General features: G+C 51.4%; 1 protein-coding gene across 2 annotated transcripts; it reads right to left on the reverse strand.

The window, feature by feature from the left end:
• Positions 1-61,648: 61,648 nt before the first annotated feature.
• Positions 61,649-114,925, reverse strand: POLR1C (RNA polymerase I and III subunit C). 2 transcript variants are annotated; one of them, XM_075584241.1, is made up of 9 exons: positions 114,770-114,925; positions 99,217-99,288; positions 86,765-86,872; positions 83,450-83,525; positions 80,990-81,109; positions 79,592-79,747; positions 68,968-69,117; positions 68,566-68,682; positions 61,649-63,427 (listed from the first exon to the last, which is right to left on the reverse strand). In XM_075584241.1, exons 1-9 carry the CDS (start codon positions 114,869-114,871, stop codon positions 63,309-63,311), a joined length of 1,020 nt encoding a protein of 339 aa, XP_075440356.1. In that variant the 5' UTR covers positions 114,872-114,925; the 3' UTR covers positions 61,649-63,308. The 2 variants fall into 2 exon arrangements, with proteins under 2 accessions (XP_075440356.1, XP_075440355.1); XM_075584240.1 differs by having other exon boundaries at positions 83,450-83,582.
• Positions 114,926-142,527: the final 27,602 nt, after the last annotated feature.

The following is a 142,527-nucleotide window of genomic DNA, read 5'->3' on the forward strand; positions in this document are numbered from 1 at the left end:
GGCTGGCACTGCGGCCTGGTCCTTACCCGGCACTATTAGGGGGGTGCTGGCACTGCGGCCTCGCCCTTACCCGGCACTATTAGGGGGGTGCTGGCACTGCGCCCCGTCCTTACCCGGCACTATTAGGGGGGGGCTGGCACTGCGCCTCGCCCTTACCCGGCACTATTAGGGGGGTGCTGGCACTGCACCTCGTCCTTACCCGGCACTATTAGGGGGTGCTGGCACTGCGCCTCGTCCTTACCCGGCACTATTAGGGGGTGCTGGCACTGCGCCTCGTCCTTACCCGGCACTATTAGGGGGGGCTGGCACTGCGCCTCGTCCTTACCCGGCACTATTAGGGGGGGGGGGCTGGCACTGCGCCTCGTCCTTACCCGGCACTATTAGGGGGGTCCTGGCACTGCACCCCGTCCTTACCCGGCACTATTAGGGGGGGCTGGCACTGCGCCTCGTCCTTACCCGGCACTATTAGGGGGGTCCTGGCACTGCGGCTCGTCCTTACCCGGCACTATTAGGGGGGTGCTGGCACTGCGCCCCGTCCTTACCCGGCACTATTAGGGGGGTGCTGGCACTGCGGCCTGGTCCTTACCCGGCACTATTAGGGGGGTGCTGGCACTGCGCCCCGTCCTTACCCGGCACTATTAGGGGGGGCTGGCACTGCGGCCTGGTCCTTACCCGGCACTATTAGGGGGGGCTGGCACTGCGGCCTGGTCCTTACCCGGCACTATTAGGGGGGTGCTGGCACTGCGGCCTGGTCCTTACCCGGCACTATTAGGGGGGTGCTGGCACTGCGCCTCGTCCTTACCCGGCACTATTAGGGGGGTGCTGGCACTGCGCCCCGTCCTTACCCGGCACTATTAGGGGGGGGCTGGCACTGCGGCCTGGTCCTTACCCGGCACTATTAGGGGGGGGCTGGCACTGCGGCCTGGTCCTTACCCGGCACTATTAGGGGGGTGCTGGCACTGCGCCTCGTCCTTACCCGGCACTATTAGGGGGGTGCTGGCACTGCGCCCCGTCCTTACCCGGCACTATTAGGGGGGGGCTGGCACTGCGCCTCGTCCTTACCCGGCACTATTAGGGGGGTGCTGGCACTGCGCCCCGTCCTTACCCGGCACTATTAGGGGGGGGGGCTGGCACTGCGCCTCGTCCTTACCCGGCACTATTAGGGGGGGCTGGCACTGCGCCTCGTCCTTACCCGGCACTATTAGGGGGGGGCTGGCACTGCGCCTCGTCCTTACCCGGCACTATTAGGGGGGTGCTGGCACTGCGCCCCGTCCTTACCCGGCACTATTAGGGGGGGGGGGCTGGCACTGCGCCTCGTCCTTACCCGGCACTATTAGGGGGGGGGCTGGCACTGCGGCCTGGTCCTTACCCGGCACTATTAGGGGGGGGCTGGCACTACGGCCTGGTCCTTACCCGGCACTATTAGGGGGGTGCTGGCACTGCGGCCTGGTCCTTACCCGGCACTATTAGGGGGTGCTGGAACTGCGGCCTCGTCCTTACCCGGCACTATTAGGGGGGGGCTGGCACTGCGCCCCGTCCTTACCCGGCACTATTAGGGGGGGGCTGGCACTACGGCCTGGTCCTTACCCGGCACTATTAGGGGGGTGCTGGCACTGCGGCCTGGTCCTTACCCGGCACTATTAGGGGGGTGCTGGCACCGCGGCCTCGTCCTTACCCGGCACTATTAGGGGGGGGCTGACACTGCGGCCTCGCCCTTACCCAGCACTATTAGGTGGGGGGCTGGCACTGCGGCCTGTTCCTTACCCGGCACTATTAGGGGGGTGCTGGCACTGCGGCCTGTTCCTTACCCGGCACTATTAGGGGGGTGCTGGCACTGCGCCCCGTCCTTACCCGGCACTATTAGGGGGGGGCTGGCACTGCGCCTCGCCCTTACCCGGCACTATTAGGGGGGTCCTGGCACTGCGGCTCGTCCTTACCCGGCACTATTAGGGGGGTGCTGGCACTGCGGCCTCGTCCTTACCCGGCACTATTAGGGGGGGGCTGGCACTGCGGCCTGGTCCTTACCCGGCACTATTAGGGGGGTGCTGGCACTGCGGCCTCGCCCTTACCCGGCACTATTAGGGGGGTGCTGGCACTGCGGCCTGTTCCTTACCCGGCACTATTAGGGGGGGGCTGGCACTGCGGCCTGGTCCTTACCCGGCACTATTAGGGGGGTGCTGGCACTGCGGCCTCGTCCTTACCCGGCACTATTAGGGGGGGGCTGGCACTGCGGCCTGGTCCTTACCCGGCACTATTAGGGGGGTGCTGGCACTGCGGCCTCGTCCTTACCCGGCACTATTAGGGGGGTGCTGGCACTGCGCCCTGTCCTTACCCGGCACTATTAGGGGGGTCCTGGCACTGCGGCCTGGTCCTTACCCAGCACAATTAGGGGGGGGGCTGGCACTGCGGCCTGGTCCTTACCCGGCACTATTAGGGGGGGGCTGGCACTGCGCCCCGTCCTTACCCGGCACTATTAGGGGGGGGCTGGCACTGCGCCCCGTCCTTACCCGGCACTATTAGGGGGGTGCTGACACTGCGGCCTCGCCCTTACCCGGCACTATTAGGGGGGTGCTGGCACTGTGGCCTGGTCCTTACCCGGCACTATTAGGGGGGTGCTGGCACTGCGGCCTGGTCCTTACCCGGCACTATTAGGGGGGTGCTGGCACTGCGGCCTGGTCCTTACCCGGCACTATTAGGGGGGTCCTGGCACTGCGCCCCGTCCTTACCCGGCACTATTAGGGGGGGCTGGCACTGCGGCCTGGTCCTTACCCGGCACTATTAGGGGGGGGCTGGCACTGCGCCTCGTCCTTACCCGGCACTATTAGGGGGGGGCTGGCACTGCGCCTCGCCCTTACCCGGCACTATTAGGGGGGTGCTGGCACTGCGGCCTCGTTCTTACCCGGCACTATTAGGGGGGTGCTGGCACTGCGGCCTGGTCCTTACCCGGCACTATTAGGGGGGTGCTGGCACTGCGGCCTGGTCCTTACCCGGCACTATTAGGGGGGTGCTGACACTGTGGCCTGGTCCTTACCCGGCACTATTAGGGGGGTGCTGACACTGTGGCCTGGTCCTTACCCGGCACTATTAGGGGGGGCTGGCACTGCGCCTCGTCCTTACCCGGCACTATTAGGGGGGTCCTGGCACTGCGCCTCGTCCTTACCCGGCACTATTAGGGGGGTGCTGACACTGTGGCCTGGTCCTTACCCGGCACTATTAGGGGGGGGCTGGCACTGCGGCCTGGTCCTTACCCGGCACTATTAGGGGGTGCTGGCACTGCGGCCTCGTCCTTACCCGGCACTATTAGGGGGGGCTGGCACTGCGCCCCGTCCTTCCCCGGCACTATTAGGGGGGTCCTGGCACTGCGGCCTCGTCCTTACCCGGCACTATTAGGGGCGTCTTGGCACTGCGGCCTGGTCCTTACCCGGCACTATTAGGGGGGTGCTGGCACTGCGGCCTGGTCCTTACCCGGCACTATTAGGGGGGTGCTGGCACTGCGGCCCCGTCCTTACCCGGCACTATTAGGGGGGGCTGGCACTGCGGCCTGGTCCTTACCCGGCACTATTAGGGGGGTGCTGGCACTGCGGCCCCGTCCTTACCCGGCACTATTAGGGGGGTGCTGGCACTGCGGCCTGGTCCTTACCCGGCACTATTAGGGGGGTCCTGGCACTGCGCCCCGTCCTTACCCGGCACTATTAGGGGGGTGCTGGCACTGCGGCCTGGTCCTTACCCGGCACTATTAGGGGGGGGGGGGCTGGCACTGCGGCCTGGTCCTTACCCGGCACTATTAGGGGGGTGCTGGCACTGCGCCCCGTCCTTACCCGGCACTATTAGGGGTGTGCTGGCACTGCGGCCTGGTCCTTACCCGGCACTATTTGGGGGGGCTGGCACTGCGGCCTGGTCCTTACCCGGCACTATTTGGGGGGGTGCTGGCACTGCGGCCTGGTCCTTACCCGGCACTATTAGGGGGGTGCTGGCACTGCGGCCTCGTCCTTACCCGGCACTATTAGGGGGGTGCTGGCACTGCGGCCTGGTCCTTACCCGGCACTATTAGGGGGGGGCTGGCACTGCGGCCTCGCCCTTACCCGGCACTATTAGGGGGGTGCTGGCACTGCGGCCTCGTCCTTACCCGGCACTATTAGGGGGGTGCTGACACTGCGGCCTCGCCCTTACCCGGCACGATTAGGGGGGTGCTGGCACCGCGGCCTGGTCCTTACCCGGCACTATTAGGGGGGTGCTGGCACTGCGCCTCGTCCTTACCCGGCACTATTAGGGGGGGGCTGGCACTGCGGCCTCGTCCTTACCCGGCACTATTAGGGGGGTGCTGGCACTGTGCCTCGTCCTTACCCGGCACTATTAGGGGGGGGCTGGCACTGCGCCTCGTCCTTACCCGGCACTATTAGGGAGGGGCTGGCACTGCGCCCCATCCTTACCCGGCACTATTAGGGGGGGGCTGGCACTGCGCCCCGTCCTTACCCGGCACTATTAGGGGGGGGCTGGCACTGCGCCTCGTCCTTACCCGGCACTATTAGGGGGGGCTGGCACTGCGCCTCGTCCTTACCCGGCACTATTAGGGGGGTCCTGGCACTGCGCCTCGTCCTTACCCGGCACTATTAGGGGGGGGCTGACACTGTGGCCTGGTCCTTACCCGGCACTATTAGGGGGGTCCTGGCACTGCGGCCTGGTCCTTACCTGGCACTATTAGGGGGGTGCTGGCACTGCGGCCTCGTCCTTACCCGGCACTATTAGGGGGGTGCTGACACTGCGGCCTCGCCCTTACCCGGCACTATTAGGGGGGGCTGGCACTGCGCCCCGTCCTTACCCGGCACTATTAGGGGGGGGCTGGCACTGCACCTCGTCCTTACCCGGCACTATTAGGGGGGGCTGGCACTGCGCCTCGTCCTTACCCGGCACTATTAGGGGGGTCCTGGCACTGCGCCTCGTCCTTACCCGGCACTATTAGGGGGGGGCTGACACTGTGGCCTGGTCCTTACCCGGCACTATTAGGGGGGTCCTGGCACTGCGGCCTGGTCCTTACCTGGCACTATTAGGGGGGTGCTGGCACTGCGGCCTCGTCCTTACCCGGCACTATTAGGGGGGTGCTGACACTGCCGCCTCGCCCTTACCCGGCACTATTAGGGGGGGGCTGGCACTGCGGCCTCGCCCTTACCCGACACTATTAGGGGGGGGGGGCTGGCACTGTGGCCTGGTCCTTACCCGGCACTATTAGGGGGGTCCTGGCACTGCGGCCTCGCCCTTACCCGGCACTATTAGAGGGGTGCTGGCACTGCGCCCCGTCCTTACCCGGCACTATTAGGGGGGTGCTGGCACTGCGCCCCGTCCTTACCCGGCACTATTAGGGGGGGGCTGGCACTGCGGCCTGGCCCTTACCCGGCACTATTAGGGGGGTGCTGACACTGCGGCCTCGCCCTTACCCGGCACGATTAGGGAGGTGCTGGCACCGCGGCCTGGTCCTTACCCGGCACTATTAGGGGGGTGCTGGCACTGAGGCCTGGTCCTTACCCGGCACTTTTAGGGGGGTGCTGGCACTGCAGCCTGGTCCTTACCCGGCACTATTAGGGGGGTGCTGGCACTGCGGCCTCGTCCTTACCCGGCACGATTAGGGGGTGCTGGCACTGCGGCCTCGTCCTTACCAGGCACTATTAGGGGGTGCTGGCACTGCGCCTCGCCCTTACCCGGCACTATTAGGGGGGTGCTGGAACTGCGGCCTGGTCCTTACCCGGCACTATTAGGGGGGTGCTGGCACTGCGGCCTCGTCCTTACCCGGCACTATTAGGGGGGTGCTGGCACTGCGGCCTCGTCCTTACCCGGCACTATTAGGGGGGTGCTGACACTGTGGCCTTGCCCTTACCCGGCACTATTAGGGGGTTGCTGGCACTGTGCCTCACCCTTACCCGGCACTATTAGGGGGGTGCTGGCACTGCGGCCTGGTCCTTACCTGGCACTATCAGGGGTGTGCTGGCACCGCGGCCCCATCCTTACCCGGCACTATTAGGGGGGTGCTGGCACTGTGGCCTGGTCCTTACCCGGCACTATTAGGGGGGTGCTGGCACCGCGGCCTCGTCCTTGCCCGGCACTATTAGGGGGGTGCTGGCACTGTGCCTCGTCCTTACCCGGCACTATTAGGGAGGGGCTGGCACTGTGCCTCGTCCTTACCCGGCACTATTAGGGGGGTGCTGGCACTGTGGCCCCGTCCTTACCCGGCACTATTAGGGGAGTGCTGGAACTGCAGCCCCGTCCTTACCCGGCACTATTAGGGGGGTGCTGGCACTGCGGCCTGACCCTTACCCGGCACTATTAGGGGGGGTGGAGAAAATGGGGGTACCCAGCGCATTAATAAAGGCACTGTGCTCGGCTGGTTACCCCTATTTCGTATTGGGGATGAAGGGGTTAATTTTTAATGTACGGTATCACGGTAGCTTATGACAAGATATAATGAACACCAAATATCTGGGTTCAACTGAACGGGGCTTAGATATAATACAATATAATTTATTCCTTAAATAAGGTGAACACATCAATATAGTACAATTAACAGACAAGAAGGTAACACTTACTTAGGGTTGGGGGATGGAGAAGTATCCAATAGCAACTCTCCAACAGTCCAGTGACTTTCAAGATGGTCTCAGAAGCTCAACTAAAAACTGTAGGGTTGACACAGTTTATATACCTGTGCAACCCTATTCTTAACATTGAACACAGCCTATTGGTGAACAATTATCTAACGTGGAGACTAACAGACTACCTCATGCCCTCAGGCAACAATTAGACTGCCAGAGTTTGTTGATTGACTAATACTTAATCCCTAGACATTGGGTAACAATCAAGGCAGTTACTTTTTGATCACCGTGCTTAGGCTACTCAGCCGTTTGCCCTTCAGGACTTATTAGCCTAGCAGATGGCGTCTGCATTTTCAGAACAGATAAATAAAATACATATACACTTTAATATCTACACATATTAATAAGTGCCATTCTGGTGGACTCAGTGGGTCGACCTTTGCCAGTTTTTAATGCCTACAGTGACTCCACATATTGGCCAAATATGAACTCTCTGCGACCTCCAGAACGGGAGATACAGAAATGCACTTTAAAACATGAAAATACATGCTTATAATGAAACAGGGGAACATACATTTTCAAGGTATAACAAGGTGCAAACCTCATCCCTGGACCGCAGTCCAGTTAACCCCTTGTCTCTCTGGTGAGGTCAGGGGATGGCCATATGGGGTGCAACCCCTTTAATACCGGGCCACCCCCCTTCTCCCTCTACACCTTCCCTTCTTAATGGGTGACCTGTGGCCCACTGGCCCTAACCCTTAACAAACTCAGTCTCAGAGGGATAGTCCTGACGTGAAAGTCCATCAGCATTGCTGTTTTCACTACCCTTTTTGTGCTGAATAGTAAACTCAAACTCTTGCAAGCCCAAGCTCCACCTTAGCAACTTGGCATTCTCCCCTGATGCCCTCTGCAGCCAACTCAGGGGGTTGTGGTCTGTGAGGACCGTGAAAGCCCTTCCATACACATAGGGCTGGAGTTTTTTGAGTGCCCACACAATGGCCAAGCACTCTTTCTCAATGGTGGCATAGGCCACCTCTCTGGGAAATAGTTTTCGGCTGAGGTACACCACAGGGTGCTCTCTACCGTCGTCCCCCACTTGGCTCAACACAGCCCCAATGCCATAGTCCGAGGCATCAGTCAGTATGAGGAAATGTTTGGTATAGTCTGGGGCAGCCAGTATGGGGGCCCCAGCAAGCGCAGTTTTCAGTGCCTGGAAAGCAGTTTCACAGGCAGGAGTCCAGGTGATAAGCACAGGCAGTTGCTTCTTAGTCAAATCAGTCAGGGGTTTGGCCACGGCGCTGTACTGTGGGACAAACTTCCTATAGTACCCTGCGGTACCCAAAAATGCCATGACCTGTTTCTTGGTTTTTGGAACAGGCCACTGAACTATGGCTTCTACCTTGGCTGGCTCTGGTTTGAGGTGCCCTCCACCCACCCTGTGCCCTAAGTACAGGACCTCTGCCATCCCTACCATACACTTAGTGGGTTTCAAGGTAAGCCCAGCCTCCCTGATCCTATCCAGCACCGCAGCTACATGTCCTAAGTGGGAGTCCCAGGAATTACTAAAGACAGCAATGTCATCCAAGTAAGCCCTGGCATAGCTCTGCATCCCTTCCAGTAACCTATTGACCAGGCGTTGGAAGGTAGCCGGGGCATTCTTCATCCCAAATGGCATCACCAAAAACTCATAGAAGCCACTTGGAGTGATGAATGCTGACTTCTCCCTAGCCTCCAGGGTCAGAGGGATTTGCCAATAGCCTTTGCTCAAATCCATGGTGGTCAGATACTTTGCCCCCGCGAGTTCATCTAGTAACACATCCATGCGGGGCATGGGATAGGCATCTGAAACCGTCCCAGCGTTGAGCAAGCGGTAGTCCACACAAAACCGGGTGGTCTTGTCCTACTTAGGGACTAGAACTTATGGGCTTGCCCAAGGACTCTGGGACGGAGTAATAACCCCTAAGGTCAGCATCTCCTCTATCTCCCTCTCTATACTGGTCTTGACCTCTGCTGACACTCTATAAGCGTGCTTATGCAGAGGTCGCAGGTCCCCTGTGAGCACTGGGTGTTTTGTGAGATGTGTGGTCCCTGGCATGTCAGTGAAGAGGGCCCCATACTTAGCTAGCATGTCCCTGGCTTCTCCCTTCTGCCTAGCACTCATCTGTGCCCCTATCTCTACCTGCTCTACAGTGTGTCCCTGCCTAGCCTCCCCTAGGAGATCAGGCAGAGCATTGCTCGCCAGATCCTCCAGCAGTGGGCTACAAATGGCCATTACTGCTCCCATACTCGGTGCCCTGTATTCTTTCAACATGTTGATGTGATATGTCTTGTGCCTCTCAGGCTCTAACTGTACAACATAGTTGTACTCATTCACCTTTTGGATGACCGGGTACGGTCCCGACCAGGCAGCCATCAACTTGTTCTCCCGAGTGGGTTTGAGAACAAGCACCTGCTGTCCTGGGATGAATTCCCTGCTACGGGCATGCTGGTCATACCATTGCTTTTGCTTGGTCTGAGCTGCCCTGAGGTGGTCCTGGGCCACCCCCATGAGCATCTCTAACCGGTCTCGGAGATCTACTACATACTGGATCACTGAAGCATCAGTAGCAGTAGCCTCCCCTTCCCATCCCTCACGGAATAGGTCCAGAGGTCCACGTACCCTGCGGCCATATAGTAGCTCGAAGGGGGAGAAGCCTGTAGATTCCTGCGGTACCTCTCGGTATGCAAACAGCAAGTGCTGCAGGTGAATCTCCCAGTCTTTCCCCTCCGCCTCTATAAAGGTCCGAAGCATCTGCTTCAGGGTCCCGTTAAACCTCTCACATAATCCGTTTGTTTGGGGATGGTATGGGGTAGTGCGCCGGTGCTGTACACCGCATGCATCCCAGAGACAATGTAACAGTTCACTCATGAACTGCGACCCCTGATCAGTTAGGATCTCACTAGGGAAACCTACCCTAGCAAAAATGTTCAGCAAAGCTGCTGCCACTGTCTTGGCATCTATGGTGCCCAGCGCTACCGCCTCAGGGTACCGGGTGGCAAAATCCACCACCGTGAGGATGTAGCGCTTCCCTGACCTGCTAGGAATCATAAGGGTCCTACAAGATCCATCGCTACTTTCTGGAAGGGTTCCCCTATTATTGGTAGGGGTCTCAGGGGTGCCTTCACACGGTCGCCCGCCTTACCTACTCGCTGGCAGGCATCACAAGAGCGGCAGAAATTGCCCACATCTCGAGATGCCCCCGGCCAGTAGTAACGCTGTAATAACCGGGCTCGCGTTCTGTTGACCCCCTGATGTCCCGCTAACGGAATAGAGTGAGCTACCTGTAACAATTGCTGTCGGTACCCCTGGGGCATTACTAGCTGTCGCTTACAGGTCAATCCCTCCTCTATTCCCGGGTTCCCTTCTCTATACAGGAGTCCCTTATGCCATAGGCAGTGCTCAGTGCCTTCCCCTGCCTGAGATTCGGATGCCCGAAGTCTCACGCCGGCCAGGGTAGGGTCTGTCTTCACTGCCTCCCTAAACTGGGCTCCTAATTCTGGCCTCCCCCCAGTCATGTCATTGTCCGGAGAATGGGGAAGGGTGAGGGGAAACAGTAAGTCAGTCTGTGGTTGCAACTGATCCTGGCTTACCTCCCCGGGCTCCTCTGCGCCCTCTGCTAACGTTGGTCCCAAAGGCTGGGGGACTGGCGCCACCGCCATTGCCGCTGTCTGGCTCCGGGTAACCGCTGCCACTGCAGCGGGCTTGGGCACTCGGTCATAGGTGCAGGTCATCGGTCCCAGATCGTTGCCAAGAAGAACATCGGTATCCAAACCGGGTAAAACCCCCACCTCCCGCACACCCTGGCCCTCCCCCCAATCCAAAAGGATTCTGGCCACTTGCAGGAAACGTGGCTCTCCGTCGGCCACAGTGATCTGTATCCCAGGGCCTGGGATCAATTCCTCTGGCCGGACCATATCAGGTCGGACCAGGGTCACTGCAGCTCCTGAATCCAGCAAGCCGACTGCTTGCCGGTCACCGACTGTGACCAGGGTGAGATGTCTGCTGCAGGTCCGCGCTGAGATGTCCTCCGCTCCTGGCTGTAGGCACCGATGAAACCGGGACAGGCGTTGCATGGGACGTCTCGCTGGGAGTTGGTTCCCTGACCGGTCCGGAGTCTGTGGTGGAAGCCACCCGCATGCGGGCTACCGGCTTCGCAGCTGGGGTGCGTTGCCCCAGATGGGGTCCACCGGAACGCAGGGGTTCCGGGCAATCTGGTCTGATGTGACCAGGGCGGTTGCAGTTGTAGCACCGGCGCTCGTGCCGGAGCTCCCCCACCTTCGGTGGACTGCTGCCTGCAGGCGGCCTCTGAGTCCATTGGGGGGTATTGGCAGACTTTCTGGCCGGTGCCACCGCCGCCTTGGCTACTGTTTTGGCGGTCATCAGGGCTCGGCTGGCCACATAGTTATCTGCAAGCCTCGCCGCCTCCTGGTAAGTCTTGGGCTTCTTGTCGTACACCCAAGCCCTCACCGCCGGCGGGCACTACTCCATGAGCTGCTCCTGAAAGATGAGGTCCAGCAGGCGTTGGTAAGTCCGTGCCTCATAGCCCTCCACCCAGCGTATCCCTTACAAAGCCATGCGGGTCACGTAGGTAACATAGGACTCCTTGGGCTGCCTCTCTTCCTGCCGGAATTTACCCCGGTAGGCTTCAGGGGTAAAACCGTACTGAAACAATAACAGTTCTTTCAGGTGTTCGTAGTCATCAGCATACTCATCTGGAAGTGCCATCATTGTCTGCTTAGCCAAGCCGGACAGTAAGGGGTCCAAACGTGCAACCCTATGCTGGGGAAGAACTTTGTACCGCCGGCACTGCGTTTCAAAGTTCTTTAAGAAACTGTCAATCTGGTCAGTGCCTTCCACGAACTTGGTGAGACTGTGCTGGTCCAGCTTGAGTTCATCTGTGTTGGGTTGGACAGGGGGGCAATAAGCGGGTCTGTTCACTGCCATAGTGATAAACTGTAGCCGCTCCTCCGGTGTCCCTCTGTCTCCCCACGCAGTAATCAGTGCCAACATTTCAGGGGTGAACGGACTGGTAGCCACAGCAACCAGTACCCCTCCTGTTGCACTGCTCCCGGGAGGTGCACTCGTTCCCTCCCTGAGATTCCGCCGCCCCAGCACTGGGTTCCTTCCCTGATCTCCGGGTGGCTGTATAAAGGCAAGCTGAGCTGTATACTGAGCCTCTGCAAGCCGGGCTTCATAGTCACCGATTGCGTCAACCATGTCTGCGACCTCCTGGTTCTCATAGGGCAGTCTATATTCACGGCACTTGTCCTTCAGCTGAGCTCGGGTCCTCATGTTGGATGAGCCTTCAGCCTCGCTCATGGTTCAGTCGCAGCAGTGAGGTGGTGTTACAACTTGTGTTAACTGTTGCACTACTATGTGTTCAATATCTTTAGTCCCAGGAACTTGCAATTACCATCAAGTTCCTACTATGTTACAGTATCCCGCAGTATACTGTAACACAGGTTCAGTTCAATCCCACCGCTGCCACCAGTTAATTATAGAGCTTGTCACGGTAGCTTATGACAAGATATAATGAACACCAAATATCTGGGTTGAACTGAACGAGGCTTAGATATAATAAAATATAATTTATTCCTTAAATAAGGTGAACACATCAATATAGTACAATTAACAGACAAGAGGGTAACACTTAGGGTTGGGGGATGGAGAAGTATCCAATAGCAATTCTCCAACAGTCCAGTGACTTTCAAGATGGTATCAGAAGCATAACTCCATCAGAACTCCAGCAATCCAGTGACTTTCAAGATGGTATCAGAAGCTCAACTAAAAACTGTAGGGTTGACACAGTTTATATACCTGTGCAACCCTATTCTTAACATTGAACACAGCCTATTGGTGAACAATTATCTAACGTGGAGACTAACAGACTACCTCATGCCCTCAGGCAACAATTAGACTGCCAGAGTTTGTTGATTGACTAATACTTAATCCCTAGACATTGGGTAACAATCAAGGCAGTTACTTTTTGATCACCGTGCTTAGGCTACTCAGCCGTTTGCCCTTCAGGACTTATTAGCCTAGCAGATGGCGTCTGCATTTTCAGAATAGATCCAAAATAAAATACATATACACTTTAATATCTACACATATTAATAAGTTCCGTTCTGGTGGGCTCAGTGGGTCGACCTTTGCCAGTTTTTAATGCCTACAGTGACTCCACATAGTGGCCAAATATGAACTCTCTGCGACCTCCAGAACGGGAGATACAGAAATGCACTTTAAAACATTAAAATACATGCTTATAATGAAACATGGGAACAGGGGAACATATATTTTCAAGGTATAACAAGGTGCAAACCTCATCCCTGGACCGCAGTCCAGTTAACCCCTTGTCTCTCTGGTGAGGTCAGGGGATGGCCATATGGGGTGCAACCCCTTTAATACCGGGCCACCCCCCTTCTCCCTCTACACATGGTACATGTCTTATTTGTCCCTCTGTCCCTTGTTGTCCCCATTTGGCTGGATTGTATGAGCTTGCAGTATAGTACATCCCAAGCACACACATATGGAAAATATAATTGTGAAATAAGGGGACCAGGTATGATCCATAAAGTGTAGTTTGGCTGCAGGTTTTAAGGGACAAGCAGGATGAGTTTTTTTCTCTCCTGTTGTCATTAAAATGCACACAAGAACCAAATGTTTTGACACCTATGAGCTGGGTCACTTGCCTATGCAAGCTTCAAAGGTAGCATGCTGGGCCCACGCCTGTAAGTCTCTCTGGAAGTGTCATATCAAAAGACCCAGAGTCCAGTGGGTGTGAATTGGCCAGATGGGTGCTAAAAAGGAAATCCTGTTGATCATTTGTGCTGGCTCACATCCTGAGTCCCCCCTTCCAGCCTGAGAGGGGCCAGGTACAGAGGGGAGTGCACCTATGCTAAGTAGCCAAGGTAGCATTGTTGCACATGCTCTGAGTGAACAGGAAACCCCTAGTGCCCACTCTCCAAACTGTGGGCAAGTAGGTGATTGGGGAATGATTATTTTCCCACGAGGGGGATTGGGTGGGTATGCTGGCGGTAGGCTTCCAAACCCTATATACATGCCACCCAGGCTATCCCAGTTGTCTTTCGTTTTTCATTCAACCATGTGAGTGGATTCCCAACACGCTTCTAATTGCGGAGAAGAGCAGCAGCACATTCCTGGAACACAAAGAGTCTTATTACATCGGAACCAAGGACAAAACTCTGCGTTAGGACACTGTGATTGCTGGGGGTTATCTGATTAACCCCAACGGACCAGAAAAGACTTTGCACATTCACAGAGGGATTGGGCTGGCAATTTATGCCCTTGCAAAAGGACTACATTTTAAAAGACAATCTTCTGGTGCTTTGCACCTTTCTGGACATTATCCCCTGTTCCTATACCCATAAGTGTAATTATGTATTCTGCAGTTGTCGTGTGTTTGCCTATCAAGGGAATAAATGTCCGTTTATTTTGCTCAACTTGTTCTGCTCAATTGGGATCCACAAAATATAAATTTGTTAATAAGTGCGTCCATCGTGACAAGCATTTTAAACTGGTGGCAGCGTGTGGGATACTGATTGAGCCTATATTGCCGTTCCCTGCGGGTCTCTAATTTAGTGAGAACCTTGTAGATTGCAAGCTCCTCAGACAAGTGGCAACCTACATACACTTCCAAAGAAGCACGAGATAATTCACTGGTCTCTGGACCCATAACCCGGTGGCACCATGAGTCTGCGCTCAGGGAGGTTCCGTTCCTTGAACAGAGAGCAGGTCGTGGAGAGATGTGCGGGATATGGCTTAACGACAGACGGTCGTTCCAAGAGTCAGCTGGAGGAGGATTTGGAAGAATATGAGGGCAGAGCGGCCCAATTAGCTGCACTTGCAGCGGATGGTATTCAGCCCGGAGTGCAGGAGGTCCCTCCAACTCTGGAGCTGCAAGGACAGGGGGAGGGTGATGCCGACCACCCGGTCATGGGTGGCTTGGTGCCAGGGGGTGCGGAGGGGTTCGCGGCTGCGGCCGACTGACTGCCGGCCACTGGACTCGGCGCACTGCTTGCCACCTGGGGAGAGGGGATCAGCTATGAGCAGCGGTTAAAGCTCCTCACGGTAGCACTTGGAAAAGGTTCCCAATCCCACCTTGTAAACGGGGAACAAGAGCTTTCCCGGCCAGATCACCAGTTTTAGCAAGTTCGTTGATGGCACAGATGACCTGGACTCATTCCTAAATGATTTTGAGAATCAGTGCGGCCGGTTCCAAATACCAGAGAGGGACTGGGTGGTCAAACTGCGACCACTATTATCCGGAAAAGCCCAAAGAACTGTGCAGGAGCTTCCCGGCGTGGATGCAGATGACTATGGGCATGTGAAGTGCAAGCTGCTGGTCCAGTATTCCCTGACACCTGAGGGGTATAGGAGCAAGTTCCGGACGGGGTTGTAAAACCTGGGGAATCATTTGCAGACTATGCCAACAGAATGATCAGGCATGGAACCCAGTGGGTCACAGGGTATGGGGCTACCAAATACCATACCTTACTGGACCTGGTGTTCCAGGAGCAGCTGATGCAGCAGTTTCCCCCCACTGTGCGGGCTTGGATCTTTGACCGCAAGCCTAAGACCTGTGAGGACGCTGCCCGGATGGCCGACGAGTATGTGGCCAGCAGGATTGCTTTGGATGAGCCAGCAGTTCCCCAAGGAGGGGCCCGAGCAGCCCAGGGAACTAAAGCTACCCCTCAATGGACACTGAAAGCTGCAGCAGCAAGCAAAGCGCCAAAGGCTGCAGAATTCAAACATGAGAGGCGGTGTTTTACCTGCAACAAGGTCGGGCACCTTAGACCCGATTGTCCGGACCGGGACCGGTCCACAAGACCCCATCAGGGGCACCACTCCCAAGTAGCAAAACCAGTTGCCCGTGTGCGACTGGCACCATCGGAGGGGACCAACACAGCCGTGACGCCAGCCGACAGGGATGACCACGGAGGCACCAACCCTTGCCAACTCAGGACCTGCAGTGGAGAGCGGAGGGCATCAGGTTGCACCAATCGGGTTGCAACGCAACGATGCCAGGCAGAAGCATCTGCGGAGGGTGACCATCGGAGACCGGCAAGCAGGCGGGGGTTGCTGGACTCCTGTGCCAGCATGACTCTGGTGCGTCCTGATATGGTGCGGCCAGAGGATTTGCTCCCGGGCACCGGTATGCAAGTGACTGTGACAGGGAGGAAAGGGTTAATACCTGATTTGCCATGCATTACTGTTGTTGTCCTGTCCCCACCATTTTTATTCCCCATGTGCAGGCCATTCCCTGTCTGCGAGGGTAAAAGACAAGATGCATTGCTTGCCATACCCTCTAACCAACACATGATAGCAGATCTTAAATGTAAGGCAGGAGGTATTTTTTTGTAAGTCCAAGCAGGAAATACTTGGACATCCAGCTGTGAAATGGGTGAATGAGCTTCGGTATTTTTATGACCAAGCCTCAAAGGGCTGTAATTATTTTTATGATGGAGCCTCAAAAGGCTCCCACAGATTTAGAGTCCCCCTGTCTAAAAGAGTGTCAATTATGAAGAGACCCAGAGACCCATAATGTATACAATACTGGCATAGTGATGCATAGCAGATGTCAGGCTAGTGACACATCTAAGTCAGAGACCAGACACAGTGGCCCCAAGAAAAGGTGTGTAGCCCAGGTATGCTAAGTGGCATGGGCGTCAACCTGACCCATGCGCCCTGCCCACCGGACAGCCCTTTTGACCGGTCTTATGAACTGTGGGTCACTTGGCTATTCGTGGTTTTTTTTGTTCCCACGAGGGGATTGGATCCACATGTTAAAGATAGCTTTGGCCAGTCTATAACTGTGGCCTCCCCAAGTATTTCCCAGTGTGATTCCTGAATTTTAATCCATGATGTAAAGATGCAAGTAATGATGTAAAGATGCTTTGTTCCAGCACAGCAGCAACCATCCAGGAGTGAAGGGGTTAATAACCACATAACCACAGGACTTTTAAAACCAAGGCTGCATTTCTTGCGCTTGCAAGCAGAGGACAATTTCTTTTGTTTCAAAGGACAATTTCTTTCATTCTCTGATTCCCGTAAGTGTTGTTTTCAAGTGTATTCTGCAGATGTCGTGCGTTTGTCTATTAAGGAAATAAATCACAATTTATTTTGCAACTTGTTCTGTTCAATCAAGTACCCAGAAATATAAATGTGTTGATAAAAGTTGGTGTCATCGTGACAAGCTTTTAAAAACTGGTGGCAGCTGGTGGGATACTGATTGAACCTATATTGCAGTTTCCTGCGGGCTCTGTAATATAGTGAGGACCTTGTAGCTTGCGAGCTCCTCAGACAAGTAGCAACTGACACACACTTCTAAAGAGCACGAGAGACTTCACTGTTCCTTTCATCCATACTCCGAAGGCACCATGAGCGATCGCTCAGGAAGGTTCAGGTCATGGACCAGAGAGAAAGTCGTGGAGAGATGTGCGGGGTATGGCTTACCGACAGATGGGCGGTCGAAGGCACAACTGGAGGAGGATTTGGAGCATCATGAGGACCGCAGGGTCCTACCAGAGGGGCAAGTCCCTGTAGCTGCTGTGTTGGCTGACGCTATTCAGCCCGGAGTGGAGGAGGTCCCTCCAGCTCCGGAGCTGCAAGGACACGAGGAGAGTGCTAGTGACCCCCTGGTCGTCGGTGGCTTGGCGCCAGGGGATGCGGATGAGGTAGCAGCTGCGGCTGCCGAGCGTGTCGTCCCTGGGCTCACTGCACTTCTGGCTACATGGGGAACGTTGGTTAAGACTGCGGAGCGGGTTCAGCTCCTGACAGCAGTGCTCGGAAGAACCCACAACTCCTACCTTGCAAACGGGGAACAAGGTCTTTCCCGGGCGGATCATCACAGCTTCAGCAAGTTCGTAGATGGCACAGATGACCTCGATGCGTTCCTGAATGACTTCGAGACGCAGTGTTCCCGGTTCCGAATTCCAAGAAGGGACTGGGTGGTCAGGCTGCGACCACTGTTATCTGGCAAAGCCAAACGGACTGTGATGGGTATTCCACACGTGGATGCCGATGACTACCGTCATGTGAAAAGCAAGCTGCTAACCCAGTATGCCCTGACCCCAGAATCTTACAGGGGCAAGTTCCGGACGGGGGTAGTACTCTCCGGAGAGTCATACAGCCCCTATGCCAGTAGGATGGCTTTGCACGGGACTCAGTGGGTGGAGGGGAAGGGGGTTACAACATTCCATACCCTGCTGGACTTATTCTTTTGAGAGCAGCTGCTGCAGCAGCTTCCCACAGATGTGAGGGGATGGGTCAATGACCATAAACCTCAGACCTATGAGGATGCAGCAGGAATGGCAGATGAGTATGAGGCCAGCCGAGTTGCAATGGAGGACCCTGTAGCACCCAAAGGAGCGGGCCGTGCGGCCCAGGGCGCTAAGACTACCCCTCCGTGGACACACCAGCCTGCGGCAGCAAACAGCACACCCAAGGCTGCAGAGTTCAAGCATGAGAGGCGGTGTTATTCATGCAATAATGTTGGACATCTCAGGCCAGATTGTCCGGACCGGGACCGGTCCAAGGGACCCCATCAGGGGCAACGCTCACCAGCTGCGAGGCCGGTCGCCCGTGTGCGACTGGCACACACAGAGGAGCCAAGTACAGCCGTGGAACCAGCCCACAGAGGGATGCCCAGCGGAGAGACTGCACTTGCCACCTCAGGACCAGCAGCTGAGAGTGGGGGACATCAGGTTGCTCCAGTCAGGATGCAGCCCAACGATGTCCGGCAGAAACATCTGCGGAAGGTGACCATCGGAGACCGGCAGGCGGATGGCTTGCTAGACGCCGGTGCCACCGTTACTCTAGTTCGCCCTGATATGGTGCGGCCAGAGGATTTGCAAGTGACCATGCCATACGGAGGACCACGGTCACTCCAGGTTGCCCGGGTCTTTTTGGACTGGGGTGCCGGACGTGGCATGAGGGAGGTGGGGGTTTTGCCTGGGTTAGATGCTGAGGTCTTGCTGGGTAATGACCTAGGACACGTTACCTGTGTTTTTACCACTGAGCTGGCCCCTGTTGCAGCGATCACCAGGAGCCAGTCAGCAAGGATCGCAGCAGAACCAGCCCCTGTCCCCCTGCATTTGGGACCTACAGTTCCAGTAGTCTCTGCAGAGACCAGACAGGTAAGCCAGACTCAGTCGCTTTCTGACACTGACTTACTGTTCCCTGTACCTGTTCCCTGTCCTCCTGACTCAGATGTGACTGGGGGTGGCCAGAGTTAGGTGCCCAGTTTAGGGATGCGGTGCGATCTGATCCCAGCTTGGAGGGCATGAGACTGCGGGCATCCGAGTCTAAGCCAAACAAGGGGTCTGATTACTTCTTGTGGCACCGCGGGCTCCTATACAGAGAGCAAGGGACCATCGGGTTAGATGAGGTATGGACGGGGAAGAGACAGCTAGTGGTACCCCAGGAATGTAGGCAGCAGTTGTTGCGGGTAGCCCACTCCATTCCACTAGCGGGGCATCAGGGGGTCGCTAGGACGCGAGCCCGGCTGTTGCAGCGTTACTACTGGCCGGGGGAATCCAGTGAGGCGGCAGAGTTCTGCCGATCCTGTGATGCCTGCCAGCGAGTAGGTAAGGCGGGTGACCGTGTGAAGGCACCCCTGAACCCGTTACCGGTAATAGGGGAACCCTTTCAGTGGGTAGCTATGGACCTCGTGGGACCCCTCATGGTTCCCAGCTGGTCAGGAAAGCGCTACATTCTCACGGTGGTGGATTTTGCCACCCGGTACCCTGAGGCGGTAACGCTTGCCAGTATTGATGCTAGGGCAGTAGCTAAAGCTCTGTTAGCCATTTTTTCTAGGATAGGTTTCCCTAGTGAGATCCTAACCGATCAGGGGTCGCAGTTCATGAGTGAATTGCTCCAGTGTCTCTGGGAGGAGTGCGGGGTGAAGCACCAGCGCACGACCCCTTACCACCCTGTCACGGTAGCTTATGACAAGATATAAGGAACACCAAATATCTGGGTTGAACTGAACGAGGCTTAGATATAATAAAATATATTTATTCCTTAAATAAGGTGAACACAGCAATATAGTACAATTAAAAGACAAGAAAATAACACTTACTCAGGGTTGGGGGATGGAGAAGTATCCAATAGCAATTCTCCAACAGTCCAGTGACATTCAAGATGGAATCAGAAGCAGAATTCCAGCAGAACTCCAGCAATCCAGTGACATTCAAGATGGTATCAGAAGCTCAACTAACAACTGTAGGGTTAACACAGTTTATATACCTGTGCAACCCTATTCTTAACATTGAACACAGCCTATTGGTGAACAATTATCTAACGTGGAGACTAACAGACTAACACATGCCCTCAGGTAACAATTAGACTGCCAGAGTTTGTTGATTGACTAATACTTAATCCCTAAACATTGGGTAACAATCAAGGCAGTTACTTTTTGATCACCGTGCTTAAGCTACTCAGCCGTTTGCCCTTCAGGACTTATTAGCCTAGCAGATGGCGTCTGCATTTTCAGAACAGATAAATAAAATACATATACACTTTAATATCTACACATATTAATAAGTGCCATTCTGGTGGACTCAGTGGGTCGACCTTTGCCAGTTTTTAATGCCTACAGTGACTCCACATATTGGCCAAATATGAACTCTCTGCAACCTCCCGAACTGGAGATACAGAAATGCACTTTAAAACATTAAAATACATGCTTATAATGAAAACATGGGAACAGGGGAACATACATTTTGAAGGTATAGCAAGGTGCAAACCTCATCCCTGGACCGCAGTCCAGTTAACCCCTTGTCTCTCTGGTGAGGTCAGGGGATGGCCATATGGGGTGCAACCCCTTTAATACCGGGCCACCCCCTTTCTCCCTCTACACCTCCCCTTCTTAATGGGTGACCTGTGGCCCATTGGCCCTAACGGGGAGTGGGGCACTGCTGGCACCCTTAATGAACTCAGTCTCAGAGGGATAGTCCTGATGTGAAAGTCCATCAGCATTGCTGTTTTCACTACCCTTTTTGTGCTGAATAGTAAACTCAAACTCTTGCAAGGCCAAGCTCCACCTTAGCAACTTGGCATTCTCCCCTGATGCCCTCTGCAGCCAACTCAGGGGGTTGTGGTCTGTGAGGACCGTGAAAGCCCTTCCATACACATAGGGCTGGAGTTTTTTGAGTGCCCACACAATGGCCAAGCACTCTTTCTCAATGGTGGCATAGGCCACCTCTCTGGGAAATAGTTTTCGGCTGAGGTACACCACAGGGTGCTCTCTACCGTCGTCCCCCACTTGGCTCAACACAGCCCCAATGCCATAGTCCGAGGCATCAGTCAGTATGAGGAAATGTTTGGTATAGTCTGGGGCAGCCAGTATGGGGGCCCCAGAAAGCGCAGTTTTCAGTGCCTGGAAAGCAGTTTCACAGGCAGGAGTCCAGGTGATAAGCACAGGCAGTTGCTTCTTAGTCAAATCAGTCAGGGGTTTGGCCACGGCGCTGTACTGTGGGACAAACTTCCTATAGTATCCTGCGGTGCCCAAAAATGCCATGACCTGTTTCTTGGTCTTTGGAACAGGCCACTGAACTATGGCTTCTACCTTGGCTGGCTCTGGTTTGAGGTGCCCTCCACCCACCCTGTGCCCTAAGTACAGGACCTCTGCCATCCCTACCATACACTTAGTGGGTTTCAAGGTAAGCCCAGCCTCCCTGATCCTATCTAGCACCGCAGCTACATGTCCTAAATGGGAGTCCCAGGAATTACTAAAGACCGCAATGTCATCTAAGTAAGCCCTGGCATAGCTCTGCCTCCCTTCCAGTAACCTATTGACCAGGCGTTGGAAGGTAGCCGGGGCATTCTTCATCACAAATGGCATCACCAAAAACTCATAGAGGCCTCTTGGAGTGATGAATGCTGACTTCTCCCTAGCCTCCAGGGTCAGGGGGATTTGCCAATAGCCTTTGCTCAAATCCATAGTGGTCAGATACTTTGCCCCCACGAGTTCTTCTAGTAACTCATCCATGCGGGGCATGGGGTAGGCATCTGACACCGTCCCAGCGTTGAGCAAGCGGTAGTCCACACAAAACCGGGTGGTCTTGTCCTTCTTAGGGACTAGAACTACCGGGCTGGCCCAAGGACTCTGGGACGTAGTAATTACCCCTAGGGTCAGCATCTCCTCTATCTCCCTCTCCATACTCGTCTTGACCTCTGCTGACACTCTATAAGCGTGCTTATGCAGAGGCCGCAGGTCCCCTGTGAGTACTGGGTGTTCTGTGAGATGTGTGGTCCCTGGCATGTCAGTGAAGAGGGCCCCATACTTAGCTAGCATGTCCCTGGCTTCTCCTTTCTGCCTAGCACTCAACTGTGCCCCTATCTCCACCTGCTCCACAATGTTTCCCTGCCTTCTAGAAATCATAAGGGGTCCTACAAGATCCATCGCTACTTTCTGGAAGGGTTCCCCTATTATCGGTAGGGGTTTCAGGGGTGCCTTCACACGGTCGCCCGCCTTACCCACTCGCTGGCAGGCATCACAAGAGCAGCAGAAAGTGCCCACATCTCGAGATGCCCCCGGTCAGTAGTAACACTGTAATAACTGGGCTCGCGTTCTGTTGACCCCCTGATGTCCCGCTAACGGAATAGAGTGAGCTACCCGTAACAGTTGCTGTCGGTACCCCTGGGGCACTACTAGCTGTCGCTTACCGGTCAATCCCTGCTCTATCCCTGGGTTCCCTTCTTCTCTATACAGGAGTCCCTTATACCATAGGCTGTGCTCAGTGCCTTCCCCTGCCTGAGATTCGGACGCAGGAAGTCTCACGCCGGCCAGGGTAGGGTCTGTTTGTACTGCCTCCCTAAACTGGGCTCCTAATTCTGGCCACCCCCCAGTCATGTCATTGTCCGGAGAATGGGGAAGGGTGAGGGGAAACAGTAAGTCAGTCTGTGGCTGCAACTGATCCTGGCTTACCTCCCCGGGCTCCTCTGCGCCCTTTGCTAACATTGGTCCCAAAGGCTGGGGGACTGGCGCCACCGCCATTGCCGCTGTCTTGCTCCGGGTAACCACCGCCACTGCAGCGGGCTTGGGCACTCGGTCGTAGGTGCAGGTCATCGGTCCCAGATCGTTGCCAAGAAGAACATCGGCATCCAAACCGGGTAAAACCCCCACCTCCCACACACCCTGGCCCTCCCCCCAATCCAAAAAGATTCTGGCCACTTGCAGGAAACGTGGCTCTCGTCGGCCACAGTGATCTGTAACCCAGGGCCTGGGATCAATTCCTCTGGCCGGACCATATCAGGTCGGACCAGGGTCACTGCAGCTCCTGAATCCAGCAAGCCGACTGCTTGCCTGACACCGACGGTGACCGGGGTGAGATGTCTGCTTCGTCCGTCTGCTGCAGGTTCGCGCTGAGATGTCCTCCGCTCCTGGCTGTAGGCACCGATGAAACCGGGACAGGTGCTGCATGGGACGTCTCGCTGGGAGTTGGTTCCATGACCGATCTGGAGTCTGTGGTGGAAGCCACCCGCACGAGGGCTACCGGCTTCGCAGCTGGGGTGCGTTGCCCCCGATGGGGTCCGCCGGAATGCAGGGGTTCCGGGCAATCTGGTCTGATGTGACCAGGGTGGATGCAGTTGTAGCACCGGCGCTCGTGCCGGAGCTCTCCCGCCTTCGGTGGACTGCTGCCCGCAGGCGGCCTCTGAGTCCATTGGGGGTATTGGCAGACTTTTGGGCCGGTGCCGCCGCCACCGCCGCCTTGGCTACTGTTTTGGCGGTCATCAGGGCTCGGCTGGCCACATAGTCATCTGCAAGCCTCGCCGCCTCCTGGTAAGTCTTGGGCTTCTTGTCGTACACCCAAGCCCTCACCGCCGGCGGGCACTGCTCCATGAGCTGCTCCTGGAAGATGAGGTCCAGCAGGCGTTGGTAAGTCCGTGCCTCATAGCCCTCCACCCAGCGGATCCCGTACAAAGCCATGCGGGTCACGTAGGTAACATAGGACTCCTGGGGCTGCCTCTCTTCCTGCCGGAATTTACCCCGTAAGGCTTCAGGGGTAAAACCGTACTGAAACAATAACAGTTCTTTCAGGTGTTCGTAGTCATCAGCATACTCATCTGGAAGCGCCATCATTGTCTGCTTAGCCAAGCCGGACAGTAAGTTGTCCAAACGTGCAACCCTATGCTGGGGAAGCACTTTGTACCACCGGTACTGCGTTTCAAAGTTCTTTAACAAACTGTCGATCTGGTCAGTGCCTTCCACGAACTTGGTGAGACTGTGCTGATCCAGTTTGAGTTCATCTGTGCTGGGTTGGACAGGGGGGCAATAAGCGGGTCTGTTCACTGCCATAGTGATAAACTGCAGCCGCTCCTCCGGTGTCCCTCTGTCTCCCCACGCAGTAATCAGTGCCAACATTTCAGGGGTGAACGGACTGGTAGCCGCAGCAACCAGTACCCCTCCTGTTGCACTGCTCCCGGGAGGTGCACTCGTTCCCTCCCCGAGATTCCGCCGCCCCGGCACTAGGTTCCTTCCCTGATCTCCGGGTGGCTGTAAAAGGGCAAGCTGAGCCGTATCCTGAGGCTCTGCAAGCCGGGCTTCATAGTCACCGATTGCGTCAACCATTTCTGCGACCTCCTGGTTCTCATAGGGCAGTCCATATTCACGGCACTTGTCCTTCAGCTGAGCTCGGGTCCTCCTGTTGGATGAGCCTTCAGCCTCGCTCATGGTTCAGTCGCAGCAGTGAGGTGGTGTTACAATTTGTGTTAACTGTTGCACTACTGTGTGTTAAATATCTTTAGTCCCAGGAACTTGCAATTACCATCAAGTTACCACTATGTTACAGTATCCCGCAGTATACTGTAACACAGGTCCAGTTCAATCCCGCCGCTTGCCACCAGTTAATTATAGAGCTTGTCACGGTAGCTTATGACAAGATGTAATGGACACCAAATATCTGGGTTGAACTGAACGAGACTTAGATATAATAAAATATAATTTATTCCTTAAATAAGGTGAACACAGCAATATAGTACAATTAACAGACAAGAAGATAACACTTCCTTAGGGTTGGGGGATGGAGAAGTATCCAATAGCAATTCTCCAACAGTCCAGTGACATTCAAGATGGTATCAGAACCATAACTCCAGCACAACTCCAGCAATCCAGTGACTTTCAAGATGGTATCAGAAGCTCAACTAACAACTGTAGGGTTGACACAGTTTATATACCTGTGCAACCCTATTCTTAACATTGAACACAGCCTATTGGTGAACAATTATCTAACGTGGAGACTAACAGACTAACACATGCCCTCAGGTAACAATTAGACTGCCAGAGTTTGTTGATTGACTAATACTTAATCCCTAAACATTGGGTAACAATCAAGGCAGTTACTTTTTGATCACCGTGCTTAAGCTACTCAGCCGTTTGCCCTTCAGGACTTATTAGCCTAGCAGATGGCGTCTGCATTTTCAGAACAGATAAATAAAATACATATACACTTTAATATCTACACATATTAATAAGTTCCATTCTGGTGGACTCAGTGGGTCGAGCTTTGCCAGTTTTTAATGCCTACAGTGACTCCACATATTGGCCAAATATGAACTCTCTGCGACCTCCAGAACTGGAGATACAGAAATGCACTTTAAAACATTAAAATACATGCTTATAATGAAACATGGGAACAGGGGAACATACATTTTCAAGGTATAACAAGGTGCAAACCTCATCCCTGGACTGCAGTCCAGTTAACCCCTCGTCTCTCTGGTGAGGTCAGGGGATGGCCATATGGGGTGCAACCCCTTTAATACCGGGCCACCCCCTTTCTCCCTCTACACCCCCCCAAACCAACGGACTATGTGAGAGGTTTAACGGTACCCTGAAGCAGATGCTGCGAATATTTAGAGACAGAGGGGAAAGACTGGGAGATTCACCTGCAGCATTTGCTGTTTGCATACCGAGAGGTACCGCAAGAATCCACAGGCTTCTCCCCCTTTGAGCTACTATATGGTCGCAGGGTACGGGGACCTCTGGACCTATTCCGTGAGGGATGGGAAGGGGAGACTACCACTACTGATGCTTCTGTGCTTCAGTATGTGATAGATCTCAGAGACCGGTTAGAGATGCTCATGGGGTTGGCACAGGATAACCTTAGGGCTGCTCAGACCAAGCAGAAGACTTGGTATGATCAGAATGCCCGTAGCAGAGAGTTCATCCCAGGACAGCAGGTACTTGTTCTCAAGCCCATTCGGGAGAACAAATTAATGGCTGCCTGGTCGGGACCGTGTCCGGTACTGCGAAAGATGAACGAGTGCAACTATGTTGTACAGGTAGATGCTGAGACAGGGAGAAATAAGACTTATCACATCAACATGAAGAAAGAATATGTTATATCTACGACGCTAGGCCCCAAGTAACGCTGAATGAAAGGATAGAAGCAGCCAGATGGAAGTTGATGTCCACTGGGGCTCTCCTCGTGCAGGCGGTCAGATCATGAAAAAGAATAAAACACACAAACATAGTGTAATACAGTATATAACATTAAACTAGGAAACATATAACACCACTAACAAACACTTACAACTAACACATGCTGAGACAAACAGACGACTGAATTATAAAAAAAGGCATTTAATACAACAACTGATAGTTCAGTGCAACTAAAAACACACAATGAAAAAAGTCCCTATGGTATCCTGTAGCTGCAATGCCCGCGTACCGCAGCCCAGCTGGTAACAGGCGGTGGGTAATCGGAGAGTATCCCCTCTCATACGACTCCAGTACAGCTCCTGTCTATCTCTTAGGCGTCTGGAACCCAGAGAAACGGTGGGTGTAGCGGCTGTCCACGCTTCACAGGGGCAGCGCAAGCGGTCTGAGCCGTTTCCTTGTTTAATGTTATATACTGTATTACACTATGTTTGTGTTTTATTCTTTTTCATGATCTGACCGCCTGCACGAGGAGAGCCCCAGTGGACATCTACTTCCATCTGGCTGCTTCTATCCTTTCATTCAGCGTTACTTGGGGCCTAGCGCCGTAGATATAACATATTCTTTCTCCTTTCTATCTGACCTTGGGTGTCAGAGTTATATCCCAGGCCGCTGGCCGTCACCAGGTTATTTTATTAGCGCTAACTTTTTTTTGTTGTTTATCACATCAACATGCTGAAGGAGTACATAGCACCGAGTGCGGCGTCGGTGCTGGCCATTTGCAGCCCACCGATGGGGGATCCGGCGAGCAATGCTCTGCCAGATCTCCTAGGGGAGGCTAGGCAGGGAGGTACCATAGAGCAGGTGGAGATAGGGGCTCAGCTGAGTGTCAGGCAGAGAGCAGAAGCCAGGGCTATGCTAGAGAAGTATAGGGCTCTGTTCTCAGACAAGCCAGGGAAGACACACATTGCAGAACACCCAGTGCTGACAGGAGATCTGAGACCTCTGCATAAGCACGCTTATAGAGTGTCCGCAGAGGTGAAGGGCAGTATAGAGAGGGAGGTAGAAGAGATGCTGGCCCTAGGGGTAATTGTACCGTCCCAGAGCCCTTGGGCTTGTCCGGTAGTCCTGGTGCCTAAGAAGGACGGAACCACCCGGTTCTGTGTGGACTACTGGCAGCTCAATGCGGGCACGGTGTCAGATGCCTACCCCATGCCCCGCATGGATGAGTTGTTAGATGAACTCGCGGGGGCAAGGTATCTGACGACTATGGATCTCAGTAAAGGGTACTGGCAGATCCCTTTGACCCAGGAGGCTAGGGAGAAGTCTGCATTTATTTCCCCAAGTGGCCTCTATGAATTTCTAGTGATGTCATTCGGGATGAAAAATGCACCGGCTACCTTTCAACGCCTGGTCAATCGCTTGCTCGAGGGTATGCAAGGGTTTGCAAGGGCATACCTGGACGACATTGCTGTCTTTAGTAATTCGTGGGACTCACACTTAGTGCATGTAGCTGCGGTGCTAGCCAGAATTAGGGAAGCGGGACTCACGTTGAAACCCACCAAGTGCTTAGTAGGGATGGCAGAGGTATTGTACCCAGGGCACAGAGTGGGTGAAGGGCATCTTAAGCCAGAACCAGCTAAGGTGGAAGCTATAGTGCAGTGGCCCGTTCCCAAAACCAAGAAGCCAGTCATGGCTTTCCTAGGCACCGCAGGCTACTACAGGAAGTTTGTCCCTCAGTATAGCGCCATTGCCAAACCCCTGACTGACTTGACCCAGAAGCGACTGTCTGTGCTGGTAGTCTGGTCTCCTGCCTGTGAGGTCTCGTTTCAGGCATTAAAGACTGCACTAGCCAGCGCTCCCATACTTGCTGCGCCAGACTATGCAAAAAAGTTCCTGGTGCAGACTGATGCCTCCGACTTTGGCATTGGCGCTGTGCTCAGCCAGGTGGGGGACGGGGGCAGTGAGCACCCCGTGGTTTACCTGAGCCACAAGCTGCTGCCCAGAGAAGTGGCCTATGCCATTATTGAGAAGGAGTGTCTGGCCATAGTATGGGCTCTCATGAAGTTACAGCCTTATCTGTATGGCAAAACCTTCCCTGTTATCACTGACCATAACCCCCTAAATTGGTTGCAGAGGGTGTCGGGAGAGAATGCCAAGCTCTTGCGCTGGAGCCTGGCCTTGCAAGAATGTGACTTCACCATTCAGCACAAGAAAGGCAGTGAGCATGGGAACGCTGATGGCCTCTCCCGGCAGGACAATCCCCAAGACCTAATGACTTCAAAAACCCTCCGGTCAGCCCAACCACCAGAGGAGGTGGCCAGGGCAAACCTTGGGTTTTGAGTGAGGGAGGTTTGGGGATTGTCCTGCCGGGAGAGGCCAGACACTCCTTCTCAATAGTGGCATATGCCCCTTCTCTGGACAGCCGCTTGTGGCTCAGATACATCATTGGAGGTTCCATGACCTCTTCCCCCACCTGGCTGAGCACAGCACCAAGGCCAAAGTCGGAGGCATCAGTCTGCACCAGAAACTTCTTGGAATAATCTGGAGCAGCAAGGATTGGTGCAGTCTTCCAAGCCTGAAATGCTTTTCCCAGGCTGGAGACCAGACTACCAGCACAGACAGTCGCTCCTGGGTCAAATCAGTCAGAGGGTCAGTCCCACTAATGGGCTGTGAGGTAACCTGTCTCACTAACCCTGGCTAGCACTGCTGCTACCTGTCTTGGATACAAACCCCAGATCTGCCTGAAGCCAACTATCCTCTCCCTGTATGTCCCTACTGTAGAAGGAGAAAGGGGGTGGCCCGGTATTAAAGGGATTGCACCCCATTTGGCCATCCCCTGACCTCTCCAGTGAGACAAGGGGTTAACTGGGCTGAGACCCAGAAATGTGATTTAACCCTTGTTATGACATGAAAATGTATATTCCCCTGTTCCCATGCTTTATTGTAATATCTGGTTTAATACTGTGTCCTAGGATAGGGACAGTGAAAAAGGAAATTCCTTTGGCCATAAGGCAGCAGATGGTCAGGGGAGCGTCCCAATGTCTAGAATTTAAGTGCTGTTCAAAGGAGTTTATCACCCCCACTGTTTACATGAGGGCAGAGATGACTCAAACCAGAGCAGTCTGTAAGTGTCACCTTTAACAACTCACAACAAAGAGTATCCTGCCAGAACCCATCTGGTAGACTGGCTGGCATTCCTGATGCAAATGTGGGGCTACAGAAATGAGACCCCAGAGTTCTACTGAGCATGTGCCAACTAGCAGGGGGGCATGTATCAAAATGTGTTCCCACATTAGAGAGTGGCTACAGGTAATTACTGACCAATCACCTGTACTTAATGTTAAGGCTAGGGTTACAAAAGAGATATAAACTGTGGTAACCCAGACACCCATTGTCTTATATACCAACTTGATTGCTGTAGAAATGCTATGCAACATACTTCTCATTCCCCATCCCCCAAGTAAGTGCTATCTCTTGTCTGTTACTGTACTATATTGTGTGTTCACCTATCCAAAGGAATAAATATACTTTATTATATCTAAGCCTCGTTCAGTTCAAACCCAGTTATTTTGGTGTAAATTACAACTTGTCATAGGCTATCGTGACAAGCTTGTAATTAACTGGTGGCAAGCGGCGTGATTGAACTGGACCTGGATTACAGTATTCTGCGGGGTACTGTAACATAGTGGGAACTTGATGGTAATTGCAAGTTCCTGGGACTAAAGATATTGAACACGCAGTAGTGCAACAGTTAACACATGTAGTAGCCTCACCCCCCTGCTGCGACCCAGAACCATGAGTGAAGCGGAAAGCTCCTACTACCTGAGGACAAGAACTCAGCTAAAAGACAAGCGCCGTGACTATGGACTGGAATATGAGGACCAGGAGGTCGCAGACATGATCGCCGCAATCACGGAATATGAAGCCGAGCTTGCAGAGTCTCAGGATACGGCTCAGCTTGCCCTTGTACAGCCGCCCGGAGATCAGGGACTGAACCCAGTGCCGGGGCGGCAGAGTCCCGGGGAGGGGACAAGTGCACCTTCCCGGGGCCAGTGCAACAGGAGGGGCACTGGTGGCTGCGGCCACCAGTCCGTTTACCCCTGAAATGTTGGCACTGATAACAGCGTGGGGCGACCGAGGGACAGCGGAGGAGCGGCTGCAGTTCATCTCTATGGCAGTGAACAGACCCGCTTATTGCCCCCCTGTCCAACCCCGCAAAGATGAACTCCAACTGGACAAGCACAGTCTCACCAAGTACGTGGAAGGCACTGATCAGATCGACAGTTTTTTAAAGAACTTTGAGACACAGTGCCGGCGGTACAAGGTGCTTCCCCAGCATAGGGTTGCACGCTTGGACCCGCTACTCTCCGGCTTGGCTAAACAGACTTTGATGGCGCTTTCAGAGGAGTATGCTGATGATTATGCCCACCTGAAAGAACTATTGCTATTTCAGCATGGTTTTACCCCTGAAGCTTACCGGGGTAAATTCCGGCTGGAGGAGAGGCACCCTCAGGATTCCTACGTCACCTATGTGACCCGCGTGGCTTTATACGGGATCCGCTGGGTGGAGGGCTATGAGGCCAGGACTTACCAACGCCTGCTGGACCTCATCTTTCAGGAGCAGCTCATGCAGCAGTGCCCGCCGGCGGTGAGGGCTTGGGTGTATGACAAAAAGCCCAAGACTTACACAGAGGCGGCGAGGCTGGCAGATGATTATGTGGTCAGCCGAGCCCAAATGACCGCCAAGGTACCAGCCAAAGCGGCGGCGGCAGCACCGGCGCCGGCCAAGAAATCTGCTAATACCCCCCCATGGACACAGAGACCGCCTGCGGGTAGCAGTCCACAGATGGCGGGAGAGCTCCGGCATGAGCGCCGGTGCTACAACTGTAACAGCCCTGGTCACATCAGACCAGATTGCCCGGAACCCCTGCGTTCCAACAGACCCCATCAAGGGCAACGTACCCCAGCTGCGAAGCCGGTAGCCCGCGTGCGGGTGGCTTCCACCAAAGAACCAGGTCCGGTCATGGAAACAACTCCCAGCGAGGCGTCCCATGTCACCCCTATCCCGGTTTCATCGGTGCCTACAGCCAGGAGCGGAGGACATCTCAGCACAGACCTGCAGCAGACGGACGGCCGGAACAGACATCTCACCCCGGTCACAGTCGGTGACCGGCAAGCAGTCGGCTTGCTGGATTCAGGAGCTGCAGTGACCCTGGTCCGACCTGATATGGTCCGGCCAAAGGAATTGTGCCCAGGCCCTGGGATGCAGATCACTGTGGCTGACGGAGAGCCACGTTTCTTGCAGGTGGCCAAAATCTTTTTGGATTGGGGGGAGGGCAAAGGTGTGCGGGTGGTGGGGGTTTTACCTGGTTTGGATGCTGAAATTCTTTTGGGCAATGATCTGGGACCGATGACCTGCACCTACGACCGTGTGCCCCAGCCCGCTGCAGTGGCGGCGGTTACCCGGAGCCAGACAGCGGCAATGCCGGCAGCGGCCATTCCAGTCCCCCAGCCTTTGGGACCAACGTTAGCGGAGGGCGCAGAGGAGCCCGGGGAGGTAAGCCAGGAGCAGTTGCAACCACAGACTGACTTACTGTTCCCTCTCACCCTTCCCCATTCCCCTGACAATGACATGACTGGGGGGTGGCCAGAATTAGGAGCCCAGTTTAGGGAGGCAGTGAAGACAGACCCTACCCTGGCCGGCGTGAGACTTCGGGCGTCCGAATCTCAGGCAGGGGAAGGCACTGAGCACAGCCTATAGTATAAGGGACTCCTGTATAGAGAAGAAGGGAACCCAGGGATAGAGGAGGGGGTGACCGGTAAGCGACAGCTAGTAGTACCCCAGGGGTACCGACAGCAATTGTTACGGGTAGCTCACTCTATTCCGTTAGCGGGACATCAGGGGGTCACCAGGACGCGAGCCCGGTTATTACAGCGTTACTACTGGCCGGGGGCATCTCGAGATGTGGGCAATTTCTGCCGCTCTTGTGATTCCTGCCAGCGAGTGGGTAAGGCGGGCGACTGTGTGAAGGCACCCCTGAGACCCCTACCGATAATAGGGGAACCCTTCCAGAAGGTAGCGATGGACCTGATAGGACCCCTCATGATTCCTAGCAGGTCAGGGAAGCGCTACATCCTCACGGTGGTGGATTTTGCCACCCGGTACCCTGAGGCGGTAGCGCTGGGCACCATAGATGCCAAGACAGAGGCAGCAGCTTTGCTGAACATTTTTTCTAGGGTAGGTTTCCCTAGTGAGATCCTAACCGATCAGGGGTCGCAGTTCATGAGTGAACTGTTACATTGTCTCTGGGATGCATGCGGTGTACAGCACCGGCGCACTACCCCTTACCATCCCCAGACAAACGGATTATGTGAGAGGTTTAACGGGACCCTGAAGCAGATGCTTCGGACCTTTATAGAGGCGGAGGGGAAAGACTGGGAGATTCACCTGCAGCACTTGCTGTTTGCCTACCGAGAGGTACCACAGGAATCTACTGGCTTCTCCCCCTTCGAGCTACTATATGGCCGCAGGGTACGTGGACCTCTGGACCTATTCCGTGAGGGATGGGAAGGGGAGGCTACTGCTACTGATGCTTCAGTGATCCAGTATGTGGTAGATCTCAGAGACCGGTTAGAGATGCTTATGGGGGTGGCCCAGGACCACCTCAGGGCCGCTCAGACCAAGCAAAAGCAATGGTATGACCAGCAGGCCCGTAGCAGGGAATTCATCCCAGGACAGCAGGTGCTTGTTCTCAAACCCACTCGGGAGAACAAGCTGATGGCTGCCTGGTCGGGACCGTACCCGGTTATCCGAAAGGTGATTGAGTACAACTACGTTGTACAGGTAGCGCCTGAGAGGCACAAGACATATCACGTCAATATGCTGAAAGAGTACATAGCACCGAGTATGGGAGCAGTAATGGCCATTTGTAGCCCACTGCTGGAGGATCCGGCGAGCAATGCTCTGCCTGATCTCCTAGGGGAGGCTAGGCAGGGACACACTGTGGAGCAGGTAGAGATAGGGGCACAGTTGAGTGCTAGGCAGCAGGTAGAAGCCAAGGACATGCTAGCTCAGTATAGGGCCCTCTTCACTGACATGCCAGGGACCACACATCTCACAAAACACCCAGTGCACACAGGGGACCTGCAGCCTCTGCATAAGCACGCTTATAGAGTGTCAGCAGAGGTCAAGGCCAGTATGGAAAGGGAAATAGAGGAGATGCTGACCCTAGGGGTAATTACTCCGTCCCAGAGTCCTTGGGCAAGCCCGGTAGTTCTAGTCCCTATGAAGGACAAGACCACCCGGTTTTGTGTGGACTACCGCTTGCTCAACGCTAGGACGGTGTCAGATGCCTACACCATGCCCCGCATGGATGAGTTACTGGATGAACTCGCGGGGGCAAAGTATCTGACCACTATGGATTTGAGCAAAGGCTATTGGCAAATCCCACTGACCCTGGAGGCTAGGGAGAAGTCAGCATTCATCACTCCAAGTGGCCTCTATGAGTTTGTGGTGATGCCATTTGGGATGAAGAATGCCCCGGCTACCTTCCAACGCCTGGTCAATAGGTTACTGGAAGGGATGCAGAGCTATGCCAGGGCTTACTTAGATGACATTGCTGTCTTTAGTAATTCCTGGGACTCCCATTTAGGACATGTAGCTGCGGTGCTGGATAGGATCAGGGAGGCTGGGCTTACCTTGAAACCCACTAAGTGTATGGTAGGGATGGCAGAAGTCCTGTACTTAGGGCACAGGGTGTGGTGGAGGGCACCTCAAACCAGAGCCAGCCAAGGTAGAAGCCATAGTTCAGTGGCCTGTTCCAAAAACCAAGAAACAGGTCATGGCATTTTTGGGCACCGCAGGGCACTATAGGAAGTTTGTCCCACAGTACAGCGCCGTGGCCAAACCCCTGACCGATCTGACTAAGAAGCAACTGCCTGTGCTTATCACCTGGACTCCTGCCTGTGAAACTGCTTTCCAGGCCCTGAAAACTGTGCTTGCTGGAGCCCCCATCCTGGCTGCCCCAGATTATACCAAACATTTCCTCATACAGACTGATGCCTCGGACTATGGCATTGGGGCTGTGTTGAGCCAAGTGGGGGACACCGGTAGAGAGCACCCTGTGGTGTACCTCAGCCGAAAACTACTCCCCAGAGAAGTGGCCTATGCCACCATTGAGAAAGAGTGCTTGGCCATTGTGTGGGCACTCAAAAAACTCCAGCCCTATGTGTATGGAAGGGCTTTCCCGGTCCTCACAGACCACAACCCCCTGAGTTGGCTGCAGAGGACATCAGGGGAGAATGCCAAGTTGCTAAGGTGGAGCTTGGCCTTGCAAGAGTTTGAATTTACTATTCAGCACAAAAAGGGTAGTGAAAACAGCAATGCTGATGGACTTTCACGTCAGGACTATCCCTCTGAGACTGAGTTCATTAATGGTGCCAGCAGTGCCCCACTCCCCGTTAGGGCCAGTGGGCCACAGGTCACCCATTAAGAAAGGGAGGTGTAGGACGTCACGCGACATGGCCGCATTCTAAGAGAGTCCTGTGGACCCCGGAGCATAATTATAATAATAAACATTCTCCCCCTGACCTTTCCGGACCCAGCTCCGGCACACTGCAGAGCCCCGGAGAGCCCGATTCGGGCGATCCGACAGGCAGCTCGGGGAGACCCCCCTGTGAGGCGCGGGCCCGACAGCGAGAAGGGGCGGCTTGGCACTGTGAGCCCTGTGAGGTCTGAAGCCGGGGAATCGGCGGCAGAAGGGGACGGAGCTCCCCCTGCGCCTGGAGTTAAAGGGACGCTCGCAGCAGCCTCCCGCGGCGTGAGCGGTAAGAAAATAAATAAAGAAAGAATGAAATAAATAAATCCAGGATCGGAGGAACTGTGAGGGGGGGGGGGGGGGAGCGCTGGGAGGAGGTGAGCGCTGGGATCGGGGCTGAGAGGGAGAGGTGGCCATCTTAAGGGGGCCCCACATGGAGGTACCAGCACCCCACAAAGTGCAGTAACAACAGAGTCCCTGCCTAGGGAAGAATTTCCACTGCTACCAGAAGCACTAAGTCTCATATCACTGCAGCTGCCCTGACACAACACCACAGAGTAAATAAATAAATAACTTCGTCTCGCCCCCCCATAAGGACCCCCAGGTGCCTGCACCGCCCTCACGTCTCGCCCCCCCTGGACCACCACCTTTCCTCAAACGCTTACGGCTCCAAGCAAACATTCCTAGAAGGGGGAACACCGCGGCAATGCAGTCGCGTCAGAAAAAAGCCTCAACTCCGGCGGTAACTAAATACTTCCCGCCGGCACAGAGAAGCCCAGGCGCAACGCCTGACAACCAAGACGGCGCTGACGCACGCGGCTCCCCCACCTCTGCAAGCGACCGCCACAACCGTGGAGAGGTAATAACAAAAGCATACCTTGAGGATTTCATGACATCCCTCCACAACAAGCTCCATTCCTCACTGCAACAGGATCTCAAGGCAGCCGTCACGGAGCTCAAGGAGGACATCTCAGGCCTCACCGAGAGAACCACCGAGCTCGAGACAAAACAGGGAGAGACGCTCCAGAGGCTAAAGGAGGCCGAAGACGAAGTATTTCGGCTGGGGGAAGAAGTGGCGGGCCTACAAGACGCGATAGAGGACCAGGAGAACAGGGACAGGAGACAGAACCTGCGGATCCGCAATGTCCCTGAGGCTGTTCTCCCTGATCTCATCCGGCCGTACCTACTGGAACTTTTCTCCTCCCTGTGTGGAGATGTGGAACCCGAGCCCTTGGCCCCAGGTCGGAGGACCCGAACAGAAGAAGAGACCTGATTGTAAAATTCCACAGCTACACCACCAAGGAACGAATCCTGACAGCTTGCCGAGAAAAAGGAGACATTATCTTCCAAGAGGAAAGAATACAAGTCTACAGCGACCTGTCCAGAACCACTGTTAACAGGCGAAAAGAACTCAAACCTTTAACGCTGCTCCTGCGAGAAAGTGGCGTCCGCTACAGGTGGGGATTTCCATTTAGACTAACGGCCAGCAAGAATGGGAAATTCTTAACCCTGAGGCGCCCGGAGGAGATGGAGGCGTTCGCGAGAGCACTAGGCCTCACTCCCCCGCCTTCCTGGGGATCAATGGAGCGCCCGAGCCGAGATGCTGAAGAGGAAGACAGGCCCAACCGCCCCTCTCGCAGTGCCGCTGCTCCAACCCAAGCTCAGGCAAAAAGAAAGTAAAGGAAAACCCAAACTATCCTCCTTACTCCCTGTTGGCCGTTGCCGCAGACCTATCCCAGTGCTGAGCGGATACGGCCGCCTGCAGTGACCACTGAAGAGGAGACGCAAATACACCTGCTAGCGGCCGTGCACTCCGTTGAGTGCACCTGAACGACGCGATAAAATTCCCGACAGCGCAGACGGCCCACCTGCATCATGGAGAGAGATCACTCGAAAGACAACACGCCCCTGAGGGGCTGCGAGAGACGAAACCATTGCCAAACTCGGCCACTCCGCTGAGTGCACCTCGACGACGCACCCAGTACCCAGGTCTCATCGGAGACCCACCTGCACCACCATAGAAGACCTGCACGAGCGGACCAAGGAGCGGAGCCGAGAGGGAGACGCCGGTTGCGGCTTTTGGGTTTGGGGGGGTGGGTGGGAGGGGGCAGGCTGGAGATATGAGGGGGCTCCCCCCTCTTGCGGAGAACCGGCGGGAGGACGCCGCGGCGCCAGCTGCAGAGAGCCGTTCCTGTTCCTGAAGACGGTCTGTGGGGGAGGGGGTGGGAGGGATCTGGACGGGGCTAGACTCTATGGGCCACGCAGAAAGACTGTCGATCATCCATATCCATAGAAGCGTACCTGGCCCCCTCGTGCCTCCCCCCCCTCTCCTCCCCTCCCCCCTCTTCCCCCCCCCCCTCCCTCTCCCTCCTCCCCCTCTCCCCCCTCCTCCCTCCCTTCTCCCTCCTTCCCTCCTCCCCCCCTCGCCCTCCCCCTCTCTCCCCCCCTCCCTTCCCTCTCCCCCCTCTCTCCTCCCCTTACCCCCTCCCCCCCTTTCCCCCCCCCCCTTCCCCCCTCCTTTCCCCCCCTCTTCCCTCCCCTACCCCATGTGTCCTGCAGTAAGCAGACCAGGCATGAGTGCTCTAGTACTTTGTAAATATTAGCCCTGTTAAATGCTATGTGTGCACTATAGAATGCAAATCCTCTGAACGATCAATTTGAACCGGCCCCCACTCCCCCCCCCCTCCTGTCCCCGCACGCCCCTCCGACACCCCCCCCCCCCGGCCCCCCACCGCCCCCACTCGGCCCCCCCCACTGTCCCCCTGCCCTTGCCTCCTCCCCCCCCCCCCCTTCATGCGACCACCACGCGCCCGCCTGGGCATCCATCTCCACCCCCCACGACCATAAATCATATTGGCGCCCACCTACCCCACTAGTAGCTAGCGAGATAAAACGGCGGACACGCGGGCACTTTAGTAAATAACACAATTTGAGGCGTCGCTGCCCCCCCCTCCCCCCCGCTCCACGCGTGCCCCCAGGCGCGGAAATACGCAAGCTCAGCACAATCTCCCCACCACTAGGCTCAAAAGTAAAAGCTGACATATAAAGGCCGTCCCACCCCGCAATAAAGGCACTGCCAGAAACGACATGATGCAGACAGGAGCCACAAACAAGAGGTCGGCTAAGAGACCTGCAGACAGCCCTCCTTTGTCAGCAACTCAGCCCCACAGAATGGGCACTGTATAAGATAGCTGTGTGTTCATTATGGTTTATGCTCGTTAGAGTTTAAAAAAGTTAAATATGATGTTAATGTCAAAATGTTTATCCAGAGGGACTCGTTGTTATAGCTGATCAGCCATGCTGGGAAACCACTGTTTGCGTTACCTGAATGTATGTTTATGCAGAAGTTCAACGGTTCCACTCGATCATCACAGGCCACCTCTACCCCACTAAGGAGCACCTATCCTTCCCTCTTTCCCACCCCCTTGCCCCGCCCTCCCCCCCACCCTCCCTACCCCCTGATCCCCCGTCCCCCCCACACCCCCCCTCTCTCTCCTCTTCCCTGTCGACTATACACACACAGGGAAAATGATTCCGAAAAAAACACTAAGGGGTCCACACCCTCCTGGACGAGCCAGTCCGTACTCCCGGGTCTACCCCCCAAGGACCCTAAGTCCGAATGCCGGTGCGCAAACCCGGCTACACTCTATTGGGGGCGCCCTCAGGCCCCCATCCTCTATCTCTCTGCCTGCTGGTGCTGTCCCAGCAGTCCTTTACCCCTCCTGCTCACCCCTTCCCCCTCCACCCCCCCGACACCGTTGACCCAGGTCCAGACAATAGGCCACCCTCTTCCGCTAGAGATGTACTTTCCTACCCCTCAGGCACAGTAATCAGTCACGGTTCCCCGGTTGGGAAAGGGGTGATCCGCAAAGACCCCTTCGGAGATAACAAAAATGGCTAGCCAGGCCCCAATCAAAGTTATGTCCCTTAACGTTAAAGGACTACAGAGTCACAGGAAGAGAAAGCTAGCTCTCCAGGAGATGAAAAGATCCCAAGGAGATATTATCTTTCTCCAGGAGACACACTTCACAGACCACGAGCCGCCTAAAATATTTAATAATACATTCCCGCTGGGCTATTATGCCTCGTTCAGTAGCAAGAAACGAGGGGTAGCCATCTTAATCTGCCAGGGAACTCCATTCAATTTTGTCAAAAAAAGTTTCAGACCCAGGGGGTAGATTTCTTGTGGTATATGGCTCACTAGCAGGTACGGCGATTGCCCTGGTAAACCTCTATGCACCAAACGAGAACCAAGCAGAGTTCTTGAAAACAGTCTTAAACTCAATCGACCCTACCTACCTATCCTCACTGATAGTGGGGGGCGATCTAAACATGGCCTTAAACCCACTGGAGGATAAGACACTCCCTCTTAACCGCCCACAAATGGTACTATCCCTAAAGATGGGTACAGCATTTAGAGCAATTATCAAAGAATTTTCCCTAGTGGACGTTTGGAGATCCCAACATCAGGGCCAAAGGGACTATACCTTTTACTCCGCACCCCACCAGACCTATTCTCGCATTGATTACCTCTTTACAACCAAGAACGTCTTGTATGCCTCCCAAAAAACGGATATAGGCCCGATCACATGGTCGGATCATGCCCCTATCTCTTTAACTCTCTCAGTTCCGTTCACAAAGTCGAGCGCATTTAACTGGAAACTAAACGATTCATTATTGAATCACCCGGAAATAGAGAGGGAAATCAGGACAGCCCTATCAGAGTACTTCAGGAACAACTCAGGTTCAGTCCCATCCTCGGCGGTACTATGGGAAGCCCATAAGGCAACCATCAGAGGTACTTTTATCTCCATAGCATCCCATAGGAAAAAAACCAAGGCAACATTACTCAAAGACTTGACAGAGAAAATAATCAAACTAGAACAGCAACACAAATCCAACCCCTCTGGGAAAATATACAAAACCTTAACAACCGCCAAAAACGAGTTGAAAAAGATCCAACTCGAGGATGTCGAAAAAGCCCTTCGATGGACTAACCAGAGATACTATGATAAGGGCAACAAAGCTGACAGACTATTGGCCAGTAAATTAAGAGGGGTACAAAAGAGGTCCCAAATAACTGCGATCAAGAATAGGTCAGGTCACATATTATATAACGACAGACACATTGCGGAGGAATTCACCAAATTTTATACCAAATTATACAACCTCAGAACCCAAGAGGAAAATAATAGAGCATCAAGGCTTACGGCAGTCTCGAACTATTTAGATAGCTGCAACCTCCCATCCTTGATGGAGAAGGAGAACGAGACACTTAATGGGAAAATTACAAAAGAGGAATTGGCAGATGCGGTAAAAGCTCTAAAACTATCCAAAGCCCCCGGCCCTGATGGATTCACAAACGTCTACTATAAGAGGTTTCTCCTGTCCCTATCTCCTTACTTACTGGACTTGTTCAACTCCTTTATGGAAGGTCACCCCATACCAGCATCAATGTCAATGGCTAACCTAGCAATAATCCACAAAGAGGGGAGAGACCCAATGCAATGTGGGAGTTACCGCCCCATATCGCTGTGGAACAACGACCTAAAACTATATAGCAAAATACTAGCAAACAGATTAAACCCCATCCTACCCAGACTTATCCATAACGATCAAGTGGGATTTGTCTCGGGCTGTCAGGCTTCGGACAACACCCGCAAAATTATAAATATAATAGACCACATTAACCTTACAAACACCAAGGCAGTTCTCCTGAGCTTAGACGCAGAGAAGGCGTTTGACAGAATCAATTGGCTATTCTTAGACAAAACCTTACAAAAATTTGGCTTCAAGGACTCATTCCTAGAGGGGGTCCGAGCACTGTACCAAAATCCATCGGCGGCAATCAAACTCCCGGGAGGCACAGCGCAGAGATTTCCAATAACGAATGGCACGAGGCAGGGCTGTCCTTTGTCCCCTCTCCTCTTCGCCCTGACGATCGAACCCCTGGCGGCCAAAATACGCGAGAGCATAAACATTCAGGGCGTACCAATTGGAGATACAAATTACAAAATCTCGCTTTTTGCCGACGATATAATACTGTCCCTAATCCACCCTCAAACATCACTTCCCAACCTACATAAAGAATTGGTGGAGTTCGGCAAAATTTCGGACTACAAAATTAATAATGACAAATCAGAAGCCCTACACTTAAATGTACCAGAGTCGGAAGTAAATTTACTGAACTTTAATTATAGATGGAGTTCCTCATACATTAAATACCTGAGAGTGAAAGTATCAGGCAACTACCAATCATTGTATAAATATAATTACCCGGCCCTATTCGGGAAAATCAAAAAAGATCTGGACAAATGGGAAGACTACCAGATCTCATGGATCGGAAGGATGATCTCGGTAAAAATGAATATACTCCCCAGATTGCTATACTATTTCCAGACACTCCCGATCCATGTTCCCAGCCCTGAACTTAAGAACATCCAGAATAAAATGTTTAGCTTCATCTGGAAGGGCAAAAGGCCCAGGGTGGCCAGATCGGTCCTCCTGACGTCAAGAGGAAGAGGGGGCCTAGGTGTCCCAGATATCACAAAGTACTATTTAGCGGCCCAGTTGAGGCAAGCCGTAGTGTGGAACGCAGACCCGGGTCTCTATTGCTGGCGAGATATTGAATCCCACTAAGTAAAAACGCCTTCTCTGCAGGCCCTCCTTTGGTGCATAGACAAGGGGGATAAACCACCCCGTAGGTTCGACCTTGGTGCCACCAGACACACCTGGGAAGTTTGGCGGAAATGCAGATCAAAGTTTAAACTAACTGCTCCAGGCTCGCTGCTTACTCCGATCCACAACAATCCCCATTTCCCCCCAGGATGTGAACCAAAATAGTTCGACTACTTCTGTCTGAAGGGGGTTAGGGTGGTTGCCGACCTACTGAGAGATGGAAGGCTGCTGAACTTCCAAGAATTACGAACAAGACACGAGGCCCCAGATCTGAGCCCATTTAAGTATCTCCAAATTAGACATTTTCTCCAAAAATTGTCTCCAAAATTTGAGTATCCTCCCCTCACCAATTTTGAGAGACTCTGTCGAACTGGCACACATCAAACAGCCTTGATCTCTAACATATACGCTGGCATGGAGAGAACCGCAGGCCCCTCCACTCACTACTACATGTCCAAGTGGGAGGCGGAACTGAGTATAGATATAGATAGAGAAGACTGGGAGGATATATGGGACGCTGCTTCAGGAACTTCCATCTGTACCACAACAAAAGAGAATATCTACAAAATCATGTTCCACTGGTATCTTACCCCAGTTAGATTGAAGCAAATCTACCCCCTGGCCTCAGATCTATGTTGGAGAGGCTGTGGACAGAGAGGAGACATGGCCCACATTTGGTGGTCATGCCCAAAAATCCAAAAATTTTGGCTTTCTATCCAAACTTTAATCCAAGAGGTAACTAGCCTCACATTAGCCCTAGATCCACTGACCTTCCTCCTGGGCAGGCCAATAGAGGAAATTGACCGCCTGGTAGGAAAATGAATCTCCTCCATCCTTACCGCGGCTAGGTGTGCTGTGGCATTCTCCTGGAAAAAGATCTCTCCCCCCTCCATTCAGGCGGTTAAGAGAAGAATAGACGACGTAATGCTTATGGAACATCTGACGGCGTTTCTCAAACGCAAGACTACAAGTCATTACAAAATCTGGGAGCCCTGGGAGACTCACTGACACCCGAGAGAATCTGATAGGAGAAACTATGACCACTCAGGCCACAACCTGAAGGACGCCAGGGTCAGCAGCACAGGGGAGGCCCACCCCCCCCATACCCACCCCTCCCCCCCTCTATCCCCCTCTCTCTTTTTCAGACCTCTCACTCCCCTGGTCACCCGGTGACCCAGAGGTCGTGCCACTCTTGGCGGTACACCCCCTCCCTCCAACATGGAAAATTTGAAAATCAAAGTGTATTAGGATACTGTGATGTGAAATTTGCCTGTAAACTTGCCTGTTTCCTAATAGAAATGTTAAATATAAGAAAGGGAGGTGTAGAGGGAGAGGGGGTTGGCCCGGTATTAAAGGGGTTGCACCCCATATGGCCACTCCCTGACCTCACCAGGGAGGCAAGGGGTTAACTGGACTTCGGTCCAGGAATGTGGCTTACACCTTGTCATGTCAGGAAAATGTATGTTCCCCTGTTACCATGTTTCATTATTATCCTGTATTTTAATGTTTTAAAGTGCATTTCTGTATCTCCAGTTCTGGAGGTCGCAGAGAGTTGATATTTGGCCAATGTGTGGAGTCACTGTAGGCATTAAGAACTTGCAAATTTCGACCCACTGAGCCCACCAGAATGGAACTTATTAATATGAGTAGATATTAAAGTGTCTAAAAAAAAAGAAAGAAACAGGCGCACACTTAGTGCATTACCATAATAAAAATGTATTAAAGGAACATAAAATCTATAAAATGCCCACTCACAAAGGTACAGCAATAATAAGCGTGTATGAGATAGGCTCTCATGTGCCAGCAGCTCCAGCATCAGTGTCCAGCTTAGATCAGTGGCGTCGTCACGTGGACCTCCTCCATGCAGCAGGAACTGGAAACAGAATCCCTCGCCTGTGGTGTTCAGCGTGTACAGCGAAACGGGTCCAACCAGGAAACAAAGTCTTGAGAGTCCTCAATTCAGCTGAGCAGTGGCCGCAACAAGTGCACACAGGAGCCCAAAGTCTCTGTGCAAGTAACAGCAGTGTTTGTGGGCAAATGGCGGCCGCAATCTAGCCACGCCCTACGCGTTTCGTCATCAATGATGACTTCTTCAGGGGTCCTGTATGAAAATGTATGTTCCCCTGTTCCCATGTTTCATTATAATCCTGTATTTTAATGTTTTAAAGTGCATTTCTGTATCTCCAGTTCTGGAGGTCACAGAGAGTTGATATTTGGCCAATGTGTGGAGTCACTGTAGGCATTAAGAACTGGCAAATTTCGACCCACTGAGCCCACCAGAATGGAACTTATTAATATGAGTAGATATTAAAGTGTATATGTATGGTATTTTGGATCTGCTCTGAAAATGCAGACGCCATCTGCTATGCTAATAGGTCATGAAGGGCAGACAGCTGATTGAGCCTAAGCACTGTGATCAAAAGTTAACTGCCCTGATTGTTTACACTAAGTACTAATCAACAGACCAAGTACTAATCAACAGACTCTGCCACTCTAATTGTTACCTGAGGGCGAAGAATCATCAAACTGGAGTGGTTTGTAAGTGTTATGTCTACACCTACAAACAATGCAGATACTTCATTTGGTAGACTGGTCGTCGCCCCTGATTTAATTATGGGGCTACCCATAGAGTCCCAGTACACATGGGCTAATTAGTTGGGGGGCATGGGTTAATCTGTGTCTCCACATTAGGGATTGGATACAGATAATTGTTCACCAATAGTCTGTATTCAATGTTAAGAATAGGGTTACACAGGTATATAAACTGTGTCCATCCTAAAGTTTTTAGTTGTGCTTCTGATTCCACCTGGAATGTCATCGGATTGCTGGAGAATTGCTAGCTGATACTTCTCCATCCCCCAACCCTAAGTAAGTGTTACCTTCTTGCCTGTTAATTGTACTATATTGCTGTGTTCACCTTATTTAAGGAATAAATTATATTTTATTATATCTAAGCCTCGTTCAGTTCAACCCAGATATTTGGTGTTTATTATATCTTGTCATAAGCTACTGTGACAACACTTGGTAGCCAAATCCCAGACTTACTGACCCCAGGTAGGAGGTTTGGCCTGGTATGCTAAACGGCTCAGGAGTCTGTGGAGAAAATGGGGGTAATCAGCACATTAATAAATGCACTGTGCTCGGCTGGGTACCCCTATTTTGTATTGGGGATGAAGGGGTTAATTTTATATGCTGTTCCCATGTACCATTTTCCCCTCTATGCATTGTTGTCCCCTTTTTGCAGGCTAGTCTCTACCTGCAGTGTTGAATAACAGGAGCCGTTCCTTTAAGACTGCTAATTTAGGAACGGAGTGAGCCAGCACCCTGATTTTTGGTGTGCAGCCTCAGTGTAACCCCCCAAGCACACACACATTAAAAATATAACTTTGTCATAAGGGAAACATATATTTTTGATGAAGTGCCTTTCTGTTGCAGTTTTAAAATGTACAGGCAGGATGCTATTGTTTCTGCCTGCCTTTGTAATGCATTAAGGAACAAATGTTATGCATACATGAGCACCCTGTTGAGGAGATGCCTATGGGTCTGGGGGATGAAAGACCCCAGAGTCTTAAAGTGTTACTTAATCAGGATGTTTCTGAGTAGCAGATCCTGTTACTCATCCTGGATATTTCACACCTTGGGACCAAACTCCAGACATTGCGTCCCCAGAAATGAGTGGCCCCTTTTTACTCAGCAGTGCTACCAAGCTGCTTACTGAGCATGCTCAGAGTTACCTGGGCTGGCTGGAGGATTTGCCCACGTGACATGGCAGGTTCTGATAGGAGGAAGATAATTCTTTGCCAATGGGATGAGGCTAATGTAAAACTCCAAGGGCCCCTGTCCTTAAAGAGGCCTGTAACCCTCATTCCTGTGGTGTTATTGTTACCTGATTTCTTCAAGCGGATAAGATCTAAGTACAGCGGCTACGATTCCAGAACGCAAGGGGTTAAAAACATCGCAACAAGGAAGCCCTGCTTCAGGATTTTGTTAGCCCTGGGGATTCCAGAACAAACCCCAAAGAACCAGAAAAGACGTTGCACTTTCACAGAAGGATTGGGCTGGCAATTTGTGCCCTTGCAAAAGGACTGCATTTTAAAGGACAATCTTCTGGTGCTTTGCACCTTTCTGGACATTATCCCCTGTTCCTATACCAGTTAGTGTAATTATTAAGTGTATTCTGCAGTTGTCGTGTGTTTGCCTATCAAGGGAATAAATCTCCGTTTATTTTGCTCAACTTGTTCTGCTCAATTGGGATCCACAAAGTATAAATGTGTTATTAAGCGCGTCCATCGTGACAGTGTCACCTTGTCACATGCTCTTAGCAAACCATGAAGCCACTTTTGCCAGTAGTTCCTAGCATGGGCAGAACAGGGATTGGTGGGTTAAATGATCCCACGGAGGGGATTGGGCTCGCATGTTAAGGATAGGACTGTAAATTCTATAACCATGCCTGCCAAGCTAGTCCCAGTTAGATTCATCCAAGATTCCAGAAGTTAAGTCATCAAGTTCCAGCGTCAGCGGTTCCTGGGTGTGAGGGGTTAATTTCATCGCAACCAAGGATCATTCCCCTCTTGAATTCGTTAGAGCTAAGGGTTCCCGAACGAACCCTGTAAGGACGGAACAAACTTTTTCCTTTTGGCAAAGATATAGGGGTGGCAATTCTGGACTCCTAGCCAGGAACTGTTACACGGATCCATTTGCGCACCCGCTGGCATGCGTGCAGGGGTGCCCAGAGACATTTTCCAGGGGTGCCCAGAGACTTTTTCCAGGGGTGCCCAGAGACTTTGTTTCATTCCAAGGACATTTGATTTCGTTCCCTGTACCCAGTAAGTGTTTTATTAAGTGTAATTGTGCAAGTATTGTGTGTTTGTCTTAAAAGGAAATAAATTACAATTTATTTTACTCATCTTGTGTGCTCACTCCAGAATCCCGGTATTAATGTGTAGATAAGACCGGGTCTAGTGTGAAAGGGCTAACGAATAAATCCGTTTCCAGAACGAAATTCCTTCAGATCACCTTTTTAGAGCACTTTCCAATGACCGGTAGCTACTCACAAAAAGTCCTGGACAGCTGTCAGTTCGCCGCTGTTGGTGTGGCGCTTGGAATCTGCTTAGAATCTTGGAAAACTGACAAATCTGAGCTGTGTCAGAGTTTTTAAAACCTCTAGTATTCCTTCCCAGAAACCCTGCAGCCAATCAAAATACCTTAGCAATTTGCCTTGCAACCAATCTGAGACAATCAGACAGGGTTTTCCACCCCCGTCTTTTCCAGAGGCAGGTGAAATATTCAGGGATGGAGCGAGTATAAATATTCCTCTCTGCCCCTTTGCCCCCCACAGTGCGAGGCTCCACAGTCTGTATCTTGGGCAAAGGGTGTGAGGTTGCCTTGTTTCATGCCAGGATATGGGTGCTCAAGAATAATGGCAGGGCCCAATATGGCCTCACACTAGGCATCTCTGAGCCTTTTCAAGTATGGCTCTTGGACAGACACAGCGGTGCCGAGCCTGGTAGCCATCTGTGCCTTCGGGAATTTATGACTTAGAAAGCCCTCAGCTCATATACAGGTCAGCAATATCTATACGTATTAAACTATTCCCGTTTAATAAAAGATGTGGTGTCCTGTCTGCTGCATGCAACAAGTTATGTGTTCCTATTCTGGTGTCATGCATGGAGTGAGTGTAAATATTCCTCTACTAATCACTAGCCTCATTCCTGGCATACGAGAAAAATACTTTAACCTTTTAAAACACTGCAAATCAGCTTCATAACCTTAGCGTGAGCACCTTCCTGAACCCCTACTCTAGGATACCTGGGCATGTATCTGGGTACCTCTGCTATACTGGGGAATCCCTGCTATACTAAGGACTCTGTGTATACCTGCAGATATACCTGCAGATATCTTTTAACCCCTTCATACCCATTTACCTTGTCTGGAAGATGCTGCAGCAGGAACTATGGCGGTGAGTCGTAAGAGCATTTTCAGGGTGGAGGTTGGCGGAGTAATACGCTTAGCTGTATCAGAGGATATCACTCAATCTCTGGATACAACTTTTGGGGTATCCCATAACCCGGAACCCCGCTACAATATGCATTCTGCAAAGACTTTCTCCGCCAAACCCACTGTGGCAGTGAAAGGGTTAATCAGGTCAATAATAAAGGTATTATGCCCGGCTGGTTAATCCTAAACCGTGTTGGGACAGAAGGGGTTAAAATGTATTGACACCATAATACCATGTTTTCCCCTACACTACCTTTATTGTCCCTGTTTTGCAGCTCTGAAGCTAGCTGCAGTTAAATGAATGAATGTACTATGTGCTAACTGTATTTGCGACACAAGGGGGAGCTTCTAACGCTGTGCCAAGCGCTAAATTGCAGAAGTGTGCCTGCGAGTAAGTAGCTGTATTAAAGATAGGTATCAGTTTCCAGACCACTGACGTTGCAACCAAAGTCAATTGAATAAGTGGTAGGCGGTTTAGCTGAAGTGCCTTCTTGATACATGGTATCCTGCCGTCTCGTTATCCACTTGAGCTGAATTGGTGGCGTGTCTGTGGTTACCGATCAAAGCCAGGACAGATACATTGTATGCCGACTTGTAACCCAGACCGATTGTAGGTCAAACCGCAACCCACATCACTGAGCCACTTCAATTAAGTGGATAACTTGCGTTAGGAAAGAGCTAGGTAAAAAGAAACCATGACCATACATATAAGCAGTGGTCGACAAATCACCAAAAAATCTACTCGCCGAACAAAAAAATCTACTCGCCACCTAATACCAAACGTGTGCTGCTTGGGCCAATAGGAGCTCGCCACGATGTTAAATCCACTCGCCCGGGGCGAGCAAATGTATAGGTTTGTCGAACACTGCATATAAGTTTTATATTTGTTGACCCAGGAGGCTAGGGAGAAGTCGGCTTTCATTACTCCAAGTGGCCTCTGAGTTTTTGGTGATGCCATTTGGAATGAAGAATGCCCTGGTTACCTTCCAACGCCTGGTCAACCGGTTACTGGAGAGGATGCAGGGTTATGCCAGGGCCTAACTGGACGACATTGCTGTATTTAGTAATGCCTGGGAATCCCATTTAGTGCATGTAGCTGCGGTGATAGCCAGGATTGGGGAAGCGGGTCTCACTTTAAAACCCACCAAGTGCTTGGTAGGGATGGCTGAAGTTCTTTACTTAGGTCACAGGGTGGGTGGTGGGCATCTTAAACCAGAGCCAGCCAAAGTGGAAGCTATAGACCAGTGGCCTGTCCCCAAAACTGAGAAGCAGGTTATGGCTTTCTTGGGCACCACAGGTTACTACAGAAAGTTTGTCCCACAGTACAGCGCCGTGGCCAAACCCTTGACCGACTTCACCAAGAAGCGACAGCCTGCGCTGGTAGTCTGGTCTCCTGCCTGTGAAGTTGCCTTCCAGGCTCTCAAGGCAGCGCTGGCCAGTGCCCCCCATCTTGGCTGCTCCTGACTATACCAAACAGTTCTTGGTGCAGACCGATGCCTCCGACTATGGCATCGGCGCTGTACTCAGCCAAGTATGGGAGAGGGGCAGTGAACACCCGGTGGTATACCTAAGTTGCAAGCTGTTGCCCAGAGAAGTGGCCTATGCCACAATTGAAAGGGAGTGTCTGGCGATTGTATGGGCTCTGCGGAAGCTCCAGCCATATTTATATGGTCGCCCATTTACTCTCATAACTGACCATAACCCTTGAGTTGGTTGCATTGGGTGTCAGGGGAAAATGCCAAACTGCTCCGCTGGAGTCTGGCTTTGCAACAATTCGACTTTACCATCCAGCACAAAAAGAGCAGCGAGCATGGCAATGCAGATGGACTGTCCCAGCAAGATAACCCCTCTGAAAGTGAATCCTCAAAAGCTGCCCCACTGGCCCAGTCACCGGGTGAGGTAGCTGGCCCACCGGGCACCTTTTGAGGAGGGGAGGTGTCATAATCTGGGGGTATGCCAGGCATAAATAAAGGGGTCACACCCAGCTGGCAGCCCTGAAATCATGATCGGGATACGAGGGGTTAACGTGTATTGGTTAATAACCTACATTCCCCCCACTACATCTGTTTTTATCCCAGAATAAGGCGACAACCCCCTGCAAGCCGTTATTGTATTAATATATGTATTAATCACATCAGGAGGGAAGGGGTTAACTATATTGTATGTATAATCCCGTGTTCCCCTCCCTCACATTTTCGGCTCCAGGTTGCAGAGACACGCTATCCAGCTGGTTTTTGGCTAGAAGTCAGTACATATACAGCTAAGATTGCACACATGTTTATAATGCAATTCATTCCCTGGAAAATGTATTTCAGAACTTGTCAATGTTTTTGCTATAAATTATAATATAGGGCAGAGCTCACCAAATGGAGCTTTGATGGGTTAAGTGTATGCAAGGGGAGAACATTTAAAGTCCTTTGTGATGTCCTACACTTCCCGACCCCTGTGGATAAATAACACCAGAGGCGAGACAAAATGCTGATCCAAGGGGCTATTACTAACCCCATTGAATATGAAGACCGGGTCTCACAACTAGGTGATAACCATTTCGCCACTTCAGCCAGACTTTTTGACTACAGATAATTTGGCTGTTTTCTAAGTGGGGGCTTGTTCAATGCCCACTGCGCATGTCTGGAGCTGTCAGGGGAGGGTTAAATCAGCTCTCCCACGTGACGTGGCAATGTCTGATAGGTGCAAGATAATCCGATGAGGCTCATGTCAAAAAACAGCTCCCTTAGCTTTAAAAAGGTGCATGCAGCCTCATCCCTGGGCTTGTCGTGATTTTCCTGATTCCTGAATGAACTGCTATTCCTAACATCGCAATATTAAATTTCCCAAAACCCAATAAGTGTTTATGTCAATTGTTAGTTGTTGGATTGTGCATGTCTGTCTAAATACCTGCAAGTTTATTTTACTAAGTCTTGTTCAATCTAAAGCCAGAGTGTTTGAGGTATAAGTGACTGATCTCCCGTGACAGTATCCTGTAGCAAGATTTGCCAATGTTTAGAAAAGAGGTTTCTAATTTTAGGGGCCATTGAGTTATATTGAGTAACAAAAGATACTTTGTTCTGTGCCCCCAAATTGTCCTCTTTTTTTTCTATATTCCAGAAGTTTATATCTCTGTCCATCTCCTGGACCAGAGAGTGTGTTCCTTCAAGTTCTCCTACAGGGTACTTACGCCCAATAAATTTATTCTTAAGTTCGTCCGCCTGTTTGGCAAACTCCCCAGGGCTGGAGCAATTGCGCTTCAGATGGACGAACTGTCCCTTAAGGATATTGCATATCCACTGAGGGTTGTGGTGGCTGTCTGCCAATAAATATTTGTTTGCTTGTCCCGGTTTAAAGAAAGTTTGTGTATGGATCTGGATTGTCAACAACACCAATATTGAGATCTAAAAAATTAATTTCTTTAGGGTCATTGACACTTAAATTTCAGATTCTTATTATTGTCATTAAGATACAAAACAAATGTGCCCAATAGCTCAAACTCCCATCCCAAATAAAAATAATATCATCAATGTAGCGCCGCCAGAGCACCAGATTCGCACCAAGTGGGCAGTTATACCAAATAGCCTCATCCTCCCAATGCCCCATAAACTGGTCGGCATAACTTGGTGCAAATCCGGTTCCCATGGCGGTGCCACATACCTGCACATAATAATGTAAATTGAAACAAAAATAATTGTGTAAGTATACAGTACATACCATCCAATAAAAATATCTTAAGAGCAGATGACAGTTGAATCGACTTCAAATGCTTCCTGTATAGCCCGACATCCCAGTCGGTGGTCTATGATGGTATACAGGGATGTAACATCCCCTGTCACCCATACATAGTGTGAAGATTGAGATAATGTGTGTGGCTCAGGCTATATAAAGACAGACTATCATCACCACCATTTTGGCCAAACCGCCATTTTGAGTGTTTCCTTGTATGTATGCTTATCTGTTTATTTGTGTATGATTTGTTAATGTTTGATTCTGCAGAGTATCGCTCCTAGTTGTAACTCGCCCTTGTATAATTCCTACGAGTCATGAAAGAAATTGAATTCTGGAGGAACATGAATTTCAGTTCCTATATGTGCAAGATCCAGTTTTCCCGGTCTTTTACTTCCTTCCAAAAATCCATAAAAATATCACACACCCCCCAGGGAGACCAATAATATCTGGGATTGGATCATTAACGGCTAACCTGTCTGAATTTATTGATAGCTACTTACAGGATAGTGTGAAAAAACAAAAATCTTATTTAAAAGATACCAGTGATGCAATTGGGGCCCTTAGGAACATAGAGTGGCAAGATAACTATATACTGGTGACCACCGATGTTACAGCCCTGTATACATCCATTAAACATGAGGATGGCTGCAGGGCGGTAAAAATGTTCCTAGAAAAAGAAGGGAAAATCCCAGGGGTACAGATAGAATTCCTCATCAGATGTATCCAATTTGTGTTAACCAAAAATTTATTTTGGTTCAATGATGAGTTTTACCTGCAATTATGTGGAACCGCCATGGGGACCAAATTTGCACCCAGCTATGCTAACCTACTCATGGCCATGTGGGAAGATCTGTACATATGGTCTTGGGTGGGTCGGGGTGCAAATTTGGTCACATGGCGGAGGTTCATTGATGATATTGTCTTTGTTTGGAAGGGTTCACTGGAGGATTTAGACACATTTTTTATGTATTTGAATAATAATGATCTAAACCTTAAATTTACTTCCACTTCTAGTAAGACCACTGTTAACTTTCTGGACCTAACAATATACATTGAAAATAATGTTATTAAGACAAAAAATTTCTTCAAAGATGTAGACGCAAACAACTACATCCTGCAGTCAAGCTGCCATCTAAACAGATGGATAAACAATATTCCATACGGCCAATACTGCAGAATTAAACGAAATTGCACTGATAATGAAGTGTATGAAGAACAATCTACTATATTGTCCAGAAAGTTTACAGAACGGAATTACAAACCCAATGTTATACAAAAAGCATTGGATAAAACAAGACAAGTATCAAGAGAGACTATGTTAACTCCTAAGGTAAAATCTAGTGGAGATGACAATTTAAAAGTACCCTTCATTACCCAATACAATAGGGATGCATACAAAATAAATAACATACTGAACAACCACTGGTCGATTCTAAAGAATGATCCCATCATAGGTACCTCTTTACCTGATAGTCCAAATGGTGTATAAAAAAGCACCAAATATAAAGAAATTAGTAGCACCTAGCGCCTTGAGGGGTTCCCCAAATATAAAAAACCCCACGTGGTTAGAACCCCCTAAAGGATTTTTTGATTGTAAATTTTGCACAGCCTGCCATTACAGTTGTAAAACTACAAATACCTTCCAATCCAACATTACGAAGAAGGTATATAATATAAAACAACATTTAAACTGTAGATCCAACTTTGTTGTATATTTGATCGAATGCGAGTGTGGTCTACAATACATAGGGAAAACCATTAGACCCTTGAAAACACGTATTTTGGAACACATAGGGAATATAAAAAGAAAAATGACAACCCATAGTGTTCCAAACCACTTTCTAATGGCACATAACGCGGACCCTAAAGGGTTAAAATTCAAAGCAATAGAGCAAGTTATGCCCCATTGGAGAGGGGGAAATAGACACACAGCATTGATCAAAAGAGAGTCATTCTGGATGTATGAACTAAAAACTATGTCCCCGTCCGGTTTGAACCTAGATTTCGATTTGAAACCTTTTTTGTGATTTTAAATGAATTAACTCTTTGTTTTTACTCTCATTTTAGAAATTGCCTTTACCAAGAATGACTAATGTTATGTACTTTCCATCTATAGCCCCCTAGAGTAGGGAACATTCCCTTTGACTACCTGTTTTTAATAATGCTGTTTAAATATTACACTGTAGCAATTTTAACATTTTATTTAAGTTTCAAAATCGATTTTATAACCATTTTAAAAATTTTATTGTTAAATGTGGTCTGAGGACATAATAAATTTATGTATTTTAAACCAAGTGTATAAAAATGTATGTTTTATGATTAACTGTATCAATTGTTTGTTACTTGCACTTTAATATTGTCAATAGATGACTAAAGAATATATTTCACAGAGATAGTCTCGCTTCACTCTCATTATAGCCTTAAATATCTATGATTAATGTGAATAGAATCAGGTGAATTACCAACCAATGAGAATAGAATTGAGGGTATATATATCCCCACTAAGCAATAGAAAGTCACTCCTGATGAAACCTATGTGGTGAAACGCGTAGAGTGACGCTCTATCCCTGAGACGGCTGGAACCCCAGGAAGTGGACGCGGCGGATGACATCACTTCCGGTGTTTGGAACGCACCGGTGGAACGCACGCCACGAGAGAGGGGAAGCGGAGACACCATCCACCCGGCCGGAGAGATCCATTGAGATCTAAAATGCTTACCTGTATTTGAAACAATGTGAGTGTAACTTGTTTTAATTACTTTTGATAAATTATACATACAGTCTGCACTATGTCCAGTTGTATCTTTTAAATAAGGTTCCTGGGAGTCCATATACACGGGGAAACACTGATTTCTGCATCTTCTGGGAACTGAGTGAACGCCTTAAAAGATACCTTTATGTGCCTGCAAAACCTCACACGTTTGTGAGTATATATTTAGAGAGCAGTGTCATCACTATTTGAGTTCACTAATTTTATCTTAAACAATATTGCACTATCATTATTTTATTCTTTTCACATATATTGCGCTTCCCGGAGACTTCATCGCCATGAAAGAAATTGAAACTGCATTCGTAAGAGGTTTTTCCTGCCTTAGACATTTCTGCTGACCTTAGGTTCTGTTATCTGACAGATACAGTACACACAGAGGGCTAAACAGGGTTACTCCTTAAAAGTCAGAAGGTTAAGGGGCCCACATTATGGTAATATAAAGGATAAGAATATAGCATGTGAAGCATATTTATGTATTAATAAGTATTTTTGTATGTTATCATATTGTTATTTATCTCTAAGCCAGCCCCCTTAAGGGGCGTATTACACATTTTGAAATGTATAAAAATGTGATACCAAGCAATATGTTTTCAGAGTCATGAGTTCATTTATGAATTCTCTCTCACTTGTACCTTGGTGCAGATAAACTCACGTTGATACTTTGAACCCTTTGAGTCCATTGATTTTATTTCTACGCTTTCACAGATGGCGCCCGAATAGGGACCCCAATACCTCGGGAACAGGAGACCCCAGACGGAGCAGCTGCCTACATTACTCAAACGTGCACACTTGGAATAAGGTATGGCTTTATCCTTTTTAACAGAAAAAGCCGTTAGATTAAATGTTTGAGTAATCTGTAGACAGTTTGTTCTTTATGGGCAACCTACCTGAGTGACGGGACACCCTGTATCACGTGAGTTTATCAATATTATACTGATCAGGTATTGTTGTTTTATATTATTGCCATAAACTCAGGTTATACCGTGTGCCGCTAAACGGCAGGGCCAAGTGACGGCCCGGAAAGTATAATAGTTATAAGATGGAAAGTCTCCTAAACTTGGGAAGAGAACTATTGTTAAGGAACAGCAGGTGGCTATTTTTAATACCACTGGTCCATAACTCTTTATTCTACTTATATTATACCAAGTGGTGGGCACCTTATTGGTACATGGTCAACTAAAGTTGATCGGTGTAATACGGTACATGGTCAACTAACATTGATCGGTGTAATACGGTACATGGTCAGCTAACGTTGATCGGTGTAATTCGGTACATGGTCAGCTAACGTTGATCGGTGCAATACAGAATTATGGGGAAACCTACGTTCTCAGCAGTTGCCGGCGAAGGGTACGTCCCTTGAAATTGTGTGGACTCTATGGCAATAATTTTTTTTAAAAATTGATATTTAGTGGTGCAGAGTATATTAAATAAGAAGGAAAGGGAAACATATCAGGCTCTATTTTGAAAATAGCTGCAGCATTAGTGGACCCCCCCCCCTTTTCCTCTTCCCCCTTCCCTCACCCTTTTTCACTGAAAGGTCACAGGACTTGCATGTCTGTGAGACATGGAAGTTAATTATTAACCTAGGAAGAAATGGCTTGAATTTAAGAATGTTAAAGTAGTTTTTAAGGAATAAATGCATTAATTCTGCAAAGAGAAAAGAAAAAGGGGACATCCTCTTTAAATAATTTTTTTTTGTTTGTTTGTTTTTGTCTTAGAAAGCTCATAGTAACTAGTTTGGGGGCATAATAATATACATGTCATGGAGTGAAATGTTTGTGTGTCACTCCAATAGTTATTGTATGTATGTATGTCTGTCATTATTACAAATAACAGATCATAATGATTTTGAATGAAATAATAATAAGGGTTAAAATAAACCTAGGCAGCATTGTATGTTAAAGTTTGTTAGTGTAATGTTTTAAAAGAAAATGTAAAATTTGGCAGTTGTAAAAAGATTTCTTTACACTCTGACTCAAGTATGAATTTGTATTTTTACTGTAGCACATTTTTGTTGTTCCTGGGCGTGGGAGATACTGTGTTACAATATTTAAATGATCTATTGATACAAATAAAATATGAAGTAGGATATAAGGAAGTATTAACTAAAGTTTTTTATGTGCTGATTTAAAGGAGTCAGGACTGAAGCAAGGTATATCTAGAACGCAAAGTTTTAAAAAGTAAATGTTTATTTTTTATTGTTGTAATATTAAACAAAAGAAAGAGTCTGATCTAATGCTGGAAGGAAGCTTTACTAAGTTTCACTCTGGCCCATAGGATTAAGATCATGTTGAAGTTTTGTTAATTGCCCGTAGAAAGTAGAATGAATGTTGATGGAAGATAAACTCAGAGAACGTGTGTGCGTGCGTGCGCGCGTGTGCAAGATAAGGAATTAGAAATAAATAGTAAATAAAACAATAAGATTTTTGTTTTATAGGAAGAGTTGCAGAAATGGTTTTGTTTTTATTTTTAGTTATCAAGGTTTCTCTGTTCAAACTTATAATAGGAAACTAACGGTTTGTTTTCTGAAATACACTGGTCTTGTCTGATTTTTGAACAGTAGTCATTTAAAAGAGGGAAGGTTAAAAGCAGCCAAGTGGGCTGGCCCCCCTCCTCCAGCTTAAAGAATGTACAAAGACCACGTTCCAGGCATGAAAAGTTAACTAGAAGCGGATAAAAAAAAAATGTTTAAAAGCAGCTTAGTTATAGTATGGGGAAAGAGAATGATATTGTAATTTATTTATTTTTGGACCGAGTTTGCAGGATCAAACAGGTCTGTTTTGGGTTTTTATCTTATTTTTTTGTAAAGTTCATTTTGCTCTGTATCAGAGAAGTGTGAAATTATGTTTATTTATTGTGCTTTCTGTTTTTGTATCCATTTTAGGATAAATACCTCATAGTTTATGGGCGTCTACCAGCAACAGTACTGGGTACGTCTGGTCTGCTGCACCAGTACGGGTTAAATTATTTACCAAAGCTGCCCTCCCCAGAATTGGCCAATACCCACTCAGCAGAAATGCTTTAGATGGCATAGCCCCTATTATGGAGGAATTATTACAAGAAGGGGTTATAATCCCCACATGCAGTATCCAAATTACCTCTACGCAGAAACCAGTAAACACATTTCAATTCTATTTGTTCTAATTAGATGTTTGGAAATTGTTTTATGATGTTGGTAAAAGCTTACAAGCACATGATATGTCAAGGGACAAAATCACTGATTGTTGTATTTTTGAGATACCATGAAAAATTAATCCTGAATAGGGGTGTATGAGAAGCTCAATTTTTTAGCTCTAAGCTGCCTCAATTTGTATAGCAGTCAGTGTATACTAGAATCCAGCGAATTCTAACCGCTTTGTTCAATGGCATGTTGCAGAAGCCCAGAAAACTTTAGCTGGTTATAGCCAATATTAAGCAGCTGAAGTTTGAAATTGTTTTATTAATAATACAGGCATACCCCGGTTTAAGGACACTCACTTTAAGTACACTCGCGAGTAAGTACATGTGCCCAATAGGCAAACGGCAGCTCACGCATGCGCCTGTCAGCACGTCCTGAACAGCAATACCGGCTCCCTACCTGTACCGAAGCTGTGCGCAAGCGGGGAGACTATAGAGCCTGTTACAAATGTGTTATTTACATCAGTTATGCACGTATATAACGATTGCAGTACAGTACATGCATCAATAAGTGGGAAAAGGTAGTGCTTCACTTTAAGTACATTTTCGCTTTACATACATGCTCCGGTCCCATTGCGTACGTTAATGCGGGGTATGCCTGTACAATAATATTTAATATGTATTTCCATATTTCAATAGTGTCAAAAGTATACTCGGTACATCACAAAGCGTACAATATAAACGAGTAAGCATAAAGTCATATATGAAATCATTTTTCCTATAAAGTTAACTGCATATGTGATGTATTTTTTTTTATAACTTTTAACCATTACCTCTCCTTTCCCTCCAAAAGGGTGTCTCAGTTTGAACCCTGATCTATAGCCTCTCATTTAAAGAATGCAACAGTAGGCAATCCAGATTTTATTTTTTAAGCAGTAGCTATTGTCAAATTCATGATTGATATATATAAATATAAATATATATATATATATATATATATATATAATATATTTATATATATATCAATTTTTTTTTTAAATCTCAAGCTGCTGATGTTTTAAATACCATCATCCTTTATGTCGTACTGTATATTGTTCACATGGCATAGGATTTGCATATGAACAAAAGAGAGGATAATTTATATGATTTTCCATAACACACCTGTCTACATGCGGATGCCAAGACAGTGGTGAAAAACCAAAAAATTGTGTGCTGATACTAAATTATAATGGCTAAAAGTGCTCTCCTTGTGCTTTTAATGAAATGTTTAAGTTTCTCCAAACTTAGGTGCAGCTTATACAGTCTACCAAGGAGAATACAAAGCAGCATCATCGTAAGAAAAAAGTGCCGGCACCACCGTAAACAGCTAACAAAGACAAAGAATCATCAAGCCAGCGTTCTGACGGGTTTTCCCTGACCGCTGACCAACAGTTAGTGTATCTAGGCACAATAATCCTAGAACATTTAACCACCGAGGAATTAAGACTTCAGGCAAGGCCCGGTCTTAAACGAACAATTTGTTTTTTCAGGACTCAATATTATTATTTTATGCTTTAGAGTGTGTTTTTAAGATGTATGCCCCGCTAGGCAAGATCAGCCTACGTCATCCAGATGATGACAAGGGATGATCAGTTATGAAATATTTGTAATGTTTATTGTTTTGTGGTCACATCATTTTGCAGACAATCATACAATCTCGCACAATGCTACACAGGTTAATGGGTCACAAGGGAATATATACAATGATTCCGCCATACTCTAGTGGCCCCCAATGACGTAAGAGAGAATTATATTTAACCCCTTGAGTAGGGATACCTTACACTAATGCCGAATTTAAAAAAAAAATGAAATGTTAATTTGAATTTGTTTACAGGGAACTTTTCTAAACTTTTAAAACCGAATTCCACTGGTGAAAGAGGTTCCTGTAGGTGGATTTTACACTGGGAACAACAAATCAATTTATGGGTCAGGTGTCTCCACCAACCAATGAAACTTGTATGAAAATGTATTTACAGCCCTGAACTAAAAATTTACAGGGAGAATGTGGCCTTAATTTTTCAGCTTTAATTAGGATAGTAAAAGGTGCTTGCACAAATTCTAGTTTACCAATGAGAGTGTATTGGCTTTGTGGAAAATGGGCCTACAGAGTGTTACCATGTGGTTGGACGGGGTCCTGCTATCTAGGTACAGTTGTACCTGCCTTTACAATGACTAAAGAATTACCCACTGGCAGGATCAGGAATAGCAGAGCCACTTCCAACGCACAGGGGTTGAAAAGTAGTCTATGGAAAGAACAATTTTGGGCTAGCTTATTTCCTAATGTAGGAGTTGGGTTGCTATATGACAGGCTCAATGTACTTACAGATGTACTGGATGATGTCCTCAATCATACAACTACATCCATTAACTTACTCAACCAGGAACAGGTACAGATTAGATTAATGGCCCTACAGAATACACCCTTCCTTGAAAAAGAACGCTGTGACGTTCGAAACGCGTTGGATGGGTCTTTTGTCACATTAAAGTGCCCTTTTAATTATTTTTCGTTTTGGGTCCTTCCTGCTCCGTTTGTGCTGGTGCGCTTTTGGTCTCCTTTTTCCCTACAGAATAGAATGGCTCTGGACTATATTTTAGCATATGTGCCCTAGTTAAGGAGCAATGTTGTGTTTTTATTAGAGATCAAAGTGGTAAGATTGAGCATGAGCTAGAGAAGATCGCAGAGATATAGGAGAGATTAAGGAAAGGCGGAGATGAGAGGTGGGTTTTGTTAGGAATTACCAAGTTGGTTGGTTTCTTAGAAGCGAAACCGATGAATGGATTTGTCTGTGTGTTTGCTGTTCTGATTGTTTTGTATGTCTGTGTCATGTGCAGTAAATCCATACGGCAAAGCTGTGTAACACCCTCTACCCAGGCCATGCCACTGATCAGACACCACGGAAGATGCAATCTCAGAAGGAAAAGTCAGTCATCCTCAATGGAATACAGATGAAGATGATGGCAGAAAGACCAACCTGGCTGATATGATAAGCCAATGTAAAGGGGGGGTTAAGGCTGCACACCACAATATATAAACAAATACATACAGTTAACCGGTGCTGCTGGTTCAAGGAAGTACCTGCCAGGAATTTCCAAAGTACACTGAGGAAAAAGGAGAGATCCAGCGCTACACGGATTTCAAAATAATGAATTTATTGTGCCACACGACGTTTCGACCAACAGGTCTTTTTCAAGTGACAAGGCATACTCAAATGAGGGTCTACCTAGTATATATACCCTCCAACATTAATCAAACAAGTGTTTTTTCACTTGTTTGATTAATGTTGGAGGGTATATATACTAGGTAGACCCTCATTTGAGTATGCCTTGTCACTTGAAAAAGACCTGTTGGTCGAAACGTCGTGTGGCACAATAAATTCATTATTTTGAAATCCGTGTAGCGCTGGATCTCTCTCCTTTTTCCTGATATGATAAGCCAGCAGCTCTGTGAGTTTCCAGAACTATCAAAGTCATGCAAACTTGGGCCCTCCAGGCCAGCGCGACGTTTCTGGAGTTTTATCTGAATTATCCTTAAAAGACTATGTTTCAAGAATAAAAAGAGAGGACTGTGAAGATTGAGATGTGTGTGGCTCAGGCTATATAAAGACAGACTATCATCACCACCATTTTGGCCTAACCGCCATTTTGAGTGTTTGCTTGTATGTATGCTTATCTGTTTATTTGTGAATGTTTGATCCTGCAGAGTATCGCTCCTAGTTGTAACTCGCCCTTGTGTAATTCCTACGAGTCATGAAAGAAATTGAAGTTGCATTCGTAAGAGGTTTTTCCTGCCTTAGACATTTCTGCTGACCTTAGGTTCTGTTATCTGACAGATACAGTACACACAGAGGGCTAAACAGGGATACTCCTTAAAGTCAGAAGGTTAAGGGGCCCACATTATGGTTATATATAGGATAAGAATATAGCTTGTGAAGCATACTTATGTATTAATAAGTATTTTTGTATAAGTCATCATATTGTTATTTATCTCTAAGCCAGCCCCTTAAGGGGCGGATTACTCATTTTGAAATGTATAAAAATGTGATCCAAGCAATATGTTTTCAGAGGCTTGAGTTCATTTATGAATTCTCTCTCACTTGTACCTTGGTGCAGATAAACTCACGTTGATACTTTGAACCCTTGACTCATTGATTTTATTTCTACGTTTTCACAATAGTCAGGGCGCCATTCAACATCACGCAGGATTTGTAAAATAGGAGTAGTATCCCGTAAATGAGATTTAAGTTTAACAACTAGTGGCTGCAAATGTAAATCACTAAATTGAGACAAATTAGACGTTAATGATTGGATGCCGGAAATAATAGGATGTCCGGGTGGTTCCTGTAGACATTTGTGTATTTTGGGTATAATACAAAAAAAAGGTAAACGCGGGTTCAAAATATTAAGATACTCGTACTCCTCCTGCGTGATGGCTTTACTGGCAAGTCCCTTATCCAATAGGGAAACCAACTCAGAATGGTACTTACTTGTGGGTCCGTGGCAAGGGGGACATAGTAGGTTGTCTCCTCCTCCTCAAATCGAGTCGTTACTCTCTAACAATTTCAAAGCTGTTTTTTCTTGTCCATTTAAATGTACGGCTCGACTGTTCCAGATCAACGCAAGACCATTTCCACAAAGGTACTAACCAGGTGTCACTATCCACAGATCTCATATTACATCGCTTAATATTTCCTCTCTTCCCCCTCTCCCCCCCCCCCCCCCCCCAGGAATATATGTTCCCTCTACTTCCTCCACTCTAAAAACAAACAAAAAAAACGAGAAAGCCGGTTTAATACTCTGGGAGGGGAGAGTGATATATATATATATATATACATACACACACACACACACTCCCTTCTGCTTCTTGCGCAGGTGCCCTTGCAGAGAGAATCTGGTATGGATGGCAGATACAATAGATTTGTTCAAAACAAGGTTGGACATCTTTTTAGATGGGAAAGGTATACAGGGATATACCAAATAAGTATACATGGGAAGGATTTTGATCCAGGGATTAATCCACATGAAACAGAACATATAGTCCAAGATTGGTGCAACAGAAGAAATCCAGAGATATAGCAGATCTCATAACATTAAGGACATCGGATTCCTAGTTTGAAACTTATGTATAACTCCTTAAGAGCACTTGACAATGTTGTCATCCCAATAAGAGTTCATAAGCACGTGACTGCCAATTTGGCTTAAATCTTAAAGTGGGATTTATTGGGTAGTAGGGGGACACAAAACCAAAGGCTAGGGATCCCCTTTTCCCCAACCACACTCAGATAAAGTCACAGAACAATATGGGTAATGCAATAAGTGTAATATCAAAGTCCACTCACTGTTGATAACAGGTAGAAGGAGCAGGGAATCCATGTAGGCGTACAGCCATCTTGATTGAAGATCAGGAAAGGAACCCTCTAGGGAGGAAAGCGGAGCACAGCCCGAAACGCGTCAGAGTGGGTGGTTGGTGTATTTTTATGGTGTCTCCCCCCCTCTTTTGGATCATTAAAGGAGTTTTTAACCTCTAGTTTGCTGGTTCCTGCTTTTTTTGTCTCTGGGCTGTGCTCCACTTTCCTCCCTAGAGGGTTCTTTTCCAGGGATTAATCCGATTGCCAATTCTTGGAGTCAGGAAGGAATTAATTTTTCCCCTTAATGGGGTTTTTTGTTTGCCTTCCTCTGGATCAATAAGTAAGTATAGATATAGGATAAAGTATCTGTTGTCTAAATTTAGCACAGCTTGAACTTGATGGACGTACGTCTTTTTTCAACCTCATCTACTATGTAACTATGCAACCATGTAACTATGTAACCATGACCCAAAGTGCGCGGCGTGAGAGCGGCCGACCCAAAGTGCGCGCCGTGAGAACACATGACAATCTACAAAGAGAATAGTTTGAATGATTTTAACCCCTTGGCTCCCAGCAGCGCGGCGCGCTCACGCTGCGAGCGTCTCAGAGCAGCAGCAATGTCTGCAAATAACCCGATCCTGGAAACGTGGGCTGTCTGCTCGGACCACGTGCGCTCGGACCACGTACACTCGTCCTGCTGCTTGCAATCCTTTCCCGCTCCATTTGCTCCCCTCCCCCCGTAATCCCACGGCGCAGCTCATGTGGGAGCCCAGTAATATTTGGTGGTTCCGTTCAGTCCATATGGAAGAAGGGGACGTGCTCAGTCCATTTGTGACCACCATTAAATCAGTGGGTGATACGCAGTTCATCGGGGGGGTCCTCCCTTTGTTTTGTAAGGGCGGAGAGTCCATCTGGGATCCCCATTAATTCTTGGGGGGGGGGGGGTGTGCCACGTTCAATTCATCTCGAGTCCCCCCTTATTTCTCAGGGGTGTGCTCTCTTCACCTGGGGCCCCCATGAATGTTGGGGGGCATGCTCAGTCCCATTTGGATCCCCCCCCATGATTTCTCTGGGGGGGGGGGTGGCTCAGTCCATCTGGGCCGCATCCAGCTCGTCCAGGAACCTGCGACATTTCCCCATCAGAACCTTCACCGCCTCGCTGACCAGAACCTCCGCCGCCAGGATCCCGGTGGACTCTATGGAGACTGAAGAGACGTGATTACAGCGAGATGAGGCAGACTGCAGGGGTTACGCACTCCTGGGACAGTCCCATTAACCTATACACAGTCACTCACAGCCGGGAGAGACGTGATTACAGCGAGATGAGGCGGATCTGCAGGGGTTACGCACTCCTGGGACGGTCCCATTAACCTATACACAGCCACTCACAGCCGGGAGAGACGTGATTACAGCGAGATGAGGCAGACTGCAGGGGTTACGCACTCCTGGGACAGTCCCATTAACCTCCTATACACAGCCACTCACAGCCGGGAGAGACGTGATTACAGCGAGATGAGGCGGATCTGCAGGGGTTACGCACTCCTGGGACAGTCCCATTAACCTCCTATACACAGCCACTCACAGCCGGGGAGAGACGTGATTACAGCGAGATGAGGCGGATCTGCAGGGGTTACGCACTCCTGGGACAGTCCCATTAACCTCCTATACACAGCCACTCACAGCCAGGGAGAGACGGCGCTCACACCCGCAGTGACTGTACTACCCCCTGTGTGGGGTGTGTGGGGTACTTACAGCCGGGGAGATGTAATGTACGACAGTGACTGCGTTACCCCGTGTGTGGGTGTGTGGGGTACTTACAGCCGGGGAGATGTAATGTATGGCAGTGACTGTGTTACCCCGTGTGTGGGTGTGTGGGGCAGTTACAGATGTAATGTACGGCAGTGACTGCGTTACCCCGTGTGTGGGTGTGTGGGGCAGTTACAGATGTAATGTACGGCAGTGACTGTGTTACCCCATGTGTGGGTGTGTGGGGCAGTTACAGATGTAATGTACGGCAGTGACTGCGTTACCCCGTGTGTGGGTGTGTGGGGCAGTTACAGATGTAATGTATGGCAGTGACTGCGTTACCCCGTGTGTGGGTGTGTGGGGCAGTTACAGATGTAATGTATGGCAGTGACTGTGTTACCCCGTGTGTGGGTGTGTGGGGCAGTTACAGATGTAATGTATGGCAGTGACTGCGTTACCCCGTGTGTGGGTGTGTGGGGCAGTTACAGATGTAATGTATGGCAGTGACTGCGTTACCCCGTGTGTGGGTGTGTGGGGCAGTTACAGATGTAATGTATGGCAGTGACTGCGTTACCCCGTGTGTGGGTGTGTGGGGCAGTTACAGATGTAATGTATGGCAGTGACTGCGTTACCCCGTGTGTGGGTGTGTGGGGCAGTTACAGATGTAATGTACGGCAGTGACTGTGTTACCCCGTGTGTGGGTGTGTGGGGCAGTTACAGATGTAATGTATGGCAGTGACTGTGTTACCCCGTGTGTGGGTGTGTGGGGCAGTTACAGATGTAATGTACGGCAGTGACTGTGTTACCCCGTGTGTGGGTGTGTGGGGCAGTTACAGATGTAATGTACGGCAGTGACTGTGTTACCCCGTGTGTGGGTGTGTGGGGCAGTTACAGATGTAATGTATGGCAGTGACTGTGTTACCCCGTGTGTGGGTGTGTGGGGCAGTTACAGATGTAATGTATGGCAGTGACTGCGTTACCCCGTGTGTGGGTGTGTGGGGCAGTTACAGATGTAATGTACGGCAGTGACTGTGTTACCCCGTGTGTGGGTGTGTGGGGCAGTTACAGATGTAATGTATGGCAGTGACTGTGTTACCCCGTGTGTGGGTGTGTGGGGCAGTTACAGATGTAATGTACGGCAGTGACTGTGTTACCCCGTGTGTGGGTGTGTGGGGCAGTTACAGATGTAATGTATGGCAGTGACTGCGTTACCCTGTGTGTGGGTGTGTGGGGCAGTTACAGATGTAATGTATGGCAGTGACTGTGTTACTCCGTGTGTGGGTGTGTGGGGCAGTTACAGATGTAATGTACGGCAGTGACTGCGTTACCCCGTGTGTGGGTGTGTGGGGCAGTTACAGATGTAATGTACGGCAGTGACTGCGTTACCCCGTGTGTGGGTGTGTGGGGCAGTTACAGATGTAATGTACGGCAGTGACTGTGTTACCCCGTGTGTGGGTGTGTGGGGCAGTTACAGATGTAATGTACGGCAGTGACTGTGTTACCCCGTGTGTGGGTGTGTGGGGCAGTTACAGATGTAATGTACGGCAGTGACTGTGTTACCCCGTGTGTGGGTGTGTGGGGCAGTTACAGATGTAATGTACGGCAGTGACTGTGTTACCCCGTGTGTGGGTGTGTGGGGCAGTTACAGATGTAATGTATGGCAGTGACTGTGTTACCCCGTGTGTGGGTGTGTGGGGCAGTTACAGATGTAATGTACGGCAGTGACTGCGTTACCCCGTGTGTGGGTGTGTGGGGCAGTTACAGATGTAATGTACGGCAGTGACTGTGTTACCCCGTGTGTGGGTGTGTGGGGCAGTTACAGATGTAATGTACGGCAGTGACTGCGTTACCCCGTGTGTGGGTGTGTGGGGCAGTTACAGATGTAATGTACGGCAGTGACTGCGTTACCCCGTGTGTGGGTGTGTGGGGCAGTTACAGATGTAATGTACGGCAGTGACTGCGTTACCCCGTGTGTGGGTGTGTGGGGCAGTTACAGATGTAATGTACGGCAGTGACTGTGTTACCCCGTGTGTGGGTGTGCGGGGCAGTTACAGATGTAATGTACGGCAGTGACTGCGTTACCCCGTGTGTGGGTGTGTGGGGCAGTTACAGATGTAATGTACGGCAGTGACTGTGTTACCCCGTGTGTGGGTGTGTGGGGCAGTTACAGATGTAATGTATGGCAGTGACTGCGTTACCCCGTGTGTGGGTGTGTGGGGCAGTTACAGATGTAATGTATGGCAGTGACTGTGTTACCCCGTGTGTGGGTGTGAGGGGCAGTTACAGATGTAATGTATGGCAGTGACTGTGTTACCCCGTGTGTGGGTGTGTGGGGCAGTTACAGATGTAATGTATGGCAGTGACTGCGTTACCCCGTGTGTGGGTGTGTGGGGCAGTTACAGATGTAATGTACGGCAGTGACTGTGTTACCCCGTGTGTGGGTGTGTGGGGCAGTTACAGATGTAATGTATGGCAGTGACTGTGTTACCCCGTGTGTGGGTGTGTGGGGCAGTTACAGATGTAATGTATGGCAGTGACTGCGTTACCCCGTGTGTGGGTGTGTGGGGCAGTTACAGATGTAATGTATGGCAGTGACTGCGTTACCCCGTGTGTGGGTGTGTGGGGCAGTTACAGATGTAATGTACGGCAGTGACTGCGTTACCCCGTGTGTGGGTGTGTGGGGCAGTTACAGATGTAATGTATGGCAGTGACTGTGTTACCCAGTGTGTGGGTGTGTGGGGCAGTTACAGATGTAATGTATGGCAGTGACTGTGTTACCCCGTGTGTGGGTGTGTGGGGCAGTTACAGATGTAATGTACGGCAGTGACTGTGTTACCCCGTGTGTGGGTGTGTGGGGCAGTTACAGATGTAATGTACGGCAGTGACTGTGTTACCCCGTGTGTGGGTGTGTGGGGCAGTTACAGATGTAATGTATGGCAGTGACTGTGTTACCCCGTGTGTGGGTGTGTGGGGCAGTTACAGATGTAATGTACGGCAGTGACTGTGTTACCCCGTGTGTGGGTGTGTGGGGCAGTTACAGATGTAATGTACGGCAGTGACTGCGTTACCCCGTGTGTGGGTGTGTGGGGCAGTTACAGATGTAATGTAAGACAGTGACTGTGTTACCCCGTGTGTGGGTGTGTGGGGCAGTTACAGATGTAATGTACGGCAGTGACTGTGTTACCCCGTGTGTGGGGTGTGTGGGGCAGTTACAGATGTAATGTACGGCAGTGACTGTGTTACCCCGTGTGTGGGTGTGTGGGGCAGTTACAGATGTAATGTACGGCAGTGACTGTGTTACCCCGTGTGTGGGTGTGTGGGGCAGTTCCAGATGTAATGTACGGCAGTGACTGTGTTACCCCGTGTGTGGGTGTGTGGGGCAGTTACAGATGTAATGTATGGCAGTGACTGCGTTACCCCGTGTGTGGGTGTGTGGGGCAGTTACAGATGTAATGTACGGCAGTGACTGTGTTACCCCGTGTGTGGGTGTGTGGGGCAGTTACAGATGTAATGTACGGCAGTGACTGTGTTACCCCGTGTGTGGGTGTGTGGGGCAGTTACAGATGTAATGTACGGCAGTGACTGTGTTACCCCGTGTGTGGGTGTGTGGGGCAGTTACAGATGTAATGTACGGCAGTGACTGCGTTACCCCGTGTGTGGGTGTGTGGGGCAGTTACAGATGTAATGTATGGCAGTGACTGTGTTACCCCGTGTGTGGGTGTGTGGGGCAGTTACAGATGTAATGTATGGCAGTGACTGTGTTACCCCGTGTGTGGGTGTGTGGGGCAGTTACAGATGTAATGTACGGCAGTGACTGTGTTACCCCGTGTGTGGGTGTGTGGGGCAGTTACAGATGTAATGTACGGCAGTGACTGTGTTACCCCGTGTGTGGGTGTGGGGGGCAGTTACAGATGTAATGTATGGCAGTGACTGCGTTACCCCGTGTGTGGGTGTGTGGGGCAGTTACAGATGTAATGTATGGCAGTGACTGTGTTACCCCGTGTGTGGGGCAGTTACAGATGTATTGTATGGCAGTGACTGTGTTACCCCGTGTGTGGGTGTGTGGGGCAGTTACAGATGTAATGTACGGCAGTGACAGTGTTACCCCGTGTGTGGGTGTGCGGGGCAGTTACAGATGTAATTTATGGCAGTGACTGTGTTACCCCGTGTGTGGGTGTGTGGGGCAGTTACAGATGTAATGTACGGCAGTGACTGTGTTACCCCGTGTGTGGGTGTGTGGGGCAGTTACAGATGTAATGTACGGCAGTGACTGTGTTACCCCGTGTGTGGGTGTGTGGGGCAGTTACAGATGTAATGTACGGCAGTGACTGCGTTACCCTGTGTGTGGGTGTGTGGGGCAGTTACAGATGTAATGTATGGCAGTGACTGCGTTACCCCGTGTGTGGGTGTGTGGGGCAGTTACAGATGTAATGTATGGCAGTGACTGTGTTACCCCGTGTGTGGGTGTGTGGGGCAGTTACAGATATAATGTATGGCAGTGACTGCGTTACCCCGTGTGTGGGTGTGTGGGGCAGTTACAGATGTAATGTATGGCAGTGACTGTGTTACCCCGTGTGTGGGTGTGCGGGGCACTTACAGATATAATGGTCTCGCACCCGCGCCATCTTGACCAGGTTCTTTAACTCCTCGTGGCGGAAGATCTCCCGGCTGCACGTGTCCATGCGGGAGTCCTGTACACGGGCCACCTTCTTACCTACGCGGGAGAGGAGGGTCAGGCGTGGGGGAAGAGGGAGAGAGAGCACACACAGGGCAGCCATTAAATGTATCCCACTAAAAAAAACAGACAGGACCCAAATCTCAGCGTCCACATGGACGACAAACATACAAGGAGATGGTCACTGTTGGACCGCTCTGACCGGGACCTCTTGCTTATGCCGCCGGTCCCTCCCACAGCCGGGTTACAAGCAGAAGAGACGTATACAATGGGCAGCGGTCAGATGACTTGGCCCCGATCTGACGACCTCTCTCAGGAACGCACCATTTACAACGTCCACCGCGATGACCCCGGGTGAGAAGCAGCGCTGTAGGGTGTCTGCGAGGTCGCCCTCTACGGGGTGTAACAGGGTGATCTCGGGAAGCAGCCGGTAACTGGCCGTGGCAACGGGCGAGAACTTGGCGTGGTCTTTACCTGTGGGGGATAGGAAACATGCCAATCGTGTGGGGGAGCCTGACCACTCGCATCACCCCCAAACTCCGAGTATCCCCAGCCCTAAGCCTTGTTGTCCGTGGGAACACACGCTCCCAAACTCCGAGCACCCCAGTCCTAAGCCTTCCTGTCCGTGGGAACACACGCCCCCATACTCAGAGTACCCCCAGTCCTAAGCCTTGCTGTCCGTGGGAACACGCCTCCAAACTCCGAGCACCCCCAGTCCTAAGCCTTGCTGTTTATGGGAACACACGCTCCCAAACTCCGAGCACCCCCAGTCCTAAGCCTTGCTGTCCGAGGGAACACACGCTCCCAAACTCCGAGCACCCCCAGTCCTAAGCCTTGCTGTCCGTGGGAACACGCCTCCAAACTCCGAGCACCCCCAGTCCTAAGCCTAGCTGTCCGTGGGAACACACGCCCCCAAACTCCGAGCACCCCCAGCCCTAAGCCTTCTTGTCCGTGAGAACACACGCCCCCAAACTCCGAGTACCCCCAGTCCTAAGCCTAGCTGTCCGTGGGAACACACGCCCCCAAACTCCGAGCACCCCCAGCCCTAAGCCTTCTTGTCCGTGAGAACACACGCCCCCAAACTACGAGCACCCCCAGTCCTAAGCCTTGCTGTCCGTGGGAACACGCCTCCAAACTCCGAGCACCCCCAGTCCTAAGCCTTGCTGTTTATGGGAACACACGCTCCCAAACTCCGAGCACCCCCAGTCCTAAGCCTTGCTGTCCGAGGGAACACACGCTCCCAAACTCCGAGCACCCCCAGTCCTAAGCCTTGCTGTCCGTGGGAACACGCCTCCAAACTCCGAGCACCGCCAGTCCTAAGCCTTCTTGTCCGTGAGAACACACGCCCCCAAACTCCGAGTACCCCCAGTCCTAAGCCTAGCTGTCCGTGGGAACACACGCCCCCAAACTCCGAGCACCCCCAGCCCTAAGCCTTCTTGTCCGTGAGAACACACGCCCCCAAACTACGAGCACCCCCAGTCCTAAGCCTTGCTGTCCGTGGGAACACACGCCCCCAAACTCTGAGCACCCCCAGTCCTAAGCCTGGCTGTCCGTGGGAACACACGCCCCCAAACTCCGAGCACCTCCAGTCCTAAGCCTTCTTGTCCGTGGGAACACACGCCCCCAAACTCCGAGCACCCCCAGTCCTAAGCCTTCTTGTCCATGGGAACACACGCCCCCAAACTCCGAGCACCCCCAGCCCTAAGCCTTGCTGTCCGTGAGAACACACGCCCCCAAACTCCGAGCACCCCCAGCCCTAAGTCTTGCTGTCTGTGGGATGTGAAGATTGAGATAATGTGTGGCTCAGGCTATATGAAGACAGACTATCATCACCTCCATTTTGGCGCAGTAGCCATTTTGAGTGTTTGAATGTATGTATATTTGTGTATGATCTGTGAATGTTTGATTCTGCAGAGTATCGCTTCTAGATGTAACCCACCCTTGTGTAATTCCTACGAGTCATGAAAGAAATTGAAGTTGCATTCGTAAGAGGTTTTTCCTGCCTTAGATATTTCTGCTGACCTTAGGTTCTGTTATCTAACAGATACAGTACACACAGGGCTAAACAGGGATACTCCTTAAAGTCAGAAGGTCAAGAGGCCCACATTATGGTAAATTATAGGATACGAATATAGCGTATGCAGCATATTTATATATCAATATGTATTTTTGTATAAGTCATCATATTTTTTTTATCTCTAAGCCAGCCCCCTTAAGGGGCGTATTACTCATTTTGAAATGTATAAAAATGTGATACCAAGCAATATGTTTGCAGAGGCATGAGTTCATTTTTGAATTCTCTCTCACCTTGTACCATGGTGCTGATAAACTCACTTGATACTTTGAACCCTTGACTCATTGATTTTATTTCTACGCTTTCACAGATGGCGCTCCCCGAATAGGGACCCCAATACCTCGGGACCAGGAGACCCCAGACAGAGCAGCTGCTACATTACTCAAACGTGCGCACTTGGAATAAGGTAAGGCTTTATCCTTTTTAACAGAAAAAGCCATTAGATTAATTGTTTGAGTAATCTGTAGACAGTTTGTTCTTTATGGGCAACCTACCTGAGTGATGGGACACCCTGTACCACGTGAGTTTATCAATATTATACTGATCAGGTATTGTTGTTGTTGTTTTATATTATTGCCATAAACTCAGGTTAGATTATACCTTATGCCAAATGGCAGGCCAATTCAGGGTTCAGGTGTAATAGTTAATAAGGTGGAAAGTCTCCTAAGCTTGTTGAGAGAACTATTGTTAAGGAACAGCAGGTAACTATTTTTTAATACCACTGGTCCTTAACTCTATATTCTACTTATATTATACCAAGTGGTGGGGCACCTTATTGGTACCCGATCGACTGGCGTTGATCGGGGATAGGTCAGATTATACCTTATGCTAAATGGCACGCCAATTCAGGGCTCAGAAGGTATAATAGTAATAAGGTGGAAAGTCTCAAAGAGTTGGGAAGAGAATTATTGTTAAGGAACAACAGGTGACTATTTTTGTTAAATACCACTGGTCCTTAACTCTATATTCTACTTATATTATACCAAGTGGTGGGCACCTTATTGGTACCCGATCAACTGGCATTGATCGGTGTAATGCAGGAGAATTATGGGGAACCTACATTCTCAGTCGCCGGCGAAGGGTACGTCCTTTGAAATTATGTGTGGACTTTATGGCAATAAAATGTTTTAAAAATGGATATTTAGTGGCGCAGAGTATATTAAATAAGAAGGAAAGGGAAACATATCAGGCTCTGTTTTGAAAATAGCTGCAGCATTAGTGGACCCCCCTTTTCCTCTTCCCCCTTCCCTCGCCCTTTTTCACTGAAAGGCCACAGGACTTGCATGTCTGTGAGACATGGAGGTTAATTATTAACCTAGGAAGAAATGGCTTGAATTTAGGAATGTTAAAGTAGTTTTTTAGGAATTAATGCATTAATTCTGCATGGAAAAAGAAAAAGGGGACATCCTCTTTAAATGTTTTTTGATCGTTTTTGTCTTAGAAAGCTCATAGTAACTAATTTGATGGCATAATAATATACATGTCATGGAGTGAAGTGTTTGTGTGTCACTCTGATAGTTATTGTATGTATGTCTTTAATCATATAGCACCATTAGTGTACATAGCGCTTCACATTGTCACGTGTAGTACTAAACATAAAAATAACAAATAATACAAATAACAGATCATAATGATTTTGAATGAAATAATAATAAGGGTTAAAATAAACCTATACAACAAAAAACTAAAATGCAAAAAGCTACTTCCAATATGACAAAAATACACAGTGAGATACATATACATACATATATATACATATATATACATATACATATATATATATCTCTCTTGTAAAAGGGTCATTTAAGTCTAATCCTTTTGTCAAAGTGTATTAAGCCTGCTGCCATTTACAAGGCATGACAGTAGCATTTAAAATAAACCTAGGAAGTATTGTATGTTAAAGTTTGTTAATGTAATGTTTTAAAAGAAAATGTCAAATTTGGCAGTTGTACAAATAATTCTTTACACCCTGACTCAAGTATGAATTTGTATTTTTACTGTAGCACATTTTTGTTGTTCCTGGGCGTGGGAGATACTGTGTTACAATATTTAAATGATCTATTGACACAAATAAAATATGAAGTAGGATATAAGGAAGTATTAACTAAAGTTTTTTTATGTGCTGATTTAGAGGAGTCAGGACTGAAGCGAGGTATATCTAGAATGCAAAGTTTTAAAAAGTAAATGTTTATTTTTTATTGTTGTAATAATAATAATAATATTAGACATAAGAAAGAGTCTGATCTAATGCTGGAAGGAAGCTTTACTAAGTTTCACCCTGGCACACAGGATTAATAGAATGTTGGAGTTTTGTTAATTGCCGTAGAAAGTAGAATGAATGTTGATGGAAGATAAACTCAGAGAATGTGCGTGTGTGTGCGTGTGCGTGTGCGTGTGCGTGTAAGAAAGATAAGGAATTAGAAATAAATAGTAAATAAAACAATAAGATTTATGTTTTATAGGAAGGGTTGGAAGATGGTTTTTGTTTTTTAGTTATCAAGGTTTCTCTGTTCAAACTTATAATAGGAAACTAACGGTTTGTTTTCTGAAATACACTGGTCTTGTCTGATTTTTGAACAGCAGTCATTTAAAAGAGGGAAGGTTGAAAGCAGCCAAGCGGGCTGGCCCCCCTCCTCCAGCTTAAGGAATGTACAAAGACCACGTTCCAGGCATAAAAAGTTAACTAGAAGCGGATAAAAAAAAAAGTTTAAAAAGCAGCTTAGTTATAATATGGGGAAAGAGAATGATTCTGTAATTTAATTATTTTTGGACTGAGTTTGCAGGATCAAACAGGTCTGTTTTGGTTTTTTTTATCTTATTTTTTGTAAAGTTAATTTTGCTCTGTATCAGAGAAGTGTGAAATTATGCTTGTTTATTGTACTTTGTTTTTTTTCCAGCTCTAAGCTGCCTCAACTTGTATAGCAGTCAGTGTATACTAGAATCCAGCGATTTTTAACATCTTTGTTCAACGGCATGTTGCAGAAGCCCAGAAAAAATTCGCTGGTTATACGCCAATATTAAGCAGCTGAAGTTTGAAATTGTTTTATTAATAATACAATAATATTTAATATGTATTTCCATATTTGAATAGTGTCAAAAGTATACTCAGTACCACAAAGCGTACAATATAAACGCGTAAGCATAAAGTCAGATATGAAATAATTTTTCCTATAAAGTTAACTGCATATGTGATTTTTTTTTTTTTATAACTTTTAACCATTACCTCTCCTTTCCCTCCAAAAGGGTGTCTCAATTTGAAACCTCATCTATAGCCTCTCATTTAAAGAATGCAACTGTAGGCAATCCAGATTTTATTTTTTTAAGCAGTAGCTATTGTCAAATTCATGATATATATATTTAAATCTCAAGCTGCTGATGTTTTAAGTGACCATCATCCTTTATGTCGTATATTGTTCACATGTCATAGGATTTGCATATGAACAAAAGAGAGGATAATTTATATGATTTTCCATAACACACCTGTCTATATGCGGACTCTGCCTATTTTGTTCATTGCAACATTACCTTGTGTGTGTTGTTTTGTTATTTATCCTTGAACATTTCTTGCCGATATGACTCCATTCATATTGTGTTGTGTTTTGTGCTGTCTACTCATTGCTACACATAGCAACATGTTATTTCATGAATATTCATGTAGAGAGGGATATACCCCATCTCTTTACATTTTCCAGCATAACTATTGGATAGCTTTATTTTGAGTCTGTTTGGGAACTAAGTATTAATGTGATAAGCTGCTACTACGCAGTGTTTTGTGGTGAAGCTAATTAGCATTGTTAGTATATTATGGTCACTGGCCCCTCATGTTCTGATAGGGCTTTACACTCGTGTTCATACTAGCATTTTTGTTTACCGTATACTGTGCGTTTCGTTCACATGGGGACTCTTATTTATGGTTTATTAGTTGTCATTTTATGCATTTCGTCAGTTTTTAGCTTGTAAAAAAGTTGTATACGTTTTAGTTGTGTTATAGTAGGTTTATGTGGATATTTCCCATTTGGTCTGCAATAATTTGATATTAGTGGTACTAGTTATATATAATAACTGGTACTTGATGTATATTTTACTGTTTACAATGAGTGCAAGCTTTAGGGACTTTTAGTGACAACCTCTTGTCACTTATCAGTGTTCTCTTACGATACTTCCCTATGCACCGTTGATTTTTTTCTTTTGTAAGTTGGTGAGCAAAGTGTTTTTGTGTTTATTTTATACGCGGATGCCAAGACAGTGGTGAAAAACAAAAAAATTGGGTTGATACTAAATTATAGTGGTTAAAAGTGCTCTCCTTGTGCTTTTATTAATGAAATGTTTAAGTTTCTCCAAACTTAGGTGCAGCTTATACAGTCTACCAAGGAGAATACAAAGCAGCATCATCGCAAGAAAAAAGTGCCGGCACCACCGTAAACAGCTAACAAAGACAAAGAATCATCAAGCCAGCGTTCTGACGGGTTTTCCCTGACCGCTGACCAACAGTTAGTGTATCTAGGCATAATAATCCTAGAACATTTAACCACTGAGGAATTAAGACTTCAGGCAAGGCCCGGTCTTAAAGGAACAATTTGTTTTTTCAGGACTCGATATTTTTTATGCTTTAGAGTGTGTTTTTAAGATGTATGCCTCGCTAGGCAAGATCAGCCTACGTCATCCAGATGATAAGGGATGATCAGTTATGAAATATTTGTAATGTTTATTGTTTTGTGGTCACATCATTTTGCAGACAATCATACAATCTCGCACAATGCTACACAGGTTAATGGGTCACAAGGGAATATATACAACTAGCTGAGAGACCCGGCGTTGCCCAGAATGTAAATAGATAAAATAAATTGATGTTTAAAATAAAAAGTATAATTTTTAGTAGTTCCAGTTGGAGCAAAGATATAAAAACAAAACCACAACTACAATGCGTGAGTAATAAATGTAGGCCAAGTACACACTGATACACACTGCGTGAGTAATAAATGTAGGCCATTTTGTGTAAGGACAGATTAATTTCTACATACAGGTGCAAAACATATGTTTTTTTTTATTCCCTTTTCAGTGAAGCAAATAAATAACAATATGTTTAGGCATCAAATGACAGTGAGGAGATACTCACAGCAGCCAATTAATATTGTAAAATGTAGATTCCAACTTATCCCTTTAAGAGATGTAACATTCATCTAATATGGATCTCATGTGATATTGACAGCATGACTGAGTTGTGGGATGACAGTGACTGTGTGTGTGTAGACATGGGTCAGTGTGTGTGTGTGTGTGTGTGTGTGTGTGTGTGTGTGTGTGTGTGTGTGTGTGTGTGTGTGTGTGTGTGTGTGTGTGTGTGTGTGTGTGTGTAGACAGGGCTCAGTGAGTGTGTGTGTACACAGGGGTGACAGCATGACTGAGTTGTGGGATGACAGTGACTGTGTGTGTAGACAGGTGTGTGTGTGGACAGGGGTGACAGTGAGAGATGGATGAAACTTAGCAAGGGTCTCAGTTGTGAGTGTGTGTACACAGGGGTGACAGTGAGTGAGTGTGTGTGTACACAGGGGTGACAGTGTGTGATGTAAACTTACCAAGAACTCCGCAGGGGTTCTCTGGGGGTATGGTGTCAGTGCAAGTGTGTGAGTGAAGTAGGTGTGTGTCAGTGATGTCACTGTACCTTTTGGCCAATGAGCATCGTGTGGGAGGCTGACTATGGGAGGGCGGACATAGTGTCTGTGTGTGTCACAGTGGAGCGTACCTCTTGGCCAATGAGAGTCGGGGTGGGGCGGGCAGACCCACAGACCAATCACATTCGCCACATCTAGCACTAACCATTCGAATTTATATATTAAGAGGATTCCCTGCCATACTCTAGTGGCCCCCACCGACGCAAGAGGGAATTACATTTAACCCCTTGGGAAAAAAGATAATACGTTTATTGACATTTGCAGATCTGTGTATATTAAATCTGGGGTAAATGAACCCTGTTGGGTGTGTGGATATATACCACATACACAAACAGCCCCTTGGGTTGGGATACCTTACAGTAATGACGAATTTAGAAAATGAAATGTCAATTTGAATTTGTTTACAGGGAACTTTTCTAAACTTCTAAACCGAATTCCACTGGTGAATGAGGTTCCTGTAGGTGGATTTTACACTGGGAACAACAATCAATTTATGGGTCTGGTGTCTCCACCAACCAATGAAACATGTATGAAAATGTATTTACAGCCCTGAACTAAAAATTTACAGCAAGGATGTGGCCTTAATTTTTCAGTTTTAATTAAGATAGTAAAAAGTGCTTGCACAAATTCTAGTTTACCAAGGGGAGTGTATTGGCTTTGTGGAAAATGGGCCTACAGAGTATTACCATGTGGTTGGACAGGGTCCTGCTATCTAGGTACAGTTGTACGTGCCTTTACAATGACCCACTGGCAGGATCAGGAATAGCAGAGCCACTTCCAACGCACAGGGGTTGAAAAGTAGTCTATGGAAAGAACAATTTTGGGCTAGCTTATTTCCTAATGTAGGAGTTGGGTTGCTATATGACAGGCTCAATGTACTTACAGATGTACTGGATGATGTCCTCAATCATACAACTACATCCATTAACTTACTCAACCAGGAACAGGTACAGATTAGATTAATGGCCCTACAGAATAGAATGGCTTTAGACTATATTTTAGCATCAAAGGGGGGCGTATGTGCCCTCGTTAAAGAGCAATGTTGTGTTTTTATTAGAGATCAAATTGGTAAGATTGAGCATGAGCTAGAGAAGATCGCAGAGATACAGGAGAGATTAAGGAAAGGCGGAGATGAGAGGTGGGTTCTGTTAGGAATTACCAAGTTGGTTGGTTTCCTAGGAGCGAAACTGATGAATGGATTTGTCTGTGTGCTTGCAGTTCTGATTGTTTTGTATGTCGGTGTCATGTGCAGTAAATCCATACTGCAAAAGGTGTGTAACACCCTCTACCCAGGCCATGCCACTGATCACAGATGACACCACGGAAGATGCAATCTCAGAAGGAAAAGTCAGTCCCCCTCAATGGAATACAGATGAAGATTATGGCAGAAAGACCAACTTGGCTGATATGATAGCCAGCAGCTCTGTGAGTTTCCAGACCAATCAAAATCATGCAAATTTGGACCCTCCAGGCCAGCGCGACGTTTCTGGAGTTTTATCTGAATTATCCTTAAAAGACTATTCTGGAAGCCAGAGGGTCACGTGTAGTATGACTTAGCTCAGATAGTGCCAACTCGCCCTCTTTCCTAAGCACGACAAGATCTGTTTCTTTTCTTAGTTTTATTGAGGGAAAACAGGATAAGGTACAGTCTCTTGTGTAGAGGTGTAGGTGTCTCTCTGTGTGTGCTCAGTGATCAAGGGAGGTGAAAAGATACTTCTTCATCACCATTACAGGGATTACAGCAGGGTACTCACAAGTCCAGGGAAAATGGTGGAAAGGATGAAGCAGTGTATGCTGGGTGTAAGATAGTCTGGGGACAGACCATCTGTGGGCAGAACAGAGGGGGAGACAGCAGACTAACCCATTTGGGAGAAAGGCTGGGGCTGCCATGGCAACTCACAGGAGTGCCTGGAGAAGCTGCAACATGTAGCAAAATGTAGCATCTTAATGCAGCAGACTGCTGGGAAGGGGGAAATGGCTCTGTATTATCACACAAGCATTGGAGTTGCATGTAGAACCAAATACATACAGCTGCCACTAAGCAGGCTGACAAGCAGGGCTGCAAGGACAAGGGGGGGGGGGGGGGGGGTGAGACAGAAATGCAGACAGGGGTATTCCTGTTCCATGACAAAGACTATGGTTTAAGAATAAAAAGAGAGGACTGTGAAGATTGAGATAATGTGTGTGGCTCAGGATATATGAAGACAGACTATCATCACCTGCATTTTGGCGCAGTAGCCATTTTGAGTGTTTGAATGTATGTATATTTGTGTATGATCTGTGAATGTTTGATTCTGCAGAGTATCGCTTCTAGATGTAACTAGCCCTTGTGTAATTCCTACGAGTCATGGAAAGAAATTGAAGTTGCATTCGAGGTTTTTCCTGCCTTAGATATTTCTGCTGACCTTAGGTTCTGTTATCTGACAGATACAGTACACACACAGGGCTAAACAGGGATACTCCTTAAAGTCAGACGGTCAAGAGGCTCACAAAATGGTAAATTATAGGATAAGAATATAGCGTATGTAGCATATTTATGTATCAATATGCATTTTTGTATAAGTCATCATATTTTTTTTATCTCTAAGCCAGCCCCCTTAAGGGGCGTATTACTCATTTTGAAATGTATAAAAATGTGATACCAAGCAATATGTTGGCAGAGGCATGAGTTCATTTTTGAATTCTCTCTCACCTTGTACCTTGGTGCAGATAAACTCACTTGATACTTTGAACCCTTGACTCATTGATTTTATTTCTACGCTTTCACAGGGAACACACGCCCCCAAACTCCGAGCACCCCCAGACCTAAGCCTTGCTGTCCGTGGGGACACACGCCCCCAAACTCTGAGCACCCCCAGTCCTAAGCCTGGCTGTCCGTGGGAACACACGCCCCCAAACTCCGAGCACCCCCAGCCCTAAGCCTTGCTGTCCGTGGGAACACACGCCCCCAAACTCTGAGCACCCCCAGTCCTAAGCCTGGCTGTCCGTGGGAACACACGCCCCCAAACTCCGAGCACCCCCAGTCCTAAGCCTTCTTGTCCGTGGGAACACACGCCCCCAAACTCCGAGCACCCCCAGCCCTAAGCCTGGCTGTCCGTGGGACACGTGTCCCCACGTCACTCACCGACCCCCTTGACACAGTGCGTGAGAACGTGGATCTCCTGTCTGTGGGAACACGTGGGACACGTGTCTCTGCCTCACTCACCGACGCCCTTGACGCAGTGCATGAGAACGTGGATCTCCTGCCCGGGGCGCAGCTGAGCGATCAGGATGTCGCCCAGAACGGGGCACGGGGCGTCTGCCTCGGAGAACAGGTCCGCCTGGTTCCCCTGAGGGACCCATTTCATGTGGCTAGTATACACTGAGAGAGGAGGAGGGTAGAAAGAGGGGGATGAAATAAGGGGGAGAGGGGGGACACGATGAGAGAAAAGGGGGGGAGGGGGGGACAGAGAGAGAAAAGGGGGAGAGGGGGGGGGACAGAGAGAGAAAAGGGAGATGGGGGGGGGGGGACAGAGACAAAAGGGAGATGGGGGGGGGGACAGAGAGAAAAGGGAGATGGGGGGGGACAGAGAGAAAAGGGAGATGGGGGGGACAGAGAGAAAAGGGAGATGGGGGGGGGACAGAGAGAAAAGGGAAAGGGGGGGACAGAGAGAGAAAAGGGAGAGGGGGGAGAGAACGGAGGGGGGAGAGAGAAGGGAGGGGGATGGAGAGAAGGGACGGGGGTGGAGAGAAGGGAGGGGGAGGGAGAAAATAGAGGGGGGAGAGAAGGGAGAGGGGGAGAGAAGGGAGGGGGGGGAGAGAAGGGAGGGGGGGGGAGAAGGGAGGGGGGGAGAGAAGGGAGGGGGGGAGAGAAGGGAGGGGGGGAGAGAAGGGAGGGGGGGAGAGAAGGGAGGGGGGGAGAGAAGGGAGGGGGGGAGAGAAGGGAGGGGGGGGAGAGAACGGAGGGGGGGGAGAGAACGGGAGGGGGGGAGAGAAGGGAGGGGGGAGAAGCAAGGGGGGGGGGAGAGAAGCGAGGGGGGGAGAGAAGCGAGGGGGGGAGAGAAGCGAGGGGGGGGAGAGAAGCGAGGGGGGGGAGAGAAGCGAGGGGGGGAGAGAAGCGAGGGGGGGGAGAGAAGGGAGGGGGGGGAGAGAGAAGGGAGGGGGGGGGGAGAGAAGGGAGGGGGGGGGGAGAGAAGGGAGGGGGGGGAGAGAACGGAGGGGGGGAGAGAAGGGAGGGGGGGGAGAGAACGGAGGGGGGGAGAGAACGGAGGGGGGGAAGAGAAGGGAGGGGGGGAGAGAAGGGAGGGGGGAGAAGCAAGGGGGGGAGAGAAGCGAGGGGGGGGGAGAGAAGCGAGGGGGGGAGAGAAGCGAGGGGGGGAGAGAAGCGAGGGGGGGGAGAGAAGCGAGGGGGGGGAGAGAAGCGAGGGGGGGGGAGAGAAGCGAGGGGGGGGAGAGAAGCGAGGGGGGGGGAGAGAAGCGAGGGGGGGGAGAGAAGGGAGGGGGGGGGAGAGAAGGGAGGGGGGGGGAGAGAAGGGAGGGGAGAACTGAGGGAGCTCTGGCAGGGAAGGGGTTAAGAATCGCAGTGCAGGACACCCCCCTCGGTGATTTGGAGAGGGGCTCTCACCCTTATGGTTCAGGTACAGCTCGTTGGGGTCAGAAGACTCTTTGCAAGCCTGCGGGTTCCTCGTACATTTCACATTCAGCTCAAACTGCAGGGTGTCAATTTCTGTGCCCTCCGCATCATCTAGGGGGCAAGCACAGGGTGAGAGGGAGGCAACAGGGGACGAGTAAGAGAGGGTGGGAGGACGAGTAAGAGAGGGGGGGGGGAGGACGAGTAAGAGAGGGGGGGGGAGGACGAGTAAGAGAGGGGGGGAGGACAAGTAAGAGAGGGGGGGGACGAGTAAGAGAGGGGGGAGGGAGTATGAGTAAGAGAGGGGGGGAGGGAGTATGTGTAAGAGAGGGGGGGAGTATGAGTAAGAGAGGGGGGGAGTGAGTATGAGTAAGAGAGGGGGGGAGTGAGTATGAGTAAGAGAGGGGGGAGGGAGTACGAGTAAGAGAGGGGGGAGAGAGTACGAGTAAGAGAGGGGGGGAGTACGAGTAAGAGAGGGGGGGAGTACGAGTAAGAGAGGGGGGGAGTACGAGTAAGAGAGGGGGGGAGTACGAGTAAGAGAGGGGGGGAGTACGAGTAAGAGAGGGGGGGAGTACGAGTAAGAGAGGGGGGGAGTACGAGTAAGAGAGGGGGGGAGTACGAGTAAGAGAGGGGGGAGTACGAGTAAGAGAGGGGGGAGTACGAGTAAGAGAGAGGGGGAGTACGAGTAAGAGAGAGGGGGGAGTACGAGTAAGAGAGGGGGGAGTACGAGTAAGAGAGAGGGGGGAGTACGAGTAAGAGAGAGGGGGGAGAACGAGTAAGAGAGAGGGGGGAGTACGAGTAAGAGAGAGGGGGGAGTACGAGTAAGAGAAAGGGGGGAGTACGAGTAAGAGAGAGGGGGGAGTACGAATAAGAGAGAGGGGGGAGTACGAGTAAGAGAGGGGGGAGTACGAGTAAGAGAGAGGGGGGGTACGAGTAAGAGAGAGTGGGGAGTACGAGTAAGAGAGAGGGGGGAGTACGAGTAAGAGAGAGGGGGGAGTACGGGTAAGAGAGAGGGGGGAGTACGAGTAAGAGAGGGGGGGGAGTACGAGTAAGAGAGGGGGGGGAGTACGAGTAAGAGAGGGGGGAGTACGAGTAAGAGAGGGGGGAGTACGAGTAAGAGAGGGGGGAGTATGAGTAAGAGAGGGGGAGTATGAGTAAGAGAGGGGGAGTATGAGTAAGAGAGGGGGGCGTATGAGTAAGAGAGGGGGGCGTATGAGTAAGAGAGGGGGGCGTATGAGTAAGAGAGGGGGGCGTATGAGTAAGAGAGGGGGGCGTATGAGTAAGAGAGGGGGGCGTATGAGTAAGAGAGGGGGGCGTATGAGTAAGAGAGGGGGGCGTATGAGTAAGAGAGGGGGGCGTATGAGTAAGAGAGGGGGGCGTATGAGTAAGAGAGGGGGGCGTATGAGTAAGAGAGGGGGGCGTATGAGTAAGAGAGGGGGGCGTATGAGTAAGAGAGGGGGGCGTATGAGTAAGAGAGGGGGGCGTATGAGTAAGAGAGGGGGGCGTATGAGTAAGAGAGGGGGGCGTATGAGTAAGAGAGGGGGGCGTATGAGTAAGAGAGGGGGGCGTATGAGTAAGAGAGGGGGCGTATGAGTAAGAGAGGGGGGAGTATGAGTAAGAGAGGGGGGCGTATGAGTAAGAGAGGGGGGCGTATGAGTAAGAGAGGGGGGCGTATGAGTAAGAGAGGGGGGCGTATGAGTAAGAGAGGGGGGCGTATGAGTAAGAGAGGGGGGCGTATGAGTAAGAGAGGGGGGCGTATGAGTAAGAGAGGGGGGCGTATGAGTAAGAGAGGGGGGCGTATGAGTAAGAGAGGGGGGCGTATGAGTAAGAGAGGGGGGCGTATGAGTAAGAGAGGGGGGAGTATGAGTAAGAGAGGGGGGAGTATGAGTAAGAGAGGGGGAGTATGAGTAAGAGAGGGGGAGTATGAGTAAGAGAGGGGGAGTATGAGTAAGAGAGGGGGAGTATGAGTAAGAGAGGGGGAGTATGAGTAAGAGAGGGGGGAGTATGAGTAAGAGAGGGGGGCGTATGAGTAAGAGAGGGGGAGTATGAGTAAGAGAGGGGGAGTATGAGTAAGAGAGGGGGGAGTATGAGTAAGAGAGGGGGGAGTATGAGTAAGAGAGGGGGGAGTATGAGTAAGAGAGGGGGGCGTATGAGTAAGAGAGGGGGAGTATGAGTAAGAGAGGGGGGAGTATGAGTAAGAGAGGGGGGAGTATGAGTAAGAGAGGGGGGCGTATGAGTAAGAGAGGGGGGAGTATGAGTAAGAGAGGGGGGAGTATGAGTAAGAGAGGGGGGAGTATGAGTAAGAGAGGGGGGAGTATGAGTAAGAGAGGGGGGAGTATGAGTAAGAGAGGGGGGAGTATGAGTAAGAGAGGGGGAGTATGAGTAAGAGACCGGGGAGTATGAGTAAGAAAGGTGCTGCGCCTGCGTCACTGTCCCCCAGCACCTCCCCCTTACCTGCGCTGCGATACTCGAAGAGGCGCGGGTCCGCCCGGATGGGGATGAGCCCGAGACGGTGAGCGAGGATCTCATCCTGTATTATGGACGTATTGTTATATACAAACACCTTCTCCACCGCCATGGTGGGGACCTGCGGGGGGGGGGGGGGGGGGGGGGAGGGGGGGAGGGAGCGCAGAGGAGGGGGAGAGGGGTAAGTCTCCTGCCCGGGAAGAGCCATTAGAAAGCAGCGGGACTGTGCGCACTTTCCTGGGAATAAGAGAACGTTTCCCCGTCACAATATAAAACCCCGCTCCTCACATTGCCGGTCACTGACCGCGACATGGAGAATCTCGCGATCCGTCACAATACAAACCGCGCTCCTCACATTGCCGGTCACTGACCGCGACATGGAGAATCTCGCGATCCGTCACAATATAAAACCCCGCTCCTCACATTGCCGGTCACTGACCGCGAGATGGAGAATCTCGCGATCCGTCACAATACAAACCGCGCTCCTCACATTGCCGGTCACTGACCGCGAGATGGAGAATCTCGCGATCCGTCACAATACAAACCGCGCTCCTCACATTGCCGGTCACTGACCGCGACATGGAGAATCTCGCGATCCATCACAATACAAACCCCGCTCCTCACATTGCCGGGTCACTGACCGCGAGATGGAGAATCTCGCGATCCGTCACAATACAAACCGCGCTCCTCACATTGCCGGTCACTGACCGCGAGATGGAGAATCTCGCGATCCGTCACAATACAAACCGCGCTCCTCACATTGCCGGTCACTGACCGCGAGATGGAGAATCTCGCGATCCGTCACAATACAAACCCCGCTCCTCACATTGCCGGTCACTGACCGCGAGATGGAGAATCTCGCGATCCGTCACAATACAAACCGCGCTCCTCACATTGCCGGTCACTGACCGCGAGATGGAGAATCTCGCGATCCGTCACAATATAAAACCCCGCTCCTCACATTGCCGGTCACTGACCGCGAGATGGAGAATCTCGCGATCCGTCACAATACAAACCGCGCTCCTCACATTGCCGGTCACTGACCGCGAGATGGAGAATCTCGCGATCCGTCACAATACAAACCGCGCTCCTCACATTGCCGGTCACTGACCGCGAGATGGAGAATCTCGCGATCCGTCACAATACAAACCGCGCTCCTCACATTGCCGGTCACTGACCGCGACATGGAGAATCTCGCGATCCATCACAATACAAACCCCGCTCCTCACATTGCCGGTCACTGACCGTGAGATGGAGAATCTCGCGATCCGTCACAATACAAACCGCGCTCCTCACATTGCCGGTCACTGACCGCGACATGGAGAATCTCGCGATCCGTCACAATACAAACCCCGCTCCTCACATTGCCGGTCACTGACCGCGACATGGAGAATCTCGCGATCCGTCACAATACAAACCGCGCTCCTCACATTGCCGGTCACTGACCGCGACATGGAGAATCTCGCGATCCGTCACAATACAAACCCCGCTCCTCACATTGCCGGTCACTGACCGCGACATGGAGAATCTCGCGATCCGTCACAATACAAACCGCGCTCCTCACATTGCCGGTCACTGACCGCGACATGGAGAATCTCGCGATCCGTCACAATACAAACCGCGCTCCTCACATTGCCGGTCACTGACCGCGAGATGGAGAATCTCGCGATCCGTCACAATACAAACCGCGCTCCTCACATTGCCGGTCACTGACCGTGAGATGGAGAATCTCGCGATCCGTCACAATACAAACCGCGCTCCTCACATTGCCGGTCACTGACCGCGAGATGGAGAATCTCGCGATCCGTCACAATACAAACCGCGCTCCTCACATTGCCGGTCACTGACCGCGAGATGGAGAATCTCGCGATCCGTCACAATATAAAACCCCGCTCCTCACATTGCCGGTCACTGACCGCGAGATGGAGAATCTCGCGATCCGTCACAATACAAACCGCGCTCCTCACATTGCCGGTCACTGACCGCGAGATGGAGAATCTCGCGATCCGTCACAATACAAACCGCGCTCCTCACATTGCCGGTCACTGACCGCGAGATGGAGAATCTCGCGATCCGTCACAATATAAAACCCCGCTCCTCACATTGCCGGTCACTGACCGCGACATGGAGAATCTCGCGATCCATCACAATACAAACCCCGCTCCTCACATTGCCGGTCACTGACCGCGACATGGAGAATCTCGCGATCCATCACAATACAAACCGCGCTCCTCACATTGCCGGTCACTGACCGCGAGATGGAGAATCTCGCGATCCGTCACAATACAAACCGCGCTCCTCACATTGCCGGTCACTGACCGCGACATGGAGAATCTCGCGATCCGTCACAATACAAACCGCGCTCCTCGCATTGCCGGGTCACTGACCGCGAGATGGAGAATCTCGCGATCCGTCACAATACAAACCCCGCTCCTCACATTGCCGGTCACTGACCGCGAGATGGAGAATCTCGCGATCCGTCACAATACAAACCGCGCTCCTCACATTGCCGGTCACTGACCGCGAGATGGAGAATCTCGCGATCCGTCACAATACAAACCGCGCTCCTCACATTGCCGGTCACTGACCGCGAGATGGAGAATCTCGCGATCCGTCACAATACAAACCGCGCTCCTCACATTGCCGGTCACTGACCGCGAGATGGAGAATCTCGCGATCCGTCACAATACAAACCGCGCTCCTCACATTGCCGGTCACTGACCGCGAGATGGAGAATCTCGCGATCCGTCACAATACAAACCCCGCTCCTCACATTGCCGGGTCACTGACCGCGAGATGGAGAATCTCGCGATCCGTCACAATACAAACCCCGCTCCTCACATTGCCGGGTCACTGACCGCGAGATGGAGAATCTCGCGATCCGTCACAATACAAACCGCGCTCCTCACATTGCCGGTCACTGACCGCGACATGGAGAATCTCGCGATCCGTCACAATACAAACCGCGCTCCTCACATTGCCGGTCACTGACCGCGAGATGGAGAATCTCGCGATCCGTCACAATACAAACCGCGCTCCTCACATTGCCGGTCACTGACCGCGAGATGGAGAATCTCGCGATCCGTCACAATATAAAACCCCGCTCCTCACATTGCCGGTCACTGACCGCGAGATGGAGAATCTCGCGATCCGTCACAATACAAACCGCGCTCCTCACATTGCCGGGTCGGCCAAAAGCTGCGCAGTAAAAGCTTGGTGTTCGTCAGCGCCCCATACTTCCCACTTCAAAGACTAAAAGTATCCTCCTCCACGCACCCCAGTTCCCCAGCCCACCCCCGGTACCTCTGCTAGAAGGATGCGTCGGAACGCGTTGGCGAGAGCTGCGTCAATTCCAACCATGTCAAACTCAAGGGTGTCCTGCGCCATCTTAATAACGTCCACGCGGAAATTCTGCGGAGGAGGAGACGCGTGTGAGGGGGAGGCTGGCACTGCCCACGCTGTATATACATGGTGTAGGAGTGTGAGAGGGAGGCTGGCACTGCCCGCGCTGTATATACATGGTGTAGTAATGTGTGTGAGGGGGAGGCTGGCACTGCCCGCGCTGTATATACATGGTGTAGGAGTGTGTGTGAGGGGGAGGCTGGCACTGCCCGCGCTGTATATACATGGTGTAGGAGTGTGAGAGGGAGGCTGGCACTGCCCGCGCTGTATATACATGGTGTAGTAATGTGTGTGAGGGGGAGGCTGGCACTGCCCGCGCTGTATATACATGGTGTAGGAGTGTGTGTGAGGGGGAGGCTGGCACTGCCCGCGCTGTATATACATGGTGCAGTAATGTGTGTGAGGGGGAGGCTGGCACTGCCCGCGCTGTATATACATGGTGCAGTAATGTGTGTGAGGGGGAGGCTGGCACTGCCCGCGCTGTATATACATGGTGTAGTAATGTGTGTGAGGGGGAGGCTGGCACTGCCCGCGCTGTATATACATGGTGTAGTAGTGTGTGAGGTGGAGGCTGGCACTGCCCGCGCTGTATATACATGGTGCAGTAATGTGTGTGAGGGGGAGGCTGGCACTGCCCGCGCTGTATATACATGGTGTAGGAGTGTGTGTGAGGGGGAGGCTGGCACTGCCCGCGCTGTATATACATGGTGCAGTAATGTGTGTGAGGGGGAGGCTGGCACTGCCCGCGCTGTATATACATGGTGCAGTAATGTGTGTGAGGGGGAGGCTGGCACTGCCCGCGCTGTATATACATGGTGTAGGAGTGTGTGTGAGGGGGAGGCTGGCACTGCCCGCGCTGTATATACATGGTGTAGGAGTGTGTGTGAGGGGGAGGCTGGCACTGCCCGCGCTGTATATACATGGTGTAGGAGTGTGTGAGAGGGGGAGGCTGGCACTGCCCGCGCTGTATATACATGGTGTAGGAGTGTGTGTGAGGGGGAGGCTGGCACTGCCCGCGCTGTATATACATGGTGTAGGAGTGTGTGTGAGGGGGAGGCTGGCACTGCCCACGCTGTATATACATGGTGTAGGAGTGTGTGAGAGGGAGGCTGGCACTGCCCGCGCTGTATACACATGGTGTAGGAGTGTGTGAGAGGGGGAGGCTGGCACTGCCCGCGCTGTATATACATGGTACAGTAATGTGTGTGAGGGGGAGGCTGGCACTGCCCTTGCTGTATATACATGGTGTAGGAGTGTGTGAGAGGGAGGCTGGCACTGCCCGCGCTGTATATACATGGTGCAGTAATGTGTGTGAGGGGGAGGCTGGCATTGCCCGCGCTGTATATACATGGTGTAGGAGTGTGTGACGGGGAGGCTGGCACTGCCCGCGCTGTATATACATGGTGCAGTAATGTGTGTGAGGGGGAGGCTGGCACTGCCCGCGCTGTATATACATGGTGTAGTAGTGTGTGAGGGGGAGGCTGGCACTGCCCGCGCTGAATATACATGGTGTAGTAGTGTGTGAGGGGGAGGCTGGCACTGCCCGCGCTGTATATACATGGTGTAGGAGTGTGTGTGAGGGGGAGGCTGGCACTGCCCGCGCTGTATATACATGGTGTAGTAGTGTGTGAGGGGGAGGCTGGCACTGCCCGCGCTGTATATACATGGTGCAGTAATGTGTGTGAGGGGGAGGCTGGCACTGCCCGCGCTGTATATACATGGTGTAGTAGTGTGTGAGGGGGAGGCTGGCACTGCCCGCGCTGTATATACATGGTGTAGGAGTGTGTGTGAGGGGGAGGCTGGCACTGCCCACGCTGTATATACATGGTGTAGGAGTGTGTGAGGGGGAGGCTGGCACTGCCCGCGCTGTATATACATGGTGTAGGAGTGTGTGTGAGGGGGAGGCTGGCACTGCCCGCGCTGTATATACATGATGTAGGAGTGTGTGTGAGGGGGAGGCTGGCACTGCCCGCTATGTATATACATGGTGCAGTAATGTGTGTGAGGGGGGAGGCTGGCACTGCCCGCGCTGTATATACATGGTGTAGGAGTGTGTGAGGGGGAGGCTGGCACTGCCCGCGCTGTATATACATGGTGTAGGAGTGTGTGATTGGGAGGCTGGCACTGCCCGCTCTGTATATACATGGTGTAGGAGTGTGTGAGGGGGAGGCTGGCACTGCCCGCGCTGTATATACATGGTGTAGGAGTGTGTGAGGGGGAGGCTGGCACTGCCCGCGCTGTATATACATGGTGTAGGAGTGTGTGAGGGGGAGGCTGGCACTGCCCGCGCTGTATATACATGGTGTAGGAGTGTGAGGGGGAGGCTGGCACTGCCCGCGCTGTATATACATGGTGTAGGAGTGTGTGTGAGGGGGAGGCTGGCACTGCCCGCGCTGTATAAACATGGTGTAGGAGTGTGTGAGGGGGAGGCTGGCACTGCACGCGCTGTATATACATGGTGTAGGAGTGTGTGTGAGGGGGAGGCTGACACTGCCCGCGCTGTATATACATGGTGTAGGAGTGTGTGAGGGGGAGGCTGGCACTGCCCGCGCTGTATATACATGGTGTAGTAGTGTGTGAGGGGGAGGCTGGCACTGCCCGCGCTGTATATACATGGTGTAGGAGTGTGTGTGAGGGGGAGGCTGGCACTGCCCGCGCTGTATATACATGGTGTAGGAGTGTGTGTGAGGGGAGGCTGGCACTGCCCGCGCTGTATACACATGGTGTAGGAGTGTGTGTGTGTGTGAGGGGGAGGCTGGCACTGCCTGCGCTGTATATACATGGTGTAGGAGTGTGTGAGGGGGAGGCTGGCACTGCCCGCGCTGTATATACATGGTGTAGGAGTGTGTGTGTGTGTGAGGGGGAGGCTGGCACTGCCTGCGCTGTATATACATGGTGTAGGAGTGTGTGAGGGAGAGGCTGGCACTGCCCGCGCTGTATATACATGGTGTAGGAGTGTGTGTGAGGGGGAGGCTGGCACTGCCCGCGCTGTATATACATGGTGTAGGAGTGTGTGTGAGGGGGAGGCTGGCACTGCCCGCGCTGTATATACATGGTGTAGGAGTGTGTGAGGGGGAGGCTGGCACTGCCTGCGCTGTATATACATGGTGTAGGAGTGTGTGAGGGGGAGGCTGGCACTGCCCGCGCTGTATATACATGGTGTAGGAGTGTGTGAGGGGGAGGCTGGCACTGCCCGCGCTGTATATACATGGTGTAGGAGTGTGTGTGAGGGGGAGGCTGGCACTGCCCGCGCTGTATATACATGGTGTAGGAGTGTGTGAGGGGGAGGCTGGCACTGCCCGCGCTGTATATACATGGTGTAGGAGTGTGTGAGGGGGAGGCTGGCACTACCCGCGCTGTATATACATGGTGTAGGAGTGTGTGAGGGGGAGGCTGGCACTGCCCGCGCTGTATATACATGGTGTAGGAGTGTGTGTGAGGGGGAGGCTGGCACTGCCCGCGCTGTATATACATGGTGCAGTAATGTGTGTGAGGGGGAGGCTGGCACTGCCCGCGCTGTATATACATGGTGTAGTAGTGTGTGAGGGGGAGGCTGGCACTGCCCGCGCTGTATATACATGGTGTAGGAGTGTGTGTGAGGGGGAGGCTGGCACTGCCCGCGCTGTATATACATGGTGTAGGAGTGTGTGTGAGGGGGAGGCTGGCACTGCCCGCGCTGTATATACATGGTGTAGGAGTGTGTGTGAGGGGGAGGCTGGCACTGCCCGCGCTGTATATACATGGTGTAGGAGTGTGTGTGAGGGGGAGGCTGGCACTGCCCGCGCTGTATATACATGGTGTAGGCGTGTGTGAGGGGGAGGCTGGCACTGCCAGCGCTGTATATACATGGTGTAGGAGTGTGTGTGAGGGGGAGGCTGGCACTGCCCACGCTGTATATACATGGTGTAGGAGTGTGTGTGAGGGGGAGGCTGGCACTGCCCGCGCTGTATATACATGGTGTAGTAGTGTGTGAGGGGGAGGCTGGCACTGCCCGCGCTGTATATACATGGTGTAGGAGTGTGTGAGGGGGAGGCTGGCACTGCCCGCGCTGTATATACATGGTGTAGGAGTGTGTGAGGGGGAGGCTGGCACTGCCCGCGCTGTATATACATGGTGTAGGAGTGTGTGTGAGGGGGAGGCTGGCACTGCCCGCGCTGTATATACATGGTGTAGGAGTGTGTGTGAGGGGGAGGCTGGCACTGCCCGCGCTGTATATACATGGTGTAGTAGTGTGTGAGGGGGAGGCTGGCACTGCCCACGCTGTATATACATGGTGTAGGAGTGTGTGTGAGGGGGAGGCTGGCACTGCCCGCGCTGTATATACATGGTGTAGGAGTGTGAGAGAGGGAGGCTGGCACTGCCCGCGCTGTATATACATGGTGTAGTAATGTGTGTGAGGGGGAGGCTGGCACTGCCCGCGCTGTATATACATGGTGTAGGAGTGTGTGTGAGGGGGAGGCTGGCACTGCCCACGCTGTATATACATGGTGTAGGAGTGTGTGAGAGGGAGGCTAGCACTGCCCGCGCTGTATACACATGGTGTAGGAGTGTGTGAGAGGGGGAGGCTGGCACTGCCCGCGCTGTATATACATGGTGTAGGAGTGTGTGTGAGGGGGAGGCTGGCACTGCCCGCGCTGTATATACATGGTGTAGGAGTGTGTGAGAGGGGGAGGCTGGCACTGCCCGCGCTGTATATACATGGTGTAGGAGTGTGTGAGGGGGAGGCTGGCACTGCCCGCGCTGTATATACATGGTGTAGGAGTGTGTGTGAGGGGGAGGCTGGCACTGCCCGCGCTGTATATACATGGTGTAGTAGTGTGTGAGGGGGAGGCTGGCACTGCCCGCGCTGTATATACATGGTGTAGGAGTGTGTGTGAGGGGGAGGCTGGCACTGCCCGCGCTGTATATACATGGTGTAGGAGTGTGAGGGGGAGGCTGGCACTGCCCGCGCTGTATATACATGGTGCAGTAATGTGTGTGAGGGGGAGGCTGGCACTGCCCGCGCTGTATATACATGGTGTAGTAGTGTGTGAGGGGGAGGCTGGCACTGCCCGCGCTGTATATACATGGTGTAGTAGTGTGTGAGGGGGAGGCTGGCACTGCCCGCGCTGTATATACATGGTGTAGTAGTGTGTGAGGGGGAGGCTGGCACTGCCCGCGCTGTATATACATGGTGTAGGAGTGAGTGTGTGAGGGGGAGGCTGGCACTGCCCGCGCTGTATATACATGGTGTAGGAGTGTGTGTGAGGGGGAGGCTGGCACTGCCCGCGCTGTATATACATGGTGCAGTAATGTGTGTGAGGGGGAGGCTGGCACTGCCCGCGCTGTATATACATGGTGCAGTAATGTGTGTGAGGGGGAGGCTGGCACTGCCCGTGCTGTATATACATGGTGTAGGAGTGTGTGAGAGGGGGAGGCTGGCACTGCCCGCGCTGTATATACATGGTGTAGGAGTGTGTGAGGGGGAGGCTGGCACTGCCCGCGCTGTATATACATGGTGTAGGAGTGTGTGAGGGGGAGGCTGGCACTGCCCGCGCTGTATATACATGGTGCAGTAATGTGTGTGAGGGGGAGGCTGGCACTGCCCGCGCTGTATATACATGGTGTAGGTGTGTGTGTGAGGGGGAGGCTGGCACTGCCCGCGCTGTATATACATGGTGTAGGAGTGTGTGAGGGGGAGGCTGGCACTGCCCGCGCTGTATATACATGGTGTAGGAGTGTGTGAGGGGGAGGCTGGCACTGCCCGCGCTGTATATACATGGTGCAGTAATGTGTGTGAGGGGGAGGCTGGCACTGCCCGCGCTGTATATACATGGTGTAGGAGTGTGAGGGGGAGGCTGGCACTGCCCGCGCTGTATATACATGGTGTAGGAGTGTGTGAGGGGGAGGCTGGCACTGCCCGCGCTGTATATACATGGTGTAGGAGTGTGTGTGAGGGGGAGGCTGGCACTGCCTGCGCTGTATATACATGGTGTAGGAGTGTGTGAGGGGGAGGCTGGCACTGCCCGCGCTGTATATACATGGTGTAGGAGTGTGTGAGGGGGAGGCTGGCACTGCCCGCGCTGTATATACATGGTGTAGGAGTGTGTGTGAGGGGGAGGCTGGCACTGCCCGCTCTGTATATACATGGTGTAGGAGTGTGTGAGGGGGAGGCTGGCACTGCCCGCGCTGTATATACATGGTGTAGGAGTGTGTGAGGGGGAGGCTGGCACTGCCCGCGCTGTATATACATGGTGTAGGAGTGTGTGAGGGGGAGGCTGGCACTGCCCGCGCTGTATATACATGGTGTAGGAGTGTGTGAGGGGGAGGCTGGCACTGCCCGCGCTGTATATACATGGTGTAGGAGTGTGTGAGGGGGAGGCTGGCACTGCCCGCGCTGTATATACATGGTGTAGGAGTGTGTGAGGGGGAGGCTGGCACTGCCCGCGCTGTATATACATGGTGTAGTAGTGTGTGAGGGGGAGGCTGGCACTGCCCGCGCTGTATATACATGGTGTAGGAGTGTGTGAGGGGGAGGCTGGCACTGCCCGCGCTGTATATACATGGTGTAGGAGTGTGTGTGAGGGGGAGGCTGGCACTGCCCGCGCTGTATATACATGGTGTAGGAGTGTGTGAGGGGGAGGCTGGCACTGCCCGCGCTGTATATACATGGTGTAGGAGTGTGTGTGAGGGGGAGGCTGGCACTGCCCGCGCTGTATATACATGGTGTAGTAGTGTGTGAGGGGGAGGCTGGTACTGCCCGCGCTGTATATACATGGTGTAGGAGTGTGTGTGAGGGGGAGGCTGGCACTGCCCGCGCTGTATATACATGGTGTAGTAGTGTGTGAGGGGGAGGCTGGCACTGCCCGCGCTGTATATACATGGTGTAGAAGTGTGTGATTGGGAGGCTGGCACTGCCCGCGCTGTATATACATGGTGTAGGAGTGTGTGAGGGGGAGGCTGGCACTGCCCGCGCCGTATATACATGGTGTAGGAGTGTGTGAGGGGGAGGCTGGCACTGCCCGCGCTGTATATACATGGTGTAGGAGTGTGTGATTGGGAGGCTGGCACTGCCCGCGCTGTATATACATGGTGTAGGAGTGTGTGAGGGGGAGGCTGGCACTGCCCGCGCCGTATATACATGGTGTAGGAGTGTGTGAGGGGGAGGCTGGCACTGCCCGCGCTGTATATACATGGTGTAGGAGTGTGTGATTGGGAGGCTGGCACTGCCCGCGCTGTATATACATGGTGTAGGAGTGTGTGTGAGGGGGAGGCTGGCACTGCCCGCGCTGTATATACATGGTGTAGGAGTGTGTGTGAGGGGGAGGCTGGCACTGCCCGCGCTGTATATACATGGTGTAGGAGTGTGTGTGAGGGGGAGGCTGGCACTGCCCGCTCTGTATATACATGGTGTAGGAGTGTGTGAGGGGGAGGCTGGCACTGCCCGCTCTGTATATACATGGTGTAGGAGTGTGTGAGGGGGAGGCTGGCACTGCCCGCGCTGTATATACATGGTGTAGGAGTGTGTGATTGGGAGGCTGGCACTGCCCGCGCTGTATATACATGGTGTAGGAGTGAGTGTGTGAGGGGGAGGCTGGCACTGCCCGCGCTGTATATAAATGGAGCAGTAATGTGTGTGAGGGGGAGGCTGGCACTGCCCGCGCTGTATATACATGGTGTAGGAGTGTGTGAGGGGGAGGCTGGCACTGCCCGCGCTGTATATACATGGTGTAGGAGTGTATGAGGGGGAGGCTGGCACTGCCAGCGCTGTATATACATGGTGTAGGAGTGTGTGAGGGGGAGGCTGGCACTGCCCGCGCTGTATATACATGGTGTAGGAGTGTGTGAGGGGGAGGCTGGCACTGCCCGCGCCGTATATACATGGTGTAGGAGTGTGTGAGGGGGAGGCTGGCACTGCCCGCGCTGTATATACATGGTGTAGGAGTGTGTGATTGGGAGGCTGGCACTGCCCGCGCTGTATATACATGGTGTAGGAGTGTGTGAGGGGGAGGCTGGCACTGCCCGCGCCGTATATACATGGTGTAGGAGTGTGTGAGGGGGAGGCTGGCACTGCCCGCGCTGTATATACATGGTGTAGGAGTGTGTGATTGGGAGGCTGGCACTGCCCGCGCTGTATATACATGGTGTAGGAGTGTGTGTGAGGGGGAGGCTGGCACTGCCCGCGCTGTATATACATGGTGTAGGAGTGTGTGTGAGGGGGAGGCTGGCACTGCCCGCGCTGTATATACATGGTGTAGGAGTGTGTGTGAGGGGGAGGCTGGCACTGCCCGCTCTGTATATACATGGTGTAGGAGTGTGTGAGGGGGAGGCTGGCACTGCCCGCTCTGTATATACATGGTGTAGGAGTGTGTGAGGGGGAGGCTGGCACTGCCCGCGCTGTATATACATGGTGTAGGAGTGTGTGAGGGGGAGGCTGGCACTGCCCGCGCTGTATATACATGGTGTAGGAGTGTGTGTGAGGGGGAGGCTGGCACTGCCCGCGCTGTATATACATGGTGTAGGAGTGTGTGAGGGGAGGCTGGCACTGCCCGCGCTGTATATACATGGTGTAGGAGTGTGTGAGGGGGAGGCTGGCACTGCCCGCGCTGTATATACATGGTGTAGGAGTGTGTGAGGGGGAGGCTGGCACTGCCCGCGCTGTATATACATGGTGTAGTAGTGTGTGAGGGGGAGGCTGGCACTGCCCACGCTGTATATACATGGTGTAGGAGTGTGTGTGAGGGGGAGGCTGGCACTGCCCGCGCTGTATATACATGGTGTAGGAGTGTGTGAGGGGGAGGCTGGCACTGCCCGCGTTGTATATACATGGTGTAGGAGTGTGTGTGAGGGGGAGGCTGGCACTGCCCGCGCTGTATATACATGGTGTAGGAGTGTGTGAGGGGGAGGCTGGCACTGCCCGCGCTGTATATACATGGTGTAGGAGTGTGTGAGGGGGAGGCTGGCACTGCCCGCGCTGTATATACATGGTGTAGGAGTGTGTGAGAGGGAGGCTGGCACTGCCCGCGCTGTATATACATGGTGTAGGAGTGTGTGAGAGGGAGGCTGGCACTGCCCGCGCTGTATATACATGGTGTAGGAGTGTGAGAGAGGGAGGCTGGCACTGCCCGCGCTGTATATACATGGTGTAGGAGTGTGTGAGAGGGAGGCTGGCACTGCCTGCGCTGTATATACATGGTGTAGTAGTGTGTGAGGGGGAGGCTGGCACTGCCCGCGCTGTATATACATGGTGCAGTAATGTGTGTGAGGGGGAGGCTGGCACTGCCCGCGCTGTATATACATGGTGCAGTAATGTGTGTGAGGGGGAGGCTGGCACTGCCCGCGCTGTATATACATGGTGCAGTAATGTGTGTGAGGGGGAGGCTGGCACTGCCCGCGCTGTATATACATGGTGTAGGAGTGTGTGAGGGGGAGGCTGGCACTGCCCGCGCTGTATATACATGGTGCAGTAATGTGTGTGAGGGGGAGGCTGGCACTGCCCGCGCTGTATATACATGGTGTAGGAGTGTGTGAGGGGGAGGCTGGCACTGCCCGCGCTGTATATACATGGTGCAGTAATGTGTGTGAGGGGGAGGCTGGCACTGCCCGCGCTGTATATACATGGTGTAGGAGTGTGTGTGAGGGGGAGGCTGGCACTGCCCGCGCTGTATATACATGGTGTAGGAGTGTGTGTGAGGGGGAGGCTGGCACTGCCCGCGTTGTATATACATGGTGTAGGAGTGTGTGTGAGGGGGAGGCTGGCACTGCCCGCGCTGTATATACATGGTGTAGTAGTGTGTGAGGGGGAGGCTGGCACTGCCCGCGCTGTATATACATGGTGTAGGAGTGTGTGTGAGGGGGAGGCTGGCACTGCCCGCGCTGTATATACATGGTGTAGGAGTGTGTGAGGGGGAGGCTGGCACTGCCCACGCTGTATATACATGGTGCAGTAATGTGTGTGAGGGGGAGGCTGGCACTGCCCGCGCTGTATATACATGGTGTAGGAGTGTGTGAGGGGGAGGCTGGCACTGCCCGCGCTGTATATACATGGTGCAGTAATGTGTGTGAGGGGGAGGCTGGCACTGCCCGCGCTGTATATACATGGTGTAGGAGTGTGTGTGAGGGGGAGGCTGGCACTGCCCGCGCTGTATATACATGGTGTAGGAGTGTGTGAGGGGGAGGCTGGCACTGCCCGCGCTGTATATACATGGTGTAGGAGTGTGTGAGGGGGAGGCTGGCACTGCCCGCGCTGTATATACATGGTGCAGTAATGTGTGTGAGGGGGAGGCTGGCACTGCCCGCGCTGTATATACATGGTGTAGGAGTGTGTGTGAGGGGGAGGCTGGCACTGCCCGCGCTGTATATACATGGTGCAGTAATGTGTGTGAGGGGGAGGCTGGCACTGCCCGCACTGTATATACATGGTGTAGGAGTGTGTGAGGGGGAGGCTGGCACTGCCCGCGCTGTATATACATGGTGCAGTAATGTGTGTGAGGGGGAGGCTGGCACTGCCCGCGCTGTATATACATGGTGTAGGAGTGTGTGAGGGGGAGGCTGGCACTGCCCGCGCTGTATATACATGGTGCAGTAATGTGTGTGAGGGGGAGGCTGGCACTGCCCGCGCTGTATATACATGGTGTAGGAGTGTGTGAGGGGGAGGCTGGCACTGCCCGCGCTGTATATACATGGTGCAGTAATGTGTGTGAGGGGGAGGCTGGCACTGCCCTTGCTGTATATACATGGTGCAGTAATGTGTGTGAGGGGGAGGCTGGCACTGCACGCGCTGTATATACATGGTGCAGTAATGTGTGTGAGGGGGAGGCTGGCACTGCCCGCGCTGTATATACATGGTGTAGGAGTGTGTGAGGGGGAGGCTGGCACTGCCCGCGCTGTATATACATGGTGCAGTAATGTGTGTGAGGGGGAGGCTGGCACTGCCCGCGTTGTATATACATGGTGCAGTAATGTGTGTGAGGGGGAGGCTGGCACTGCCCGCGCTGTATATACATGGTGTAGGAGTGTGTGAGGGGGAGGCTGGCACTGCCCGCGCTGTATATACATGGTGTAGGAGTGTGTGTGTGAGGGGGAGGCTGGCACTGCCCGCGCTGTATATACATGGTGCAGTAATGTGTGTGAGAGGGAGGCTGGCACTGCCCGCGCTGTATATACATGGTGCAGTAATGTGTGTGAGGGGGAGGCTGGCACTGCCCGCGCTGTATATACATGGTGTAGGAGTGTGTGAGGGGGAGGCTGGCACTGCCCGCGCTGTATATACATGGTGTAGGAGTGTGTGTGTGAGGGGGAGGCTGGCACTGCCCGCGCTGTATATACATGGTGTAGGAGTGTGTGTGAGGGGGAGGCTGGCACTGCCCGCGCTGTATATACATGGTGTAGGAGTGTGTGTGAGAGGGAGGCTGGCACTGCCCGCGCTGTATATACATGGTGTAGGAGTGTGTGTGAGAGGGAGGCTGGCACTGCCCGCGCTGTATATACATGGTGTAGGAGTGTGTGAGGGGGAGGCTGGCACTGCCCGCGCTGTATATACATGGTGTAGTAATGTGTGTGAGGGGGAGGCTGGCACTGCCCGCGCTGTATATACATGGTGTAGGAGTGTGTGTGAGGGGGAGGCTGGCACTGCCCGCGCTGTATATACATGGTGTAGGAGTGTGTGTGAGAGGGAGGCTGGCACTGCCCGCGCTGTATATACATGGTGCAGTAATGTGTGTGAGGGGGAGGCTGGCACTGCCCGCGCTGTATATACATGGTGTAGGAGTGTGTGTGTGTGTGTGTGTGAGGGGGAGGCTGGCACTGCCCGCGCTGTATATACATGGTGTAGGAGTGTGTGTGTGTGTGTGTGTGAGGGGGAGGCTGGCACTGCCCGCGCTGTATATACATGGTGCAGTAATGTGTGTGAGGGGGAGGCTGGCACTGCCCGCGCTGTATATACATGGTGTAGGAGTGTGTGAGGGGGAGGCTGGCACTGCCCGCGCTGTATATACATGGTGCAGTAATGTGTGTGAGGGGGAGGCTGGCACTGCCCGCGCTGTATATACATGGTGTAGGAGTGTGTGAGGGGGAGGCTGGCACTGCCCGCGCTGTATATACATGGTGTAGTAATGTGTGTGAGGGGGAGGCTGGCACTGCCCGCGCTGTATATACATGGTGTAGGAGTGTGTGTGAGGGGGAGGCTGGCACTGCCCACGCTGTATATACATGGTGTAGGAGTGTGTGTGAGGGGGAGGCTGGCACTGCCCGCGCTGTATATACATGGTGTAGTAATGTGTGTGAGGGGGAGGCTGGCACTGCCCGCGCTGTATATACATGGTGTAGTAATGTGTGTGAGGGGGAGGCTGGCACTGCCCGCGCTGTAGACTCACCTTCTCAAACGTGTCCTGGTTCCACGTGTCATCGTAGCCGGGATAATTACCAGGGAAATCTGTGGTGTGAACCTGCAAGAAAACGCACACCTCTATATAACACCGTGATCAGCCCGCACTAAAATACACCTCTATATAACACCGTGATCAGCCCGCACTAAAATACACCTCTATATAACACCGTGATCAGCCCGCACTAAAATACACCTCTATATAACATCGTTATCAGCCGCACTAAAATACACCTCTATATAACATCGTTATCAGCCCGCACTAAAATACACCTCTATATAACATCGTTATCAGCCCGCACTAAAATACACCTCTGTATAACACCGTGATCAGCCCGCACTAAAATACACCTCTATATAACATCGTTATCAGCCCGCACTAAAATACACCTCTATATAACATCGTTATCAGCCCGCACTAAAATACACCTCTATATAACATCGTTATCAGCCCGCACTAAAATACACCTCTGTATAACACCGTGATCAGCCCGCACTAAAATACACCTCTATATAACACCGTGATCAGCCCGCACTAAAATACACCTCTGTATAACACCGTGATCAGCCCGCACTAAAATACACCTCTATATAACACTGTGATCAGCCCGCACTAAAATACACCTCTATATAACACCGTGATCAGCCCGCACTAAAATACACCTCTATATAACACCGTGATCAGCCCGCACTAAAATACACCTCTGTATAACACCGTGATCAGCCCGCACTAAAATACACCTCTGTATAACACCGTGATCAGCCCGCACTAAAATACACCTCTGTATAACACCGTGATCAGCCCGCACTAAAATACACCTCTGTATAACACCGTGATCAGCCCGCACTAAAATACACCTCTGTATAACACCGTGATCAGCCCGCACTAAAATACACCTCTGTATAACACCGTGATCAGCCCGCACTAAAATACACCTCTGTATAACACCGTGATCAGCCCGCACTAAAATACACCTCTATATAACACTGTGATCAGCCCGCACTAAAATACACCTCTATATAACACCGTGATCAGCCCGCACTAAAATACACCTCTGTATAACACCGTGATCAGCCCGCACTAAAATACACCTCTATATAACACTGTGATCAGCCCGCACTAAAATACACCTCTATATAACACCGTGATCAGCCCGCACTAAAATACACCTCTATATAACACCGTGATCAGCCCGCACTAAAATACACCTCTATATAACACTGTGATCAGCCCGCACTAAAATACACCTCTGTATAACACCGTGATCAGCCCACACTAAAATACACCTCTATATAACACCGTGATCAGCCCACACTAAAATACACCTCTATATAACACCGTGATCAGCCCGCACTAAAATACACCTCTGTATAACACCGTGATCAGCCCGCACTAAAATACACCTCTGTATAACACCGTGATCAGCCCGCACTAAAATACACCTCTATATAACACCGTGATCAGCCCGCACTAAAATACACCTCTGTATAACACCGTGATCAGCCCGCACTAAAATACACCTCTGTATAACACTGTGATCAGCCCGCACTAAAATACACCTCTATATAACACCGTGATCAGCCCGCACTAAAATACACCTCTATATAACACCGTGATCAGCCCGCACTAAAATACACCTCTATATAACACCGTGATCAGCCCGCACTAAAATACACCTCTGTATAACACCGTGATCAGCCCGCACTAAAATACACCTCTATATAACACCGTGATCAGCCCGCACTAAAATACACCTCTATATAACACTGTGATCAGCCCGCACTAAAATACACCTCTATATAACACCGTGATCAGCCCGCACTAAAATACACCTCTGTATAACACCGTGATCAGCCCGCACTAAAATACACCTCTGTATAACACTGTGATCAGCCCGCACTAAAATACACCTCTATATAACACCGTGATCAGCCCGCACTAAAATACACCTCTATATAACACCGTGATCAGCCCGCACTAAAATACACCTCTATATAACACCGTGATCAGCCCGCACTAAAATACACCTCTGTATAACACCGTGATCAGCCCGCACTAAAATACACCTCTGTATAACACCGTGATCAGCCCGCACTAAAATACACCTCTATATAACACCGTGATCAGCCCGCACTAAAATACACCTCTAAATAACACTGTGATCAGCCCGCACTAAAATACACCTCTGTATAACACCGTGATCAGCCCGCACTAAAATACACCTCTATATAACACCGTGATCAGCCCGCACTAAAATACACCTCTGTATAACACCGTGATCAGCCCGCACTAAAATACACCTCTGTATAACACCGTGATCAGCCCGCACTAAAATACACCTCTGTATAACACCGTGATCAGCCCGCACTAAAATACACCTCTATATAACACTGTGATCAGCCCGCACTAAAATACACCTCTTTATAACACTGATCAGCCCGCACTAAAATACACCTCTATATAACACCGTGATCAGCCCGCACTAAAATACACCTCTATATAACACCGTGATCAGCCCGCACTAAAATACACCTCTGTATAACACCGTGATCAGCCCGCACTAAAATACACCTCTGTATAACACCGTGATCAGCCCGCACTAAAATACACCTCTGTATAACACCGTGATCAGCCCGCACTAAAATACACCTCTGTATAACACCGTGATCAGCCCGCACTAAAATACACCTCTGTATAACACTGTGATCAGCCCGCACTAAAATACACCTCTGTATAACACTGATCAGCCCGCACTAAAATACACCTCTATATAACACTGTGATCAGCCCGCACTAAAATACACCTCTGTATAACACCGTGATCAGCCCACACTAAAATACACCTCTATATAACACCGTGATCAGCCCGCACTAAAATACACCTCTATATAACACTGATAAGCCCGCACTAAAATACACCTCTGTATAACACTGATCAGCCCGCACTAAAATACACCTCTGTATAACACCGTGATCAGCCCGCACTAAAATACACCTCTGTATAACACCGTGATCAGCCCGCACTAAAATACACCTCTGTATAACACCGTGATCAGCCCGCACTAAAATACACCTCTGTATAACACCGTGATCAGCCCACACTAAAATACACCTCTGTATAACACCGTGATCAGCCCGCACTAAAATACACCTCTGTATAACACCGTGATCAGCCCGCACTAAAATACACCTCTGTATAACACCGTGATCAGCCCGCACTAAAATACACCTCTGTATAACACCGTGATCAGCCCACACTAAAATACACCTCTGTATAACACCGTGATCAGCCCGCACTAAAATACACCTCTATATAACACTGATCAGCCCGCACTAAAATACACCTCTGTATAACACTGTGATCAGCCCGCACTAAAATACACCTCTGTATAACACCGTGATCAGCCCGCACTAAAATACACCTCTATATAACACTGTGATCAGCCCGCACTAAAATACACCTCTATATAACACCGTGATCAGCCCGCACTAAAATACACCTCTGTATAACACCGTGATCAGCCCGCACTAAAATACACCTCTGTATAACACCGTGATCAGCCCGCACTAAAATACACCTCTGTATAACACCGTGATCAGCCCGCACTAAAATACACCTCTGTATAACACCGTGATCAGCCCACACTAAAATACACCTCTGTATAACACCGTGATCAGCCCACACTAAAATACACCTCTGTATAACACCGTGATCAGCCCGCACTAAAATACACCTCTGTATAACACCGTGATCAGCCCGCACTAAAATACACCTCTGTATAACACCGTGATCAGCCCGCACTAAAATACACCTCTGTATAACACCGTGATCAGCCCACACTAAAATACACCTCTGTATAACACCGTGATCAGCCCGCACTAAAATACACCTCTGTATAACACCGTGATCAGCCCGCACTAAAATACACCTCTATATAACACTGTGATCAGCCCGCACTAAAATACACCTCTATATAACACCGTGATCAGCCCGCACTAAAATACACCTCTGTATAACACCGTGATCAGCCCGCACTAAAATACACCTCTATATAACACCGTGATCAGCCCGCACTAAAATACACCTCTATATAACACTGTGATCAGCCCGCACTAAAATACACCTCTATATAACACCGTGATCAGCCCGCACTAAAATACACCTCTGTATAACACCGTGATCAGCCCGCACTAAAATACACCTCTGTATAACACCGTGATCAGCCCGCACTAAAATACACCTCTGTATAACACCGTGATCAGCCCGCACTAAAATACACCTCTGTATAACACCGTGATCAGCCCACACTAAAATACACCTCTGTATAACACCGTGATCAGCCCACACTAAAATACACCTCTGTATAACACCGTGATCAGCCCGCACTAAAATACACCTCTGTATAACACCGTGATCAGCCCGCACTAAAATACACCTCTGTATAACACCGTGATCAGCCCGCACTAAAATACACCTCTGTATAACACCGTGATCAGCCCGCACTAAAATACACCTCTATATAACACCGTGATCAGCCCGCACTAAAATACACCTCTATATAACACTGTGATCAGCCCGCACTAAAATACACCTCTATATAACACCGTGATCAGCCCGCACTAAAATACACCTCTATATAACACTGTGATCAGCCCGCACTAAAATACACCTCTGTATAACACTGATCAGCCCGCACTAAAATACACCTCTGTATAACACCGTGATCAGCCCGCACTAAAATACACCTCTGTATAACACCGTGATCAGCCCGCACTAAAATACACCTCTGTATAACACCGTGATCAGCCCGCACTAAAATACACCTCTGTATAACACCGTGATCAGCCCGCACTAAAATACACCTCTGTATAACACCGTGATCAGCCCACACTAAAATACACCTCTATATAACACCGTGATCAGCCCGCACTAAAATACACCTCTGTATAACACCGTGATCAGCCCGCACTAAAATACACCTCTATATAACACTGTGATCAGCCCGCACTAAAATACACCTCTGTATAACACCGTGATCAGCCCGCACTAAAATACACCTCTATATAACACTGTGATCAGCCCGCACTAAAATACACCTCTATATAACACTGATCAGCCCGCACTAAAATACACCTCTATATAACACCGTGATCAGCCCGCACTAAAATACACCTCTGTATAACACCGTGATCAGCCCGCACTAAAATACACCTCTGTATAACACTGTGATCAGCCCGCACTAAAATACACCTCTGTATAACACCGTGATCAGCCCGCACTAAAATACACCTCTGTATAACACCGTGATCAGCCCGCACTAAAATACACCTCTGTATAACACCGTGATCAGCCCACACTAAAATACACCTCTATATAACACTGTGATCAGCCCGCACTAAAATACACCTCTATATAACACCGTGATCAGCCCACACTAAAATACACCTCTATATAACATCGTTATCAGCCCGCACTAAAATACACCTCTGTATAACACCGTGATCAGCCCGCACTAAAATACACCTCTGTATAACACCGTGATCAGCCCGCACTAAAATACACCTCTGTATAACACCGTGATCAGCCCACACTAAAATACACCTCTGTATAACACCGTGATCAGCCCGCACTAAAATACACCTCTATATAACACTGATCAGCCCGCACTAAAATACACCTCTGTATAACACTGTGATCAGCCCGCACTAAAATACACCTCTGTATAACACCGTGATCAGCCCGCACTAAAATACACCTCTATATAACACCGTGATCAGCCCGCACTAAAATACACCTCTGTATAACACCGTGATCAGCCCGCACTAAAATACACCTCTGTATAACACCGTGATCAGCCCGCACTAAAATACACCTCTGTATAACACCGTGATCAGCCCGCACTAAAATACACCTCTGTATAACACCGTGATCAGCCCACACTAAAATACACCTCTGTATAACACCGTGATCAGCCCACACTAAAATACACCTCTATATAACACTGTGATCAGCCCGCACTAAAATACACCTCTATATAACACAGTGATCAGCCCGCACTAAAATACACCTCTGTATAACACCGTGATCAGCCCGCACTAAAATACACCTCTGTATAACACCGTGATCAGCCCGCACTAAAATACACCTCTGTATAACACTGATCAGCCCGCACTAAAATACACCTCTGTATAACACCGTGATCAGCCCGCACTAAAATACACCTCTATATAACACCGTGATCAGCCCGCACTAAAATACACCTCTGTATAACACCGTGATCAGCCCGCACTAAAATACACCTCTGTATAACACCGTGATCAGCCCGCACTAAAATACACCTCTGTATAACACCGTGATCAGCCCGCACTAAAATACACCTCTGTATAACACCGTGATCAGCCCACACTAAAATACACCTCTGTATAACACCGTGATCAGCCCGCACTAAAATACACCTCTATATAACACCGTGATCAGCCCGCACTAAAATACACCTCTGTATAACACCGTGATCAGCCCGCACTAAAATACACCTCTGTATAACACCGTGATCAGCCCGCACTAAAATACACCTCTGTATAACACCGTGATCAGCCCGCACTAAAATACACCTCTGTATAACACCGTGATCAGCCCACACTAAAATACACCTCTGTATAACACCGTGATCAGCCCGCACTAAAATACACCTCTGTATAACACCGTGATCAGCCCGCACTAAAATACACCTCTGTATAACACCGTGATCAGCCCGCACTAAAATACACCTCTGTATAACACCGTGATCAGCCCGCACTAAAATACACCTCTGTATAACACCGTGATCAGCCCGCACTAAAATACACCTCTGTATAACACCGTGATCAGCCCGCACTAAAATACACCTCTGTATAACACCGTGATCAGCCCACACTAAAATACACCTCTGTATAACACTGTGATCAGCCCGCACTAAAATACACCTCTGTATAACACCGTGATCAGCCCACACTAAAATACACCTCTATATAACACCGTGATCAGCCCGCACTAAAATACACCTCTGTATAACACCGTGATCAGCCCGCACTAAAATACACCTCTGTATAACACCGTGATCAGCCCGCACTAAAATACACCTCTGTATAACACTGATCAGCCCGCACTAAAATACACCTCTATATAACACCGTGATCAGCCCGCACTAAAATACACCTCTGTATAACACCGTGATCAGCCCGCACTAAAATACACCTCTGTATAACACCGTGATCAGCCCGCACTAAAATACACCTCTGTATAACACCGTGATCAGCCCACACTAAAATACACCTCTGTATAACACCGTGATCAGCCCGCACTAAAATACACCTCTGTATAACACCGTGATCAGCCCGCACTAAAATACACCTCTGTATAACACCGTGATCAGCCCACACTAAAATACACCTCTGTATAACACCGTGATCAGCCCGCACTAAAATACACCTCTGTATAACACCGTGATCAGCCCGCACTAAAATACACCTCTGTATAACACCGTGATCAGCCCGCACTAAAATACACCTCTGTATAACACCGTGATCAGCCCGCACTAAAATACACCTCTGTATAACACCGTGATCAGCCCACACTAAAATACACCTCTGTATAACACCGTGAAACAGCCCGCACTAAAGTAACTGACGACCCTCCATGCTGCTAAAGACAGAGGTCATTACACTCTGCTCATATTACTCGACCTCCCTGCAGCATTTGACACAGTGGACCACCCTCTTCTCCTTCACATTCTCCATACTCTTGGCATTCGAATCAAACCGCTATCCTGGATCTCATCCTACCTCTCCCATCGTACTTTCAGTGTCTCTTCTGCTAACACCTCCTCCTCCTCTATCGATCTCTCTGTGGGGGTACCCCGGGGCTCTGTCCTGGGACCTCTTCTCTTTTCTCTGTACACACTCTCTCTAGGTGACCTAATCACATCTCTTGGGTTTAATTATCACCTCTATGCCGACGACACAAATTTACTTCTCAACCCCCGACCTTACACCTGCTGTACAAACCAAAGTTTCTGAATGTCTCTCTGCTATATCATCCTGGATGGCCCTCCGTCGCCTTAAACTCAACATGGCTAAAACAGAGCTCCTCATTCTTCCTCCCAAACCTGGCCCTACTACCTCCTTCCACATTACTGTTGGAACTACGATCATTCACCCAGTAGCCCAAGCACGCTGCCTAAGGGTCACACTCGACTCCTCTCTCACATTCTCCCCTCACATTCAAAACATTTCTAAAACTTGTCGCTTTTTCCTCCGCAGTATAACAAAGATACGCCCTTTCCTCTGTTTCTCGACTGCTAAAACTCTGACTCAGGCCCTCATTCTCTCCCGTCTTGATTACTGTAACCTCCTGCTGTCCGGCCTTCCTGCCTCTCACCTGTCTCCCCTACAATCTATCCTAAACGCTGCTGCCAGAATCACTCTACTCTTTCCTAAGACCCCGTTCACACAGGGCGCTTCGCGACGCTGTGTGCGCGAGTCCGAGCGCCTCCGTCTGCTGGGCGATGTGTGATCATCCCCAGCAGACAGAATGATCCGACACAGGGCGGCATGCGGGGACCGGGGGGGGGGGGGAATGAGCAGCAGGGGGGGGGGGGGGGGGGTGCAGCGGGGACCGGGAGGGGTGTGTGCAGCAGGGACCAGGGGGGGAGGGGGGGGTTCGCAGCGGGAACCAGGGGGGAGAATGGGGTGTGCAGCGGGGACCTAAAGTGCGCAGTGTGAACGGGGCCTAAATCTGTCTCAGCGTCTCCCCTGCTCAAATCCCTCTCCCGGCTTCCAATTAAATACCGCACCAAACACTCAATTCTCATCCTCACTTCTAAAGCTTTACACTCCTCTGCTCCTCCTTAGGCCTGGGACCCGCTGCGCGAGCGTTCCCCACCAGCAGGGGAATCCTCCCGAGCCGGTCCCAGTCCCCCCTCGCTGCACAGCTCACTACACACTGTGACGCGTCAGCCGCTAGGGGATTCAAGAGAATTGTAATACCTAGCGTCGGCGCGTCACGTGGTGTGGCTGTGAGCCAATGAGGAGGGGAGGCTTCGGGAGGAGGAGAGGCTTCAGGGAGCAGGGAGGAGTGTGTGGAGGGAAAGCAGCGTGAGTGCCTGTGTGTGTGCCTGTGTGTGTGTGTGCCTGTGTGTGTGTGTGTCTGTGTTTGTGTATGTCCCGAGCCCGTGGAGGGGGGGGGGGGTGTAGCGGGTCCCTCCGCTTAAACCACGCCCCCTCCCTCCCACTTCAGCCCCGGCTCCCGCTCCCTACAGACCGCATATCGCGGTCTGTGTCCGTCAGCACCCCGCCTGTCTGCAGTGCTGGCGCGCTGACGGAGGGAGCGGGGCCTTACATCTCACCCTAATCTCACTATACCCTCCTCTGCCCCTCCTTACATCTCGCCCTAATATCTCACTATATCCTCCTCTGCCCCTCCTTACATCTCACCCTAATCTCACTATACCCCGCTCTGCCCCTCCTTACATCTCGCCCTAATATCTCTCTATACCCTCCTCTGCCCCTCCTTACATCTCACCCTAATCTCACTATACCCCGCTCTGCCCCTCCTTACATCTCACCCTAATATCTCACTATACCCTCCTCTGCCCCTCCTTACATCTCGCCCTAATATCTCTCTATACCCTCCTCTGCCCCTCCTTACATCTCACCCTAATCTCACTATACCCCGCTCTGCCCCTCCTTACATCTCACCCTAATATCTCACTATACCCTCCTCTGCCCCTCCTTACATCTCGCCCTAATATCTCTCTATACCCTCCTCTGCCCCTCCTTACATCTCACCCTAATATCTCACTATACCCCCCCTCTGCCCCCCTCCTTACATCTCACCCTAATATCTCTCTATACCCCCCTCTGCCCCCCTCCTTACATCTCACCCTAATATCTCTCTATACCCTCCTCTGCCCCTCCTTACATCTCACCCTAATATCTCACTATACCCTCCTCTGCCCCTCCTTACATCTCACCCTAATATCTCACTATACCCTCCTCTGCCCCTCCTTACATCTCCCCCTAATATCTCACTATACACTCCTCTGCCCCTCCGTACATATCACCCTAATATCTCACTATACCCTCCTCTGCCCCTCCTTACATCTCACCCTAATATCTCACTATACCCTCCTCTGCCCCTCCTTACATCTCACCCTAATATCTCACTATACCCCCCCTCTGCCCCCCTCCTTACATCTCACCCTAATATCTCTCTATACCCCCCTCTGCCCCCCTCCTTACATCTCACCCTAATATCTCTCTATACCCTCCTCTGCCCCTCCTTACATCTCACCCTAATATCTCACTATACCCTCCTCTGCCCCTCCTTACATCTCACCCTAATATCTCACTATACCCTCCTCTGCCCCTCCTTACATCTCCCCCTAATATCTCACTATACACTCCTCTGCCCCTCCGTACATATCACCCTAATATCTCACTATACCCTCCTCTGCCCCTCCTTACATATCACCCTAATATCTCACTATACCCTCCTCTGCCCCTCCTTACATCTCACCCTAATATCTCACTATACCCTCCTCTGCCCCTCCTTACATCTCACCCTAATATCTCACTATACCCTCCTCTGCCCCTCCTTACATCTCACCCTAATCTCACTATACCCCGCTCTGCCCCTCCTTACATCTCACCCTAATATCTCACTATACCCTCCTCTGCCCCTCCTTACATCTCGCCCTAATATCTCTCTATACCCTCCTCTGCCCCTCCTTACATCTCACCCTAATATCTCACTATACCCCCCCTCTGCCCCCCTCCTTACATCTCACCCTAATATCTCTCTATACCCCCCTCTGCCCCCCTCCTTACATCTCACCCTAATATCTCTCTATACCCTCCTCTGCCCCTCCTTACATCTCACCCTAATATCTCACTATACCCTCCTCTGCCCCTCCTTACATCTCACCCTAATATCTCACTATACCCTCCTCTGCCCCTCCTTACATCTCCCCCTAATATCTCACTATACACTCCTCTGCCCCTCCGTACATATCACCCTAATATCTCACTATACCCTCCTCTGCCCCTCCTTACATCTCACCCTAATATCTCACTATACCCTCCTCTGCCCCTCCTTACATCTCACCCTAATATCTCACTATACCCTCCTCTGCCCCTCCTTACATCTCACCCTAATATCTCACTATACCCTCCTCTGCCCCTCCTTATATCTCACCCTAATCTCACTATACCCTCCTCTGCCCCTCCTTACATCTCACCCTAATATCTCACTATACCCTCCTCTGCCCCTCCTTATATCTCACCCTAATCTCACTATACCCTCCTCTGCCCATCCTTACATCTCACCCTAATATCTCACTATACCCTCCTCTGCCCCTCCTTATATCTCACCCTAATCTCACTATACCCTCCTCTGCCCCTCCTTACATCTCACCCTAATATCTCACTATACCCTCCTCTGCCCCTCCTTACATCTCACCCTAATATCTCACTATACACTCCTCTGCCCCTCCTTACATCTCACCCTAATATCTCACTATACCCTCCTCTGCCCCTCCTTATATCTCACCCTAATCTCACTATACCCTCCTCTGCCCCTCCTTACATCTCACCCTAATATCTCACTATACCCTCCTCTGCCCCTCCTTACATCTCACCCTAATATCTCACTATACCCTCCTCTGCCCCTCCTTACATCTCACCCTAATATCTCACTATACCCTCCTCTGCCCCTCCTTATATCTCACCCTAATATCTCACTATACCCTCCTCTGCCCCCCTCCTTACATCTCACCCTAATATCTCTCTATACCCTCCTCTGCCCCTTCTTACATCTCAGCCCAAAAATCTGAAGAAAAGGGGTTCCCATAAGGGAAGGGATGGGGCTCAAAGGTATAGGGGGTGCACTAAAACAGAAGCCAAACGGATTACATGCAAATCCTCGGCTAACTGAAATGGTGACGATGATGTGGATACAGCAGGAGGCACCTAAAACAAGCCTTGATGTATGATCCAAAATATAAAGTCTGATAGAGGTGTACGAGTCCCAAAGGGTAATGCAATATTGCAGATAAATAACCCTTTTAGATAAAGGGACAACCTCATAGAAAGACTGTTTCCAATAAGCAGATAAAGCATAAGTACTCACAGAGATGAGATAACCCTTCTCCTGGGGTATATCTTCACTTGTAGGGTGCCATTCCTAGCGGGCGCTGCGCTGTGGGGTAGAGCAAAAATAGAGAGGCAAGAACCGCCAGAGAGATCGGCGCGCCACCCGAGAAAAGAGCAAAGGGGGCGAAAAATAACCAATTTATTGAGAACAAAAAAAAAGGAGAAAACCGCACGGGAATGTTCCGCCTGTGAAGGCGTTATCCAAGCGTACAAGAACGTTACCTGCTGCATCGCCGTATGTATGCGCTCCGAATCAGGACGTCATCCATGGGTTCGCGCCATGCACACGGGACGCCATGACGTTCAGTGCAACAAAACAAACTTTATTGTGCCCATTAACACAGTGAACAATGACAAAAAGACATACAAATGAATTACATATCATAAAAACAGAACAGATAAGTGGAACATTGATGTAGAATGCATCCTATCTGTAATATGAGAATTAAACACAAATATAAGCAAAAAAATGGGTTTAGAAAAAGGTGTGTGTGTGTGTGTGTGTGTGTGTGTGTCCCAATTAATATATTTAATAAACAAATATAATACCTATCTTTCTTAGAAATAAGGAAGAAATAATGTTAATACTAATGGGAAACAAAAAATTATCTTTTTCAGCAGAGGACATGCGAAATCAATCAGGAATTGAAAAAACACAGAAATACAGATTGATTTTGCATGTCCACTGCTGTAAAAGATAATAATTTTTTGTTTCCCATTAGTATTAACATTATTTCTTCCTTATTTCTAAGAGAGATAGGTATTATATTTGTTTATTAAATATATTAATTGGGACACACACACACACACACACACACACACACACCATCTGGTTTAAGCTATTTCTACTTCTGAGTCCTGTATAAGTAAAATTAGGGAATCTTTTTCTAAACCCATTTTTTTGCTTATATTTGTGTTTAATTCTCATATTACAGATAGGATGCATTCTACATCAATGTTCCACTTATCTGTTCTGTTTTTATGATATGTAATTCATTTGTATGTCTTTTTGTCATTGTTCACTGTGTTAATGGGCACAATAAAGTTTGTTTTGTTGCACTGAACGTCATGGCGTCCCGTGTGCATGGCGCGAACCCATGGATGACGTCCTGATTCGGAGCGCATACATACGGCGATGCAGCGGGTAACGTTCCTGTACGCTGGGATAACGCCTTCACAGGCGGAACATGTCCGTGCGAGTTTCTCCTTTTTTTTGTTCTCAATAAATTGGTTATTTTTCACCCTCTCTGCTTTTTTCTCAGGTGGCGCGCCGATCTCTCTGGCGGTTCTTGCCTCTCTATTTCAGCCCTAAAATCTCACTATACCCTCATCTGCCCCTTTGATTTTTCAAGGGATGTCGCCTCATGTGACGGCCCTTGAACCAATCAAATGCCCGGAAACCCGCGACGCCGCTGCCCAGCAAAATATGACTTTCGTCTGTGGCGACGGGTGAGTCACCCGTCGTGTCGCAATCGACGGTGACGGCACTATACACGCGGCCTAATACATAAAGCTTGGCCCCCTGCAGACGCACTTACCAGAACTCCCTCCTACTATCTCTGTACGTTCTCTCTACCTACCAATTAGACTGTAAGCTCCTCGGGGCAGGGACTCCTCTTCCTAAATGTTACTTTTATGTCTGAAGCACTTATTTCCATGATCTGTTATTTATATGATTGTCACGTGTATTACTGCTGTGACGCGCTATGTACAGTAATGGCGCTATATACTGACATACATACACGTGTATTACTGCTGTGACGCGCTGTGTACATTCATGGCGCTATATACTGACATACATACACGTGTATTACTGCTGTGACGCGCTATGTGCATTAATGGCGCTATATACTGACATACATACACGTGTATTACTGCTGTGACGCGCTATGTACAGTAATGGCGCTATATACTGACATACATACACGTGTATTACTGCTGTGACGCGCTGTGTACATTCATGGCGCTATATACTGACATACATACACGTGTATTACTGCTGTGACGCGCTGTGTACATTAATGGCGCTATATAAAGACATACATACACGTGTATTACTGCTGTGACGCACTATGTGCATTAATGACGCTATATACTGACATACATACACGTGTATTACTGCTGTGACGCGCTGTGTACAGTAATGGCGCTATATACTGACATACATACACGTGTATTACTGCTGTGACGCGCTGTGTACAGTAATGGCGCTATATACTGACATACATACACGTGTATTACTGCTGTGACGCGCTGTGTACAGTAATGGCGCTATATACTGACATACATACACGTGTATTACTGCTGTGACGCGCTGTGTACAGTAATGGCGCTATATACTGACATACATACACGTGTATTACTGCTGTGACGCGCGCTGTGTACAGTAATGGCGCTATATACTGACATACATACACGTGTATTACTGCTGTGACGCGCTATGTGCATTAATGGCGCTATATACTGACATACATACACGTGTATTACTGCTGTGACGCGCTGTGTACATTCATGGCGCTATATACTGACATACATACACGTGTATTACTGCTGTGACACGCTGTGTACAGTAATGGCGCTATATACTGACATACATACACGTGTATTACTGCTGTGACGCGCTATGTACAGTAATGGCGCTATATACTGACATACATACACGTGTATTACTGCTGTGACGCGCTATGTACAGTAATGGCGCTATATACTGACATACATACACGTGTATTACTGCTGTGACACACTATGTACAGTAATGGCGCTATATACTGACATACATACACGTGTATTACTGCTGTGACACACTATGTACAGTAATGGCGCTATATACTGACATACATACACGTGTATTACTGCTGTGACGCGCTATGTACAGTAATGGCGCTATATACTGACATACATACACGTGTATTACTGCTGTGACGCGCTATGTACAGTAATGGCGCTATATACTGACATACATACACGTGTATTACTGCTGTGACGCGCTATGTACAGTAATGGCGCTATATACTGACATACATACACGTGTATTACTGCTGTGGCGCGCTGTGTACATTAATGGCGCTATATACTGACATACATACACGTGTATTACTGCTGTGACGCGCTAAGTGCATTAATGGCGCTATATACTGACATACATACACGTGTATTACTGCTGTGACGCGCTGTGTACATTAATGGCGCTATATACTGACATACATACACGTGTATTACTGCTGTGACGCGCTAAGTGCATTAATGGCGCTATATAAAGACATACATAGGCACCTCAGTATAACACCGCGCAGAGCCCGGCACCCAGACACCTGTGTATATGAGCCTCCCGGTGCATTGTGGGATGTACTCACGTTGCACACCCGGAACTCCTCCAGCACCACGCGGCTCCGCATCTCCTGCACTCTGTCCCGCACCGCCATGTCTCCGCGCCAACCCACGTGCGAGCCGCGCATGCGCACCGCGATGCGGGACCGACACCTGCTGAAGGGGAAATGCGCATGCGTGACGTCACTGGCCAATGGGTCGCGCTTTACCCGTGCACGCATGCGCGGTGATTACCATGGTTACCGGGCAAGAGTCAAACGCCATATTGCGTGTGGCACAGTATCCCGTAACACGTTATCTTGGCTGCTAACCATTGCATTGACATACTGCGTAGTTTACATGATGGGTGTCCGGTTTCTGCGCGGGCGCGGGGGGGATTTTATTACCTTTTTTTTAAATTATTTTATTGGCTTTTGGTAAATAGTTATTTGCTGCCACAACAAACATGGCGCTTAGGCGGCGACGTTCCTGCAGGATGAAAGTCTCGCGAGAGTTCCCCCACCTCCCTGCTCCTCTCCACGTCACCAGTCCCATACACAGGACCAGGGCCTGCGTGTTTACTTCCGGGTGTGGGCAGTGTGAAGGGCAGGGGGGGGGGAATTATTATTACCCCAGGGCAGGATCAGGGGGCAGTGTGTGAGGGAGGGGCAGGATTATTATTATTATTAGGGGGCAGTGTGTGAGGGAGGGGCAGGATCAGGGGCAGTGTGTGAGGGAGGGGCAGGATCAGGGGCAGTGTGTGAGGGAGGGGCAGGATCAGGGGCAGTGTGTGAGGGAGGGGCAGGATCAGGGGCAGTGTGTGAGGGAGGGGCAGGATCAGGGGCAGTGTGTGAGGGAGGGGCAGGATCAGTGTCAGTGTGTGAGGGAGGGGCAGGATCAGGGGGCAGTGTGTGAGGGAGGGGCAGGATCAGGGGGCAGTGTGTGAGGGAGGGACAGGATCAGGGTCAGTGTGTGAGGGAGGGGCAGGATCAGGGGCAGTGTGTGAGGGAGGGGCAGGATCAGGGGGCAGTGTGTGAGGGAGGGACAGGATCAGGGGCAGTGTGTGAGGGAGGGGCAGGATCAGGGGCAGTGTGTGAGGGAGGGGCAGGATCAGGGGGCAGTGTGTGAGGGAGGGGCAGGATCAGGGGCAGTGTGTGAGGGAGGGGCAGGATCAGGGGCAGTGTGTGAGGGAGGGGCAGGATGGCCAGCTCAGCAGGGAGCAGCAGGAACCTGACAGCAGCTGAGTGGGGAGGATTTGAAGACAACATGCAGGTAATGAAAGTGCCACAAGCAACCTGCTCTCTGTGTGACACCCCCCCTGCTCTCTGTGTGACACCCCCCCTGCTCTCTGTGTGACACCCCCCCTGCTCTCTGTGTGACACCCCCCTGCTCTCTGTGTGACACCCCCTGCTCTCTGTGTGACACCCCCCTGCTCTCTGTGTGACACCCCCCTGCTCTCTGTGTGACCCCCCCTGCTCTCTGTGTGACCCCCCCCTGCTCTCTGTGTGACATCCCCCCCTGCTCTCTGTGTGACACCCCCCCTGCTCTCTGTGTGACACCCCCCTGCTCTCTGTGTGACACCCCCCTGCTCTCTGTGTGACACCCCCCTGCTCTCTGTGTGACACCCCCCTGCTCTCTGTGTGACACCCCCCCTGCTCTCTGTGTGACACCCCCCTGCTCTCTGTGTGACACCCCCCTGCTCTCTGTGTGACACCCCCCTGCTCTCTGTGTGACACCCCCCCGGCTCTCTGTGTGACCCCCCCCTGCTCTCTGTGTGACACCCCCCCTGCTCTGTGTGTGACACCCCCCCTGCTCTCTGTGTGACACCCCCCCCTGCTCTCTGTGTGACACCCCCCCTGCTCTCTGTGTGACACCCCCCCTGCTCTCTGTGTGACACCCCCCCTGCTCTCTGTGACATCCCCCCTGCTCTCTGTGTGACACCCCCCCTGCTCTCTGTGTGACACCCCCCTGCTCTCTGTGTGACACCCCCCCCCTGCTCTCTGTGTGACACCCCCCCGCTCTCTGTGTGACACCCCCCCTGCTCTCTGTGTGACACCCCCCCTGCTCTCTGTGTGACACCCCCCTGCTCTGTGTGTGACACCCCCCCTGCTCTCTGTGTGACACCCCCCTGCTCTCTGTGTGACACCCCCCTGCTCTCTGTGTGACAACCCCCTGCTCTCTGTGTGACACCCCCCTGCTCTCTGTGTGACACCCCCCCTGCTCTCTGTGTGACACCCCCCCTGCTCTCTGTGTGACATCCCCCCTGCTCTCTGTGTGACACCCCCCTGCTCTCTGTGTGACACCCCCTGCTCTCTGTGTGACACCCCCCTGCTCTCTGTGTGACACCCCCCCTGCTCTCTGTGTGACACCCCCCTGCTCTCTGTGTGACACCCCCCTGCTCTCTGTGTGACACCCCCCTGCTCTCTGTGTGACACCCCCCCTGCTCTCTGTGTGACACCCCCCCTGCTCTCTGTGTGACCCCCCCTGCTCTCTGTGTCACCCCCCTTGCTCTCTGTGTCACCCCCCTGCTCTCTGTGTGACACCCCCCCTGCTCTCTGTGTGAAACCCCCCCTTCTCTCTGTGTGACACCCCCCCTGCTCTGTGTGACACCCCCCCTGCTCTGTGTGACACCCCCCCTGCTCTGTGTGACACCCCCCCTGCTCTCTGTGTGACACCCCCCCTGCTCTCTGTGTGACACCCCCCCTGCTCTCTGTGTGACACCCCCCTGCTCTCTGTGTGACACCCCCCCTGCTCTCTGTGTGACATCCCCCCTGCTCTCTGTGTGACACCCCCCCTGCTCTCTGTGTGACATCCCCCCTGCTCTCTGTGTGACACCCCCCCTGCTCTCTGTGTGACACCCCCCCTGCTCTCTGTGTGACACCCCCCCTGCTCTCTGTGTGACATCCCCCCCTGCTCTCTGTGTGACACCCCCCCTGCTCTCTGTGTGACATCCCCCCCTGCTCTCTGTGTGACATCCCCCCCTGCTCTCTGTGTGACACCCCCCCTGCTCTCTGTGTGACGCCCCCCTGCTCTCTGTGTGACACCCCCCCTGCTCTCTGTGTGACACCCCCCCTGCTCTCTGTGTGACACCCCCCCTGCTCTCTGTGTGACACCCTCCCTGCTCTCTGTGTGACACCCCCCCTGCTCTCTGTGTGACACCCCCCCTGCTCTCTGTGTGACACCCCCCCTGCTCTCTGTGTGACACCCCCCCTGCTCTCTGTGTGACACCCCCCCTGCTCTCTGTGTGACACCCCCCCTGCTCTCTGTGTGACACCCCCCCTGCTCTCTGTGTGACACCCCCCTGCTCTCTGTGTGACACCCCCCTGCTCTCTGTGTGACACCCCCTGCTCTCTGTGTGACACCCCCTGCTCTCTGTGTGACACCCCCCTGCTCTCTGTGTAACACCCCCCCTGCTCTCTGTGTGACCCCCCACTGCTCTCTGTGTGACACCCCCCCCTGCTCTCTGTGTGACACCCCCCCTGCTCTCTGTGTGACACCCCCCTGCTCTCTGTGTGACACCCCCTGCTCTCTGTGTGACACCCCCCCTGCTCTCTGTGTGACACCCCCCTGCTCTCTGTGTGACACACCCCTGCTCTCTGTGTGAAACCCCCCCTGCTCTCTGTGTGACACCCCCCCCTGCTCTCTGTGTGACACCCCCCTGCTCTCTGTGTGACACCCCCCTGCTCTCTGTGTGACCCCCCCTGCTCTCTGTGTGACCCCCCCTGCTCTCTGTGTGACCCCCCTGCTCTCTGTGTGACACCCCCTGCTCTCTGTGTGACACCCCCCCTGCTCTCTGTGTGACACCCCCTGCTCTCTGTGTGACACCCCCTGCTCTCTGTGTGACCCCCCCCTGCTCTCTGTGTGACACCCCCCCTGCTCTCTGTGTGACACCCCCCTGCTCTCTGTGTGACCCCCCCTGCTCTCTGTGTGACACCCCCCCCTGCTCTCTGTGTGACACCCCCCCTGCTCTCTGTGTGACACCCCCCTGCTCTCTGTGTGACACCCCCCCTGCTCTCTGTGTGACACCCCCCCTGCTCTCTGTGTGACACCCCCCCTGCTCTCTGTGTGACACCCCCCTGCTCTCTGTGTGACACCCCCCCTGCTCTCTGTGTGACACCCCCCCTGCTCTCTGTGTGACACCCCCCTGCTCTCTGTGTGACACCCCCCTGCTCTCTGTGTGACACCCCCCTGCTCTCTGTGTGACACCCCCCCTGCTCTCTGTGTGACATCCCCCCCTGCTCTCTGTGTGTGACACCCCCCCCTGCTCACAGAGGTGACAGGATGTGACGTGTGTCTCACAGAGGTGATGTGACGTGTGTCTCTCACAGAGGTGACATGATGTGACGTGTGTCTCTCACAGAGGTGCTGAGGTGACATGATGTGACGTGTGTCTCACAGAGGTGCTGAGGTGACATGATGTGACGTGTGTCTCTCAGAGGTGACATGATGTGACGTGTGTCTCACACAGAGGTGACATGATGTGGCGTGTGTCTCACACAGAGGTGCTGAGGTGACGTCTCACAGAGGTGCTAAGGTGACATGATGTGATGTTTGTCTCTCACAGAGGTGACAGGATGTGACGTGTGTCTCACAGAGGTGCTGAGGTGACATGATGTGACGTCTCTCACAGAGGTGACATGATGTGACGTCTCTCACAGAGGTGACATGATGTGACGTCTCTCACAGAGGTGACAGGATGTGACGTGTGTCTCACAGAGGTGCTGAGGTGACATGATGTGACGTCTCTCACAGAGGTGACATGATGTGACGTGTGTGTCTCTCACAGAGGTGCTGAGGTGACATGATATGACGTGTGTCTCACAGAGGTGACATGATGTGACGTGTGTCACTCACAGAGGTGGCATGATGTGACGTGTGTCTCACAGAGGTGACATGATGTGACGTGTGTCTCACAGAGGTGACATGATGTGACGTGTGTCTCACACAGAGGTGCTGAGGTGACATGATGTGACGTGTGTCTCACAGAGGTGACATGATGTGACGTCTCACAGAGGTGACATGATGTGACGTGTCTCTCACAGAGGTGACATGATGTGACGTGTCTCTCACAGAGGTGACATGATGTGACGCGTGTCTCACAGAGGTGCTGAGGTGACATGATGTGACGTGTCTCACAGAGGTGACATGATGTGACATGTGTCTCACAGAGGTGACTTGATGTGACGTGTCACAAAGGTGACATGATTTGACGTGTGTCTCACAGAGGTGACTTGATGTGACGTGTCACAGAGGTGACATGATGTGACGTGTGTGTCTCACAGAGGTGACATGATGTGACGTGTCTCTCAGAGGTGACATGATGTGACGTGTGTCTCACAGAGGTGCTGAGGTGACATGATGTGACATGTGTCTCACAGAGGTGACATGATGTGACGTGTCTCTCACAGGTGACATGAAGTGACGTGTCTCTCATAGAGGTGACAGGATGTGACGTGTCTCTCACAGAGGTGACAGGATGTGACGTATCTCTCACAGAGGTGCATAGGTGACATGATGTGATGTGTGTCTCACAGAGGTGACATGATGTGACGTGTGTCTCACAGAGGTGCTGAGGTGACATGATGTGACGTGTGTCTCACAGAGGTGCTGAGGTGACATGATGTGACGTGTGTCTCACAGAGGTGACATGAGGTGACGTGTCTCTCACAGAGGTGACATGATGTGACGTCTCTCACAGAGGTGACAGGATGTGACGTGTGTCTCACAGAGGTGCTGAGGTGACATGATGTGACGTCTCTCACAGAGGTGACATGATGTGACGTGTGTGTCTCTCACAGAGGTGCTGAGGTGACATGATATGACGTGTGTCTCACAGAGGTGACATGATGTGACGTGTGTCACTCACAGAGGTGGTATGATGTGACGTGTGTCTCACAGAGGTGACATGATGTGACGTGTGTCTCACAGAGGTGACATGATGTGACGTGTGTCTCACACAGAGGTGCTGAGGTGACATGATGTGACGTGTGTCTCACAGAGGTGACATGATGTGACGTCTCACAGAGGTGACATGATGTGACGTGTCTCTCACAGAGGTGACATGATGTGACGTGTCTCTCACAGAGGTGACATGATGTGACGCGTGTCTCACAGAGGTGCTGAGGTGACATGATGTGACGTGTCTCACAGAGGTGACATGATGTGACATGTGTCTCACAGAGGTGACTTGATGTGACGTGTCACAAAGGTGACATGATTTGACGTGTGTCTCACAGAGGTGACTTGATGTGACGTGTCACAGAGGTGACATGATGTGACGTGTGTGTCTCACAGAGGTGACATGATGTGACGTGTCTCTCAGAGGTGACATGATGTGACGTGTGTCTCACAGAGGTGCTGAGGTGACATGATGTGACATGTGTCTCACAGAGGTGACATGATGTGACGTGTCTCTCACAGGTGACATGAAGTGACGTGTCTCTCATAGAGGTGACAGGATGTGACGTGTCTCTCACAGAGGTGACAGGATGTGACGTATCTCTCACAGAGGTGCATAGGTGACATGATGTGATGTGTGTCTCACAGAGGTGACATGATGTGACGTGTGTCTCACAGAGGTGCTGAGGTGACATGATGTGACGTGTGTCTCACAGAGGTGCTGAGGTGACATGATGTGACGTGTGTCTCACAGAGGTGACATGAGGTGACGTGTCTCTCACAGAGCTGACATGATGTGACGTGTCTCTCACAGAGGTGCTGAGGTGACATGATGTGACGTGTGTCTCACAGAGGTGCTGAGGTGACATGATGTGACGTGTGTCTCACAGAGGTGCTGAGGTGACATGATGTGACGTGTGTCTCACAGAGGTGACATGATGTGACGTGTGTCTCACAGAGGTGACAGGATGTGACGTGTGTCTCACAGAGGTGACATGATGTGACGTGTCTTTCACAGAGATGACATGAAGTGACGTGTCTCTCATAGAGGTGACAGGATGTGACGTGTCTCTCACAGAGGTGACAGGATGTGACGTGTCTCTCATAGAGGTGACAGGATGTGACGTGTCTCTCACAGAGGTGACATGAAGTGACGTGTCTCTCACAGAGGTGACATGATGTGATGTGTGTCTCACAGAGGTGACATGATGTGACGTGTGTCTCACAGAGGTGACATGATGTGACGTGTGTCTCACAGAGGTGACATGATGTGATGTGTGTCTCACAGAGGTGACATGATGTGACGTGTGTCTCACAGAGGTGACATGATGTGACGTGTGTCTCACAGAGGTGACATGATGTGACGTGTGTCTCACAGAGCGGGGCCGGAGCTGCGGTGATTGACATGGAGAACATGGACGACACGTCGGGTTCGAGCTTTGAGGACATGGGGGAGATTAACCAACGCATGAAGGAGGACGAGGAGGAGGGGGAGGCTGAGGGAGCCCCCGGAGAGGGGGAGGGAGAGGAGGAGGACGGGGCCTTCCTGGGCATGAAAGGCTACAAGGGACAGCTGGGGCGCCAGGTGGCTGATGAGGTGAGACTGGTCTGCACTCTCTCACTCACACTCTCTCTCTCACTCACACTCTGTACTTCCCTCACTCACTCTCACTCACACTCTCTCTCACTTACACTCTGTCCTTCTCTCTCTCACTCACACTCTGCTCTTCCCTCTCTCACTCAATCACTCTGCTCTTCCCTCTCTCACTCACTCACACTCTGCTCTTCCCCCTCTCACTCAATCACACTCTGCTCTTCCCTCTCTCACTCAATCACACTCTGCTCTTCCCTCTCTCACTCTCTGCTCTTCTCACTCTCTTCCCTTCCCTGTCTCTCACTCTCTGCTCTTCCCTTCCCTCTCTCACTCTCTGCTCTTCTCACGCTCTTCCCTTCCCTCTCACTCTCTTCCCTTCCCTCTCTCTCACTCTCTTCCCTTCCCTCTCCCACTCTCTGCTCTTCCCTTCCCTCTCTCACTCCCCTCTCTCACTCTCTGCTCTTCCCTCTCGCACTCTCTGCTCTTCCCTTCCCTCTCTCACTCCCCTCTCTCACTCTCTGCTCTTCCCTCTCTCACTCTCTGCTCTTCCCTTCCCTCTCTCTCACTCTCTTCCCTTCCCTCTCTCACTCTTTGCTCTTCCCTCTCTCACTCTCTGCTCTTCCCTTCCCTCTCTCTCACTCTCTTCCCTTCCCTCTCTCACTCTCTGCTCTTCCCTCTCTCACTCTCTGCTCTTCCCTTCCCTCTCTCTCACTCTCTTCCCTTCCCTCTCTCACTCTCTGCTCTTCCCTCTCTCACTCTCTGCTCTTCCCTTCCCTCTCTCTCACTCTCTTCCCTCTCTCACTCTCTGCTCTTCTCACTCTCTTCCCTTCCCTCTCTCTCACTCTCTGCTCTTCCCTTCCCTCTCTCTCACTCTCTGCTCTTCCCTCTCTCTCACTCTCTGCTCTTCCCTCTCTCTCACTCTCTGCTCTTCCCTCTCTCTCACTCTCTGCTCTTCCCTTCCCTCTCTCTCACTCTCTGCTCTTCCCTTCCCTCTCTCTCACTCTCTGCTCTTCCCTTCCCTCTGTCACTCTCTGCTCTTCCCTTCCCTCTCTCACTCTCTGCTCTTCCCTTCCCTCTCTCACTCTCTGCTCTTCCCTTCCCTCTCTCACTCTCTGCTCTTCCCTTCCCTCTCTCACTCTCTGCTCTTCCCTTCCATCTCTCACTCTCTGCTCTTCCCTTCCCTCTCTCACTCTCTGCTCTTCGCTTCCCTCTCTCACTCTCTGCTCTTCCCTTCCCTATCTCACTCTCTGCTCTTCCATTCCCTCTCTCACTCTCTTCCCTTCCCTCTCTCACTCTCTGCTCTTCTCACTCTCTTCCCTTCCCTCTCACTCTCTTCCCTTCCCTCTCGCACTCTCTGCTCTTCCCTTCCCTCTCTCACTCTCTGCTCTTCCCTTCCCTCTCTCACTCTCTGCTCTTCCCTCTCTCACTCTCTGTTCTTCCCTCTCTCTCACTCTCTGCTCTTCCCTTCCCTCTCTCTCACTCTCTGCTCTTCCCTCTCTCTCACTCTCTGCTCTTCCCTTCCCTCTCTCACTCTCTGCTCTTCCCTTCCCTCTCTCTCACTCTCTGCTCTTCCCTCTCTCTCACTCTCTGCTCTTCCCTTCCCTCTCTCACTCTCTGCTCTTCCCTTCCCTCTCTCACTCTCTGCTCTTCCCTTCCCTCTCTCACTCTCTGCTCTTACCTTCCCTCTCTCACTCTCTGCTCTTCCCTCTCTCACTCTCTGCTCTTCCCTTCCCTCTCTCTCACTCTCTTCCCTTCCCTCTCTCACTCTCTACTCTTCCTTCTCTCACTCTCTGCTCTTCCCTTCCCTCTCTCTCACTCTCTTCCCTTCCCTCTCTCACTCTCTGCTCTTCCCTTCCCTCTCTCACTCTCTGCTCTTCCCTCTCTCACTCTCTGCTCTTCCCTTCCCTCTCTCACTCTCTGCTCTTCCCTCTCTCACTCTCTGCTCTTCCCTTCCCTCTCTCACTCTCTGCTCTTCCCTCTCTCACTCTCTGCTCTTCCCTCTCTCACTCTCTCACTCTTCCCTTCCCTCTCACTCTCTTCCCTTCCCTCTCTCTCACTCTCTTCCCTTCCCTCTTGCACTCTCTGCTCTTCCCTCTCTCACTCTCTGCTCTTCCCTTTCCTCTCTCTCACTCTCTTCCCTTCCCCCTCTCTCTCACTCTCTGCTCTTCCCTTTCCTCTCTCTCACTCTCTTCCCTTCCCCCTCTCACTCTCTGCTCTTCCCTCTCTCACTCTCTGCTCTTCCCTTCCCTCTCTCACTCTCTGCTCTTCCCTTCCCTCTCTCACTCTCTGCTCTTCCCTTCCCTCTCTCACTCTCTGCTCTTCCCTTCCCTCTCTCACTCTCTGCTCTTCCCTTCCCTCTCTCACTCTCTGCTCTTCCCTCTCTCACTCTCTGCTCTTCCCTCTCTCTTACTCTCTGCTCTTCCCTTCCCTCTCTCTCACTCTCTGCTTTTCCCTCTCTCACTCTCTGCTCTTCCCTTCCCTCTCTCTCACTCTCTTCCCTTCCCTCTCTCACTCTCTGCTCTTCTCACTCTCTTCCCTTCCCTCTCTCTCACTCTCTGCTCTTCCCTTCCCTCTCTCTCACTCTCTGCCCTTCCCTCTCTCTCACTCTCTGCTCTTCCCTCTCTCTCACTCTCTGCTCTTCCCTTCCCTCTCTCACTCTCTGCTCTTCCCTCTCTCACTCTCTGCTCTTCCCTTCCCTCTCTCACTCTCTGCTCTTCCCTTCCCTCTCTCACTCTCTGCTCTTCCCTTCCCTCTCTCACTCTCTGCTCTTCCCTTCCCTATCTCACTCTCTGCTCTTCCTTTCCCTCTCTCACTCTCTTCCCTTCCCTCTCTCACTCTCTGCTCTTCTCACTCTCTTCCCTTCCCTCTCACTCTCTTCCCTTCCCTCTTGCACTCTCTGCTCTTCCCTTCCCTCTCTCTCACTCTCTGCTCTTCCCTTCCCTCTCTCACGCTCTGCTCTTCCCTTCCCTCTCTCACTCTCTGCTCTTCCCTTCCCTCTCTCACTCTCTGCTCTTCCCTCTCTCACTCTCTGCTCTTCCCTTCCCTCTCTCACTCTCTGCTCTTCCCTTCCCTCACTCTCTGTTCTTCCCTCTCTCTCACTCTCTGCTCTTCCCTTCCCTCTCTCTCACTCTCTGCTCTTCCCTCTCTCTCACTCTCTGCTCTTCCCTTCCCTCTCTCACTCTCTGCTCTTCCCTTCCCTCTCTCACTCTCTGCTCTTCCCTTCCCTCTCTCACTCTCTGCTCTTACCTTCCCTCTCTCACTCTCTGCTCTTACCTTCCCTCTCTCACTCTCTGCTCTTCCCTCTCTCACTCTCTGCTCTTCCCTTCCCTCTCTCACTCTCTGCTCTTCCCTCTCTCACTCTCTGCTCTTCCCTTCCCTCTCTCTCACTCTCTTCCCTTCCCTCTCTCACTCTCTGCTCTTCCCTTCCCTCTCTCACTCTCTGCTCTTCCCTCTCTCACTCTCTGCTCTTCCCTTCCATCTCTCTCACTCTCTGCTCTTCCCTCTCTCACTCTCTGCTCTTCCCTTCCCTCTCTCACGCTCTGCTCTTCCCTCTCTCACTCTCTGCTCTTCCCTCTCTCACTCTCTCACTCTTCCCTTCCCTCTCACTCTCTTCCCTTCCCTCTCTCTCACTCTCTTCCCCTCCCTCTTGCACTCTGCTCTTCCCTCTCTCACTCTCTGCTCTTCCCTTTCCTCTCTCTCACTCTCTTCCCTTCCCCCTCTCTCTCACTCTCTGCTCTTCCCTTTCCTCTCTCTCACTCTCTTCCCTTCCCCCTCTCACTCTCTGCTCTTCCCTCTCTCACTCTCTGCTCTTCCCTTCCCTCTCTCACTCTCTGCTCTTCCCTTCCCTCTCTCACTCTCTGCTCTTCCCTCTCTCACTCTCTGCTCTTCCCTCTCTCACTCTCTGCTCTTCCCTTTCCTCTCTCTCACTCTCTTCCCTTCCCCCTCTCTCTCACTCTCTGCTCTTCCCTTTCCTCTCTCTCACTCTCTTCCCTTCCACCTCTCACTCTCTGCTCTTCCCTCTCTCACTCTCTGCTCTTCCCTTCCCTCTCTCACTCTCTGCTCTTCCCTTCCCTCTCTCACTCTCTGCTCTTCCCTTCCCTCTCTCACTCTCTGCTCTTCCCTCTCTCACTCTCTGCTCTTCCCTCTCTCACTCTCTGCTCTTCCCTCTCTCTCACTCTCTGCTCTTCCCTTCCCTCTCTCTCACTCTCTGCTCTTCCCTTCCCTCTCTCACTCTCTGCTCTTCCCTCTCTCACTCTCTGCTCTTCCCTTCCCTCTCTCACTCTCTGCTCTTCTCACTCTCTTCCCTTCCCCCTCTCACTCTCTGCTCTTCCCTCTCTCACTCTCTGCTCTTCCCTTCCCTCTCTCACTCTCTGCTCTTCCCTCTCTCACTCTCTGCTCTTCCCTCTCTCACTCTCTCACTCTTCCCTTCCCTCTCACTCTCTTCCCTTCCCTCTCTCTCACTCTCTTCCCTTCCCTCTTGCACTCTCTGCTCTTCCCTCTCTCACTCTCTGCTCTTCCCTTTCCCCTCTCTCACTCTCTGCTCTTCCCTTTCCTCTCTCTCACTCTCTTCCCTTCCCCCTCTCTCTCACTCTCTGCTCTTCCCTTTCCTCTCTCTCACTCTCTTCCCTTCCCCCTCTCACTCTCTGCTCTTCCCTCTCTCACTCTCTGCTCTTCCCTTCCCTCTCTCACTCTCTGCTCTTCCCTTCCCTCTCTCACTCTCTGCTCTTCCCTTCCCTCTCTCACTCTCTGCTCTTCCCTTCCCTCTCTCACTCTCTGCTCTTCCCTCTCTCACTCTCTGCTCTTCCCTCTCTCTTACTCTCTGCTCTTCCCTTCCCTCTCTCTCACTCTCTGCTTTTCCCTCTCTCACTCTCTGCTCTTCCCTTCCCTCTCTCTCACTCTCTTCCCTTCCCTCTCTCACTCTCTGCTCTTCTCACTCTCTTCCCTTCCCTCTCTCTCACTCTCTGCTCTTCCCTTCCCTCTCTCTCACTCTCTGCCCTTCCCTCTCTCTCACTCTCTGCTCTTCCCTCTCTCTCACTCTCTGCTCTTCCCTTCCCTCTCTCACTCTCTGCTCTTCCCTCTCTCACTCTCTGCTCTTCCCTTCCCTCTCTCACTCTCTGCTCTTCCCTTCCCTCTCTCACTCTCTGCTCTTCTCTTCCCTCTCTCACTCTCTGCTCTTCCCTTCCCTATCTCACTCTCTGCTCTTCCATTCCCTCTCTCACTCTCTTCCCTTCCCTCTCTCACTCTCTGCTCTTCTCACTCTCTTCCCTTCCCTCTCACTCTCTTCCCTTCCCTCTTGCACTCTCTGCTCTTCCCTTCCCTCTCTCTCACTCTCTGCTCTTCCCTTCCCTCTCTCACTCTCTGCTCTTCCCTTCCCTCTCTCACTCTCTGCTCTTCCCTTCCCTCTCTCACTCTCTGCTCTTCCCTTCCCTCTCTCTCACTCTCTGCTCTTCCCTCTCTCACTCTCTGCTCTTCCCTTCCCTCTCTCACTCTCTGCTCTTCCCTTCCCTCACTCTCTGTTCTTCCCTCTCTCTCACTCTCTGCTCTTCCCTTCCCTCTCTCTCACTCTCTGCTCTTCCCTCTCTCTCACTCTCTGCTCTTCCCTTCCCTCTCTCACTCTCTGCTCTTCCCTTCCCTCTCTCACTCTCTGCTCTTCCCTTCCCTCTCTCACTCTCTGCTCTTACCTTCCCTCTCTCACTCTCTGCTCTTACCTTCCCTCTCTCACTCTCTGCTCTTACCTTCCCTCTCTCACTCTCTGCTCTTCCCTCTCTCACTCTCTGCTCTTCCCTTCCCTCTCTCTCACTCTCTTCCCTTCCCTCTCTCACTCTCGGCTCTTCCCTCTCTCACTCTCTTCCCTTCCCTCTCTCACTCTCTGCTCTTCCCTCTCTCACTCTCTGCTCTTCCCTTCCCTCTCTCTCACTCTCTTCCCTTCCCTCTCTCACTCTCTGCTCTTCCCTTCCCTCTCTCACTCTCTGCTCTTCCCTCTCTCACTCTCTGCTCTTCCCTTCCATCTCTCTCACTCTCTGCTCTTCCCTCTCTCACTCTCTGCTCTTCCCTTCCCTCTCTCACGCTCTGCTCTTCCCTCTCTCACTCTCTGCTCTTCCCTCTCTCACTCTCTCACTCTTCCCTTCCCTCTCACTCCCTTCCCTCTCTCTCACTCTCTTCCCCTCCCTCTTGCACTCTCTGCTCTTCCCTCTCTCACTCTCTGCTCTTCCCTTTCCTCTCTCTCACTCTCTTCCCTTCCCCCTCTCTCTCACTCTCTGCTCTTCCCTTTCCTCTCTCTCACTCTCTTCCCTTCCCCCTCTCACTCTCTGCTCTTCCCTCTCTCACTCTCTGCTCTTCCCTTCCCTCTCTCACTCTCTGCTCTTCCCTTCCCTCTCTCACTCTCTGCTCTTCCCTCTCTCACTCTCTGCTCTTCCCTCTCTCACTCTCTGCTCTTCCCTTTCCTCTCTCTCACTCTCTTCCCTTCCCCCTCTCTCTCACTCTCTGCTCTTCCCTCTCTCACTCTCTGCTCTTCCCTCTCTCACTCTCTGCTCTTCCCTCTCTCTCACTCTCTGCTCTTCCCTTCCCTCTCTCTCACTCTCTGCTCTTCCCTCTCTCACTCTCTGCTCTTCCCTTCCCTCTCTCTCACTCTCTGCTCTTCCCTTCCCTCTCTCACTCTCTGCTCTTCCCTCTCTCACTCTCTGCTCTTCCCTTCCCTCTCTCACTCTCTGCTCTTCTCACTCTCTTCCCTTCCCCCTCTCACTCTCTGCTCTTCCCTCTCTCACTCTCTGCTCTTCCCTTCCCTCTCTAACTCTCTGCTCTTCCCTCTCTCACTCTCTGCTCTTCCCTCTCTCACTCTCTGCTCTTCCCTTCCCTCTCTCACTCTCTGCTCTTCCCTCTCTCACTCTCTGCTCTTCTCTTCCCTCTTGCACTCTCTGCTCTTCCCTCTCTCACTCTCTGCTCTTCCCTTTCCTCTCTCTCACTCTCTTCCCTTCCCCCTCTCTCTCACTCTCTGCTCTTCCCTTTCCTCTCTCTCACTCTCTTCCCTTCCCCTTCTCACTCTCTGCTCTTCCCTCTCTCACTCTCTGCTCTTCCCTTCCCTCTCTCACTCTCTGCTCTTCCCTTCCCTCTCTCTCTCTCTGCTCTTCCCTCTCTCACTCTCTGCTCTTCCCTCTCTCACTCTCTGCTCTTCCCTTTCCTCTCTCTCACTCTCTTCCCTTCCCCCTCTCTCTCACTCTCTGCTCTTCCCTTTCCTCTCTCTCACTCTCTTCCTTCTTCCCCCTCTCACCCTCTGCTCTTCCCTCTCTCACTCTCTGCTCTTCCCTTCCCTCTCTTACTCTCTGCTCTTCCCTTCCCTCTCTTACTCTCTGCTCTTCCCTTCCCCCTCTCACTCTCTGCTCTTCCCTCTCTCACTCTCTGCTCTTCCCTCTCTCACTCTCTGCTCTTCCCTCTCTCACTCTCTGCTCTTCCCTCTCTCTCACTCTCTGCTCTTCCCTTCCCTCTCTCTCACTCTCTTCCCTTCCCTCTCTCACTCTCTGCTCTTCCCTTCCCTCTCTCACTCTCTGCTCTTCCCTCTCTCACTCTCTGCTCTTCCCTTCCATCTCTCTCACTCTCTGCTCTTCCCTCTCTCACTCTCTGCTCTTCCCTTCCCTCTCTCACGCTCTGCTCTTCCCTCTCTCACTCTCTGCTCTTCCCTCTCTCACTCTCTCACTCTTCCCTTCCCTCTCACTCCCTTCCCTCTCTCTCACTCTCTTCCCCTCCCTCTTGCACTCTCTGCTCTTCCCTCTCCTCACTCTCTGCTCTTCCCTTTCCTCTCTCTCACTCTCTTCCCTTCCCCCTCTCTCTCACTCTCTGCTCTTCCCTCTCTTCCCTTCCCTCTCTCTCACTCTCTTCCCTTCCCCCTCTCACTCTCTGCTCTTCCCTCTCTCACTCTCTGCTCTTCCCTTCCCTCTCTCACTCTCTGCTCTTCCCTTCCCTCTCTCACTCTCTGCTCTTCCCTCTCTCACTCTCTGCTCTTCCCTCTCTCACTCTCTGCTCTTCCCTTTCCTCTCTCTCACTCTCTTCCCTTCCCCCTCTCTCTCACTCTCTGCTCTTCCCTTTCCTCTCTCTCACTCTCTTCCCTTCCACCTCTCACTCTCTGCTCTTCCCTCTCTCACTCTCTGCTCTTCCCTTCCCTCTCTCACTCTCTGCTCTTCCCTTCCCTCTCTCACTCTCTGCTCTTCCCTTCCCTCTCTCACTCTCTGCTCTTCCTCTCTCACTCTCTGCTCTTCCCTCTCTCACTCTCTGCTCTTCCCTCTCTCTCACTCTCTGCTCTTCCCTTCCCTCTCTCTCACTCTCTGCTCTTCCCTCTCTCACTCTCTGCTCTTCCCTTCCCTCTCTCTCACTCTCTGCTCTTCCCTTCCCTCTCTCACTCTCTGCTCTTCCCTCTCTCACTCTCTGCTCTTCCCTTTCCTCTCTCTCACTCTCTTCCCTTCCCCCTCTCTCTCACTCTCTGCTCTTCCCTTCCCTCTCTCTCACTCTCTTCCCTTCCCCTTCTCACTCTCTGCTCTTCCCTCTCTCACTCTCTGCTCTTCCCTTCCCTCTCTCACTCTCTGCTCTTCCCTTCCCTCTCTCTCTCTCTGCTCTTCCCTCTCTCACTCTCTGCTCTTCCCTCTCTCACTCTCTGCTCTTCCCTTTCCTCTCTCTCACTCTCTTCCCTTCCCCCTCTCTCTCACTCTCTGCTCTTCCCTTTCCTCTCTCTCACTCTCTTCCCTTCCCCCTCTCACCCTCTGCTCTTCCCTCTCTCACTCTCTGCTCTTCCCTTCCCTCTCTTACTCTCTGCTCTTCCCTTCCCTCTCTTACTCTCTGCTCTTCCCTTCCCTCTCTCACTCTCTGCTCTTCCCTCTCTCACTCTCTGCTCTTCCCTCTCTCACTCTCTGCTCTTCCCTCTCTCACTCTCTGCTCTTCCCTCTCTCTCACTCTCTGCTCTCCCTTCCCTCTCTCTCACTCTCTTCCCTTCCCTCTCTCACTCTCTGCTCTTCCCTTCCCTCTCTCACTCTCTGCTCTTCCCTCTCTCACTCTCTGCTCTTCCCTTCCATCTCTCTCACTCTCTGCTCTTCCCTCTCTCACTCTCTGCTCTTCCCTTCCCTCTCTCACGCTCTGCTCTTCCCTCTCTCACTCTCTGCTCTTCTCTCTCTCACTCTCTCACTCTTCCCTTCCCTCTCACTCCCTTCCCTCTCTCTCACTCTCTTCCCCTCCCTCTTGCACTCTCTGCTCTTCCCTCTCTCACTCTCTGCTCTTCCCTTTCCTCTCTCTCACTCTCTTCCCTTCCCCCTCTCTCTCACTCTCTGCTCTTCCCTTTCCTCTCTCTCACTCTCTTCCCTTCCCCCTCTCACTCTCTGCTCTTCCCTCTCTCACTCTCTGCTCTTCCCTTCCTCTCTGCTCTTCCCTTCCCTCTCTCACTCTCTGCTCTTCCCTTCCCTCTCTCACTCTCTGCTCTTCCCTCTCTCACTCTCTGCTCTTCCCTCTCTCACTCTCTGCTCTTCCCTTTCCTCTCTCTCACTCTCTTCCCTTCCCCCTCTCTCTCACTCTCTGCTCTTCCCTTTCCTCTCTCTCACTCTCTTCCCTTCCACCTCTCACTCTCTGCTCTTCCCTCTCTCACTCTCTGCTCTTCCCTTCCCTCTCTCACTCTCTGCTCTTCCCTTCCCTCTCTCACTCTCTGCTCTTCCCTTCCCTCTCTCACTCTCTGCTCTTCCCTCTCTCACTCTCTGCTCTTCCCTCTCTCACTCTCTGCTCTTCCCTCTCTCTCACTCTCTGCTCTTCCCTTCCCTCTCTCTCACTCTCTGCTCTTCCCTCTCTCACTCTCTGCTCTTCCCTTCCCTCTCTCTCACTCTCTGCTCTTCCCTTCCCTCTCTCACTCTCTGCTCTTCCCTCTCTCACTCTCTGCTCTTCCCTTCCCTCTCTCACTCTCTGCTCTTCTCACTCTCTTCCCTTCCCTCTCTCACTCTCTGCTCTTCCCTCTCTCACTCTCTGCTCTTCCCTTCCCTCTCTAACTCTCTGCTCTTCCCTCTCTCACTCTCTGCTCTTCCCTCTCTCACTCTCTGCTCATCCCTTCCCTCTCTCACTCTCTGCTCTTCCCTCTCTCACTCTCTGCTCTTCTCTTCCCTCTTGCACTCTCTGCTCTTCCCTCTCTCACTCTCTGCTCTTCCCTTTCCTCTCTCTCACTCTCTTCCCTTCCCCCTCTCTCTCACTCTCTGCTCTTCCCTTTCCTCTCTCTCACTCTCTTCCCTTCCCCTTCTCACTCTCTGCTCTTCCCTCTCTCACTCTCTGCTCTTCCCTTCCCTCTCTCACTCTCTGCTCTTCCCTTCCCTCTCTCTCTCTCTGCTCTTCCCTCTCTCACTCTCTGCTCTTCCCTCTCTCACTCTCTGCTCTTCCCTTTCCTCTCTCTCACTCTCTTCCCTTCCCCCTCTCTCTCACTCTCTGCTCTTCCCTTTCCTCTCTCTCACTCTCTTCCCTTCCCCCTCTCACCCTCTGCTCTTCCCTCTCTCACTCTCTGCTCTTCCCTTCCCTCTCTTACTCTCTGCTCTTCCCTTCCCTCTCTTACTCTCTGCTCTTCCCTTCCCTCTCTCACTCTCTGCTCTTCCCTCTCTCACTCTCTGCTCTTCCCTCTCTCACTCTCTGCTCTTCCCTCTCTCACTCTCTGCTCTTCCCTCTCTCTCACTCTCTGCTCTTCCCTCTCTCTCACTCTCTTCCCTTCCCTCTCTCACTCTCTGCTCTTCCCTTCCCTCTCTCACTCTCTGCTCTTCCCTCTCTCACTCTCTGCTCTTCCCTTCCATCTCTCTCACTCTCTGCTCTTCCCTCTCTCACTCTCTGCTCTTCCCTTCCCTCTCTCACGCTCTGCTCTTCCCTCTCTCACTCTCTGCTCTTCCCTCTCTCACTCTCTCACTCTTCCCTTCCCTCTCACTCCCTTCCCTCTCTCTCACTCTCTTCCCCTCCCTCTTGCACTCTCTGCTCTTCCCTCTCTCACTCTCTGCTCTTCCCTTTCCTCTCTCTCACTCTCTTCCCTTCCCCCTCTCTCTCACTCTCTGCTCTTCCCTTTCCTCTCTCTCACTCTCTTCCCTTCCCCCTCTCACTCTCTACTCTTCCCTCTCTCACTCTCTGCTCTTCCCTTCCCTCTCTCACTCTCTGCTCTTCCCTTCCCTCTCTCACTCTCTGCTCTTCCCTCTCTCACTCTCTGCTCTTCCCTCTCTCACTCTCTGCTCTTCCCTTTCCTCTCTCTCACTCTCTTCCCTTCCCCCTCTCTCTCACTCTCTGCTCTTCCCTTTCCTCTCTCTCACTCTCTTCCCTTCCACCTCTCACTCTCTGCTCTTCCCTCTCTCACTCTCTGCTCTTCCCTTCCCTCTCTCACTCTCTGCTCTTCCCTTCCCTCTCTCACTCTCTGCTCTTCCCTTCCCTCTCTCACTCTCTGCTCTTCCCTCTCTCACTCTCTGCTCTTCCCTCTCTCACTCTCTGCTCTTCCCTCTCTCTCACTCTCTGCTCTTCCCTTCCCTCTCTCTCACTCTCTGCTCTTCCCTCTCTCACTCTCTGCTCTTCCCTTCCCTCTCTCTCACTCTCTGCTCTTCCCTTCCCTCTCTCACTCTCTGCTCTTCCCTCTCTCACTCTCTGCTCTTCCCTTCCCTCTCTCACTCTCTGCTCTTCTCACTCTCTTCCCTTCCCCCTCTCACTCTCTGCTCTTCCCTCTCTCACTCTCTGCTCTTCCCTTCCCTCTCTAACTCTCTGCTCTTCCCTCTCTCACTCTCTGCTCTTCCCTCTCTCACTCTCTGCTCATCCCTTCCCTCTCTCACTCTCTGCTCTTCCCTCTCTCACTCTCTGCTCTTCTCTTCCCTCTTGCACTCTCTGCTCTTCCCTCTCTCACTCTCTGCTCTTCCCTTTCCTCTCTCTCACTCTCTTCCCTTCCCCCTCTCTCTCACTCTCTGCTCTTCCCTTTCCTCTCTCTCACTCTCTTCCTTCCCCTTCTCACTCTCTGCTCTTCCCTCTCTCACTCTCTGCTCTTCCTTCTCCCTCTCTCACTCTCTGCTCTTCCCTTCCCTCTCTCTCTCTCTGCTCTTCCCTCTCTCACTCTCTGCTCTTCCCTCTCTCACTCTCTGCTCTTCCCTTTCCTCTCTCTCACTCTCTTCCCTTCCCCCTCTCTCTCACTCTCTGCTCTTCCCTTTCCTCTCTCTCACTCTCTTCCCTTCCCCCTCTCACCCTCTGCTCTTCCCTCTCTCACTCTCTGCTCTTCCCTTCCCTCTCTTACTCTCTGCTCTTCCCTTCCCTCTCTTACTCTCTGCTCTTCCCTTCCCTCTCTCACTCTCTGCTCTTCCCTCTCTCACTCTCTGCTCTTCCCTCTCTCACTCTCTGCTCTTCCATCTCTCACTCTCTGCTCTTCCCTCTCTCTCACTCTCTGCTCTTCCCTTCCCTCTCTCTCACTCTCTGCTCTTCCCTCTCTCATTCTCTGCTCTTCCCTTCCCTCTCTCTCACTCTCTGCTCTTCCCTTCCCTCTCTCACTCTCTGCTCTTCCCTCTCTCACTCTCTGCTCTTCCCTTCCCTCTCTCACTCTCTGCTCTTCCCTTCCCTCTCTCACTCTCTGCTCTTCCCTTCCCTCTCTCACTCTCTGCTCTTCTCTTCCCTCTCTCACTCTCTGCTCTTCCCTTCCCTATCTCACTCTCTGCTCTTCCATTCCCTCTCTCACTCTCTTCCCTTCCCTCTCTCACTCTCTGCTCTTCTCACTCTCTTCCCTCTCACTCTCTTCCCTTCCCTCTTGCACTCTCTGCTCTTCCCTTCCCTCTCTCTCACTCTCTGCTCTTCCCTTCCCTCTCTCACTCTCTGCTCTTCCCTTCCCTCTCTCACTCTCTGCTCTTCCCTTCCCTCTCTCACTCTCTGCTCTTCCCTTCCCTCTCTCTCACTCTCTGCTCTTCCCTCTCTCACTCTCTGCTCTTCCCTTCCCTCTCTCACTCTCTGCTCTTCCCTTCCCTCACTCTCTGTTCTTCCCTCTCTCTCACTCTCTGCTCTTCCCTTCCCTCTCTCTCACTCTCTGCTCTTCCCTCTCTCTCACTCTCTGCTCTTCCCTTCCCTCTCTCACTCTCTGCTCTTCCCTTCCCTCTCTCACTCTCTGCTCTTCCCTTCCCTCTCTCACTCTCTGCTCTTACCTTCCCTCTCTCACTCTCTGCTCTTACCTTCCCTCTCTCACTCTCTGCTCTTACCTTCCCTCTCTCACTCTCTGCTCTTCCCTCTCTCACTCTCTGCTCTTCCCTTCCCTCTCTCACTCTCTGCTCTTCCCTCTCTCACTCTCTGCTCTTCCCTTCCCTCTCTCTCACTCTCTTCCCTTCCCTCTCTCACTCTCTGCTCTTCCCTTCCCTCTCTCACTCTCTGCTCTTCCCTCTCTCACTCTCTGCTCTTCCCTTCCATCTCTCTCACTCTCTGCTCTTCCCTCTCTCACTCTCTGCTCTTCCCTTCCCTCTCTCACGCTCTGCTCTTCCCTCTCTCACTCTCTGCTCTTCCCTCTCTCACTCTCTCACTCTTCCCTTCCCTCTCACTCCCTTCCCTCTCTCTCACTCTCTTCCCCTCCCTCTTGCACTCTCTGCTCTTCCCTCTCTCACTCTCTGCTCTTCCCTTTCCTCTCTCTCACTCTCTTCCCTTCCCCCTCTCTCTCACTCTCTGCTCTTCCCTTTCCTCTCTCTCACTCTCTTCCCTTCCCCCTCTCACTCTCTGCTCTTCCCTCTCTCACTCTCTGCTCTTCCCTTCCCTCTCTCACTCTCTGCTCTTCCCTTCCCTCTCTCACTCTCTGCTCTTCCCTCTCTCACTCTCTGCTCTTCCCTCGCTCACTCTCTGCTCTTCCCTTTCCTCTCTCTCACTCTCTTCCCTTCCCCCTCTCTCTCACTCTCTGCTCTTCCCTTTCCTCTCTCTCACTCTCTTCCCTTCCACCTCTCACTCTCTGCTCTTCCCTCTCTCACTCTCTGCTCTTCCCTTCCCTCTCTCACTCTCTGCTCTTCCCTTCCCTCTCTCACTCTCTGCTCTTCCCTTCCCTCTCTCACTCTCTGCTCTTCCCTCTCTCACTCTCTGCTCTTCCCTCTCTCACTCTCTGCTCTTCCCTCTCTCTCACTCTCTGCTCTTCCCTTCCCTCTCTCTCACTCTCTGCTCTTCCCTCTCTCACTCTCTGCTCTTCCCTTCCCTCTCTCTCACTCTCTGCTCTTCCCTTCCCTCTCTCACTCTCTGCTCTTCCCTCTCTCACTCTCTGCTCTTCCCTTCCCTCTCTCACTCTCTGCTCTTCTCACTCTCTTCCCTTCCCCCTCTCACTCTCTGCTCTTCCCTCTCTCACTCTCTGCTCTTCCCTTCCCTCTCTAACTCTCTGCTCTTCCCTCTCTCACTCTCTGCTCTTCCCTCTCTCACTCTCTGCTCTTCCCTTCCCTCTCTCACTCTCTGCTCTTCCCTCTCTCACTCTCTGCTCTTCTCTTCCCTCTTGCACTCTCTGCTCTTCCCTCTCTCACTCTCTGCTCTTCCCTTTCCTCTCTCTCACTCTCTTCCCTTCCCCCTCTCTCTCACTCTCTGCTCTTCCCTTTCCTCTCTCTCACTCTCTTCCCTTCCCCTTCTCACTCTCTGCTCTTCCCTCTCTCACTCTCTGCTCTTCCCTTCCCTCTCTCACTCTCTGCTCTTCCCTTCCCTCTCTCTCTCTCTGCTCTTCCCTCTCTCACTCTCTGCTCTTCCCTCTCTCACTCTCTGCTCTTCCCTTTCCTCTCTCTCACTCTCTTCCCTTCCCCCTCTCTCTCACTCTCTGCTCTTCCCTTTCCTCTCTCTCACTCTCTTCCCTTCCCCTCTCACCCTCTGCTCTTCCCTCTCTCACTCTCTGCTCTTCCCTTCCCTCTCTTACTCTCTGCTCTTCCCTTCCCTCTCTTACTCTCTGCTCTTCCCTTCCCTCTCTCACTCTCTGCTCTTCCCTCTCTCACTCTCTGCTCTTCCCTCTCTCACTCTCTGCTCTTCCCTCTCTCACTCTCTGCTCTTCCCTCTCTCTCACTCTCTGCTCTTCCCTTCCCTCTCTCTCACTCTCTTCCCTTCCCTCTCTCACTCTCTGCTCTTCCCTTCCCTCTCTCACTCTCTGCTCTTCCCTCTCTCACTCTCTGCTCTTCCCTTCCATCTCTCTCACTCTCTGCTCTTCCCTCTCTCACTCTCTGCTCTTCCCTTCCCTCTCTCACGCTCTGCTCTTCCCTCTCTCACTCTCTGCTCTTCCCTCTCTCACTCTCTCACTCTTCCCTTCCCTCTCACTCCCTTCCCTCTCTCTCACTCTCTTCCCCTCCCTCTTGCACTCTCTGCTCTTCCCTCTCTCACTCTCTGCTCTTCCCTTTCCTCTCTCTCACTCTCTTCCCTTCCCCCTCTCTCTCACTCTCTGCTCTTCCCTTTCCTCTCTCTCACTCTCTTCCCTTCCCCCTCTCACTCTCTGCTCTTCCCTCTCTCACTCTCTGCTCTTCCCTTCCCTCTCTCACTCTCTGCTCTTCCCTTCCCTCTCTCACTCTCTGCTCTTCCCTCTCTCACTCTCTGCTCTTCCCTCTCTCACTCTCTGCTCTTCCCTTTCCTCTCTCTCACTCTCTTCCCTTCCCCCTCTCTCTCACTCTCTGCTCTTCCCTTTCCTCTCTCTCACTCTCTTCCCTTCCACCTCTCACTCTCTGCTCTTCCCTCTCTCACTCTCTGCTCTTCCCTTCCCTCTCTCACTCTCTGCTCTTCCCTTCCCTCTCTCACTCTCTGCTCTTCCCTTCCCTCTCTCACTCTCTGCTCTTCCCTCTCTCACTCTCTGCTCTTCCCTCTCTCCCTCTCTGCTCTTCCCTCTCTCTCACTCTCTGCTCTTCCCTTCCCTCTCTCTCACTCTCTGCTCTTCCCTCTCTCACTCTCTGCTCTTCCCTTCCCTCTCTCTCACTCTCTGCTCTTCCCTCTCTCACTCTCTGCTCTTCCCTTCCCTCTCTCACTCTCTGCTCTTCTCACTCTCTTCCCTTCCCCCTCTCACTCTCTGCTCTTCCCTCTCTCACTCTCTGCTCTTCCCTTCCCTCTCTAACTCTCTGCTCTTCCCTCTCTCACTCTCTGCTCTTCCCTCTCTCACTCTCTGCTCTTCCCTTCCCTCTCTCACTCTCTGCTCTTCCCTCTCTCACTCTCTGCTCTTCTCTTCCCTCTTGCACTCTCTGCTCTTCCCTCTCTCACTCTCTGCTCTTCCCTTTCCTCTCTCTCACTCTCTTCCCTTCCCCCTCTCTCTCACTCTCTGCTCTTCCCTTTCCTCTCTCTCACTCTCTTCCCTTCCCCCTCTCACTCTCTGCTCTTCCCTCTCTCACTCTCTGCTCTTCCCTTCCCTCTCTCACTCTCTGCTCTTCCCTTCCCTCTCTCTCTCTCTGCTCTTCCCTCTCTCACTCTCTGCTCTTCCCTCTCTCACTCTCTGCTCTTCCCTTTCCTCTCTCTCACTCTCTTCCCTTCCCCCTCTCTCTCACTCTCTGCTCTTCCCTTTCCTCTCTCTCACTCTCTTCCCTTCCCCCTCTCACTCTCTGCTCTTCCCTCTCTCACTCTCTGCTCTTCCCTTCCCTCTCTCACTCTCTGCTCTTCCCTTCCCTCTCTCACTCTCTGCTCTTCCCTTCCCTCTCTCACTCTCTGCTCTTCCCTCTCTCACTCTCTGCTCTTCCCTCTCTCACTCTCTGCTCTTCCCTCTCTCTCACTCTCTGCTCTTCCCTTCCCTCTCTCTCACTCTCTGCTCTTCCCTCTCTCACTCTCTGCTCTTCCCTTCCCTCTCTCTCACTCTCTGCTCTTCCCTTCCCTCTCTCACTCTCTGCTCTTCCCTCTCTCACTCTCTGCTCTTCCCTTCCCTCTCTCACTCTCTGCTCTTCCCTCTCTCTTCCCTTCCCCCTCTCACTCTCTGCTCTTTCCCTCTCTCACTCTCTGCTCTTCCCTTCCCTCTCTAACTCTCTGCTCTTCCCTCTCTCACTCTCTGCTCTTCCCTCTCTCACTCTCTGCTCTTCCCTTCCACCTCTCACTCTCTGCTCTTCCCTCTCTCACTCTCTACTCTTCCCTTCCCTCTCTCACTCTCTGCTCTTCCCTTCCCTCTCTCACTCTCTGCTCTTCCCTTCCCTCTCTCACTCTCTGCTCTTCCCTTCCCTCTCTCACTCTCTGCTCTTCCCTCTCTCACTCTCTGCTCTTCCCTCTCTCACTCTCTGCTCTTCCCCTCTCTCACTCTCTGCTCTTCCCTTCCTCTCACTCTCTGCTCTTCCCTCTCTCACTCTCTGCTCTTCCCTTCCCTCTCTCTCACTCTCTGCTCTTCCCTTCCCTCTCTCACTCTCTGCTCTTCCCTCCCTCTCTCACTCTCTGCTCTTCCCTCTCTCACTCTCTGCTCTTCCCTCTCTCTCACTCTCTGCTCTTCCCTTCCCTCTCTCACTCTCTGCTCTTCCCTCTCTCACTCTCTGCTCTTCCCTTCCCTCTCTCACTCTCTGCTCTTCCCTCTCTCACTCTCTGCTCTTCCCTCTCTCACTCTCTGCTCTTCCCTCTCTCACTCTCTGCTCTTCCCTCTCTCACGCTCTGCTCTTCCCTCTCTCACTCTCTGCTCTTCCCTTCCCTCTCTCTCACTCTCTGCTCTTCCCTTCCCTCTCTCTCACTCTCTGCTCTTCCCTCTCTCACTCTCTGCTCTTCCCTTCCCTCTCTCTCACTCTCTGCTCTTCCCTTCCCTCTCTCACTCTCTGCTCTTCTCACTCTCTTCCTTCCCCCTCTCACTCTCTGCCCTTCCCTCTCTGCTCTTCCCTTCCCTCTCTCACTCTCTTCCCTTCCCTCTCTCACTCTCTGCTCTTCCCTCTCTCACTCTCTGCTCTTCCCTTCCCTCTCTCACTCTCTGCTCTTCCCTCTCTCACTCTCTGCTCTTCCCTTCCCTCTCTCTCACTCTCTGCTCTTCCCTCTCTCACTCTCTGCTCTTCCCTTCCATCTCACTCTCTGCTCTTCCCTCTCTCTCTCACTCTCTGCTCTTCCCTTCCCTCTCTCACTCTCTGCTCTTCCCTTCCCTCTCTCACTCTCTGCTCTTCCCTTCCCTCTCTCACTCTCTGCTCTTCCCTCCTCTCTCACTCTCTGCTCTTCCCTCTCTCACTCTCTGCTCTTCCCTTCCCTCTCACTCTCTGCTCTTCCCTCTCTCACTCTCTACTCTTCCCTCCTCTCTCACTCTCTGCTCTTCCCTTCCCTCTCACTCTCTGCTCTTCCCTTCCCTCTCTCACTCTCTGCTCTTCCCTCTCTCACTCTCTGCTCTTCCCTTCCCTCTCTCACTCTCTGCTCTTCCCTTCCCTCTCTCTCACTCTCTGCTCTTCCCTTCCCTCTCTCACTCTCTGCTCTTCCCTCTCTCACTCTCTTCCCTTCCCTCTCTCTCACTCTCTGCTCTTCCCTTCCCTCTCTCTCACTCTCTGCTCTTCCCTCTCTCACTCTCTCTGCTCTTCCCTTCCCTCTCTCACTCTCTGCTCTTCCCTTCCCTCTCTCTCACTCTCTGCTCTTCCCTCTCTCACTCTCTGCTCTTCCCTTCCCTCTCTCACTCTCTGCTCTTCCCTTCCTCTCTCTCACTCTCTGCTCTTCCCTCTCTCACTCTCTGCTCTTCCCTTCCCTCTCTCTCACTCTCTGCTCTTCCCTCTCTCACTCTCTGCTCTTCCCTTCCTCTCTCTCACTCTCTTCCCTTCCCCTCTCTCTCACTCTCTGCTCTTCCCTTTCCTCTCTCTCACTCTCTTCCCTTCCCCTCTCACTCTCTGCTCTTCCCTCTCTCACTCTCTGCTCTTCCCTTCCCTCTCTCACTCTCTGCTCTTCCCTTCCCTCTCTCACTCTCTGCTCTTCCCTCTCTCACTCTCTGCTCTTCCCTCTCTCACTCTCTGCTCTTCCCTTTCCTCTCTCTCACTCTCTGCTCCTTCCCCCTCTCTCTCACTCTCTGCTCTTCCCTTCCTCTCTCTCACTCTCTTCCCTTCCACCTCTCACTCTCTGCTCTTCCCTCTCTCACTCTCTGCTCTTCCCTTCCCTCTCTCACTCTCTGCTCTTCCCTTCCCTCTCTCACTCTCTGCTCTTCCCTTCCCTCTCTCACTCTCTGCTCTTCCCTCTCTCACTCTCTGCTCTTCCCTCTCTCCCTCTCTGCTCTTCCCTCTCTCTCACTCTCTGCTCTTCCCTTCCCTCTCTCTCACTCTCTGCTCTTCCCTCTCTCACTCTCTGCTCTTCCCTTCCCTCTCTCTCACTCTCTGCTCTTCCCTTCCCTCTCTCACTCTCTGCTCTTCCCTCTCTCACTCTCTGCTCTTCCCTTCCCTCTCTCACTCTCTGCTCTTCTCACTCTCTTCCCTTCCCCCTCTCACTCTCTGCTCTTCCCTCTCTCACTCTCTGCTCTTCCCTTCCCTCTCTAACTCTCTGCTCTTCCCTCTCTCACTCTCTGCTCTTCCCTCTCTCACTCTCTGCTCTTCCCTTCCCTCTCTCACTCTCTGCTCTTCCCTCTCTCACTCTCTGCTCTTCTCTTCCCTCTTCACTCTCTGCTCTTCCCTCTCTCACTTCTGCTCTTCCCTTCCCTCTCTCTCACTCTCTGCTCCTTCCCCCTCTCTCTCACTCTCTGCTCTTCCCTTCCTCTCTCTCACTCTCTTCCCTTCCCCTTCTCACTCTCTGCTCTTCCCTCTCTCACTCTCTGCTCTTCCCTTCCCTCTCTCACTCTCTGCTCTTCCCTTCCCTCTCTCTCTCTCTGCTCTTCCCTCTCTCACTCTCTGCTCTTCCCTCTCTCACTCTCTGCTCTTCCCTTTCCTCTCTCTCACTCTCTTCCCTTCCCCCTCTCTCTCACTCTCTGCTCTTCCTTTCCTCTCTCTCACTCTCTTCCCTTCCTCCCTCTCACCTCTCTGCTCTTCCCTCTCTCACTCTCTGCTCTTCCCTTCCCTCTCTCTACTCTCTGCTTCCCTTCCCTCTCTCACTCTCTGCTCTTCCCTCCCTCTCTCACTCTCTGCTCTTCCCTCTCTCACTCTCTGCTCTTCCCTCTCTCACTCTCTGCTCTTCCCTCTCTCACTCTCTGCTCTTCCCTCTCTCACTCTCTGCTCTTCCCTCTCTCTCACTCTCTGCTTCCCTTCCTCTCTCACTCTCTGCTCTTCCCTCTCTCACTCTCTGCTCTTCCCTCTCTCTCTCTCTCTGCTCTTCCCTTCCCTCTCTCACTCTCTGCTCTTCCCTCTCTCACTCTCTGCTCTTCCCTCTCTCACTCTCTGCTCTCCCTCTCTCTCTTCCCTCTCTCACTCTCTGCTCTTCCCTCTCTCACTCTCTGCTCTTCCCTTTCCTCTCTCTCACTCTCTTCCCTTCCCCTCTCTCTCACTCTCTGCT

The sequence above is a fragment of the Ascaphus truei genome, unplaced genomic scaffold, assembly GCF_040206685.1.
Source record: "Ascaphus truei isolate aAscTru1 unplaced genomic scaffold, aAscTru1.hap1 HAP1_SCAFFOLD_510, whole genome shotgun sequence".
Classification (NCBI taxonomy): domain Eukaryota; kingdom Metazoa; phylum Chordata; class Amphibia; order Anura; family Ascaphidae; genus Ascaphus; species Ascaphus truei.

Bases quoted from the DNA above. Each gene is read 5' to 3' on its own strand.
- POLR1C (XM_075584240.1), bottom strand. From the start codon at position 114,871: ATGCGCGGCTCGCACGTGGGTTGGCGCGGAGACATGGCGGTGCGGGAC. The intron at 83,583-86,764 runs GTACCGGGGGTG...CCCCCCCCGCAG, and splicing joins GACGCATCCTTCTAGCAGAG to GTCCCCACCATGGCGGTGGA. The intron at 68,683-68,967 runs GTGCGTTCCTGA...TCTCCCGCGTAG, and splicing joins CGCGGTGGACGTTGTAAATG to GTAAGAAGGTGGCCCGTGTA.